This window comes from Spinacia oleracea, chromosome 2 (genome assembly GCF_020520425.1).
Source record: "Spinacia oleracea cultivar Varoflay chromosome 2, BTI_SOV_V1, whole genome shotgun sequence".
NCBI classification, from domain to species: Eukaryota; Viridiplantae; Streptophyta; class Magnoliopsida; order Caryophyllales; family Amaranthaceae; genus Spinacia; species Spinacia oleracea.
The window spans coordinates 101301215-101442874 of NC_079488.1; the positions used below are offsets into that span (position 1 = coordinate 101301215).

Genomic DNA, 141660 nt, shown 5'->3' on the forward strand with positions numbered 1-141660 from the left:
TGATTCATAATTCAATTTACCCTCAACAATGGTCCTCTTAAAAAACTATTCTCATTTACACTCTCATAAACTTGACTCGTAATTCAATAACCAACATTCAACAATGATCCTCGGAGAAATTTTGTTCATTTTTTTAAATAAATAAGACAAAGGGCAAAAAGACTACTAATGAAGTCTTTTTTTTTTTTTTAATGAGCTATCTGATTTACGCCTGATTGTATGTAAGAATTTGTAACCTTTCAACTATAGAACATAGACTTCGATTCAGATTTTATCTCCAGTTCAAGTTAGACCAATTAACTAGTGTAGAGTATGGAGTATTTAGTTCGACAAATGAAAACCTATTAGACCATAAAAAAGTCATCCGGTGTACATTAAATTTATTATACAAAATAGAGATATGGAGTAGATATCATCACCTAGCAAAAGGTCATCCGGCGTACATTAAATTTATTGTATGTCATGGTAACTTTTATCCAGCTTTTGATAAATGGTAACATGTATTGATTAACTTTTACATTATGGACAAAAAATTGATAAATAAACATTTTTAAAAAGTAAATAACTTTTACATCATATCTAAATAACCTTTTAAATATTTTAAATTAACTTTTATTCTGTTAACAATATTTATTATACACCAATTTTAAATAAAGATTTACTCATAATAATGAAAAGTGATGTTCAAGTTCAAATATGATACCTTTTCTTTTATTCCTTTGCCTTTTTTTTAGTCCGTATAAGTCAAAAAAAGGTAAGGTATGTGGACATTGTGGAGGCAAGGTCGAAAGGTGGAGGAAGTCATTTCGGCATGCTGTGATGTGTTTCAAAATACATCACAGGGGCATTTCTGTAAATAAATTGAATTTCAATGGTACATATTTTAATCGTAATGGTACATATTTTTATCGTAATGGTACTCTGTTTAACGAAATGGTACTTTCTTTTTAATAAATGGTAAACAAAATGATCTGTGATGTACATCACAGCATGCCGAAATTTCGCTCCCCGAAAGGTGAGACCAATGAGAGTGGGTTCAAAACTTCAAATGATTGATTTAAGGGCGGAAAATAAAGTAGTGAGTTAAATAGAGGTGAGGTGAATGGTGATCGATCACCGCCAAAAGTGAGTAGAGTAGAGCATGTGAGTGTGTGATTATTATAAACCCTTGTTATTTATTTATTTATGCTCTTTCTTCCTTTCTACTCTGTCCATCTTCCTATCTAATCTAACACTTTTTATATTAACTTAATTAGAGTTTAGAATGTGAACTGTCATTCACCTTTACAACTTCATTACTCAACCAACCATACTCACTCTCACCTTACATCATATGCGTAAAATCGTTAATATCAATATTAAAAAAGATAAATATTTGATGAATAAGTATAACTATTTCATGGGAAATCATTTAATTAACAATGATAAAATATAACTACGGAGTATTAGATCACATTAAGTAACTATTTGATTAAAAAGTATATTTAAGAAGTTGGTGTTTTTTTTTTTTGACGGAAGAAGTGGGTGTTATATATACATAAAACTATCATATATACGGAGTAAATTTTTATATTTTCTCTTTGGGGAATTTGGGACGCAAAATTAATTCTGATATAGTCTGGGCAAATTTTACTTATGGACAGTGTTTCTAACCATCATATCTTTGCAAGCACATTAAACAATTCTGCTCCTAATTGCTAACCATTTCTAATGCTTTCGATCGATACGATTGCTCAAAAGAAAGAAAAAAAAAAAAAAAAAAAAAAGCTTACAACTGTAGTACTACGACGAGCAAAACAGAAAAGTAGTGTCTAAGTAATTAAGTAGAGTTGTCAAAAAAAAAGAACAAAAAGATTAGTTTTAAATCTCTAATACTCCAAAAACAATTGTGCTTAATTGGATTTTTTATTTTTATTGTTGGTAAAAGTATGCCACCTTGGCAATTAATTGGATAATATTATAAGAACATTACATAATTGTATTTACCAAATTAGGTGAATTCCTATGATGAGGACTGGAGTATACTAAGGAGAATGTGGGACATACTAAGATGTAACTTACTTATTGTGTCACTTATTTTACTTAATCTAAAGTTCTAAACCTATCATAAAAACTTTAAGCTGAAGATATGTTTTGTTTAGTCACCAAATTATGTTTGGAGGTAATATTAAAGAATTATTACTCTCTCCGTCCCGAAATACTTGCACTATTTCGACTGAACATGCGTGTCAATGCACAAGTTTGACCACCAATATCTTTAACTATATATTATAAAATATTGATATTTTGAAAATATGTATTAAAAGGAAGCCAACAATATATTATATATTAACATTTATTTTCATATACTAGATATAAAATAGAGTCAAAGCGAATTATGTGAATAGTTCAAAAAGTCAAAACCGTGCGAGTGTTCCGGGACTGAGGGAGTATACGTAGACGTTAAAGAGTAGACAATTCTGCAAACTCCAACACTCTGTAAGGTCTGAATCTCTATTTTCACCATATCATAACTTCTGTTTTTATTTGATTTTGTACGTTTTGGAGGTATTATGATAAGTAGTTTAGACTATAGAGAAGCCAAAAAAAAGATGGATTGAAAAAGAAGAAATACAATGTATTTTCCAGGAAGATGGGTTTAGCCTACATATGAAGGTTGTTTTTAGTAGCATGTACATCTGCCCAACATCACAAAATTGAAACCTTATTTCATAATCACATGTCTTTGTCCCCCCCTCGAGCATTTACTCTCTTCCTTCACTTATACTAATTACTAACATGAGGAGTTTACGTTTGAGATCTGGCACAAAAAATATCATTTCTGAGTATCCTACATTGATAAAAGATGAGAGAGTTAAACACTTAATAAGGTTAAGTGATTACTCCTGTTATTGTCATATGGTTTTAAGGTGAAACATCTTTGATCGTGCGATTGTGCGAATGGGACTCTTTCTTAATAACGGGTGCGACTCAGGCCCGTATTTAACAATTTGTAATAATGAATTAGAATATAATTAAGTCCATAATATTTTGGAAAATGGAATTGATCAATTTTCATTAATTGACTTAATTGACTAATTTGTTGCTTTTATTAAGGTTTTACGTACATTTATCAATAAAACAATATGTAAATTGGAAGTCGTACATACAGATAAAATGTATTGGTTTGATTGATATAATTAAATCCTAGAAGGAAAGCACAGTGTACAAGACCATCGGCGGTGAGCCAATGAACACATATGATGATACGAATTGAACCAATTTAATTAATAGTATCGTAGCATGCATGAACAAGTTTATATTTTGATTTTAGCATGTTGCGGATGCCTTTTAACTTTTAAGCTTAACATATATAGGCATCAACCAACGTTGTACTTCTGATGTTATCTAATTCCTCCGTTCTTTTTTAAATGACACAATTATTTAGACACGTTTGTCAATGCACGATTTCAAACATTAATATCTCTAATTGTGTATCGGGAAAAATTATAAAAAGTTGATATTTAAATAATATTTACTGATACGAATCTAATAAGATCCCACACGACTATATTTTTTCTTATGTATAAACCACAAAAGGAAGTCAAAGGTGTTTGTGTGAATAGTGTCTAAAACCCCATTGTGTCATGTAAATAAGATCAGAGAAAGTATATTTTTCAATTTTATGCGGTTACTGCAATAGGATGTGCATACGCACGGGTTAGTTTCAGGAAAGCGTGAATAAGTTGAAGATGAATCATACGATGCATCATATCGTGCTCATTCTACTTTGTTGATGAATCCTTCCTCCCATTTTGGCAAGGAAAATAAAGTAAAACAAAAAAGTTACCTCGTAAATGTTTTGAGGTTGGTCTTATTAGCACCTTGAATAGTTTTTTTTGGGGTTCATACCATGTTAACTAGGTTGAGTTTCTCCCGTTCTAAGGAGAAATTTCATGTACCTTTCCACAAATTTATCCAGTCAGTGTCTCAGTGTGTTTGTGAGCAATTCACTTGTCTTACAATGGTGGTCAAGCCAATTAGATTATCTATCATTCCGTTTCTCTCTTTATCGTTCAAGTATCACATGTTTTCAAGGGCTTGCTTTCTACTTAGAGCCAAATGTAATTGGGAAGGTGCAAAAGTATTTGTGAAAAGTGCTTTGACGCAGGGAGTAATTCACGTAGTAGTAAGCTAGGGGGCTTAAACAATCAAGAGCTGACAATCAAAATGTTCACTACCCTTGCGGATTTTAATGTTTTATGTTTAATATGGTTTGTAAGAGCTAGTAAAGCTCTAGTGGTAGGTTGTTGTAATGTGTGAACTTATTTCATCTATGTATTTATCATATGTCAAAAAATAAATTGTTGATTATCAAATGTAAAGTTAAACTCAATTTGTGTCAGAACAACTCATACTTGATCAACTTTAGTTGAATATCGAATGCAAAGTTGTTAAGCTCAAAATCCACAGACTCAAATCAACTCAAACTTCACTAGGGCTTGAGTAGCCCGAGTTTAAGCCTAACCTCTACCAGTAATTTTTATTACGAAGTATGTATTTTGTTACGTACTACTCTACCAGTAATTTTTATTCCTGAGTTACGTATTTCTTATAAAACGTCACTCATTTATTTTACTTTACCCCTAAGGTTGCGCATCAGCTTTTCAAAGATTTGTTGTATCTATACTAATATATTAAAAGGCGTTTGTGAAAACGTATATGTGTCACGTAAATTTGGATCGAACATCAAACCTCATGGATTAAAAGTTTCACTTCCTACCATCTCAACTAGCTACAATGTTTGTCATATTTTCACATATAAATGTAAAATACAATCTTTTAAAATTGGACACATTTTTCGAAAACATAAACCCAACTAAAAGTAAAACCCGGAGCAACACCCGGGCCACACACTAGTTGTTCTATACTAACTCGACTCGTTTAAGTCTCAAATCGATGCACCCAATTTGACCCCATCATGCTCTAAAACTTGACTCAACAAGCTGTAAACAGCTTATTTTCCTTTTTAAAAAGGACTACTTAGCAAGTTGCAATCCCCCACATAACAAAACAAATAATGTTATGGATTCATTCGGTATCGTTTTATTTCCAGCATTTTATTGTTGATTTTCAAATCAAGTCGATGACTATAAGTATGACGCTTTTTAAGTTCATGATTAAATGCTTTCAAATCATAAAACTTAAAACTAACCGTGATATCAAACGGACTCGTAAAGTTACAAGTAGTTAAATTTTAACGTTAAAGAAAATAAAAAAATAAGAACTATAAATAAAAGGATATTCTACGAAGTACGGAATATATACTGCTGTGTGAAAAAATGAAAATAGTAAGAAAGAGAATAGCAACATCCTTAAACTAAACTCACACCACAAAACAATCCCCACGTTCAAGTTTGATGACTGAAATTTGACTAATCAAAACTTGGACCATTCTAATTAGGGCCGTACCCAAAATGTTAAGGGTGATGGTCGATTGAGTAATATTTAATATACTAATTAAGGTTTGATCTTGCTTAATTTTCCTAATACGTACTATGACCGAACTCTAAACGTACTTTTATTTAGTACACTCATTTTCTCTATTTTGAGGTGTTTTTATTTAATGTTTTGTGAACACATTTTATCATGTTAACCTCCTATTCCGTAGAATTTACATATTTTACTACCTCTTTCTTATTTTTTTCATTTTTTTACTCCATAGTATGTACCTTGTATATCATATTTTATACTCTTTTATTTTTATTTTTACGGGGTTTTTAAACGACGCCCGCATTTTCCTAAAAACGCCCGCATTTAATGTCAGAAAATACGATTTTGCCCTTTTAATATTCACCCCTTACAATAATAATAATAATAATAATAATAATAATAATAATAATAATAATAATAATAATAATAATAATAATAATAATAATAATAATTAAAAAAAAATCATGCCTTAATTACTGGAAAGATCTTGACATTTGCTAATTATTTGTTGAACAACACAATTATATTGGTTAAGTCTCCAATCTCGGTGTGCAACTTGTAGAAATTGATACCATTGTACACACCATCATCCATCGAATACACTGCTGGTTTAACATGAACCTCTCGCACTGCATAGGAGAATGCTAGAATGGGACATCAAACGCACGACGCTCCACTAGTTGATACAAGACGAACACTTTCTTCATTGGCGACACAATGCATCTCCTCCTCTTTTGTTTCAGTCTAACTCTAGTCCATTATTATGCTGCCATGTACTCCCCTGCGATTTCGATTCCATTTTCGGTTGTTAAAGGAATTCCGGTTGATTGGATATTTGGAACTCTTGACGTCGGCGCATAGCTTTTGCATTGGCCGCACGTCGGCCGCGCACAGGTATTGCGCCAACGACATGGCCGCCACGCCCAAGATCTGTGTGGCTTCCATGTCGTCGGCGCAATCCTTGTGCGCGGCAGACGTGCGGTCAGTGCAAAAGCTGTGCGTGGCTCTGTTTTTTTATTTTTTAGGCAAATTTGCCAAAAAGGACCTTTTATAACTCAAATTTTGCGAGAAAGGACCTTATATAATTTTTTTTGTGAGAACACACCTTAAAGTAATTTTTTTTGCGAGAAAGGACCTAAGGGAAGTTTTCGGCATTGACTGAGCTTTTCCGGCCATTGACTTGCACGTGAGCAGCACGTGTGGCTTACGTTGGCTAAAGACATTGATTTTCCCTAGTCTTGAATTTTCAAACTTGATTTTATTTCGATTTTTTTTTTTCCAACTTTAGGTTTTAAAGCTTGAATTTTGGAGGAAAATTGAGTGTGATTAGCAATATAAAGTCACACGTGCTTCTCACGTGCAAGTCAATGGCCGAAAAAGCTCAGTCAATGCCGAAAATTTACTTTTTGTTGTCTTTCGCAAAAAAAAATTACATTAAGGTGTGATTTCACAAAATAAAATTATGTAAGGTCCTTTCTCGCAAAAAAAATTACATTAAGGTGTAATTTCGCAAAAAAAATTATATAAGGTCCTTTCTCACAAAATTTGGGTTATAAAAGGTCCTTTTTAACAAATTTCCCTATTTTTTAAAAAAATTTATGAATTGTTTTTGGTGGTTGTTATTATTATTATTATTATTATTATTATTGTTATTATTATTATTATAATTGTAATTGTTATTATTGGAGGGGTGAATATTAAAAGGCAAGGGTAATATATTATAAGGGTAAATGAGTCCTTTCATATTAAAAATGTGGGCGATTTTAGCATACGCGGGCATCAAATAACGATACACTATTTTTATTACACTCACACTTTACCTAGAAACAAAATCTAATAGACATATATAAAGGAGGCATATTTGCTGAAATATTAGAGCGCCACGTAGGATTACTAATGGTTTCGGCCAATGAAAAATAAGATTTCTAATTTCTTTTTGAATTAAAAAAATCAAGTGCCACGTAGATAATTATTTAGGTGCCACATAAATATTTTAATTATAATAAAAATTATGCCGTATGGTTATCAAATGTAAAGATAAACAATATAAACACTATAAACACTATAATTTGATATGCCGTATAATTTAAACGTGGTGAAGATAAACACTATTTAAACATTATTTAAATATCTAATGTAAAGTAAATATGTATGTACATGCTTATCCGTAATGCCTTTAATTAAATACATATGCCTTTAATTAAATACATATATGTTGTATGCCTTTGTATTTGGCCATCCGTAATGCTTATCCCTATTTGATAAATACATATAAAGAATATGGAATGTACTATTTAAAGTAAAAGTTCTAATCAACGCAATGTTTTTATTAATGCACTATAACTCTTCAAGATATCTATCACACATAAAAAAAAAAAAAACTCTTCAAGATAGGATTCTAATCAAATCATGATTCCAAGTTACGTACTAATACTAATGCACTATAACTCTTCAAGATAGATATTGAAAGTTCTAATCATATTCAAATTTATAATTGATTAAATCCTATAAATTGACCGTGTTGTTCAATTCATAACCCACACAAAATCACATCTTTGACTTTAAATTTTGGTTATCAATGGCTAATTCTTTGACCCATGATTTAAATTCCAATAAGAACGATTGGAAATAAAAGTTCGTGTTTCGCGCTTGATTGATGTGGTGAACTTCCGCAAATAAAATAGTTTAATTAGTTTGGACATGGTCCTCATCGACGTAGAGGTATATATTTCGTCTAATATTTACTTTATAATTTTAAAATAAACTTCTTAAATTAACTTATCATTTAATTGCAGGGTGATTATGTGCATGCCTCATTTAAAGAAAATTTTGTCCAATACTTTCGTCCAAAATTAATTGAGGGAAAAATCTACACAATCAGATATTTTTCGGTCCAACCTAATAAGGAACAATATCGTATTGTCGGCGACAACAAGATAATGATACAATTTTTTCAAAATACCGTTGTTAGAGCCGTTGGGAATATAAATAAGATCCCAATGCATCGATTTGATTGTGTATAGTTACAACACTTGATATTGGTTTCGGCCAATGAAAAATAAGATTTGTAATTTAATTTTTAATTAAAAAAATTGTTGAATTATTAGAGCGCCACATAGGATATCTATTGTTTCGGCCATTGAAAAATAAGATTTAGGTGCCACATATCTTTGACTACTAATATAACTCTACGTTAGAATTACAATGCCAATAGGCCCAATATCCTTTCTTAATATTTGATACGTAGTATAATTACAATCTCATAAAAGGAGAATTTTGCGTCAACCGAATAGGATATGATATTAGATGCACATAACATATAGTATTACTACGTAAGCTCACATGATATTCTAAATATCTAAATTTATCATCTCATTATTTCCATGATAAAATTAGAATACAACATACATATAAATCATAAAAGTTCTAATCAAATTATAATTTCAAGTTACACAATGCACCATAACTCTTCAAGATAGAAATTGAAAATTATAATCAAACCATAATTCCAAGTTAAGATATGAATTGACAGTTCTAATCAAATTCAAATTTATAATTGATTAAGTCCTATTAATTGATGGTATTGTTCAACTCATAACCCATCGGCAATTACATCTCTCATTTCTAATTTTTCATAACTATACACAATCACATCTTTGACTTTAATTTTGGTGAACCTATGTATTCACCAAAACGCGTTATTAAAAATAGTTATTAAAAATAAACAAAATAAAACAAAATCCGTGAATCGCACGGGCTTCAAAACTAGTTATGTACTATGGTGCATCAAAGAAAACTTTTGCTAACATGTTAAACTTGTTCTAGTACGTTTATTGGCTTTGATGATGTTTTGAAATGAGTTTGTGAAAATTTCAAAGTAATCTTAAAATGTTTCACAAACTGTGACATAAATTGTTTTTTATAAACATGATATTTCGTATAATTTAATTAAACCGTCTTTATTATGGGAATTTTTACCCCTAGGTTACCATTAATACTTACTAGCATTAGGTGCACACGGTGTGCAGACATTTCAAAAAATACAATTCAATATGTTTCAATACTTTATACTTGTATAACTATTTACAATTTAAATATGGGCACTAAGTAAGAGTGTTTTTAATGTTTTATGTGAAAATCAAATCGCTCAAAAATTAATTTGTACTTCACAACAATAAAGTACAATAGAGATTAAATTGCACAAACCTTAGAAAAAGAATTCTTCTTGTTTTTTCATGTTTTTTCTTGTTTTGGTTTCTTTTTTGTTGATTTGTTCCCAATTTATTATTGGGTTGTTCCTAATTTATTTGGGTTTTTCCTGGAGTTTTCTAGGTTATTGATTCTCATTCATGGATGAGAATTTTTTTAGGGTTTCAATAATTGGGAAGGAGATTTGGATTAATACAGGTTTAGGGTTTACAATCAACTCGTCGATCAGAACAATTCGTGCGCAAATTGCGAAGGGCTCTACTTGGAAAGATGTGAAATCGTCGAAAATCACTGCTCGCGTCAAGCTAGAAGCGATGGAGTATGTATTTTCTTTGAATCTATGGTATGCAGATCTTTTTTATCATTGTAGATATCGTATGCCTTATTATTAATGAATATAGTTCTTTCCCATAAAAAAAATTTAAATTGCACAAACCTTAGAAAAACAATTCATAATTAGCGCAAAATCTAATCCCCTCCCGCCAACAACAAATCTCAAAGATCCAAAATCATACACTTTGACTCTTAATTAATTGCTTAAAAATAGATCATTAGAAATCCTAAATTTTAGATATAATGACTAATCAAATTATTACTTTTTTTTTTGATAGGATCTAATCAAATTATTACTTCCCTATACTACTGTTTTTTTTTTCCTTTTTTTAATCCCACTTCATAAACAAAATAACAAGCATAAATTTTAACTTCCTGCGGTAAATTTAGTAAACACCATAAGCATTACTAATTACTACTCCCTCCGTTTCAAAATGTTTGTTACGTTTGGAATTTGGGACATTTATTAACGTAAATTAAGATTTCTTTTTAAAAAAAAAAATTAAATGTTCTAGATTCAATCATAAATCTAATTTCATCTTTCCAAATTCTGACATTTATTACTCTCTTTGAATATAGTGCAAATCTGCTTTCATCTTTTATTCAAAAAAAATACCTAACCAATAAGATTGTTTTATTATCAAAATGAACCAATAATTAAAAATCACACAGATTGCTAACTTGTCAAATTGTGAATGACATTTATTGAGTTGAAAAGTTGGACCAATTAGAAATAAAAGTTGGCTCAGAAAATAATAATAGTAACAAGTTTATAAATAGAGAGATTATTTATGTAACAAACGTTTTGAAACACTATTAAAGGAATACGTAACAAACATTTTGAAACGGAGAGAGTACAGTACAATCACCAAAACACATTTTTACCACTGTCAATATTTTTTTTACTGTCCTTTGACTCTTTTGGATTTATGGATCTCCCCCCTATTTAGTTGCATCCAATTGATTAATTCTTTTTAATCCCTCATTTTTCAAAAACAATAAAAAATACATCCCGTTCTTTCTCTCTCCTCCATAATCAAAAAATCAAATCTCTCCCACCCTTTGCCTCTCTGAAACTCCACCCTCAAAAAGGCCTCTTCTCTCTCCACCACCACCACCAACATCATCAACTATCATCTCTCCAAGAAACCTCAAGATTCCATTTCCATCTCTCTTATCTTCAACTCAGTTTTAGAGAGAGAAAGTCACCAAAAATACAAAACAAACCCTCCATTGTTGAACAAATATATTCTCCATTGAATCCAAAAAAACCCATCAGAAATTCCACATTTTGAGCAAAACCCAGATTCCAAACCTCAATTTCAAGCAAAACCCACAATTTTATTTGTTGGACAATTTTCTGGGATAAATAGTTGCAGGTGGGAAGAAAAAGGGGAGAAATTAATTTTGTTTCTTTAAATTTTTGTTGTTGTTTTGGGGGGTGTTTGGGTGTTGAATGAAGGAAATGCCTCATTTAGACAACACCCCATCAACACCAGGAAAGTTCAAGATGGAAAAACCAGCCTACATTCATCATCACCATCGTCTAAGATGGCATTCAACTCCTCTTGCTAAACTCACTTTTTGGTCCTGCATTTTTCTTGGCCTTATTTTCATGTTCTTCCTCAGATCATCACCTTCTTCTTCTTCATCTTCTACGACATTTTCTTCATCTACAGCAGGAATCTCCGACACTACGCGCCGCTCCCTCCGAACATTCTCCTGGGGTGGTCCGTTGTGGGAGAAACGGGTTCGGAACTCGGCCCGAGTTCGAGCTCCCAATGGTTTTTCTGTCCTGGTCACTGGTGCTTCCGGCTTTGTTGGCACCCATGTCTCAGCCGCCTTAAAGCGACGAGGGGACGGTGTTCTGGGGTTTGATAATTTCAATGATTACTATGATCCTTCATTGAAAAGAGCCAGACAGGCACTTCTTGAGAGAAGTGGTGTTTTCATTGTAGAGGGTGACATTAATGATGAAGCACTTTTGAAGAAATTGTTTGAGGTGGTGGCATTTACACATGTGATGCATTTGGCAGCACAAGCTGGGGTTAGGTATGCAATGCAAAACCCTGGTTCTTATGTTCATAGTAATATTGCTGGCTTTGTTAATTTGCTAGAAATTTGTAAATCTGCAAACCCACAACCTGCAATTGTTTGGGCATCATCTAGTTCTGTTTATGGATTGAATACAAAAGTACCCTTTTCTGAAAAAGATAGGACAGATCAACCTGCTAGTTTGTATGCTGCAACTAAGAAAGCTGGGGAAGAAATTGCTCATACTTATAATCATATCTATGGACTTTCACTTACTGGGTTAAGATTCTTTACTGTTTATGGCCCTTGGGGTAGACCAGATATGGCTTATTTTTTCTTTACTAAGGATATATTGAAGGGGAAATCCATACCCATCTTTGAGGCGGCGAATCATGGGACTGTTGCTAGGGATTTCACCTACATTGATGATATTGTAAAAGGGTGTTTAGGAGCATTGGATACTGCTGAGAAGAGTACTGGTAGTGGGGGTAAGAAGAGGGGTCCTGCTCAATTGAGAGTGTTCAATTTGGGGAATACCTCACCTGTTCCTGTTTCTGATCTAGTTTCTATATTAGAGAGGCTGTTGAAGGTGAAGGCAAAAAGGATGATGATGAAATTGCCTAGGAATGGAGATGTTCAATACACACATGCTAACATTAGCTATGCTCAGAGGGAGCTTGGGTATAAGCCTACCACGGATCTGCAAACCGGGTTGAAGAAGTTCGTTAGATGGTACCTCAATTACTATAAACCCGGAGGGAAGAAGAGTGATGTGTGAATTTCTGTGATGCTTAAATTATTCAAATGTTCCACACTTCCACGGTAGGATTATGCTAAATTCTTGTTCATTGATTCTTAGTATGATTGTTTTTTCGAGGTTTGTCTACTCATTGCTGCCCAATTATATCCAATTTGTGCAATCTTAATGGTGCCTTATAATGAGAGAATACTTGCTTACGCCCTTGGTGGAGGAAGTTTTGGGTTTACAGAACATCTTTAGGGCATTATAAGCTGTACAAGAACCATCCTTTTTGCTTTTCCCATTTTTACTCTCTTTCAAGAGAATGTAATTCGTTGTAGTTTCAGCAAATGTAGAATTCATCATTAATAGAACTTATGCCAATTCTTGGACACATAGTGTTGCGATGCAATTTCAATAAAACAAGAACTTGGTGCCTTTTCATATGTGTTCTTCATTTGCTTACTTCTCATTCAAGAGTGATGTGTGAATTTCTGTGATGCTTAAAACAAGAACAAGAACTGTTGTTTTAGGTTGTGCATTTGTCAGAATTGTCACATAGTCTCTTGTTAGGGAAGGTCCATTGTAGTTGGCTTAGCTTTCATTGTTGTTGGTCTTCAATAGAAGGCGACTCAGGACCTGTAATAAAGGTACTTTTCCAGTCTGCTGGGTAAGAAAACGTTTGTATTACCACTTTTAGCAATAAGTCTCCTGTATTTCTCTTCTACATCAAGTATGATCCTAAATCTATGGAGATTTCAGAAAGAATCTAAGGAGCTCTTTGCCAGTGGAATTGACTCTGACTCTGACAATTCCAGACACGAGGTAATTCCGGTGCAGGTGCATACATTATGGAATTCAAGCTATGGGGGTTTGTTTACTCCAATTACTTACGGCGATGTTTTGGGAAATGTGGATCTAAACTTGGGTTTTGTTGTTCTGATTTTGTGGAGATGCTGCTATCCTATTCTTTAATAAGGAAATGGGTGATCTGATGCCAGATCCAATACCGTAAAGTGTGGTTACAGGCTTGCAGCACATGTACTCTCTGCTTTCATGTTTTATGGTATTAATCTCAACATTTTCTTTTTGGTTTCAAGTATTTTTTTACGGCCGTTTGGTTGGCATGAAATTACGTCGATGTTACAACTTCCCGGAAAGTAGAAAAGTTGGGTTGTTTGGTTGACTGAAACACCGGCATTTCTTGGCCTGGAAGCGATAGTTTAATTTTCCGCTTTCATTTGCTTTCACAAGCTTGAGCAAATCTGCAGATTGTTTGAATGTGTATATTCTTCTTTTGGACGTAATGTCTATGTTATAATGATGATGATGGTTAGATTGTAGTCCGTATAAGGGAAGCCAGAAAAGAAAGGACTTTCTGAGTTCTGATGGACTCAATCCAACAAACACAATGTGATGTTCTTCCTTGATTAAGCAAGTTTTAGTTCCACCTTTTCTTCCTGTGTTTCTTTCTTCTTCTAAAAATAGATAAAATCCCATTTGGATTGCGAAATCTTAAATGCATTCCCAAGCTTTAATGGTGTTGTGTGAATTCATTCAAAGTATATTTGTATTCGACAAATGCCATGTTTGGTAAACGGCTTTTTTAGAGTCTTTCTTGTTTGGATTATGGCATTTTCATGTTACCATTCCAATAGCTAGTCTAATTGAATTATTTGAACACATTTAACAAATCTAACATCTTGTATGTAGGACTACAAAATAGTCCGTACAACACCAAATAGTAATTTCATTTGAATCAGAAAGGGGACCCTAGTTTTTTTAATGCGGAAATAGGAAATATATTACCAACTGAGGATTAAACCTCAAAGTTTAGGGTCATACATAGAAGCCAACAAGGGAAGGGTACCATCACAAAAACCAATATTGGTACCATTCTCAAATTAAGACCAGGCTTACAAAAGTTAAAATATAAACAAACCAAAAAAAGGATGTTAGTTCCATTGACGTTCTTCTTTATATACTGCAACCCGAGACTAACCAAGCTAGACAGTCGAAGCTTCCTCAGTAACCATCTCCATCTCGTAGTCATGAACTAAAGAAGTGGGAGGTTGAAAGTGGTATATCTTCATTGATTTCATCTTTCTCCCAATCTCCGCAAGACCATGAGCAATCTTATTAGCATCTCTCTTCACGTGGAGAATAATAACCACCCAGTTTCTCTGCAAAAGAGAGGTAATGTCCGTGATGATCGAAGAGAGATGATGGTCTTTGTAGCTGTGAGGATGATTCAGCATGAAAGGGGACCCTAGTTAAAGACTACAGCAGTAATTTGTTTTTTTGGGTCTAAAACACTCAAAGCTGGCAAATGTTTTTTTTTTTTTTTTTTTTTTTTTTTTGGTGCGAATGAGCCACAAGGGCAATATAAATTACAAATGGGGGCGGGGGGATTCGAACCTGAGACCTATTGTACACAGGCCCTCAGTCTTAACCACTAGACCAAGACATCATTGGTAAAGCTGGCAAATGTGAATATGTGGGTGTGAATGGTGTGATAGTTTTGAGTGTGGGGGGAAAACAATTGAATGCACTGCTAAATCCACTAAATGTTAAATGTATATGTGTTTGTTGTCTTGGGTTTGCTTTCATGGAAATTGACAAGGACATAAATTGATACATACTCCTTTCTCACTGTTCCTGTGATTTGCTTTCCTTTCTAAAAGGGTGCCTTACTCATAAAAGTTTCATGATCAAATTCATGACCTTTCATTTCTCTTTGTTTTTGTTGGTCCGGACAAGCCACAAGCTAGGACTGGGCGAGGGGATTTCGAACTTGTGATCTATTGTATACACACTCTCAATCTTTGTTACCTACGTCAAGACCTTTTCTTTGTATTGTTATTCTTTGTCTCTTCTTCATCTTTTGGCAAAATAATATGCCCTCAAGTCAATCATTTTTTTGAGACCACATAATGTTGTGCACGTTAGGCATATGTCTAAAGTGTCTTGTCAAAAACTAAAGGGAAGGATTTAGCCATTTTAAAGGACCACATCTTCATAAAGAACTTCCTGGTGTTGCCTTTTGTATTTGTACCTTGTTTAAGTCATTTTATGACATAAATTGTTCCATAAATCCCAGGAGAGGAGATTCACCATGTATATATAACATGAGAGTGACTTACCCTGTCCATGCCGACCTGACCAAGATGTAGCAGGAATATTAAACATACTCCTTAGTCCTTACAATACTTAATGCATCTGTCTCCGTTCAAATGCACAACTAGTCAACTACTACCTCCGTTCCTGAAAGTTCTTTACAATTACTATTTGCACGGACTTAGTTATTTGATCTCCAATTATTGGATGACCGGATTTCCAGAGAGAATCCCGTTCCCCCAAGTGTAGATGGATCCAAAAAGGAGAGAAAGAGAGAGATAAAGTATGAAAAATAAGGAATGGTTTGGATAAACAAGAAAATGACAGGAGCCACATTACTTGCTGAAGCAGTTAGGAATAGCACAAAAGACTTTTGTAGTTAGTTGCACTGAATTCATTCCAAGTGAAGAGCACAAAGATTAATGGCTAATTACCATCTCCTTCTAGTATTGGCCAACTGGTTCATTGGCTTATTCAACGAATGGTCCCACCATAATTGTCCACACATAACTTCATAGGATAATCCAAAGAACCTCCCCTCATCTGACAGTAAAATAAATATGCAACAGATAAATCACATGCTTTCCTATTTTCTCTTCTTGGATTGATTACTCATGATTCAGCTCCATAAAAATCACCATTTTCAAGTCTGTATTTTCATTGATGATATGATCAAGAAGTCAGTTTTACCCACATAAACCACAAGACAAGGATTAGTCAAATAGTCAAGCTGCCAATTAGTGCCCCTTGATCGAGTATCCAGCAAGCTCACAAGATGAATACAGGGTCAGTAACTCAGTACATATCAGCAAAAATAAGATATGAATATCGATCATATCATTTAGGAATGTCGTGAAGATATATTTACTTTTTCAAGTGATAATGTTTGGTCACAGCTTCAAGAACTTCCCAAGTGATCTTCATTCCATTAGGGAACACGACCAAGTCACCACCTCCAATTTCAAAAGAGCCCTCCTGTCCGTCAACTGAAACCTTCACTTTACCCTCCAGCAAGTACATTGTCTCCTCCGCTTCAAAAGTCCATGGAATTTTCATTGGTTGACCGCTCCATCTATTCACATTTTGTACCGAATTAAGGCAATTTCCTCATGCAAATCAGCTTGATGAAAACAATCCAAGACAATATGATAGATAGAATATGCAGATTTCACTAGGAACTCCTAGTTGATCTCTGAGATTAGAGTAAAAAAGGCCGAATCTCCAGTACTTGTATTCCAAAACTACCCCACATAAATCCAAAATGTCAAAAAATTGCCCCAAGATTGGACTAAACAGTCCGAGTCTTGAGTGTGTTTTGTCACATGCTAACAAATATGTTCTTGATTCTTATAATGGTAGTGACTTCCTAGTTCATTTGCAGCTTCACAAGTACTTTGTATATGTGAGATTAGACAAGTTAATATGCCATGCAAAGACGTTATGCGTGGGCCTGTAAGGTATAGTCTTTTTGCGTAACTAAGCAAACTTATCTTTGCGAATTCTGATTCTGATGCATTTCTATTTTCTACCAAGTACCAGAGTGTCCCCTAAGATTTCAGCGTTTTCTAGCATACTTTATACTTATCACAGAAAACAGAAATCATGCACAGCAGTAACAAGACAACAACTATAACAAGTTAACAACTTCCCATAGTAGATCCTTCATTGGCTAGGAGGACTAAATGTATCATGTATCATGTATGGGTCAAAGCATCAGGAAATTTTGGCATCAGGAGAAAATGTGTACATCAGCTTGACATTTTTGGACGTTTTTTTAGGGAATTTCTCCTTGAAAGCAGATTGATGAACACACAGCCCTCGACATGTCTTGGGAACAAAAGGAAATTAAAAGAAAAAATGAAGGCACGCTGTACAGGAGTATCTATTACAGTGTTTGTTCAAATATTATATTAAGAGCCATTGCCAATCAGAAGCAACACATGCCACTCTTACAGTCTTACTCTTCTATCACGTAATATCTGTATGTCCTGGACTCCTGGTCATATTCTGGTCTAGCTGTTCTATCGGCCTAAAAAAATAACCTTGCACGAGGAAAGAACGGATAGAGGAAAGCATTACAGGGTATTCAAGCCTCGACCAACAGCTACACTCAGCTATATTCTAAGACGTATCTGTTCATTTAAAATTTGATTGAAACCTAATCTCTAGTTACTAGGAGCTTTTAAGCAACTGTAAGATGTGCAACCAAGAATGCTTAAAAATTCTCATAAAATAATCAATGTGCGGGGAAGAAGCCCAACACAAGCAAGCTCTGGTATAAACATTCCAGAAGCCACTGAACCCTCGGTTTCATCAACGTGACTCATAAAGGACGACTCGTAAGAGTAATCCTTCTAGGGCTCTAGCCTTTCAGAAACTCCCCATGAAACTATTTCAAATCTCAATACTCGCAAATAATCCAAATGCACAAGTTGAAATCAATCTTAATACAAAGATACAGAATAAAAGACGAAGTCTATCTTTTTAATACAAAAAACAGGCAAGTTTAGTCATGACTCGTGAGAGTGGACAAAGCGACCCTCTATTAGATGGATTTACCATTCCATATTTCTACGTAACACCCTCCTCGCGACCCTGCCCCCTTAATAAAAGAGAGGAGAGAGCGGGCAGAACTCCCCATCCAGCTCCCTGAACCTAACTAATCATAGCCTATAAATGTATAATTCGTGGTTCCTTAATGCGAATACATCTGAAGTACCAGGCTAGCCACTATCAACTTACACAGAAGATTAACAACTATGGTGGTGACCTTTTTATCAGTAGCTCCTAACATCAATGTTAGATATACAAAGAGTAGCCCGTTATAGATTCGTGTACACATAAGCTATAATGTCCCCATCTAACCTTTGAGAAGTGGCCAAAAATGCACAATCTCCAGACACAGTCATCCAATTATCCTTCAAGCAATGAGATAATCAGAGTAGCAAGCCCACTAAAAAGCTCAGTGCCAACTTCAAGCTTAGCAGCTAAGATTACACTGTCTTTGATAGTATAAGCTTGCAACTGATCACATACTCAGACATTTCTATCCAACAATGTAGTACCCATTACTTACTATCCTTATCAAATATGACTATCTCAAGTCCGACCGTTACGAGTACATACTTTAGTACGGAGTATGCAATGAACAGACCCTTCAAATAGAGTTTAATCTTCCCTATAAACATTGGAGCTACTAATTCACCCCTTTTCCACATTTCCACCCCCATTCATCCCATAGTTAACACAATCATATCAATTCACAAAAATTACCCAACAAAACAAATACAATTTCCAATTAATCACAAATTAAGCCCTACAAAATTGAATCTAACAAGGGCATTCACCAACTTTCATCATAAATACAAATATGCAATACATCAAAGATTAATCTAGGTTATATCAGCAAAACAAACAAATGCAGGACATTAAATAAAGAAAAATAAAAGAAGGAAATTGAAAATTACTTGGACCAAGTGTTGACTTGCAGCTCATCAAGCTTGGACTGAGGAGGGTTATTCAGAATCTTGACTCCAAATTTTTCAACAATAGAAACCCCATTTTCTGCTTCCATGGTAGTGATGTTTTCCTTGGAAAAATAATGAGGTGGGTTGATGAAAAATAAGGCTATGAGGAGAGAGAAAAGTATGAGCACAGGAGATGAAAGTAACAAGGGTTTTGAAATCTCCATTGAATTTCCAGTTATAGCATGCAGTTTTGCAAAGCAGGAGTTTTCTGGTCTGCTAGATGATGAAGAATACAGTACTCCAGAAGGACCAGAATATTGTTTGCTGTATAAATTTCATGCGATGATTTCGGGCCTTGCTGTGTTGGTTGGCCTGCCCAGATGGACTTCGGAGTCAACATCCTTTGTCCCAAATTCATGTCTAGTCTCGTCTAGTACAAAATGTCTTGCGCGTACAAGGTGTACAATAAATTTATTGTACACCAAGATAACTTTTATCCATTTTTTTAAACTTTAACCTAGTTTTGATTAACTTTTATATTAGTACAAAAAAAGTTGATAGAAATGGTTAAATGATTAATTTTATATATTATTAGTGGTTTTGAAGAAATAAGTTTTACTGAAATGAAAAAAATTATCACTAAAAAATTGATAACTTTTACATATAAAAGCTTAACTTTTAAACATTTTGAGCTAACTTTTACTCCGGTGTACAATATTTATTGTACATCCTTTGTAAATAAGAATTTGTGCGTCCAGTGTCTCAATTCAACAAATTTGGATTAATTCCAATTGATATTATTCATGTGTTGACTTATGTCTACCATCTTAATATACTTTGTCATTTGTAGAGTGATTAGGTTCTACTCGTATTTTTTATTTATGTTGAAAGACGAGGTTTAATTTTTATGTTGAAAGACGAGGTTTATTTACTTATCGGAAATTTAAAAATGATTTTTTCATAAATCTATCTCAATTCAAAAGTTTGCTTTTGATGATAAATCATCTTCTCTCTATCTTAATTCTTAACCAACAAATCACCAATTTCAACACAACAAATTAAATAAATCCAAATTTGTTAAGTTGAGACATTAGATGAGACGTTTGGCATAAAGGATTTTGACTTTGGACGTCATAATTAGTATCGCTATATTTTCACAGGGACTGATAGATAGGGTTGTTAAATTGGGTCATTTGAACATTGCTATAATTAGGATATGTTCGGATAACTTTGAATTCGGATGAAGTTGTATCATACATTATTTCGGGTTCGATTTCAATTCGGTTAATTTATGTTCAAGTGAATTTAAGGTTCGGTTTTAAAACGGTTTTGTACATGTTTGATTTAGTTTTGGTCGAGTTTGGTTTGGTTATTAGTCGGATTTGGTTACAATTTTGACCGATTTACTAGGTGGGGGTCATGTTCAGATCAGATAAGCCTCCAATTTGGGTCATGTTTTGATTGGTGATTCTCGAGTTCGGGTCAAGTTTAAAAGGGACGTTCCTCGAATTCTAGTCAATTACGGATTAAGTTTGTGATTCGATTTTATATCGAGTTAGGCTTGTAATTATTGTGTTATTTTGATCAGGGAATTCTGGAGTTTGCAATCAAAATTCTATCACTTTTCTCTGTATTATTTAAGAAATAATGACAAATAAATATTTTTCAAAATTGTATTACTTTTTCTCCAAATAATATAATGTACAAAGAGCGTTCAAATAATCACTTTTCATATTTCTAATTGGATTTATATAAGTAATAGTCTAATCTGATTCACTTAAGTCATATTAATAACGAGTAAATTGAATCGGGTTTGGGTTAAATCGAGTTTATTTTTATCTCCAATAGCTTTCAATTACTAGGTTAACTCGAGTCGGGTAACTTTAGGATATCGGATATAATCGGGTCGGATTGACAACAATTTGGTTGAATGCGGATTTGGTTTGATTAAATCGGATATCGGGTTATATTGGGTTGGGTTGATTGCAGTGGTGGTCAGGTAGCAACAATTATCGAATTTCTATCGGGTTGGATGCGAATTCAGTTTGATTAAAGGTTATCGGATGCAAATCGGGTCACATGTCTCTTCAGGTTGCTAGCGATACAAATTCGGATCTTGAATTCACGGTTAAATCGGATCGGTTCAAGTCGTTTTGAGATCCATAGTTTTTCATGTATATTCGGTTCAGATGTCAGTTGGTTTCGATCGGCTTGTCAGGTTGGGCCACTTTTTTTACAGCCCTACTGATGGAGTGCCAACCTCAAACCCGATCAGATTAAAAAAAAAAACCTTGTTTGAACTTGACATGAGAAACTTATCCAACCTTAATTGACCTCAAATGTACGAAAAAGTGACATGGGTTAGAATTGATCTCACTTGTATGGAAACTAAATGACTTGAAATGAACTCTACTAGACCGAACTCAGATATAGTTGAATGGATTTTTTTTCATAACTAGTTAATTTAATAGACTCGAACTGAGAATCTCCTTACCCAAATATTAATTATACTCAGAATAAATCTGACTCGACCTGGAAATCTAAATTGAAATAGACATGATGTGAATGAAAGCGAATCAAACGACATATTTGTCACCTCTAATCAAAACTAACATAGTTATTGGGAAATGAAAAACTAATACCTCGCCCTTTTAGATTAGTTGTTCACTTTAATTTCAAGTGAAACATATTAACAAGCTTTATGTCATTTTGTACATTTTCAATTTCAATTTCAATACACCATTCACATTGCTCAAACCCTATAAAAAATAAGATGAATGCTTCTTTGTATTAAAGATCATGACTTCTGAACTTTGTATTGTTTTTTTTGGGAACCCCTTGTGTTATGTGTAAGATGACATAAGTTCCTAGAAAATTTTACACTTTTGATGATAAACCCCACTAAGCCAAGTGTCGAGCATAATATCGAAGGAAAGTCCGACCACATATAAATATGACTGATTTTTATAATAAAATCAATTGGTGATAGGATCAATGAGGCCAGTTGAGTACAACGTTGTAAGAGATTTTGACCACATATAAGTGTGACAGAGTTATATCTTATAAGTTATAACTTATTGTTGATAGGTGGAGTAGCCCACCAATCTTTTACGTTAGTCAACCTTCTTTTATTTCTTCCATGTGGGATAATTAGTCCCAACTTAAACGTGGATCAGTTTTCTCAACATTCGATGACTATTTTGCTATATATTAATTGTAAAAGTTGCGATATTTTGTTGTTATTTTATATTCGAACAACCCAAAAAATAAAGTCATTAGTCCAATTGCTCTTACCGCTATAAAATATCTAAGGCTACATGCAAATCCTTGTAAAAGGTTTATAGTATGCTGTATCAAATTTGTCAGAAACTATCTTACAATTTTGGTTCTTTTACGAAAAAATTACCTTTGAAAAAAATTATATTGTAAGACACTATCTTTTCACGAATGATGAACGCTGAATTTGAGTTTCGGATTAACTTTATCATGTGTATCTCACGTGTCATTTAATTATTCATTTCCTATGGGATGCATACACCTAGTAAATTCAACCCCAAAATGTTTAATCAATGCTCAATTAGAATCTAACCGAAGGTAGTATCTTAAAACTTAAAACTTTTATAAGCTAGTTACTTACAAATTTTGTTTTATAAGGTACTTTTTTCACAAAAATTCAAATTTATAAGGTAGTTTTGACAAATTTACCTTTTTGTTTTAAACACCTTAATTAAATTTTATTTTATTTACCATCTTTAAATTTTAAAAGTTAAACTTTTAACACATAATAACGGATTATGTCCAATAAAATATTAGTTGGGCCTACCTATTCTTTACACTCTTTTTTCCCTAGGATTTTCCTTCTCCTTCTCCTCCTACCTCCATTCTCTATCCTCTTCTAGAGTTCTACCTCCAAATAATTGGAAAAACTTATGACAATTTATAAACTTCATACAATAATTTACTTAAGTGTAAATTTTGTGCTACATTAAGCTAAAAAAAGAAATTCCTCCGTTCTTGAATGTTAGTCCTCTTTTGGTATTGAGTTGTTCTTTATGTTAGTCTCTTTTAAAATATTTCTTTGTTTGTCCAACATTTACCACCATTATACCCTTATAAATGCCCCACCTGTTTATTCACAAATAAACTTTTATCCTCATTAACCCCTTACTTATTTTTCTCTCTTACCCACATGGGTTATATTCCATTGAGATTCATATGACAAGTGTACTTATGGATTGTCTTAGATTCCAAAATGGACTAACATTCAAGAACGGAGGAAGTACTCCAATTTGACTTTTGAAAATTTATAACATATGCATGGAGTAATTTTGTGTGTTGATGAAATTTTTATTTTAATCCTTCTTTGCATTTATTTTTATTTGACTTGGTCTTCAATTTCAAAATATTAATTTTTATAAAAAATAATATTATTTACAAATAAGGAATAGCGATAAAGTTAATTAAAAACCCGAATAGCGGTTTATGATTAGCTGGGTAACCATATCAAAATTGTGGTTAACCATTCAAATGATTGTTTAACCGTGCTTATGATTCATGAAAATGTCAATCGGAAATTGCGGTTACATAACCGTAGCATAACTTAGGAATGATTAACAACCCAAGAACCCTTTTAGTTTTTTTTGACATAGGCTTAATTTTACATAAATTAAAAGATTTACACACTAAATAGAGTGCGGAGTACTAGGGTTTTTATAGACCATTACACATATACTACAAAACAAACTAAATAAATAAGCAGTTCTTATCCGTTGGACCCTCCATTATTGACTTGACTTTGTTTAAGGACGATTAAATTGTTGGGGGAGGTAAACAATTGAAGATGACCTTAAGAACTTGTACTCCCTCCGTATTTATTTAAGAGATACACTTGATCGGACACGCGTGTTAAGAAAAAGAATTGAATGAAATAAAGTAATAAAAGAAGTGGGGTTGAGTAGATATTTTAATAAGAAAAACAAGTGGGGACCATGTCATTTTAGGGAGTGGGGGTGGGGTGTAGATAAATTATTTAATTATATAGTGGGGTTGATAAGTTACTAAAAATAGCAAGTGTATCTCTTAAATAAATACGGCCAGAAAAGGCAAGTGTATCCCTTAAATAAATACAGAGGGAGTAACACTTAGAAACACAAGGAAAGAAGCAGTAGTAATGACTAGGGGTGAAAGTTCAGTATTCGGTTTGGATTAAGGCCCAAACTGAACTAATTCGTTTTTCATTTTTTCAAACCGAATCCAAACCAAATAAAGTTTTAATCAAAACCAAACCAAACCAAACCGGAATTTAAATTTTCAGTCCAATCCAAACCATAAAACGGAATTTTCACGGGCCTTTCATTTGGGCCTATATTATACGGTATACCTGTTTTTAACCAATTTGAGGGCCTTTGTTATACTCTTATGTCTGTTTAAGGCATTAAAATTAGGCCTAAATTATTGTACCTGCTTATTCAATTTTAGTTCGTTTTCAAACTTTTCAGTCCAATCCAAACCACAAAACCAACTTTTTTTTTTCAAAATCTCAGTCAAAATCAAATCGAATAGAAAAAAACCCAAACCGAATTTCTTATTCGATCTGATCGGTTCGGTTCGATTGGTTTTTTTTTTTTTTTTTTTTTGCTACCAAACTTTCACCCCTAATAACGACATGAGCCCAAAAAATAAACGAAAGAAAGATAAGCATCTAAAACGGCGTCGTATATATTAGGGCTTTTACATCATAAAGCCAAAAAAACCTAAATTCTCACTCCTCCATTGTTGTGCGCCTGCCTCCACTACCCAGAGTTTGAGAGAGAGCAGCCGCTTCGGTGCATCACCCATCTGCAAAAAAAAAGATGGTTCGATCTCACTCTCTTTTTGTCTATTCTCTTACTTCAAAAATCATGATATATTCTCTTAGTTTTTCCTGCTAATTTATCTGATAATGCATTGATTAATTAGGGTTTTAATTTGTTGTTTAAATTATGAACAGTCTTTGGTGGCGAATGAAGATTTCCAGCATATTTTGCGTTTGTTGAACACCAACGTTGATGGGAAGCAGAAGATCATGTTTGCCATGACTTCAATCAAGGGTATTGGTCGTCGTTACGCCAATATTTGCTGCAAGAAGGCCGACATTGACATGAACAAAAGGTAAAAATTTCTATTAATTATTATTTTTAGTACGTTTTTCATCAATTTATTTATTTTTGCGATTTTTCTTTGTTACTCCGTAGAATATACAATACAGAACATTAAATTTGTGGCCTTTTTCTTATTGAATGAATTAGCAATAGATAATACTGGAGAAATTTCAAAACAATCCTCTCGATTGGCATATCAAGTGGCATTCAAAAATATACAATCTACAAATTGTGATACAATATATTTGATATTTTCAAAAAATAAAAGAATATAATTTTAATATAAAAAGAGATTGTATATTTATTATGTAGATTGCATATTTTGGCAATTTATTTATGAAAATACCTGTTTATATGTTTCACTCTCCAATCGTGGAGATTAACTGGGCGGAGCTCATAATCCTGTTTGTTAATTTTTGTAAAATATTTCAGAATTTTGGAAATTTGTCGAAATTGTCATCATTTTGTTTAGAATGTGGATCATGAGCTTCTTGTTAGGTTCTATATAGTTTGATTTCTGAGTAGGATTTCAGCTTCATAATTTTTTATACTTGGAAATTAGTATTCTATGTGGCAAGTATATTGGTATGATTACTGCTAATTAGTAGAATCCATTGTTTGTTTAGTTGGCTACAAGTCCTTGTTGGTTTTGAAATTGTGCATTGCCAGCCTAGTTTATAATAATCTTGTAGAGAAGCTTATTCGGGTTTTGAAACCTTTGACACCAAACATTTTCCCAATTTGGTCATTGTCTTGTTTCGAACATTTCATTTTGGAAGTGTTGTCTTGTTTCGAACATCTCATTTTGGAAGTGTTTTTCCATTGTATATTGTAGTTGTATTTTTTATCCTATTCTGTTGCAGCTATCCCGTTCTGTTATGCATTTGATTCTGGTTTTATCTGCTGTCAAAGTACTTGAGCATACTTTCAGGACACCCGGAAATAACAAATTGAGGGTTTTATAATTAGTAAGAACCTGTTTATTTTACACTGCCAAGGATCTTTGTTACTAACTGGTGTTGATTCTTCTTTCTACATGGAGTCTGATCTCAATGTGAAAATGCAACAGTTTGTAGATTTGTTTCCTTTATATACCCTCATTGTATCATCAAACTTTTTCTTATTTTCTGTTAGTTTTGCATCTTTTTATCATTATTCGTTTACTCTATTTCATCTGTGTGTCCTTCATCCTTGGTAGGCAACAATATTTTTCCTCGGTTTAAGGTCACGGTGACTCGTGGCCTTCCGGCTTCCGCCCAATGTGGCAAATTTATACAACCTTCACTACAAATACAAATCAACATTGCTCTGATCAATAATTCTCTGCAACATTTCCTTTCCAGAAATTTCTCATCATTTTTAGTCTACATTCCTATTCCTGTTTGTTTCATGTGCATAGGTAATATAAGTTGACCCCTGCCCAAACCTTTTTCTTATTAGTCCTCTTCAAATCGTTGCCTATTGTATCAGGAGAATGGGCAGCAATGCAAGTCTAGGTTCTGTCTGTTAAGGCTTTACCTTGTAGTTTGGAGGAGTGGGTTTTGATTAGGGGGGGACTGTACTTGTGGCTTTTATTTTGTTGGGTGAGCTACGCATGTGTTTTTTGGTGCTGATCAACAGTATTGTGGTTTCCTTTTAGTAGAAAAGATTTAACTGACTACGGTCTTCAATTTTTCCTTGTAAAACCTCTCTTCTACTAGTATGGTATGTGTTGTGAGCATTCAACAAGATTTTTTTTAGTGGCAGATCAAGAGTATTAATGTAACTGATGCTGGTATTTGTTATACCTACTGCTTAAAGGGGGTTTGACTATTCTGCAATTCATAACATCAACTTAAAAAGACAGTAGAACAATGCAGATAACTTACTTTGACTATCATACCCCAATGTGCCATGCTTAGAAAATTTTGAGAGAAAATATATGAAGTCAGCAGACTTGACGAGGGTTCAAACTCCATAGTAGTTAGAAATAGTGGTTCCTGTCGATGAAAAATAAAACATGGTGTTCTTAAAACTAATTTAGACTCCTCAAGTCCCCAAAGTATGCTCATCTCTTCAGTATAATATCAGTGCATTTGATGGTTTTTGTTGATTCCCTTGAGGTGGATCTTTTAACTGGGCTTTACTTTTTTATATGCTTTTATTACAGTATTATTTTTACTATGCAGTTGGTTCAATGTCTTTCTGGTTTAGCACTTATTTTGTATGAATCCCTTGCATTGGTTTTTTTGTATAGAAGCTATCTCTAATTCGAAAATGTTGGTTGCAGGGCTGGTGAGCTCACAAATGCAGAGCTAGAAACATTGATGACAGTTGTAGCAAACCCTAGGCAATTCAAGGTCCCAGACTGGTTCCTTAACAGGCAGAAGGATTACAAGGATGGCAGATACAGTCAGGTTGTTTCTAACCAGCTTGACATGAAGCTCAGGGATGATCTTGAGCGTCTAAAGAAGATCAGGTGTGCTAATTATAAATATTTTTGTTGCTTTTTGCTGGGTTGATATTTAAATCCAATCTCATTTGCTTACATGATTTTTTGACTGTTTGTTTCACAGAAACCATCGTGGTCTTCGACATTACTGGGGTTTGAGAGTGCGTGGACAGCACACCAAGACTACTGGACGTAGGGGAAAGACTGTTGGTGTGTCGAAGAAGCGTTAAGGATTTCGTTATCACAAATTATGTCTGGTCTTTTCTTGGATTAAAGCCTCCTAGTATAAGAATGATACAAGTTCTATGCTTTTTGGCCAATTTCGGCAGTTTATGTTATTTTTGTAGATCATAGCTTCTGACTCTTGATGCTTTAATTTAGAGGAGGTATGGTTTAAGACATGCGGTTGTAGTGAGGAAAATATTTGATGGTTTTATGTTTTAATGATGAGATCAGACTTGTTTATTTACTTGTTTGGCTGCAACAGTTGAATTATCTGTTGCCTGGTAGTCCTGAACATTGTTAATTCTCAGTACATATCCTATTTGCTTACCTGATTGAATCTGTAGTTTAGGTGATGCTCATTCAATACCCTTGGAACTGTCGACTTCAATCCATGGTTTGTAGAGTTGAAGAATTTGAGCTCGAAACATGGAGCTCCCTCCATGAATGTTTGTCAAAATAATTGTTCCGCAAATATTACAACCAACCAAAAAGTATCATCTCTTATCCTGATAACTATGGTAGGGGAGCCTTTGGAATGATGTGAGATAATTATGCTTTTTTACCAATCTTTTTTTATTGATACTAGTAAAAGTTACGTGCGTTGTACGTGGTTGTTCTTTTTAAAAGGATAGGATAAGTGTATTTGTTTGCCTAGAGGATAGTTTGTATTTAGTAATACTGCTAAATTCACATCTATATTTAGCTTGATCCTTTTTCTACTAAAAGGTAAAAGGATCTATTGGAGCTATACAAAAACATACCCAGAAATAGGTTAGGCTTTGCATTTTGAATGAGTTAAAAATAATGCGGCAACTTTGTGTAAGACCGCGCCTTATCAAAAAAAAAAAAGCACTTTGATCGCTTAACTAATTGGTTTCATTGTTTAAGTTATATGACACCGTGTAAGAGCGCCTTATATAAAATTTGTAAGAATTATATTTGATGTCCTTTTCAATGTAAGTTTATCGCAATCTGACTCGAGGTTGTAGTTTTTGAATGTCGGGTAGTTTTTAAGGCTGTAATTTGCAAAAATAAAATTTTAAGCTAGTAACTCGCAAAGTGACAACTTTTCATAGTTATATTTGAAAAATTCCCCCCACTATTAAATACAATCCTAGCGATCCAAGTTATATCGATAGCATAGGACATCTATTGAAAAATTTAAGGTGTTATGAGCAATTCGATAATTTATCCTCTTTTTTGTGAGACTGAGAGTCGTCGTGTTCCTATTGTTGCATCTATCAACTTAGAAACTTTACTTAAAACGCTTAATTAATAAATTAATAGTTTTATAAAAAAACAAATTCGAGACTAATTTCAAACAAATAAACACAAAACAGTAAGGTTATAAGAGTCATACATCTCAACAAGGGGGCTGCAATAGGGGTTTTTTCCACTAGTGTCTCTTACAAAATAAAAGGTATATCGGCGCTAACTTATATCACTGCGCCATTTTTTTTGTCTCCATTGAAAGCTTGTTGGGCCAGTTGACTCGGTAAGTTTATAAAGAGATGTATGTTGGTTTTGAAGCAAAGTCAACGGAAAGAACTTGTCCATGCATTCAAGTGGAATAAAATTGCAAATCAAACAAGAAAGTCGGCGATGAATGTTTTACTGCTTCAGTTGATAGATTGCTCTGATGTTCACTGTACGTACTTAATCTTCTCTGGAGTTTCCCATTTAGAGTGACATACTGACATAGCTTAAAGAAGTTACTAATTTTTCAAAAATAAAATTGAAGCCCAACAAGCTTTCAATGGACGAAAAAAAGAACGTTAATCGTTCGACAAAATGGCGTCGTGATAGAAGTGAGAGAAAGGAAATAGAGTGAAATTGTAGGAAAAATAAGAAAAAACGATTTAATTTTTTGTTTTAAAAAGTCACGTACAAGTCACGTGTAGAGTCAAAATCGGAAAAAAGAGTCAACTACCAGAATCTGGCTAAAGGTGGTATCTCGCAAAAATATTTATAAATCGGGTTTCTTCTCGCAATTTTATTTTTAAAAGGTGGTTTCTCGCAAAATTTCTATTTTATAAGGTGGTTTCTGACAAATTTGCCTTCATTTATGTAGAGCACGTGTAAAAAGTGGGTTTAATAAAATTATTTAAAAATCCAAACAGATATTTGGTTTAGAAAATAGGCTAGTCTAACCAATATGGTTTTTGGATCGGATACCAAATCTAAAAATTTGGATATCGGGTAACGCTACAGATATCATTCAATTCTAAAAGCAACGAGTCTGATAAGGATTTGGTAAGATTTTTTTATCTTCTTTTTTTTTGTCGGAATCTTATACTCTTGAAATTGTTCTAACCTCCTTATAGTTCGAATAAAATAATAAGTTTATCTGATTTTCCCAACAACCCATGACAAAACACGATTATATTTTACATCATTGAAAAAACTCTTTTTATTAAGTTAGCGTGAAACAAAAAGAAAAGTAAGTACCATCCGTACATTGTACGGGAACTAATCTAGTGTGGCAATATGATTACTACCTCCATTCCTTTTTAAAGATGCATTTGATTTTGAGATCATCGGAAAAAAAATGTTTGAGATGTTCCTTAAATCAAGATGTAAAAATAAGATAGAAAATTGAATCTTAAATAAAGATAAATAAAAACGATAACAAGAAAGAGCATATTAAACATTATTTCATGAGACTAATAAAAAGTAAACAATTTTATTTAAAATGTTGTTCTTGTTAAACATCTACAAGTTAGCTTCTATTCAAATTTAGGGTTGCGACAGCGTCCGTGCAAAACCCGTTAGATGCACAAATTTGACCCGGACAACAATTGTCGTTGTGGAGAGTGCATGCTTCACCATAATGAGAGCATTTGAAACCATTAGAATCCATAGTTTGTAATACAACGTTTGAGGGTAAGGGGAATTGTCGGACAGCCAAGGTTGATTGAGGTTTTGTTACAACCACCAAAAAGGCTATCAACATAAGCAAAATAACCGCCTTCTTCATCTCCATTACTTCACTTGCTCGATCTTTCACTACAGATTATTATTATCTTTTATTTTGTGGCTTGGCCGAAGAGTTTATGTGTATTGAACTATCGGAGGAGAAGACCTAATTCAACCTTTTATAGGATGTATGTTATACTTAATCGATCACAAATTATTCTCTACTATAAATGACATATCATTTTTGATTTGTTTTAATGAAAGAATTGAAGGAAATATATCTATCAATTAATTATTGATTCTTTCTTTTAATGTATGATATATTCTTAAGTAATTGACATATATTTGATCGAGATCAAAGGCGGTGGAGAGGGGGTGTGAGCGGAGCAACCGTACAGGGCCCAAATAAAAAAAAGCCCCCTTGAAATTAAGTATCTAACTTTCTATAGCATTAAGTGTGAATGATAACAATAAATTAATTTGGCCCAATGGTAATATCTGACTAATCTATACCTAGTATTTAAAAAAGATAACCATAGATTATTGGAAGCCATGTGTCACCATAGATTATTGGAAGTCATGTGTCATCTCTCATTTCATTCATTAATTCATTATTAGTTTTTATTTTTTATTTTTATTGTTTCTATGTTTTACAACTTTAACTCCTCTTCCACTTCATCTTCCTTATTCAACATAAATTACCCATAGTCCAATATACACATTAATCTCTTCCACTTCACCCCCTTTAAATTAACATTCAATATTAACTCAACATATATTTTTTATATTTTTTCAACCTTCAAATTAGGGGTGACAATTTCATCAAAGTCCGACGGATATTCGAACAACCCGAACCGAATATATGGTTGAAACCCGATAAAACACTGATGTTAAATGGGTGGCGCGTGGATCGGGTGATAGGTCGGGTCGGATTCGGGTGGAGCTTCATCCAACCCGTCACCCGATCCATCATTTGATCCATCCATCCATCCGTTAAAATTATTAATTTTGTTTACTACAATTACTTAATTATTAATAGAATCATGTATGTATTACCTAATAATTTTTTATTATTAGTTTTCGGTTATTTTATAATGAAGATGTCAAAATTATAATTCATTGTCCACTATATTAACACATACATACTACTTTATATTGATTGATATTATAAATAAAGTTGACGATACTTTTAATTACTATCGTTAATCATCCAACCAACCCAATTCATCCGCCGATGCATGATTGATGAGTCGGATCTGGATGGAGGGTAAATGGAGTGACGGATGGGTTGAATCATAGATGAAAAGTTGACGGACGGAGGCGGATGAATCTCCACCCGATCCACCTCCGATCCATTGCCACCCCTACTTCAAATTACACCTCTATTTAATTCATATATTACCAAAAATCACAAGTCGTCACTAATTAAAACTTTAAAAGACAACTGAACAACCATTATACAACCGCCCGTTCTTTTTAACAAATAATGACATCCATTATTAGGCCTACACCTAGCACACAGGTGGTTTGGATCGAATTCGTATCGGGTTATTTTGGGTCACTTTCACTTTGGATCGGGTTTGGGTATGGGTCGGATCCTTTCGAGTTTCGAGTTTAATTCGGTTTTTTGATGGTCAGATAGGGTCAGGATTTCGGGTCATTATTGGTTCGTTTCATATTGGATCGGATCATATCAAATCCATTTTTTCGGATTAGATCGGATATTTTTAGGTTTCAAGTTTTGATTTAATTTAGTAATTTCGCTTTAAATTTGGGCATCATTCATAAAATTAAATTATTTTTAATATGATTATCATGTAACAATATTTCTTATAAAATAACTAAGGGATATATAAGCGTATACGGTTTGAGATTACTGACTTACTGTATTGAAATTTTAAACGACAAAGGTTACATTTTCACATTGTTACAAGTGATAATTTAGGAGACTCTAGTCTTACTTCTACTAATGTATGGTTGAGAAGACGGAACATGAAATATGGATAAATATAACAATATACATTAGTAATTAATAAAGATTATCATGATTTAGTAAAGTAACTCGTATGCGAGACCAAACTATCGGATTATTTCATAGAAAATATGTGGTTATCAATAATAATAATAATAATAATAATGATAATAATAATAATAATACTCCATAATAAATAAATAAATAAAAATTTAAAAAACTTGTGTTAATTATTTAGTTGGAACTATTGATAATTTTGAGTTCTTCATTTCGAATTGGTTTCGGATTTTCAATTCAGATCGGTTATGGGTTTATTCAAATGTTACAGTTATTTTCGGTTCGGGTTATTTCAATTTTGGATGAATATCGGTTCGGTTCATTCGGTTCAGGTCGATTTGGGTATCGGGTCATTTCGGGTTAAATCAATTTCAGATCGATTTTCGGTTTCAGTTCGGGTAAATTTGGGTTTCAGGTTAATTTTGGTTCGTCATTTAAGATCAAAATCGAATAACGGATGGGATCATTCGGATCGAGTTAGTTTTGCTAGGTGTAGGCCCATACTTTACGCTTCTCTCTCCTCTTTATTTTTGGTTCTTATTTTTTTTGTCTTTCCTCCTATTTTACTTTGTTCTTCTTATTTCGTTTTCTGACTATTAACGTGTTTTGATTAACTTTTATATTATAATTTTTTTATCGATAAACTTTTTAAAGAGTTACAAAACTATCTTTTATATATTTTTAGTGAGTTTGAAAGTTTTTTATAAATTTTTAAAAGAAAAAATTTATCACTAAAAAGTAAATAACTTTTACATTATACCGGAGTTCCTTTTAAATATTTTGATTTAACTTTTATTATGATGTACAATATTTATTATACACCTCCTTTATATAAGAATTTGTGCTCATAAAACACAAACACATGTCAAGGAATATTTAGCTAAATTCATCATGTTAAGAGTTTTGAGATATTGAGGCGTATGTACGTAGTAATTAATACTATATTATTATTATTATTATTATTATTATTATTATTATTATTATTATTATTATTATTATTATTATTATTATTATTATTATTAGTAGTAGTAGTAGTAGTAGTAGGAGGAGGAGGAGGAGGTAGATTTACATGCTTGAGAAGTTGAGATCAACCAACACATTGATCATTTAGGGCCAAAAAGTTAACACATGAGATATCATTTCCCTTGATTTTCATAGAAATCTCCTACAAAAAACAAGTTATGAGGGTAAAAGTGGAATGAAAAATTATGACAAAATATAGTTGGTTGTAGGGCTTTTTATTATAGAAGATACACGTATTGGTCATATAGTATCATTTTGATTACTCATTTCCTCAATTTTGTGGGATTTCGCAATCCTACAATCCGAGTTTACCGAGCTGACTCTGTTACCTTCACAAAATCACATATAATGAAAACCTTTTGTACGTAGAACAGAGTATTTTATTTTTTTTATTTTTTATTACAAGCGACTACCTGAAACCCTCCTTTTGGATGGATGAATTACAATGACTCTGGCTTAATAGTATATTCCATAGAGGGCAAAGAGTAACCAATTGCCTGTTGGTTCAGTGGTGATTGAGGCTGAACTTAGTAGGGAGAACTCGTGTTCGATCCCCCGCAACAACAATTGGGAGGGGACTGGAACCTATCCACCCAGAACTCGCCCCGAATCCGGATTAACCCTAAAGGTGAACCGGGTGCTAACACCAAAAAAAATAGAGGGCAAAGAGTACAGTGAAACCTAAACTCTAACCTCATACTACCCAGCTCCAGTTCCAAAAATACTTGGTTAGTAGTTTTCCAAAGATAGATGATTAGCCGAAAGATATGATGGCGCCCAATCATGCGGAAGAGGGAAGCTCGAAACACGAAACCCGACACTTAACACTACACTATAGAAGATTAAGCCAAACGTATCAATCTGTACAATAATCCAAGAAAATACACAAAAGACTAAACAAAAACTAACTTAAAACTAAGCACATACTCCAATACGAAAATTACAATATAAACCGATAATAAAATAAGTAAAAACGGTAGGCTAAACTATGTTATTGGGAAACGAATATCGATAACGAATAGTATGTGTTTAAGTGTCTAACACGACTATTTAAAAAAAAATTGCATGATTTTGGTCTAAAATAAGTGTCCAAGTGATCCATATTTGAGTTGAGATGAAGAGGCGAGGTAACAAAGAGGATAAATGCACCAAGACTAGGAACAACCCAATTCTTGAGAATTACTCCCTCCGTCTCTTTTTGTTCTTTATGTTTTCTTTTTTTGGTGTCCTAAAATGTTCTTTTCCTTTTATATTATCACATAAATGCTTTTATATTCTATCAAAATTTGTGTCTAATTATTGTTTTACCCAATTAAATAGTTGGGTCATTTAATCTCTCACATTTTTCCATTGGTTCATTAAAATTTTCTCATTTTTCCAATATCAAAATTTTGATAAAAGTGAAAATATTTTAAATAAACGTAATTTTTCTTGTTTAAATTAAAAAAAATAGAGAAGCTTAATGCACATGAATTAGTCGTTAAAATGCATGTAAAATACTAAACGTAAAGAAAAAAAAGAGACGGAGAGAGTATGATTTATGAAATTATGAATGATGATTTATTATTAACATTTCCACTTTGAGCATTTTCCAAAAACAAACCATTTTGGGTTAATTTCAAAATAAAAAAATAAAAAAAATCGAAAACCATGAAAAATATTGTTAAAAGAACGATCGAGTAACAAGAGGGAGAAACAAAACTAAAGAAAAGGCTTAAATTAGGTTTTGATACCTCTGCAATCAGCACTTCTCCTTCATCGAACAAGACTTGCGTACCGCTTAAACCACTCTCTTCAGACTCCAGTAAGTATCCCTCTTCACCCCTTTTCAATCTCTCATTTATTCTTCATTTATTTTTAGTTCTCGTATTTTCAAATAACGATAATTTCAATTATCTGTTGAAAACGGTGCGAATTCCTATTCTTTCAATCGAATTAATGTTGATTGAAATCATCTTATACAAATTATTCGATTGAACTGGAACTTTTTTAAGAAAAGAGAATTAGTTATTCGATGGTTATCCATTCATATCATGATTTTCAGTGATGCTGGATTATTGGGGTTGATGGGAATCCATGGAATCAAATTGTTGAAGTTATTAATTATGTTTAGCTATATGGTTGGGAGGAAAAGTTTGATTCTTTTAGCAATAATACCCCATGATTAGCAGACATTTTACTAATTAATGATCATCATCTTCCTCATTAGTATTACCAAATGTTCTATGAGGTGCTTTATCTGAGTTTATGTTTTGAGTGGGCTTTCAAATAGGCATCCTTTCAATGGATTAGTATTTCAGTCTTAGGTTTAGTTTTCGTTGCCGCCTTTTTTATTATCGTGTAGTTTTTATGACGAAGTATCTGATTGTAAAGAAAACAACAGTTGGGTGTAAGAATTGTAGGCTTGTAGTAGCATCTTTTCATCTGGGTTAGAAGAATTAAGAAGAAATGTTTACCAACTGCCAACTGCCTTATCTATTGGTCTTGGGATTATGTATATGCATTTGGCGATTTGATTGCAATTGAAGGTAATTCAATAATGCATGATGTGTTGCTTTGGATTTGATACCTTTGTTGTCACTAAAAACTTTTTGAGACTGCTGCTAGTGTAATATGATGGTTCTTGAATGTATGAACTCTGAAGCTATCTGAAACAAAGTTATACTGCAGGAAATTTTTATTTTCTGTCTTTCTGCCATTACATATGGGAGGGCACAAACAACCCAGGAAGCAGAAGAACCACCGTCCCCAACGTGGTCAACCAAGCTCCAGCTATGACCCTTCTGTGGAGGGTAGGTCTCTCCCATCCGAAGCTGAGTTAAATGAAGAGAGCGAACCTAGTCCTGCAATCCAGCTTGCTATGTGGGATTTTGGACAATGTGATGCAAAAAGGTGTACAGGACGCAAACTAGCTAGATTTAATTTGTTAAAAGAATTGCGTGTGAATGCTGGGTTTGGGGGCATCGTTTTGAGCCCTGTTGGGACTCACTGTGTATCAAGAGAAGACTATCCTTTAATCAAGCAGAGAGGATTGGCTGTGGTGGACTGCTCATGGCACCGGTTGACTGACGTGCCGTTTGCAAAACTCCGTTGTACAGCTCCTCGGCTATTACCATGGTTGGTAGCAGCAAATCCAGTGAATTATGGCAGGCCATGTGAGCTATCTTGTGTAGAAGCGTTAGCTGCTGCATTGTTTATCTGTGGTGAAGAGGAAACAGCGCAGTTGTTGCTTGGGAAGTTCAAGTGGGGGCATGCATTCTTGTCACTCAACAAAGAGCTCCTTAAAGCTTATTCTGATTGCAAAGATAGTACTGAGATTATTTCAGCTCAGAATGCTTGGATATCCAAACAACAAAGCCTACAGGGCTCCAGTGCCCTGCAAGATAAAGAAGATAAAGATGGAGCATTTAGTGATGAAGAGGCCAATTCTGACGATTCTGATGATGGGCTTCCGCCACTACAAAGGAATTTAAATCATCTCAAGTTAGAGGAGAGTGAAGAGGAAAGTGAATCAGAGGAGGGTGAAGAGTAAAGGTAGATTGAGAAACCACAATTTTGCTCTGTTAATCAAGGTTAGGTGATTAGCCATAAATGAAACTTGTCTAGAATGTGCTGCCGCTCTAGTATACAGGAAAATGGAGCTCAATATGAGAATTGTCAGAGAGAAATTTGCAGGCAATATGATATCTACTTATCTAGTGATCTTGCTGCACAAGGTTTTACTAATAGTTGTACGGAGTACAAGTTTGTAAGTTTGGTTTAGGATCAAAATGTATGTACTGTGATGGCATCGAGCTTCTTTTTGTTTTGTTGGTGTGGAATCGAATAGGCTTGTAGGCTCAACTTTATTATAGGAAATGGAAATGAGAATGGTTGACATTATCTAATTATCTTGTACTTGGGTTTCCAAGATTTGAGAGTTTTACCTCCAGAAAGTGGCTATAAAGTAGTGGTTAGCCTTTAATAGTCACGCCTATTGTAACAAGAACAACTGTTTGATCGTCAGTCACTTGTATGCAGCAAAAATTGAATTCTATTGTGTATTTAACAAATCAATAAGGACCAGATTTTTGCAGAATTCACTCTGTACTTTCCATGTCTTAGAGAATGAAAAACAGGGGACTGGGGGGTTCTACACTTCTACGTATTGAAATTATGAAAACAAAAGTCTGTCTGCATTAAGACTTTATACCAAAAGAATCAGAGATCAGCTGCAGGGACTGTTATTTCTTCTCAGATTCCAGATTTTCTGGAATAGGAGCAACTCTTAAATGTTAACTGGAAAACATGGCTCCATAAGCAGCTAATTGTACAGAATTTCTCATATTTCTCACTTCTCAGTGATGAGTTAGCATTCCTATGCCAGGATTTGAAGGTAAGACAGAATCACCAGATGCTGACGTACATAGAACAGAATCACCAGATGCTGACTCCGCTATACCAGATCAACAAAATTGTCTTAAGACTATCATATCCAGACTGTGTCCCACAATGAGTTCCAAGTAAGAACGCCGTTGATTAGCTGCATACTCTGGATTTAATTTCCGGTTTTGCCAAATCAAACTACTGTATCTGCAACACAGGTCCATTTAGCCCTCTGGCTCCTTGGATACCCGAAACTCAGCAATAATATGTCATTGTACATTATATGTCATTAATATCTTGCCGTAAAATCATATTTCCTTGTAGTATCTGCAGCTGAGCTTTTACTTCTTCAATCCTCAGGTGTGATTGATCACCAGATGAGAATACTTCCAAGCTTTTCACTGTTTCAACCCAGCTTAGTCCTGGATCCTTTTCCAACTTGAGTCCTCTTATCCTTTTCCTTACATCCATGACACCATCCCAACTCCCAACAGAAGCATATAGATTTGAAAGCAATGTATGAGTTGCATTATCTTGTTCATTAAGCTCTAACATTTTCCCCGCAGCATGAAGTCCCATGGACAAATTTTTGTTATAAACAGCTGAACTCAGCACACTTCTCCATAATACAAGATGGTTCTTACTAAATTCTGACTCATGAATGATTTCCACCGCCTCTTCTAGCAGCCCTGCTCGACTGAGCAAACTTACCATGCACGCATAGTGCTTAAGCCCCGGGTAAACTCCCTTTTCCTTCATGTAACTCCACAATTGTTTGCCCCTCTCAATTAAACCACAGTGGCTGCAAGCAGAAAGTAGTGAAATAAATGTTACTTGATCTGGTACCAAAGAATGATCTAGAATCTTCTCAAACAGTCTTATTGCTTCCTCAGCCTTTCCATGGTGACTGAAGCCACCAATCATCGAGTTCCAACACTTCAAGTCAGGGTATTTGACCTCAGAAAATATCAATTTGGCAGCTTGAAGGTCACCATTCTTGGCATATGAATTAATTAGACTTGCACATACTGCCATCTCAGAATCACACCCAGATTTTATAGCCAGAGAATGAAGCATTTCACCTTGATGCAAAGTCGCAAGATCAGCACATGCACTCAAAGCACTACTTAGAGCAAAGTCATCAATTTTATGACCTTGTTTCCACATATCATAAAAGAATCTGATTGCATTCTCACAATCTTCTACTTTAGAGTAGCCAGATATCATTTCAGTCCACAGAATCACATCTTTTTTTGAGATTGTTCTGAAAACTCCTTCAGCAGATTCGATTTTTCCATGTCCAAAATACATGGAAATCAGTGGACTTCCAACAAATACACTCTTATCTAATCCACATACAATCACCTTTGCATGGAGGGGTTCCCCATAGTGTGAAGCTGGACACTCTTGAATGGCAGAGATCAAAGCTGCAAAAGTATATTCATCTGGTTTTTGAGCAGCACAATGTTGCAGTTGAACAAACAGTTCCATAGCTTTCTCGCCTTCCCCTTTCTCTGAATATCCTGCCATCATCGAGTTCCATGACACAAGATCCGGATTCTGAATTCCTTCAAATACATGCAATGCAGATTGAGTATCACCACAGCTAGAGTACATGTCAACCAATGCATTCTGCAAAGGCAAATCTAGGAACACTCCAGTCAAAATAACTTGTCCATGAGCAAGTTGACCAAAAGAATTATCGCTCAATCTAGCACAAGCATTCAGTACCATTGAAAATGTAAACTCTGTTGGGATTGCTCCACTCCTCAGCATTTTTCTGAATAGACATAGGCCTTCTGCCATCCTATTATTTTTTACATACCCTGATATAATACAATTCCAGGAATATTCATCTTTTACTACTACATTTTCAAACACTCGATTCACAGAATTCAGATCCCCAAAATTAGAAAAGAGACAAATAAGAGCAGTCTGAACCTGAACATCAAACAACTGACCAAACTTGATAATTAGGCAATGAAGAGCTAATCCATGGTACCGGTTTCGAGCAACAGAAGCCGACTGCAACAGACTAATAAAAGTTGCCCCATTTGGTGTAAAATACTGATACCTCATCTGGGAAAACAATCCAAACGCATAAGACCCTGAATCAGGAAACCGGGCAAAGGCCGAAATGATGGAATTATAAGAAATGAAGTTTCTTTGAGGCATTTTGTCAAACACCAGGTGGGCATGAAAGAGAGAACCACATTTGGCATACATGGAGAGGAGGTTGTTATGGAGGAATGGCTTGTGGTAAGTGAAAGCTGTAGAGGATGTTAAGATGAGGGCATGAAGCTTCTGGGCTCTCCTAAGTGAAGTTATAGTGCTGCATTTTTGTAGGAGAGAGATTGCAAAAGAAGAAGCTTCGTTCATTTGTGGGTTTACAAATTCAGGAGCAAGTTTTCAATGCTTCTAATTTTGAAGGAAAACGAAACTGTTTTTTACCCGCCAAAAGTCGTTACAACAAATGACTACAAGTCTACAAGAAGTTTGATAGTATTGTCATGTTTATTACGCATACCGTTATACCACCGAGCAATGCTTTGAACTACTGCAAATGATTCCACCTTCTAACTACGGAGTAAAAAGTTATGGGTTTAATGCACTAAGGGCTCGTTTGGTATGAGGGATAAAGGGTGGGGATAAGGATATTTTATCCCTTTATACTCTTATCCCTTGTTTGTTTACAAGGAATTCTAATTTATTTGGGGATAGGGATAGGGACTAACAGAGCCTTTATCCCCATCATTCTGTACTAGGGTAGGAGGAGGTATAGAATGAAGGATTTCTCCTTATATGTTAAAAGACTATTTTATCCTTCATTAAAAGGCTAATATGTAAAGAAAGGATGTTAATATGATTTTAGCCTACCCTTTTAAAAGGGGTAATGTAGTAAATTTATTATTTAATCTCTATACTTATCCTCTACCATGCCAAACAAGAGATAGGGATAAATTAATGAATTCCCTATCCCTATCCCAATTTATATCCTTATCCCTATCCTCTTCTCATACCAAACGAGCCGTAGGGGTACTAGTAGGGTTCCCTTACCATTCCCCCAACTTTTAAAGTGTCTATCCTGCTAATCTGAGCAGGTTGACTTGTGCAGGATTTCGATCCGATAAGGCGTTTCATTTTACCTTCAAAATAAATAAATTATTACGCATACTGAGAATTCATATGAATTTGTAATGTTACAGAGTACTCCGTATTAACTATTATCGATTTATCCGTCAATATATCATACCCTTATACTACCTCCGTTTCAAAAAGATCTTTGCACTTACTATTTGCACGGACTCCGGTGCAATGTTTGACCGTTAATAAATCCAATTTCGTATGACAAAAAATTGTAAAAAGTTGATATTTATAAAATATATTTCGAGATGAATCTAACAAGATATCTCATGATAATTTTTAGTAGATATAATAGTGAGAATTTATAGTCAAAGTTTTGATGTTTGGAAACATTTTTCAAAGCGTAAAGATCCTTTTGAAACGGAGGTAGTATCTCGTAAAAACAACTCAGCAGCAGACATTATCATTAGAGACAACAATGGTCAAGTTCTTTCGGCGGCAAATTTCAACCTAGGTTCTACTTAGATCTACATGACAGAAGCAATGACTCTTCACATAGGCCTCCTAAAAGCCACCAAACTTAACATCCTCAATTGAAAGCTACAATCTCCTAGTCATCATCACTGTCAAGGGTATTTGGAAGACCCCTTGGAAACTCCAAAATATCATCAATGACATCAAAGTACTAATGATAAATTCAGCAATATCACTATTAAGCACATTAATAGAGAAACAAGCTGAGCGGCAGATTGGGCAGCAAATGTAGGTCACTTAGTAGCAGATTCGATGTATATTCAACATGATAGTAGTTAGGTCCCCAGTAAAATTGTTCAGCCTGATTTATCAGGAGTCTACCTCGAGCGCAGGGGCTCCTAATTTTGTACCTTTTCCCTTACCTTTAAAAATAAAATAAAATACCATATCCTTCAACGACCTCATTTCTTATTAACAAATTCTCTATTTAATCTCATTCTTCCTCTAAAATATAGTAACGTGAGATCTTATTAGATCCGTCCTAATGTGTATTTTTTAAATATCAACTTTTTATAATTTTTGCTTAAAAAGAATTAAAGATATTATAATCAAAGTTATGTATTAGCATGCATTTAATTGACCAACAATACAAGTAAAAACGAACAGATAAAGTATTAGAATAGACCTCTGGACAAAAAAGTATTCATGAGTAGTTTTTCGGATATGCTAAAATGACGAGGAAAGGATGGAAAAGACCCAACTACTACGAGTTTATCATAGATTTTCGTGTTCTCTAATTCAGGTCATATTGTTGGTTATTTAGGGTAAGAATTTAGAAGAGTGACAAATAACTCTGGACAGGAACGTAATCATCTCATCTGAAAAATTGGTCATTTCCTGTATGAGGAGAGTATTGATTGTAGTTAAGGAGGACGACAACCAATTATGCATAGAAGATGTAAACCAATCTACCATTTTGCATTTTATGCAAATCCAACAAGCCAAAAACTCGCCATGGATATGGCAGATTCAATTACCAGAAAGGCAGAAACAAAAACTTGAAGTCTAAACAAACACCAGTTCATTTCAAATCTCTTATTGCCGATTAAACAAAAACCGATTTCACAACAGAATTTATAATTACATAATACACCAAGTTCACACCGATTCTACACAAACCTAGTAAGTACTATCTCGGTCCCAAATTAAGCGTCCACTTTTGAAATAGTGAGTCAGAGTTTCAGATTCTGTAATGAGTCGCAAAGTCCAGAGTCAACATTTTGACCCAGAGTATTACTTTCTGTACGAACTCTACTGAATGGTACTGGGTTTCTTTTAGGCCATGACTCTATTTTCTGAAAATATTTAACTGGGACAACACCATCAAACCCTTCTGTCAGTATTACCCCATTTTCAGATTTGTATAGCTTCATCCCATCTGCCAAGGTAACAAGACATAGTAAAAAGTAATCCATTAGATACGATATGGGTCTAGGTTGACAATAAAAACTACTTACGATCTGCTACAAGTAACATCCATCAATAAATAAATAAAATAACAGACACCTGGAAGTTTACCTTCCATAGCTTTCTTGGTGTTTAGGAAGATAATCAAGTTAACATCACGCCTCATACCTGGAAAGACGGTAAAAATTACTTCATTGTAAAATCATGAAAAGTGATACTAGGAATTTTGCAACTTCGTTTTATTTTAAAAACATTTCTCATGTACAATATACAGGGATATAAAAGTGTGATGAGAGGGAGCTGGGAAATAGATCAATAAAAGGCGACAGGCAGACGATTGCAAATGATATTGATAAAAAAGGAAGTACTTGTACATAAAACAACTGTTCAGAAAAAAAGCTCATTGTACATACCACTTTTTACTTCTCCATCTGATGGTAAGCCACATGCAAAGTGAATGTGCACCCTGCTCATTCGCTTCAGACCAGATGCAAGAATAGATTCAAGAAGCCTCTTATATGTGCCATGAACACAAACTGCATATGAAGGAAATTCCATAAGAGTTTCCGCTCTGTACAGAGTAATTTACCAGCAAGCAATACGGAGATATGAGTAATTAAGCATTATGTTGTGTACCAGGGATTTCATCAGCAGAAAGGATTGGCTTCAGTAAACTCTCGGTCTCTACAGACTGAAGAGCCAAAGAGAGATATAATCAGAAGTTGCCAAAAAGAATTCAACAACATTTATTGTTTCTGAAAAGTAGATAATAAGACAACGGCAATGTGTTGATGCCTCCAATGACTCCTCCCCAAAACCGTTTCACATGGAAAGTCATGCCCATACTGGCATACTGCTGTGGCCTATGTTGCTCAGACTCTTATTGGGGTGTCGTGTCCGACAAGGGATCGGAGATCCGCCACTCTAGATGTAATAAATTTCATACAAGGCCACTATATATTTCATATTTGGGTGTCATGTCGTGTCCAAGTGTAGGAGGATCCGACACAGCATCGAAGTAACATAGAATGTGGCCAATGCCATGTGGTGGAAATGCTTCAAACGTGTTTGGATGATAATACATGAAACATCTAAACTTTAAAGGTGTAGTTTACCTCGTTATACAAGGTGCACAACTAACTTCGCCTACACAGATTTCAACTGTTCAAGAAAAGGGAAGGCAGCCCTTTAACCCAATAACCCCCCCCCCCCCTCCCGCCGCCCCCACTTTTCCAGTTTCTCCCAAACCTCAAACCTAATTCTCCAACCTCACTCCAACCGCCAGTTCACTTTCCCCGTGAAATTTTCCCTATTGTCTGCTGACCTAGCGTCACTGTAAAATGTAAATAAAAGCAACCACCAAAACAGATTTGGCCGTCACTGTAAAATTGACTAATGATGGCATTTTCACCATCACAGTAACTGGCAAAGGAAAAAAGAACAGACCAAAAAAAATAATCAGTCAACTTAACATCAGAATGGTGGACTATAAGTGGTTGAATTTGACCACCAAGACTCCCGGTAACGAGCCTTCATGGTCAATTTTATCACCAAAACAGCTTCTCTGCAACTGAATTAGTGAGATGGGGGGATATGTAGGCGACTTGTGAACTACGAAGAGCATCAACTCCAAACAACGAGAAGAGGATAGAGGTTGTTCGGGGAGGGGACGGTGGAGGAGGGAAAAGTAGGAGTGAGTTGGTCAGCAGATGGAGATTGATAGGGGTGAGGGGCAGTGGAGAGGAAGCAAGATTTTATTTTCCTTTGACAGGAAAGAAAGAAAAGGTTGACGGCAAGATAAAGACAAAATTGCCGGTGGTGGGTTCAAGAGAAGGAATCCATGCATGGCTCGCTGGGATAGAAAGGAGGTTTTATTCCCGAATTATACCAAATAAAAAAGAACTAAAAGGACATGGAATATGATTTCCCAATCTATCGTATAGGGTAATTAAGAAGTTTCCTTTCAGTTTCTTTTCCCTTCTTTCCATTTTTCTCCTATTTGAACCTAACAACCCCATATACACTCTCTATTTTTTAAAGGATAAGTAGCACGCACCACAATAGGGAAAATTGAATCCAAACTACAAATATAGAAGTTAACTGTTCGGGTTCGAATAGGGCAGTTATTAATCTCGTACAAAAGTTATAATTTTGTATTTATGTGTGACAAAAACATGGGAGCTAAGTATGTTACTTCCTTCCTTTTGTTGGGAAAATTCCCATGGGATTTCTACTTCTGCTAATTACCAACTCACATCAAACCACACGATAATGAAAGGTTCGACATCCAAGAAACTTCTATTTCTCAGAAGTGAGCCCTTTCAACCATTGTTTGATACTTTGATGGCAGCGGGTACCAGATAGGTAAGATGAAACTGGAAATCCTTAATTTCACAAAAATAAAATGCACTTTTGGTTTCTAACAAGCATGTATTATGTCCCTTTAGCAAGCATTAGTTAAAAGAGTATGAATCAATGCTGGGTTATGGTTTAAAACAAATAAAGTGAAGAAGATTGACTTCAGTATGTAACTCCATTTACATTTTCCTTTTGTTTCATGAAAGATTTTCTTCTCCACCTACATTGTATATCTCCTCTTTCGGATCCTAAAGTCCTCCATTACTTCCAAGAGGAGTCAAGTCTATGAAAATAAGCTTCTGCTGCACTTAGAATGGAATCCAAGTATCCAACAATCCAGGTCTTCTCCATTAGCCCAGATTATTGACAAAATCAGGATAAGGAACAAGAGATACCTCACCTTTACACTATGGCCTTGGTTTGCACGTATCCAAAGTTCTTCATCCTCTTCCAAAAGGCTAAGCCTTTGCTTATTGTCTATCCTTACAGCCTGAAAAAATGTGCAGATCGCTGTCAAAGTATTCTGAGAACAAAAGCACTAGATGAATAATTGTCAATTGCCAAAAAAAATCTGAGGTATAAACTTATGGTATATTTTTTTTTTAAAGCCTTACATTTATTTCTATGTTCTTATGCGGCCAAGAAAAGGAAACTTATGGTTTACTTTAGTATGCTTAAGTTCTAAAAGAAAACTTGTTCAAATACTTTGTAACTTGTTAGAGCATGTACATAGGAGCTCTTGAAGTGGCTTTCCAAGTAGCTCTCCAACTAGAATTATCTCTTGGCCAACATTGGGGATCTTGAGAGGCTCTGGAGTAGCTCTTCATGGAAAGCTACTTCAAAAGGTAGCTCTTGGCCAAGACACCTCCAAGAATTGATTCTTGTTGACAAGTGGAGAGTCACTGTGTTTGTGAAATACTATTAATTATGAGGTTGAATAAATTAACAGCATAATACGGGACCACCAAATAGTAAAAAAAGAGATTGGAGAACTCTTTTGAAGAAGCCACCAACTTTGGGTGCTTTTTAGGAAGGGTTTTTGAGAGTATCTTGTAGAGAGAGTGTGGGAGCTTGTTGGAGAGCTCTCACCAATATACATGCTTTTAGGTTTCAAATGAAAAACTTTCTAGTAAACAGTAATTCACTATTCATCAGATTTGGATAAAACATAGTCTTCAACAAGTCCAACATCGTATAATTATTACTTAATCTTTCTTTTAAAAAGAGAAAATAAATTAAGTTCAATACATTATACAAAGGCCTAATCATGATATGTGTAATAATTATCTTTTTGCATAGATATTATAAGTTCACTTCAGCTAGAAAATGTTCAGGTAATTAAAACCAAGTTATGATAATGAAAAATTGTTCCCATACGTTTTCAAGACCCTTCAGACATAGAGAGAATGATACAATTCATAGAAATGGTTATATGAGACTTATGGTCATAAATAAGGGATAGAATGGCACAAAAAATTAAGGGGAAAGTTGCAATGGCACCTATAAGAGACAAACTGGAGAATATGTCTGATAGTTGACTGTTGAGATGCTCAACGAAAAAGAGGGGGAACTGGCGACAATATGAGTTATACCTAAGGCTTAATGAATCTTGAAAACAAGGTGGGACTTAATCACAACATAAAAAGCATATCAACTTATCTTAATCAATTGGTTATCACCAACATGTTAGAGAAAAAAGTGATAAGACTTACTTCTCTGATTTCATCTACAGAATGTGAGCTTAGTGGAAAGTTTGACCTTGTTTTCATGTTCAGCTTCAATAAATTTCGAAGCTTGACATATCCATCACTACGCATATCCAAATTCAGCTCTGTTGCATTGTGTCTCAATATACGTACCCTAAGGAGTAGTGACATTAATTAATCATATTGACTAACTATAAAGTAAAACTTAAATACACAATATTGAAAATAACTGGTAGATATGCTTGATTATGTTCTCTAATGTAATATAAAAAAATTCAACAGCATGGTAACAACACTTGAGCCCTATTAAAAGGGTTAAATTATTAAAAAATAATTCTTCAGAAGAAAAAAGGGACAAAAAGGGGGGAAAAGAGGCCGTGCTATGCTTACAATAATCTACCAAGAGTATCAATTTTATCTGAAGTACCAAGAGCAGCATTACGACCACGCCCTCTTGATCCACAACGATTGCCTCCCATATCTCCATGCTCTTTTCCTCTATCTAAACTGCATATTACAAAAGACAGTAACTCAAATTCTGACACAAGCATTATTAGACATACAAAATGAATGTTTTGGAGAAGAAAAATAATGATCACTGATTCATTTTATTATTCAAATTTATCAATAAGACAATTGGTTTTGACTTACTGACAATATATTTGAGAATCCAATTGATTGTTTACACTCTAAACATATTTAGTCAACCATCCATATCAGCTTCAGGAGTTAAATGGTCCAAATTTCGTCCTCCTACACTTATTCATATCTTTTAAAAAATAACCTATGTAGTCTCTTATGATTCATGAGGGATGAGTCTTGTTTAAGGTTTTAGTGAGTTTTGTTAATGTTTAGTTGAGCTGCCGGTTAGAGTTTAGTACCTTTCCAGTGGAGTAAATTCAGGTTCCTAACTGTTCATGTTGAGGATGATAGTGCTAATGCATTAGTATGTTCCTTGGTGTCCTAAGTTTCAGCTAGTATAAATATATTGCCAAAGGTCAATAAAAAAAACTCAAATATTTGTGTGCGTAAAACTTATCAGCTCATCGCATATTAATATCTCTAAAAACCAAAACATGGTCTCATATTATTCTTTAAAATCCTTAAAACACCCGCTTTGTGTTCCTGATATAACAAAAACACCCCCGTGATAAACGAGAAAGGATCATGTTAAAGAGTGTTTAGGAATTAACTTTACATTTCATCACAGTTATGAATTGGATTTGGGCAAGCTCCTTTCATCACATCCCTTTGCATTCACCTATACGGCTATACCCTCATTTGCTGTCTTTTTCTCTAAGCATTGCTCTTTGCTCTTCTTTTACCAAAGGCAACACTCTCCCTTAAGTTTATATTCAAAGGACTAAGGAGCATTGTCCGAAAATTTGCAATAGATATGGCTTTTGAAGTATATCTGATAAAACTCGTCCTCGGTCCTCCTCACTGTAAACATCAGTAGTACTGAAAATCTGTTTTGTAAGTTATTTTTATCTGCAGCACATTCTTGCAGGTATCTTCAGAGTATAAAATAGAAAGGCCTGGAACAAAGAGACCAGAAATGGAACTTCTGAAGTACCATAAAGGGATTTCGCAGACAGTGAAGATCTGGCAGGGGCATGACCGCGTTCTGATCACTTATGGAGTTCTGGGAGGAAAGAATTTTAGTTGAAGAACTAATTAAGGAGATGAGTGTGAGTTTGATATTAGCCTTGGTGAAGGGAGAAAGATCAAAGAGATTGAGCTGTTGCAATTGCAAATTCGCCCTAGAAAGACAGTTACTCGCAAATGCAAGATATCTTTGAAGCCTAGGAACAGGCAAATGTATACGTATGTGTATGAGTATGCACATATGCTATTAGGTTATTATCATCTTCAGCACCTTAGCCACTCGTACTTAAAGAATCCCACTTTCCCATTCTTTCTCTCTATAACACGGCATTTCCCTCCAACACATAATCCACCTTAAAAACATTCCCTTTAGGGTCTTCAAAAGTTTCAATCATTACTTTCTTATTATCTATGCATGTTTGATATTTTCCATCATTGTGCAATCCTCAAAAGAATGCCACACCATAACTAACTCAAATAACCTCAATTACTCGAAAAAGTCATCCTTCATTACCAATTTACAATTCAACCAATAATCGTGAAATTTGAATTTTTGTTCTATTCAACCAATTTATCATTCAACTTTCAAACATATACATAGAGCCATAGAGGGAGAAAGAGACAAACCTAGGAGAAGGTCGAACGAGAGGCGAGAATGAAGAGCTGCTGCTTCCTATGCCTCTATACATTGTAAGGAGAGAGAATTGGCGAGGAGGGAGAAGACGAAGACTAGTAAAGTACTTGAGAGCCGATGATGTAATTGTTGCCGGTAATCTTCCCAACATTAATTTCCCTATAACAATTGAGTGTCACAGCGCACAGGTAAAGATCATACTCTATAGAACTCAAATCAATATGCAGTGATAACTCAACATTTAATACGTAAAATATACAAATTCCATAATAAAATCTCTGTATAATTGATTTTAATGCATAATATTGATCATCAAATCTAAAAATTAATAGTCTTTACAAACCTATTTAAAAAATCCAGCATAATCAATCAAGAACACAATCTAAATTAGGTTAAAATTAGCAAAAATCAATTTTTTTTTCCATTAACAAATTCTATGCTATTAAAACAACAATATAAAGTTAAAAACAAATTCAGAAGATGAATTTTGTTCCAACAATTTCAGCAATCAGCATACATCTAAAATTCAGAGGTATGAGGAGAGAGACAGGGAAAAACTGGGGGAGTAGTGTAGGTGTCGCCACTAAAGACGGTGCTACAGTTGACGCAGTGGGCGGAGATGGGCTGTCTGAGAGAGAGAAGGGAACACGACTGAATAGTGAATATGGATGAATACACGATGGTGGATTGGTCCTTGGTGAGTTATTCGTATGTTTCAGAGGGTGTTTGGTTGACTCAGGAGAAAGGGAAACAAGGAAAGGAGAAACATAGTACAGTAGAGAGAATATGGGAAGCTCAAAAAAGAAATATGGGGTATGGGAATGCGAGCATAGGCAACCAAACAGCCACTAAAGGAAACACGTATCTGTGTTCTCTTTCCCTTACTTCATTCCCTCCAACCAAACAGCCCCTAACACAATTTGATGGTCGTGTAACAAACTAACAATGCCCTCTAACAAAACAATTTGACATTCTTAAGGCAGCACCAAATAAGAATGTCAATTACCTAGAATGTACGGAGAAATTCCTAACAGTTTGTGGAACACCTGCTATAGTGTTATGTATACTCGCAAGTCGTAACCTAAACGGCCACATTTTTATTACATATTGATAAAAAATTATGGAGTGTGAAAAAGTAATACTTATTTACTTCTTCCGTCAATCTAAAATAATTGTTTGATTTATAATGCTACGCTATTCATCCAGTTTTCTTTAACTAAGTTTTGTGATTTCTACGTAAATAAATAGAAAAACATAATTATGGACTTCTTGGATCTTATGGACTTCGTCTTATTATACACTTTCATGATATGGAGTATCAAGTACTTTTTAAATATTTTATAGCACTTGTCAAGAATTACAAATACGCTCCAGTTTCTATGGCTTATTGATGGGAATAAAAAAGATTATTTCACAAAAGCAATTATTTCTATCATTGCCAATGTTACGGTCACACCTGATATTAATATAGGGGTTGTTTCTAGAAAAAAGACACATAGGCAAGAATTGTAGAAAAAGGAAGAGTGATAGAAGTGTGTTAAGGACATGAAATAACTTGTGTCGTTTATAGTCTGACACACTCAGCGCGCCCATTCATGTTCAAGTCAATACTACCAACCTATTTCTCCAGTAAGCAAAATGAGAATAAGGTTATTCATTGAAACATGGTAATTCAGAAGCTTAATCAATAGAAGTAAAATCAAACAAAATAGATAGATGGTCTGCTTCATTTCATCATGATTAAGGGAATTTTCATAAGAATCATCCTTAGCAGTTGTACTTGAGCATCACTAACAAGAAAGCATTTGTACGTACATCCCTAACAAGAAAGCATTAGTATTTACATCCCTAACAAGAAAGCATTAGTATGCAGCAACCAAGGAAACCACAAGTACACAACCGAAACAATGAATAATGCAGCGATCACGACAAAATCCAGACGAGCAACAACACAACAACAAGTCTTGTCAGTGTTAAGATAAAGCAAGTTAGTTTGTTTTACAAAGCCTCTGTAGTCTGGACAGATCAAATTACCCCAAAGATGATATGCTTATACTGTCGGCCCTGTACCTTCTATGACTACCACATTTCCAGCCAATTCCCACTTTAAAACCATTGCATACCTCGTCTGGCCTTTACCAGGCGTACTTACACATCAATCCACACCCTTACACTAATTTATAACGCAAGGTTATAAAATCTTTAGACAAAACTACCCGAATAAACGGGCATCAGCCGCATTACCATGCATTCTTAATTCTAGCTTTAGATGACCATGTTTGTACATCATATATAAGAAATTAGCACACAAATCAACTACATGATTGAGTATTCAAGAGAGAGAAAAATTGAAACTTTTAAAACAACCAAATCGTATACTTCCTATCACTTAATAAATCTGATTAAGTATGCAGCTATGCCCCTAGTTGTCAACTTGTACACTTGAATAGCATCAGTTACAGACTTACAGTCCTATCATCATTTCAATTTCAATTGTCCACCTACGAAGAGTATATGGTTTACTGTTTCCCAATAGTGTTAGAAATTAAACATATTCTCATTTTAGTGCTTTCCCAAAACTAATTCCATAATCTAGTGTCCACATAGGCTTGGAAACTACAAAGCTAATATTCTTTTAATCTAACATTAAAGTACCCTAACCACATTATAAATTAAAGCAAAAAAAAAAAAACTGATTCCTAATTCCTTCAATTCATCTAATGGCAGTACCAGGCAGTTGCTCACCCAACCATGGAAGTCTATCCAGAACATGACATAGCCCTAAAAGCTCTTCTACTCAGCAGAAAATTTGTAGTCTTGCATTGTTGTTCTTATCAGCGAGTATGTCAGTCACAACTATGGTTGTGCGGCTGTGCCTGTTGTACCGCAAACACCAAATTGGAGTAATAATTATAGAATTAAATTAAAGATATTTAGCAAGCTAAGTGTTCTAAAAAGAGGTCATATTGAGATGTTAACCAGACCCATTACCACATTCACACACAAGTAATTCATGTATAACACTAGGAATTTATCCTACTTAATTCATATATTTTTCAAAGGCACAACCAGTATACAACAACAACAAGTATACTTAATTCATGTATAACCCAACCCACTATGAATTTTGTGGAGTGTAACACTTTTTTTCCATAAAAAGAGAAATTAAAAAAGTAATTTATGTATTTAAAACTTAATTCGCGAATCAATTCGTTATAGTAACTTGATGTCTCAATTTGTTTTCTTCCAATAATCAGCTTCCCGGCCAATAATTTCAAGAATTAATTAGAAAAGTAGGGCATGATTTCAATAGCATGGCATAATCTAAATGGGTTCAAATTAATGAACAACCTTACTGGGAGAGTTCGCATAAATGCACAAATAATATATTAATATCAATCTCAATTATCTAATGTCACTGAAAACTGAAAACATAAGAGCAAATTAGCTAGTAGCAACCAACAGGATTACAATTTACAGGAAGGAAACAAGTAGAAACACGAATGCCAATTTAAATTCAATTTTAGAAGGAATTAAAATTGAGGAACCCTAACTATTTTCTGAATTTGTTCAAGTTTAATTTAAAAAGGAATTAAGATTTAAGTACCTGCAATTTGCCAATTTGCAATGTAGAGAGCTCCGCCCCTGGTCGAGACCGATGACCCTCCACGGCTCCACAACGGCGAGCAATCAGTGCGGAAGCGCCGGGTTCCTTCAATCGGCGACGACTCGTCGAGGGCCACGAGTCCACTACCTGCTCTGCTGACCGCTGCTCGTTTATTCGCGGTGGACTCCTTCACAAAACACTGCCGACAGTCGGGATTGGCGGTGGTGGGTCACTCCGACAAGGAGAGTCGACAACGGTTGCCGGCCTGCCGGTTGGTACTTGGTAGTTGGGGCTTGGGCGGCGGCGGACAGAACGGTAGAAGAGGGGTTTGCGTAATTGACTGAAAATGAAAATATCCCTGAAACAGCCTTGACTGAGAATTTTTTTCAATTAAATGACATTTTCGTAAATAATTGACGATTTTATTATGAAAATGTCATTTAAATGTGGATTAAAGACAATGATATGTTATTAAACGTGGGTCACGTGTACGATAATTGTTGTATTTTCATAATATATCAATAACAATATATTATACAGTCAACAGTTCATTATACGGAGTATACAATAAGCTTTTACTTATAAACAATCTACAACTATAATCAATCATTTACCAATAAACAATTTTGCATTTTAGTAATTCATCAACAATTATAAAATATATTAGACAAGTATTTCGTAGTTATAGAATATATACAAAAAAAATGTTGTACGCTTTGGAATAGAGTGTAGTTACGAAGAGAGGGTAACTTGTAGCTACAAGTCGAAGATATTTTTCACGATGTTAATTTTGTATCAATATATAGATGTAGATCGCCCAAAGTTCAAATTGATTGAGATTTTTTTATATAAATATCTCGCTATAAGTTAAAAGAAGTAAAAGAATCACAAAGAATTTTTTTTTAGGGATTATTTATTATCATAGAATAGTAATTGATTGATTTCATTTTGTTCTGATCTGAACAAACTTTTCTTTAAGTGTAGTCCAACTGAATATGAAGGACTGAAAAAATGCTTTAATTTGTGTAGGAATTTAAGAAGATAAGAAAAATTAAAAATATAAACAATGAATTTATTAGAAACAATTAAAAGAATCCATCCAAAAAAAACGATTCATAAAAAAAGAAAAAAAAAACAAATAAAATGTGCAAATGGAGGAGAAGCAAAAATGAAAAATACAAACAATGAATTTATTAGAAACGATTAAAAGAGTTCCATCCAAAAAAACAATTAATAAAAAAAGGAAAAAAAGAGACAAATAAAATGTGCAAATGGATGAGAAACAAAAATGGCCTTTGAAGTTTGAAGGGGGATCGAACCTCAGATCTCGAGCACCCAGTTTAATGTATATAGCATTCGTTTTAGTTGCTTTTATAACAATTTCAGTTTTTTTTTGTGGGTCCGCCACTGCAAGTGGTACACAACCAACACCGAGTAATATACACTCATGAACTACAAATATGCAGTCAACACCTAACATTATACTACCTACAATTCTCAAGAAAAATATTTATGAGAATTCCATTTGTTTGGAATTTTTTTCCAATAAGAAGGATTAAACTATTAACTCGAAATATCTCTTCCGTGGGTTTGATTTTTTTTTTTATTTTAAAAACAATCCTATGTCACGTCATCACGTGATGTCACGTCATCACGTGACACACGATGAGGCACGAACAGCAAGATTTCGAATTTTAACACTCGAACCACTCACTCCATTTCACTCATCCCCTTCCTCTTCTCTCACACACTCCCCAGTCCCCACTTCTCTGAGCTGACCCTCTTCCCCCCTCCTTTCTTCCTCCCCCATCTCTTTCATCGCCCACATTTTCTCTCTCCCCCCAAACTCACACCCCCACCAAAAAGGCTCACATATTTCACCAAAAATAGCATTTTCAAACCTTTTCAATTCAAACCCAGAAAAAAATGAAGCTCACCCATCACCTAACCCTCTTTTTTCTACCCTTTTTTCTCATATGCACACCAACTGTTTGTGAAAATGCCGAGCTGAAGACCCTCATTGACATAAAAACCTCCATTGACCCTCATCACACCTTCCTTTCTTCTTGGACTGTTAATGGGAATCCTTGCAGTGGTACATTTGAAGGTGTTGCTTGCAATGAGTTTGGCAAAGTTGCTAATATTTCATTGCAGGGCAAAGGGCTTGATGGGGTTTTACCTGCCGCCATTGGTGAACTTAAGAACTTATCCGGGTTGTACCTGCATTTCAATAGGTTGAGTGGTGAGATACCGAAAGAAATTGCTGGGTTGACTCAGCTTACGGATCTGTATTTGGATGTCAATTACTTCAGTGGTAGTATTCCTGAACAAATTGGGAATATGTCTAATTTGCAAGGTCAGCTGTCTAATTTCTTTTCCTGTTTTCCGTATGTTACTTAGATTCAGATACTCATGGTGGACACTACTCAGCTGAAAGTTTAGTCCAAAATGGAGTGTATAATGTTGGAATGTCGAGGACCCGGTACAAGTACTTGTCTACTCGAGGACCCAGTTAAATGAAGAGTCTCAGTAACATAGGTTTCAATTGAAATATTTCAAATCTTCTTTATAATCTTTCCTTTTTCTTTCCCTATTATAATATGGGTTCTTAGAAATGTTTGTTTATTGTCATAATCGTACTTACCCCATTGGTAAATGGGTGGTTCTTAAGTTTGGTTTTGCATTAGTAGATCAGTAATGTAGTAAGCAGAAAAGATGAAAACTTTGTTAGAAATCATGTACTGAGAAAGGTTTTTGTTTGAATTTTACAGAATCATATAGTGTACAAAATGCTCAAGGTAACTGAAAGTGTTTCAATTTGCTTGTCTTGTATTGCAGTTTTGCAGCTATGTTATAATAAGTTGAGTGGGAATGTGCCTACACAGATAGGTTCTCTCAAGAAGCTGAATGTTCTTGCTCTGCAGTATAATCAGTTAACTGGTGCAATTCCTGCTAGTTTGGGAGGCTTGGATATGTTAACCAGGTTGGATTTAAGCTTCAATAAGTTCTTTGGTCCGATTCCTGTCAGGTTAGCTGAGGCACCTTTGCTGCGAATTCTTGATGTTCGGAACAATACTCTTTCTGGGAATGTGCCTGCTGGTAATTTGAACTTCAATTCCATCTATTTTAGTAAAGGTTTGCTCAATAGGTTAGCAGTGGAATTTGGGAAAGCATGGAACTAACAAAAAATTTATAACTTTGCAGCTCTGCATAGGTTGAGTGATGAATTCCAATATGCGAACAATCCAGGTTTATGTGGAGTTGGGTTTGCTTCGATGAGAGTTTGCACTGATTCTGGCAATAACAGTAAGAACAAACCCGAAGCTTATACACCAGGTTCTTCTGGGAGGAAAGATCTACCTGAATCAGCAAATCTCCCCTCAAATTGCAGCGGAACACAGTGCTCAAACTCCTCTAAGTCCTCCCATGCCGGTATCATTTCTGGGGTTGTTGCAATTGCTTTGATCACCGTTATTGGCCTTTCCATGTTTTCATGGTATCGCCGCAGGAAACAAAAGATTGGAACCAACTTAGATACTGCTGATGGTCGGCTAAGTACTGACCAGGTTAAGGATGTTTACAGTAGAAGTGCTGCACCTCTCATTAATCTTGAATATTCAAATGGGTGGGATCCCCTAGGAAAAGGTTCACAGGAACTATTTGATAATTATATGTTCAATTTGGAGGATATAGAGTCTGCTACTCAGCACTTCTCCGAAGTGAATTTCCTAGGGCGGAGCAATTACTCAGCTGTTTATAAAGGGGCGTTAAGAGACGGATCAATAGTTGCTATCAAGCGCATAGCCAAGACAGGCTGCAAGACTGACGAAGCAGAATTCTTGAAGGGATTGAAGATCCTGACTTCTTTGCAGCATGGAAATCTTGTCAGGTTGAGAGGATTTTGCTGCTCAAAGGGGAGAGGAGAATGTTATCTTATATATGATTTTGTTCCCAATGGAAACTTGCTTCAGTATCTCGATTTAAAGGATGGAAGTGACAAAATTCTCAATTGGTCTACTAGAGTTTCCATAATCAAGGGCATTGCCAAAGGTTAGTATGGGGTTATCTTCCCTTGTTTGCTACCTCTTCTTTCAGAGTGGTTGCTGGTTCATGTGTTTTTCTGAGTTACAAGCACATATGTTGTGTACATGGTCCAAGGGTCGAACTTTAGAAAGAGTTCAAATTGAGGTGTTGCTTAAATTTTTGTTTCTGATAATCTCTTGTCGATGAACTCCATGATCACCTGTGATTTTGGATTTCTGATTGCATATCGTCAAGTATTTGGCTTGAATCTTTGCCAGATGACCAAAATGAATGATTAGGGTATTATGATTTGTGAAAATGTGTTCCTTTTATTATTAGTGGTGTCGTCTGAAGCTCACTAACTTTTTCTTTTACTTGTTTTCTTACCAGGTATTGATTATATACATACCCCACAAGGCAGTAAACCTGCTTTAGTTCACCAAAACATATCAGCTGAAAAAGTGTTAATTGACTGGCGGCTTAATCCACTTCTCGTGGGATCTTGCCTCTACAAGCTCCTTGCTGATGATATCGTCTTTTCAATGCTGAAAGCCAGTGCTGCCATGGGTTACCTTGCTCCAGAGTACACAACTACCGGAAAATTTACTGACAAGAGTGACGTATATGCATTTGGCATTGTTTTATTCCAGATTCTCTCAGGTAGAACTAAAATTGACCTGTCAATTCGTCAAGGTGCTGAATCAGGAAAATTTGAAGAGTTTATTGATGAAAATCTACATGGGAAGTATTTAGAATCCGAGGCTAGTGAGCTTGGTAAAATTGCTTTGCTTTGCACCCATGAACTCCCTCATCAGAGGCCATCAATAAACACCATCAGACAAGAACTAAGCTTGCTTCATGATAGTTCTTGAACATGGAAATGATGTTCTTGCCCTAACTTTTTTCAAATTAGTGACAAATGGGCAAATGCTAACTGCCGGCTAATTTCAATTGCGGTGTATAAGTCATTGATGTAACCATCTTTGTAATTGTTGTAGCTTAAGGGTGAAGGTAGGGCCTGTAGGCTAATCTGTTAGTCTGTTGCTGTCATAGATTATTTTAGTGCAAATGCCAAATGCACCATTGATGTTGTAATCTAACTAGAATTTTCAGGTAGTTGTCCACACTAGCATGGTGTTGTACTGTTGTATGAATTTTTGTTTCCGTGACTCGCTAGATGGATGCTGCATTGCTGCATAAATCTTGTTTCGAGCTGCAGTAGCGGGTAGATTTGTAATATGTGTAAAAGGTGAATTTATGAAAGAATTCTTATGATCTTACATTCATTGCTGATTTTTGTTAGATTTTTACAGCGCTTTTTTAGATTCTTATGATCTTGTTTCAAGCTGGACAACTGCTGGAGAAGTGTTTGGAAGGGAGGGAAAAACTCGAATTGGTGTTTTTACCTTAACAACCAGAAAAAGTAAAGCTAAGGAAAAGAAAATAGGTCTCAAACAATGATGTAGGAAAGGTTAAGCTCTCAATTCTCAAAGACAATCTACAAGGTAGATATTGTCCAATTAAAAGGGGATTGCTTAGATATGAAAAAAGGGCTTCACTACCTAATACGGAGTAACAAATAAGCTATGCATACACGTGAGGCTTTTCTCTTCACCTTATTCTTATTGCTTATTAAACCACACCAGAAAAAACAAAAAACACTCACAGAAAACATTCGGACCAGAGCAGAAACTAGAAAAGTCAAACCAGATCAGGTGAAGAGAACAAGGCCTAAATACACCTTACAGTTCTTGACATAGCCGCGGCTGGCTCACACTAACTTATCAGGAGACTTGAAAAATGGACAAATCAAATGTGAAAAAGTCACATTGGTCTCACAATGATGACAGTAAAAACGTCCAAAGGGGGGGCACTCCTATAATGGAATTGGGGTCCATGCCAGTGTTCTCTCCAAATGCATGTACATGAAAACATCACATTTAAGGAAGTGGTTTTTGGCTGATTGTTGAAGTGCAATAGATGAGGCCATAATTGACAAAAGTATTTGCAGGAGGAATTGCATGTGAATGTGATATGTGACAAAATGATATGTGCAGGTTGAAATTTGGTACACAATTCACATTTGAAGTAAGCATCATCAAATTTTGAGTGGAGTTACAGGAGCCCATTATTTGGTAGCCCTTTACTAGAGATAGGCAGATAGCTACTCTTCTTAATACTGCCCATGTGACATATGGCCCCTTTTTAGTATCATAGATTATCAGTAGATGACTTGAGACACTGTATTGCTGTTGTTTTTTTGTACCATTTGCCTTCATTTGTGAAAATCATGAAATCTCACTGAAAATTGAAGACAAGCCCCCTACCCCACCAAAAATAATACAGAGAGTAGTAATTATGATAAACTACGGAATAACAATTGTATCAGTGAAATAATACATTTGAAATAAGTAAAGTAAAAATTGAAGTGAGCGTGAAGAAAGAGAGAATATTTAATTTCGGTATCTATATAGAGTGAAGTTCATGAAATCACCACCAAAAATAATACAGATCGAGTAGAGTAGTAATTAAGATAAACTAACAAATACATAAGCTAATGTATTGAAGAATTAAGAGAAAAGATTTAAACTTTAAAATAAGAAATAAAGACAGACTGAAGTGAGTCTGTGAGTGTGAAGAATTAAGGGAAAAGATTTAACCTTTGAAATTACTACTACGATGTAATTTGGTTGAACATAGTCATTAGGATTAGGAAGTATTATCTATAAGTACTAGTTTTTCCCAATAGCAGTAATTTCATTTCTTGGAAGTGCAACAAGTTGTCCAACTGATCATAAATAGTGAAATTTCTTTTAAGCAGTTCTATTGGGATCAGGTAAGAAACTTCCTTCACTCCGTAGGAAAATAGTATCTCCAATTGAGTGTAACTTCCGATACTTTTGTCAACAAAATCTCTCGACATTTTCCCCACTTCCCATGTTTTTTATTTTTTTAATGTCAGCCAAACAAGCTCTTACTAGGTCTTAAACTTATGTAGGTACGCGATAGCTTACGCTCATCTTGTAATCTTGCAACTTAACAAAAACAAGTTTTTACCTAAAGGGCTTAGTTCCTGTAACTGATGAAATACCAAATAATCTGCAAATGCAGACAATGGTTTTACCAGCTGAACATGTGAATCAGTGAATGGACCCAAAAGTTGCCCAAGGAAGGTGATAAATATGAAGGAAGAAATGGAGAATATTATTCTCTTAACCTCAAATGCAGCAAATTCACATATACGAATAGTTAAGTTCCCATCATTGGAAATAGACAGAAAGAAGAATCTAAATTTCACACTTGTACAGAAATGTTTTACTTTCTCTTGCATGTGAACATTTTTTGTCTTCTTTAACTAGTGCTCTTGTTCCACTTTGCTTTGTTATTTTTAGCTACAAGGTATCTTTTTCATATACTTATACAGTGTACTCCAGTACTTATGCTGTCAAAAAAAACAACAACAACTTGTAGTACTGTTATGGCATCTGATTTTGGCACACCTATATGTGTGAGTACTATTACCTGTTCAATGCCACAACTTACTATGTTCTGTTGAGAACTTGAGATTGCTGGGAATGTCTTCCAGGTAACAAATGCAACACTTGAACCTGGATTCTTGGTGGTTGTGTTTTCTGAATATGACAGGAAAAAGCTGGTACAGAAATTTCAGCCTCACACATGTTGGACACTCGTAGGACATTGTTGGTCGAGTTCAAGTAACAACTTAGGCTCCATTCGGTTTGGCATAAAACGTTTTCCGTGAAAATTGATTTTTCATGGAAAACTTTTTTTCAAGGAAAACACAATTCCAAACTAGTTTCCTTTGTTTGGTTCCTTACAAGAAGTAATAGAAAAAGGAAAACGGGAGAATATGGGTGAAGATTGATAGGAAGAAGGAAGATGGAGGTAAAGATTGATGGGAAGAAGAAAGATTTAGACCGCGTAGCATATTATCTGCTTGTGTAAGTGAAAATATATCTCAATCACACAAAAGATCATCTGCTTGTATGAGTATTGAAAGCAGCATTTAACTACTGGGTGATGAATCATACTTGTATTTCTTTTACCTCAATTGTGCTTCACAAACATACTATCCTGACATTATAGTTTCAACACATAATAATCTTTGCAAAAATCAAAATAGCGGGACTTATCTTTCATAGGGAAATGAAGGATAACCTCCAAAAAGGACCATTGATATCTTATCTTGCAGTGGTTTATTACTCTGTTTGACATATACATCAAGCTTCTGCATGCATATTTGTGGACAAAAATGAAAGTTATATACATATTACAATTACTAAAATTGAAGTCATACCTAAGATCGATGTCCTTCAAAGCATTCAATTTAACTAGTTAACTAGTTCAAACTCTGTAACTTCTGATTCAAACTTGAAGCTGAATCCTGAAGCACTGAAGTTGTCTAACAGAGAATAGACCTCACCTGTATGAGGATGTGTCTTATCTCTAACAAGGAACTCATGGACTGCTCCATCCAGTTCAATAGAACTGCAACCAGGAAGTTTCTTCAAATCCTTGTTCTCCATTACAGATCTAATCCTACTAACATCTTCCCACATCCCAAATCCAGCATACATGTTAGACAGAAGCACATAAGAACCCGAGTTCTTAAAATCAACCCTCATAAGATGCTCTGCAACTTGCTGCCCCAGATTAAAGTTTCTGTACTTAATACAAGAACTAAGCAATGTCCTCCAAATTATGACATTTGGTTCAATAGGCATCTCGTCTATGAACTCTTTCGCTTCTTTCAGATACCCAGCTCGACCAAGGATGTCAACCATGCATCCATAGTGCTGGAGTTTTGGCTCCAAATTATGCACTCTCCTCATCAGTTCAAAACATATCTTTCCTTCCTTCACAAAACCAGCATGACCACAAGCATTTAGCAGACCAATGAATGTAATATCATCTGGCTTCAAAAGGAGTTTCTGCATTTCCATGAAAAGTTCAAATGCTAATTCACCCAACCCATGAATAGCCAATCCTCCTATCATGGCATTCCAATGATCAACATCCTTTCTTTTCAAACTTTCGAATACATGAATTGCACAGTCAATGCTGCCACATTTTGAGTACATATCTATAAGAGCCACGCCCAGACTACCATCAACGATAACCCCATTGGCCTCTATATAGGAATGTACATTGATGCCCTCATCAACCTGGCCTAATTGCGCAATGGCAGAAAGAACTATTGAGAGTGTGATACTGTCAGGGAACAAATAATCCATTTGTAATATATCTTGGAAAAATTTCACTGCTATAGAAAAATTTCCATTTTGAACATATCCAGACATCATGGCATTGCAAACCACTATATCTTTTACAGGGGCTTGGTCAAACAAATTCCTCGCAATGTCAAGGGTACCCGTCTTTGCATAGCCATCGATCATTGTGGCCCAAGTGATTGCATCTCTTTCAGGCATTCGGTCAAATAAACCGTGGGCAACTTCTATCTGCTTGCATTTCACTAGTCCATCAATCATCAAATTCCAAGTAACCATATCTCTCTTAGGCATCACCTCAAACAACTCCCAAGCTTTATCAAGCTCATCTTTGAACTGCAAATACCCACCAATCATAGAATTCCAAGATATCAAATTCTTTTCTTTAACAGGCACACAATCAAACAACTCCCTAGCAAGGCTCAAGAAACCCAACTTCACATACCCATCAATCATCGCGTTATAAGAAACAGAATCTTTCTTAGGCATTCTATCAAACACTTGGCGGGCAAGCTCAACACATCCACATTTCACATACAATGAAATCAAACAATTTTGCAGATACAATTCAGATCCAAGACCTAATTTCCTCAACAACCCATGAATCTGCATACCTTCTTTTAAAAACCTAGATCGAGAACAAGCTTTCAGAACCAAAGAAAACGAATACTTATCAACACAAACATCTTTCTCGACCATGAAAGCGAAAATCAAAAGAGCCTGCTTTGAGTCATAATTACCAACAACAAATGATTTTATCACCAAATTAAAGAGAAAAGGATCGAAATGAGTTTGTTTTTGAGTCGAAATCATATAGCTATGTTGCGAAAACAAAAGGAAACGAGCAAATTGGATAAGAGGAGTAAAAGGGGAAGAAGAGAAATTGAGGATGAGTTTTGAGGTGAGAGAAGGGTTTTTGATAAACCCAGTTGTAATGAGGCGAGCATGGATTTGTTTGATGTCGTTGAATGTCTTGTAATGGTGGAGGAGAGAGAGTGTGGGAACGGTGGAGTTCCATGGTTGAGTTGGATTTGCAGTGAGTAGCATCAATTTTAGCGGGAAAATTTGGTCCAACGCTTTTGGATAAATTGCTGTTAATATCGTTATATCCTATAAGGCCATAAGGGATTACGGGCCATAGATGCTCCAGATTTTCCCATCTGTTATATCTCTTCTCACTATTTGAGTATTTGGGCTCTTTAAAAAGAACTAATATGTTATTGTTTATGTTTTTTTTTACATATGCTAAAACTAATATGGTTTTAATAACATTGATTTCAATCCTTTCAAGGTCTTCTTCAAAGCTAACTCAACTTTTCAAGAATGGCACTACCGATAAGTAATTGATTCTCATCAGCCTAATGGATCCGTATTTTTATGCAACTAAATGTAATACTTCATATTTTTATTAAATAAAAATATATTTATTATATTTTTAAAGTATTTTTAAAGGAAAAATTAAAGTTATGTTTAAATATTTATTTAAATGTACATTATTTAATTAATTAGAAGAAAAAATATTTGAAAAATAAATTAGGCGAGCTATTTCTATTTTTAGAGGAGAAAAGAATTTTACGCAAGTTAAAATTAGAATTATAAGTTTTGTCATTAAATCTAAAAGCAAGATCACTCCCGTCTTTTCCATCATTAAACCCAAGGCCAAAAACCTATAAATAGGGAGTGCCATCCTTAAAATCCCTCACAAATCAAAACCCTAAAGTTTTCCTCTCTTTTCCTCTCATATCTTTTTCTCTCCCCTCTTCCTCTCCCCTTGCGTGCATCCGCCCGAACAGCGGCGTCGTGCAGTGCTGCGAGGAAGTACCGTTCCATATCTGATATGTGCTTGCAAATGCATATCATAACAAAAGATAAAATAGGGAAAAGACAAAAAAGAAATTGAATGGTACCGTTTTTTTTGTTTTTTTTTATTACAGAAATTGTACTTTCTTCAACAAGAATGGTACTTGTTTTTACAGGACTGATACTATGGTACTTGTTTTACCTGTATGGTACTTCATTTTTTCCCTATTTTGTCGTTTTGTTGAATGATATGTGTTTGCAACACATATCTCATAGTCACCTTGCCGCTCCCGCAGTGTTGTCAACCCTTCGCCCACTGTGCGCCGCCTTCTCCCCATGTCTCCTTCCGCCTCGTTGTGCCCCTGCTAGTGGTTGATTGGTATTTTCACTCCCTCCATAGTCTTCTTATTTAAATTGTTTAATTAGTTAAAAAAAGATAAGTTTTGTTAATTAAAAGTCAGATTAGTTATTAATTATGATTATTTATTATTGAGTTGAATTTTCAGGTTACATAAAAGTATTAAGAGCTTTGATTTTAAGGTTTTAATGCATGTTTTAAATTAATTTTCATGCTAGGGTTTCAAGGCATTGATTAAGTTAATTAGTTAACCTAAAAACTAATAATTTTCAGATTATTTATGATGGTTTGAAGTTAAATAATATTGCTGGACATTTAATTAAATGGTATAGGAGGAGACTTCTAACTTCTAAGTGATCCTTGATTTGCAAGGGCGACCCCTTTTATTATGTATTCAAAGTACGTACATGTCTAGAGCAATATTAATACACGTATATTGTACATGTTGAATGTGGCTGGATTGATTATTATGATTCATGTTTACTTGATTAGTTGGTTATGTCTGTTGAACTTAATAGCAAACATGATTATTCAAGTTATTTTATGTATGTAGTTTTAATTACATGCATGTTAGCAAGTTAATACATATTGTACTTTTAATTACAATCATGTCAAGTATTTTATAATCATGTTTGTACTCTTAATTACAAGCATGGCAGTTAATTATGTTGCTTACTTTTAATTATGTGCATGTCAAATAAAGTCAATCATGTCCAATACTTTTAATTGCAAGCATGTCAAGAAAGTTAGGAAATGTTTAAATTGTGCCTTTATGGCATAACTCTCATGTTAAGTTAATCATGTTGAGCCAAGGGGGATCAATTAATTAATTAAAGTCTAGTGTTTATTTGATCATAAGTCTTTGAAGGATATTAAAATTAAGACTTGTTTATAAATTGTGTAAGTGTTGTTTGTTTTATTTAATTGAGTCGTTGAGTCGGTCTTTGAATAAAATATTGAATAACGTAAAGTGAAAGATGATAAGATTAAAGCTCTTGGAACGTATATAATTAGAGTGAACATATGGGGGAGGTCCCTAGGCGTTGTCCTTTGGATGTCTAATGTGGTACATGAGCTGCACCATTTATTACTATTTTTATTGATGCGCTGGAACTCCGTCACATAATTGTGGCATATATAGTTAACCAATAATAGGTGGGTAAACCCCCCCGTGATAGTCCCTAGTGGACACACGTTAGAAACTCGGTTAAAGCTTAATCCAATATTTCAAATCAAATTGAATTAGTAGAGTTAGGAGTTGGTGTCAAGAATCAAGTTTTGTCAATTTATTATTCTATTAATGTTGAATTCATGTCAAGGATGTGGCTTTTGCATGTGAACTTTATTATTTATTTCATAATAGTTCTAGGTTGCTTTTAGCTTGTATGTACTCAGCTTTGTTGATTACGCGCTAGCTTCATGTCGTATTTTGGTAATGGCTTATTCCTTAATGACCCTACGATAATCCATCATTGCACTTGCTTTGTTGGTGAGCATTCTTTATGCAGGGCTAGTAAGAGTTACTTGCAGGTGAAGTAATGTTAGAATTTTGGGATTGGGAATGTTGAGAGCATTTTATTTGCATAGTTTATTAAACTCTATTTTCAACAATTCTTAGACAATATTTTATTAGTTAATTAATGGATTTTATTTAGTTGGATTTTCACTAGGGCCTCAAATGGTTCCAAATTTGTAAGGAGGCCATTAACTATTTATGTTGGTTTTTAAAAGTTAGTTATTAGTTCCGCTGCGTTTTTCTAGTACATAGCCTTAACTGTTATCACGGTGGTAGTAATACTTGAGTAATTCCATTTATTTATTCAAGAAATTAGTTTTAGATAACAAGGAATTATTAGATTGTTAAACTAAATTACGTTAATATGTACACAAAAGAGATCCTAATTGGCTTCTGAAGATGTGCAATTTACAAGCACATCAGGCTCTTCCAAAGGCCTTTGAGGCCGGTTTTTCATCTTGAACCGATTCCAAAGAGTTCTTGATTTTTTGTTCGCCTAGAAATTCTTCGAGGTCTATTTTTCTCCCACTTGTCATTTTAAAAATATGATTTCTTTCCAAAAAGACCCCGTCAGGAGCAACAAATACTTTGTTCTCCGACTTATTGTAGACATAATACCCATTAGTTTATTTTGGATACCCGACAAAGAAACATTTGTGTGGTTTAGGTGCTAGCTTGCCCGAAATTAATCTCTTGACATATACTTTGAAACCCTAAATCGCTAGAATTAAAAGACAACTTTGGCAGTTTCCCAATCCATAATTCGTATGGAGTCTTTTCAACAACTTTAGAAGGATTTAGTGTGAATGTTATAGTTTGCAACACATGTCCCAACATTGTAAAGGAAGTTCGTCTTGACCCATCATTCACCTGACTATATCAAATAAGGTCTTATTTCTCCTTTACGACAAACAATTCCATTGAGGTGTTCCTAGAGCAGTCAATTCCGAAAGAATATTAATATTGCATTCTTTAAGATGATCATTAAACTCATGGCTAAGATATTCCCCGCCCTCCTAAATTTGATCTTAGAGCCTTGATCTTTTTGCCAAGTTGATTCTGAACTTCTTTTGAAATACGGTGAATTTCTCAAATGATTTAGACACGTGTTTCATTAGGTAGATATAGCCATATCTACTGAAATCGTTAGTGAATGTTATGAAGTAGCTAAAATCACCTCTAGCTTTTGAACTCATAGGCCCACAACGTTCGTGTGTATTAGCCTAGTAATTCACTTGTTTTTGTTCCCAACTTTGAGAAAGGTTGCTTTGTTATTTTGCCAAGTAAACAAGATTCACATTGGTCAATCTTCTCCAAGTCGAATGATTCTAGAATTCCTTCCTTTTGAAGTCGTTAAATACGGTTTATGTTTATATGGCCTCATCGACATGCCACAGATATCTGAGATCCGAATCAATCTTTCTAGCCTTTTTGGTATTTATGTTATAGATTTGTTGGTTCATATCAAGCACATAAAGATCATTTTCTAATTATGTTGTACATAAAATATGCCATTCAAGAAAAAAGAGCAATCATTGTCTTTTATTTGAAAAGTAATACCTTTAGAATTCAAACTTGAAACATAAATAATGTTTTTGGTAATACTAGGTACATAGTAACAATTTTCTAATTTCAAAACAAAACCATCAGGCAAAGATAAATAATAAGGTCTAACAGCTAATACATCAATCCTTTCTCCATTTCCCATATGCAGATCTTGCCTTTATCCAGCTTTATACTTCTCCTTATCCCTATGGATTTATTCAATTTTTGACACACATAAACGTAAAAGTTTCATTCAATTTATTATGTCCAAGGTAAGTTATAGAGCATAACCAACTAAAATAAATTTTTCTTTTTTTGGATTCAATAAGTTGGGGTCAAAATAAATAGTAACAAATGTAAAATTGAATAAATAGTAACAAATGTAAAACGCTAGAAGGAGGGGTCGAACCTCCGACCTTGTGGTTAACAGCCACACGCTCTAACCAACTGAGCTATTCCAGCTTGTTGATATGTTTGAGCAAATTATAATATAAATTCTTAAAAACAAGTTCAATTTTTATTTTTTTTTTTTTTTAATTTTAAAAACGAGGTTTAGGACTCTAAATTTTATTCAGATAGGAAGATGAGAATCCCTTGAATATGAAATACTTCGTACCAAAGTTTAGGACCATACTTTTTTCTGAAAGAGATGGAGAGATCAAGAATAAAAAAAAAAAATAGAGTAGCTGGGAAATGATGTTCAAAATGTTCATTTGTACGGAGTATGTGTTTTAAGAGGATTGTGAGCTACCCATGCCTTGCGTCGGGTCCACTTGCTATTGGGTGGGTTAGGTTCGGCCCAATAAATACATGTGTCATGCTAAAGGGAGGTCAGCCCATGTAGGGGTGAGTAAAATGTCCGGGTACTCAAAATCGGGAGTGATGAATCAGTTGTTGACCCGTATGCCGCATCCATCTGTTCCAATTCGCGTAATAAAATAAGAACTGATTTTCTAATTTATTTATACAATCAAATTGGAGTTGCAAAAGATTTAACTAAGCAAAACTCACTACAAACTGAGGATGTTAGAAGTGTACCTTATAACTTTTAACTTGGTTATATACGGAGTATGCTTTGACAGGGCTTATAAAAAAAGAAATTGGGATTTGGGAGCAATGTTAGAGAGACGAATAGAGTACAATATACATCGGACAATTACAGCCAAACTTCACATGTAATAATCACGTAGATTACAGTAATCTCTAATAATTTTCAATTTTAGGCGTATAAAATGTACATAATTTATTGAACCCCATTACATATATAAAAGGAAATGGCAAATTCATCGAAATAGCAACTTAGCAAACATCTAAACCTTTTCAAAAACAACAAAGTTAGATGCACATCACCATTTGTCCTAAATATTTACTATTTTTAGCCTTTTACATCCTACTAAAGTAAAACTTTACTCTGATTCCTCTGTCCCACTAGAATTACTCCAATATTAATCTTAATGAGACGGAGGAAGTAATAATAAATCACGTCTAAGCTTGAATTACTTTTTGTTGGGGGCAAGTGATTCTAAACACATGCTCTTCCCCGGTGCATTTGTCCACTTTTACTATCCATTTACTCTTCTTTCTAATATCATGATGTTTAGGCACTTTGCTAACCAATAACCCTTCTCCAATCGGTAAGAAGTGACCCCCTAACTCATTGTACGAGGGCACTAGATGTTGGGCGTTGTACCCTACAACTAGTGCCCCTCCCTTTTGACCGGTTTTGAAGATCGCTTCGTGACCGTTGATGTTACAATCGACGGTCACGAAATCCGCACTGTTATACCGGTTAGTCAACAAGGTGAGTGGGTCACCTATCACAAACTCTACGTGGTTGAGATAACGTGACAACTGAGATTTCGACGCCTGGAGCTCTTTTGGACCGGGTAAAATGCATACCACCCGCCCGCTAGTTTGCTTGGCTGCAGCCACAAGGCCCAATGTAGTTGGGCCTGCAATCGACCCACATATCTCCACCATGAGCTTTGCATTGTTTCCCCCTGCTAGAGCTGATATGAACTCTGCCACATCAGGCTCTTTTCCTCTTTTCCCCTGCAAAAATCATCCATAAATAAAGATTAATCACAAAGACTCGAAATTATTCCAAAAAAAACCCAACAAAAGAACCTGTTTTTTTTTTATTAAAATCACTTTTCTCGGTCCAAATGAGTCATAAGAGCAGTATAAATTACAAATGAGGAGGGGATTTGAACATGCGACCTATCCTACAGAGACTTCGATCTTCCTACTAGGCTAAGGACTCATCGTAAAAAAAAAAAAAAAAAAGTGAATTATATACTAAACTCACCATTTTGATGGTCCTCAGGTAAGCTTTAGTAGCATTTTCAGCAGACCAATGAGCCATTTTTATGTGTAGTTTTTGTAAAAGAATGTGTTTATGTAACTTTGAAAATGATTTTTGTTTATAGAAGTTTGTGGTTGAAGTGAAGTAATGAAGATTAAAGAACAAAGGTATATATACCAAGAAATATAGGCCTGGATTTGGGAAGCAACTGAGGCAGGTTCTTTTTATTTAATTTAAATATTTTTTATAAGAATTATTAGAAAGGACTACTTGATCTTAGAAACTCTCACCAACTAACGTGCTGAAATGCTGAACAACAGGTCAACAGTCTACTAACTGTTGACCTGTTGTCCAGAAAAGGGTTGGAGTTTGGAACTATCCAAGAAGAAATACAATGACTCGAATGTGAATTAGTTGAGATGGTTAAAATTTTTGAGGATAAATTGATCTGAATTTTTACTCAATAATGGTCATTTACGGTTCTCTCTACACTATTAAGAAAAAAAAAGAGTAAAATTTGGACTTTTATCCTCCCTCCGTATATTTTTAAGAGTTACATGTTGACTAACACATGTATTAAGAAAGTAGAGTTAATGTAATGTACGTAATAAATAATTCGTAAGTGGTTAGAAAACTCACCAAAAATAGAAATGTAACCCTAAATATATACGGTCACAAATGATACGGAGTATGTGTAACCCCTAAAAAAAATACGGAGGGAGTAGTAACTAGGTCAATACCTTATTAATTAACCTTCAAATAACAGACTGAGCATCTCTAGGGGTTAGACCATCTCTAGGAGTCAATTTCCCTAAGTACCCTACGTACGGACATGCAACCTTGTTTGAAAACTGGAGGTACTTTGTTCTTACATTTCTTAAAAAAAACCTAATTATCTATTACTTTCTTTTGAGAGAAACACTAGGAATGACACATTCACTTCCTGATGAAAAAAAATTCGGCCAATTTTTTTTTTTATTTTTTTTATTCATTATTTGTTTCATTAATTTTTATGGAAAAGATTCAGTATATTTGACTAGAAAGTATTTATTTATATTAGACTAGTTGTGAAGCCCGGTCGTTGCCCGGGTTGTACGATAATATTTTATGCATTGGAAACATAGTGAAATATAACCAAAGTCTTTGAGTCTATGTTTTTTTCATCCTTAAAATAAAAATCAAATAATACTAAACTAATCTGCTTAATCTATAAATTTTGAATATGAAATACTATTATTTTTGAACCACTCTTCTTAAAAATCTAATGAAACTCAAAAGGAAAACAACTCAAAATTATCAAATTAACACAAAACCAAGATGTTTTATATCATGTTTATTTATGATTTACAAATAAACCTATTTTTGATAGTTCTTCTACTTAATATGATTATTAAAATAAATTCATACAAATCATCCCCGAAAAATTCAATTACAAAAAAATATAGAGTATGGATACCTACAAAATCAAAACAAACGGCTTAGGGTCTGATAATGACAAATAAAATTATAAAAACTATAATAAACTGAAAAGAATAAATTAACTTAACAAAATTAAAAACGAAAATACCATGCTACAATTTTCTCCTTTTAAACTGTTTGATTCATGAACTGACTTAATCCAGTCGTTGGGACCTTCAAATTTTACCATTAATTTCTTATTAGAGCCTTCAGAAATTCGGGTAAAAACCGGATAAAACTGGAAATGTGAAGTAAAACACCAGCGCTAGAAAATTCTAGCGCTGGCATTGTACGCGCCACTTATTTCCAGCGCACAAATCCTCAGCGCCATTATTTTCTGGCGCTGTAATTTGTTTCTCACACAATCACGCAAGATAAGGGTTTAATCCAGCTGTAAACAAACAAATCTGGCGCTGAATTTTTCTGAATAATGTACGGTATATTGACAAATAATCTACATGATCTTAAAAGTTGTTTGCCATGATGAATAAATAAAGGGAGAGGATAAAAATTGTAGCAATTAATAGGAGGGTATCCATCACTTTTGTATCGAGATTTGGTGATTATATATATTGGATCCTTATGTGTAAGGAATTGGAATTCCCTAAGTTAATTGATGAATCCTTGGAGGCCACAAACCCACAAATACTACTATTTCTATTACGAATATGGTGGACGAACAAAGTTTCGCCGTTGAAGACATGGATCTATGAAAAGGAAATGGAGTTTATATAAATTGATAAATCAGTATTTTATTTTTCTCAAAACTCTATCTATTTACTTTTTTATCTTAAAATATTATGAAGTAAATTTAATCTTTTTACCATATTTATCTATTTACTAAATTTTTTGAAATAATTAATATTTGATTGATGACTGAATTTTCCTACGTGGACGCTCCCAATGCTCTTGAAAAAACTCCCCTTTATATATATATATATATATATATATATATATATATATATATATATATATATATTAGATCCAACCTAAAAATAACATAAATAAATACTTTTATGAAAAAGATTTTTATAAAAAAAGTAAACAAATAAAAATTACGACGTCATGATATCTTCAGCAACAGCGTGACAACAAGATGGCCTTGCACATAATGTCACCGTGTATAAAAGTTTGTAATATTGGTCTTTGAGATTATCAATGAGAAGGATCGAAATTTAGTGATTAAACATAATATTTGACAAATGATTCTTTAATAGTTTCTGTAGGCATTAAAAATATGAAGAATGCCACATCATCATTTTTTGTCCCGAAAAAGTCAAATGTTGACTTCTATTATTAAATGTCAGATAAATTGTTTAATTTGGGTTATAAACCAAATAGGCCCATTTTTAATAAATGACGTTCATTTAATAGGAGTGGGTTATTTAAATGAGCTTAAGTAAAGAGGCCCATTTATCCACAAAAGGAAAACCCTAAACCTAAGAGGAGGATATAAAAATTTCTCTTCTAGTCATTCGGGGACACTGAACGTAGTATACAAAAAACCTACTACTCTCCAGAAAAACCCTAAGACGGCTTCCAAGCACACAAGTCTGACATCAAATCTCGGTGGAAGAAGAACAACAAGCACAAACGCCGTTCTACCTTCAAACCACAAATTCTTGCTGTTGTAGAGATCGAATCAGTGGATAAACATTAGAGATTGTACCCAAATACAAAATCAATACAAAATATTTTGTTCACATTATTTTGATTTTGTTATTTTTGCAGACTCGTAAATTTGTGTTTACAAATTGGCACGCTCGGTGGGACCACTCTACCACTCATCTCCTTCTCTACAAAAAAAAAAAAAAATCAATCTACCAACGAAGATGGCTGCTCAACAAACCGTTTCCATGTCCGATGCTGAGAAGGCCGCTATGGTGAAACAAAGGGCGGCAGAATTGGCTGAGATGATGAAAGGGCGTGACGAGGGTATACGCACCAGAGGAATGAAGAACGCTGATCTGAATGAGGCTGCTTCGAGTCTGCGTTCGGCTCCTATCACCACCAAAACAAGGAGAAAGATCCATGTCCGTGCTTCCTCCGACGTGTCCCCGAATCCGTATTACCGCAAGTCCCGCAACATCCCTGTTTTCGGGTCCTTTCCTGCTGAAGGTGCACGATTCCTTATGCCCGGTGAAGAAGATATGCGTCATCACCAAAAGCCTGACAGGCTGGTCATCCACACTAGTCCTTTGTTCGATCCTTTCTATGTAGAAAGCGATGCAAAGAGTAGTACCCGGTCTTCTCCAACGTCACCCCTCAAAGTATCAGATTGTGAAGAATCGGTCCAGTCCCTACAAACCGACATTGCGGAGGTGATGGCGATCGAATCAAAGACCGTTGAGGAGCAACTTGCCGAAATGAAGGGCATGATCGTGAAGCTCATGAAGGATGGTGAGGAGAAAGACGAGGAAATCAAGAAGCAGAATGAGAGGATTTCCTCCTTAACCAAAAAGCTCAAGAAACAGGAAGAGAGCGCGGACGAAGAGAACGACGACTCTGAAGGGAGTACGACTTCAAAATCTACCACAAAGGGTGAAAAACCCGACGACACATTCACCATGAAAAAGATCCAGGACATGATAACAAATGCGGTGAAGAATCATATCGTCGGAAGCTCCGGCCCTAGTCATCTTTATGAGAAGCCGTACACGAAGAGAATCGATCACTTAAGGATGCCCGTCGGTTATCAACCTCCGAAGTTCCAGCAGTTTGACGGAAAGGGGAACCCCAAGCAGCATGTAGCCCACTTCATCGAAACGTGCAACAACGCTGGCACATCGGGGGATTTACTCGTCAAACAGTTCGTCCGTTCTCTAAAGGACACGGCATTCGACTGGTACACGGACCTTCCTGCAGAAGCCATCGACAGTTGGGCAGAAATGGAGGAAGAATTCAAGGCCAGGTTCTACAGTACACGACGTGTCGTCAGCATGATTGAATTGACAAAGACGACACAGTGGGAGAATGAGCCTGTTGTAGATTACATCAACCGGTGGCGCACTCTAAGCCTGGAATGCAAGGACCGTCTGACGGAGACCTCTGCTATTGCAATGTGCATCCAAGGTATGAACTGGGATTTGCTGTACATTTTGCAGGGCATAAAACCAAGATCCTTTCAAGATTTGGCTACCCGTGCTCATGACATGGAGATCAGTATCACCAATAATCGTGGAGGAAGTTCTTCAAGTTTCAAGAAGGAAAAGAAGGACTTCAAGAAGCCTGAGAAATACGTGAAAGATTCAACCAAGGAGTCATTTGCCGTTGCCACTAGCTCTGCCCCTGTAAAAATTTCGGCGAAGCCTAAAACTGAACAGAAGAAAGGGCCATTTACAAAAGATGCTCGGAGAGATAAGCCAACGCTTAAAGAACTCCAAGCAAAGAAGTATCCATTTCCAGATTCAGACTTGGCCGGCATGTTGGACGATTTGTTGGAGAAGAAGGTCATAAGCTTGCCTGAGTCCAAGCGCCCTGATCAAATGGGAAGGACATCTGACCCAAACTTTTGCCCTTACCATCGAATAGTGAGCCATCCTATCGAAAAGTGCATCACTCTCAAGGAGAGAATCATGCAACTTGCAACAGAAGGGAGGATTGTGCTAGATCTGGATGAAGCGGCGGAGTCCCATCATGCTTCAGTCATCCAGTTTGGAAGTTTGGATCCCATTTTGATAATAGATCCCGTCAAGAATTCTGCGTCCACCCCTCTACCTCGCAAGGAAGATGAGGAAGGATGGACATTAGTGACGAGAAGGAAGAAGAGAAAGCAAACGAAGCTAGAAGAGCAACCTCCTCTTCGTCAAAAGCAACACCAGAAAAGAAACAAATCCAAAAGTTCGCATGTCACGAGAAACAAAGGTCTCGTGAAAAAGAAGAGCACCTCGCGCGACAGTTTTCCCACAAAGGAGGTACGAAAGCATGTCACATTAAATGATTTCCTTCCGCAGGAATACCTCGGCGAAATTTCTGTCAACACAGTGACCTGTAGCGTGGCGGAAGAAGAAGAGAAAGAAGAGAAAATTCTAGTCTCTGAAGGGCTAAACCATGAAAGAGACCCTGAAAGAGATGCAAAGATTCTGGCGTTGTTAGGTACAGTCCCTTCTCGAATGGGTTGGCGCCAAGCTTTATCCCTACCCGAAGAAATGAGGTTCGCCCTTGCACGTGCCATAGAAAATCCGACGCAATATACATCGAAGGAAAATATTGAGCAAGGGATCTACGAAAATCACCCTGAGCGTTGTGCTGCATGCAGTGCGGCCTTGGCATTCACAGACGAAGACCTTATGTTGGGTTCAAAGCCTCACAACAGACCTCTCTTTGTATGTGGATACATCCGCAAGAAAAAGATCAACCGCATCTTGGTAGACGGAGGTTCCGCAGTGAACATAATGCCGAAGTCCACCATGACAAAGTTGGGAATCACCGAAAGTGAGTTGACCGAAAGTCGATTGATGATCCAAGGATTCAATCTAGGCGGGCAACGAGCCATCGGTATGATAAGAGTTGATCTGACTATCGGAGAAATGACTGCAACAACGATTTTTCATGTCATTGATTCGAATACTTCATATCGCCTATTGCTAGGCCGACCTTGGATGCACGAAAATGGAGTAGTAGCCTCAACCTTGCATCAATGCTTCAAATATTACAGAAACGGTGAAAGAAAGGTGAATGCGGACGTGAAGCCATTCTCTGAAGTAGAGTCTCATTTTGCCGATGCGAAATTCTATGCCAGCCAAGGAGAGCCTGTTGAAGTAATGCCCACGGAAATTGCATCGACTGGAAAAGTCATGCCGAAGAAGTTGCAATCAAGGGTTACAGAAGAGAAGCCTTCAAGGAACGTTCTGGAGCCGTCACATGAAACAGTTGATGAGAAGAAAAGCAAGGAGATTCTTTCGCAAAGAGTTGAAGAAAATCCTAGAGAAGAAGTGCCAGTGCTACGTTACATCCCCATGTCGCGTCGCAAAGAAGGTCAGTCTCCGTTTATGAATTGTGGAGCAGAAACAACTTCAAAAAAGGTCAAGGACATGCCGCAAGAATTTGATAAAAGCATGACATTGCCGGTCCATAAGATCAGTGACCCGAAGATATTGACTTCTCCTACTCCAAACTCCACGAAGTCGCCAGAAACACCTAGCTCAAGGAAAGATGGCTTCGATCCAGTTGCATACAAGTTAATGGAAAATTCTGGTTATGATTTCTCTAACCCAGAACCCATGGGAAAGCTCGTTGAAGATAAGTCATACGGCCTCAATAAAACTCAGCAAAAACTTCAGCAACAAGGTGAACGTGTTTGGGTGAAAAAGGTTGGTTTGGGATTCAAGGAGTCTAAGCCAATTATCATCTCAGGACGACGGAGGTCAATGCAAGCATCACAGTACATTGGAGTTCAGGAAATGGAAGAAAGTGTGGATGAGAATTTTGAGCCAGTCCAGAAAGAATCGGTTTTTGATAGGATACATCCGTCTTCAGCTAAAGCACGGTCCTCCGTCTTTGATAGGCTCGACGGTCCGGTAAACTCTCCAACACCAAGTCGAGTCTTTGATAGATTGGGAGATCATTCCGGGAAAGCACATAAGAGCCCGAATGCAAAAGATGTCTTCACAAGATTGGGAAAAGTCACTGGCAAACCCACCAATTGTCTGTCACAGAAGCCTAAGAAGGAAGTCTTCAGTCGTCTTGGGAAGAAGGACGTTTCGCTCAAGCCGCAGTGGAGGCCGAAAAACACTGCATCAAAAACAAGAGACAAGTTCGAGCTGGAAAACGATGTCAGAAGCAACGTACCTTCTCGAATGAAACGCTTGGCGGTACTGGAAGTGAAGACAGGTGATTCTCTCCGCGTAAAAGGCCACACCATGGTTCTTACCAGTCAAAAGAGCCCCACAAGCCAGAAACGTGATGCCGTAGAAGATATGACGGTCACCTCCTATCATATCACCGCTTATGAGGATGTAGACTTGGAGGAGGAGATGGAAACAACAGAAGCACCAAAAAATCTTGATGATGGAGTTGAGACCACAATTGATGAACTAAAGGAGTTGAATCTCGGCACCCAAGATGATCCGCGTCCAATCTATGTTAGTGCTCTGCTCACTCAGGAAGAAGAGAAGGGATACTTCGAACTACTCACCGAGTACAAAGATGTTTTCGCCTGGAGTTACAGGGAAATGCCGGGTCTTGACCCCAAAGTGGCGGTCCATCGTTTAGCAGTAAGGAAAGGAGTCTCAGCAAAGAAGCAACCTCAAAGACGCTTCCGACCTGAATTAATTCCAGAAATTGAAGCTGAAGTCAACAAACTCATCGACGCTGGCTTCATTCGCGAAGTAAAGTATCCTACTTGGATTGCAAACATTGTCCCTGTGAGGAAGAAAAATGGCCAGTTGCGTGTTTGTGTAGATTTCAGAAATCTGAATGAAGCGTGTCCTAAGGATGATTTTCCTTTGCCTGTCACCGAGATAATGATTGATGCAACGACCGGACATGAAGCTTTATCCTTCATGGATTGTACGGCGGGATACAATCAGATCCTCATGGCGCCCGAAGATCAAGAAGCAACGGCGTTCCGTACACCAAAGGGTATCTTTTGCTACAAGGTGATGCCGTTTGGTTTGAAAAATGCAGGCGCAACTTATCAAAGAGCAATGTAGAAAATCTTCGAGGACATGATGCATAAGACCGTTGAATGTTATGTCGATGATCTTGTCGTCAAATCAAAGAAGAGGAACGATCATTTGCTTCATCTCCGCGAGGTATTCAAGAAGTTGCGTAGGTATCAATTGAAGATGAATCCCTTGAAGTGTGCATTCGGCGTAACCTCTGGAAAGTTCCTAGGATTTGTTGTGAGACATAGAGGAATTGAAGTTGACCAGTCAAAAATTACAGCAATCCAGAATATGCCCGAGCCGAAGAACCTCAAAGAATTGCGCGGATTACAAGGGAGACTTGCATATATCCGACGCTTCATTTCGAATCTTGCAGGACGATGTCATCCTTTCAGCCATCTTATGAAGAAGGGCGCTCCATTTGAATGGGACGATTCATGTCGCAAAGCTTTTGAAAGCATCAAGCAGTACCTTTCAACTCCACCTGTCTTGGGGGCACCGGTTCAAGGGAAGCCACTTATCCTCTACATCTCTGCTCATGAAAGGTCGTTGGGGGCATTGTGTGCTCAAGAGAATGATGACGGAAAGGAAGCTGCTCTTTACTACCTCAGTCGTACGTTGGTTGGCGCGGAATTGAATTATTCGCCTATTGAGAAAGTGTGTCTAGCTTTGATCTTTGCAATCCAAAAGTTGAAGCATTACATGCAGGCACATACGGTGAAGGTGATCTCCAAAGCTGACCCCATAAAGTACATCCTATCAAGACCAGTACTATCCGGAAGACTTGCTAAATGGGCTATGCTCATAAGTCAACATGATGTTGTGTACGTACCTCAAAAGGCGATCAAGGGACAAGCTTTGGCCGATTTCCTAGCTGCACATCCGATTCCATCACATTGGGAGCTTCCTGATGATCTACCTGGAGAAGAAGTATTCTACATTGATGTCTTACCTCCATGGGAAATGTACTTCGACGGAGCAGCTCGCCAAGATGGTGCGGGAGCAGGGGTCATCCTTCTATCACCTGAGAAACATGTCTTCACGTATTCATTTACGCTCACCAACTTATGCTCGAACAATTTTGCTGAATATCAAGCTCTCGTTCTGGGGCTTCAAATGGCAAAAGAGATGAAAATACAGGACCTTGATGTATACGGTGACTCCAAGCTGGTGATCCATCAACTCCTCGATGATTATGATGTCAAGAAAGATGACTTGATTCCTTATTATAAGCATGCTTCACAATTGCTGGCAGAATTTGAGAGCGTCCGGTTGCAACATGTTCCAAGGAGTGCCAACAAGACAGCGGATGCACTTGCAAATCTCGCAGCCACATTGGCACTGGGGGCAGAAGAAAACATGTCGGTCCCGGTCTGTAATCGATGGGTGATAAACCCTCAAGATGAAGTTGAAATTGAAGCTGAAGAACTCTCAGGTGCAGTTACTGTCTATGAGATAGACATAGAAGATTGGCGTCGACCACTCATTGATTTCTTGGTACACGAAAAGTTGCCAAGCGATTTGAAACACAAGATGGAAATTCGACGACGTGCTCCACGCTTCATTTACTACAAAGAAACACTTTACAGGCGTTCGTTCCTTGGAACCTGGTTGAGATGTTTGGGAGATGAAGAAGCAGCAAAAACAATGCAAGAAGCTCATTCTGGAGTTTGCGGAGCTCACCAATCTGGTCCTAAGCTTCACGACCGTGTCAAGAGGATGGGGTACTACTGGCCAACCATGGTTCAAGATTGCATGGAACTTGCGAAGAAATGTGAAGCTTGTCAATTCCATGCGAACTTTATTCATCAACCTCCGGAACCGCTACATCCAACAGTGACATCTTGGCCGTTTGAAGCATGGGGTCTCGATGTTGTTGGTCCAATCACACCAAAATCATCAGGTGGTCATGCATACATCCTTGCCGCTACGGATTACTTCTCAAAATGGGCGGAAGCAATACCTCTTCGTGAAGTCAAGAAAGAGAACGTGGTCGATTTTATTCGAAATCACATCATACATCGATATGGCGTGCCACGTTACATAATCACAGACAACTGAACACCATTTGTCAACAAGTTGATGACGAGCCTTTGTGAGAAATTCAAGTTTGCGCAAAACAAGTCTTCAATGTATAATGCACCTGCAAACGGACTAGCTGAATCTTTCAACAAAACACTTTGCAAGTTGCTTAGTAAGATTGTTGGGAAACACCAGCGAGATTGGCACGAAAGAATGGGCGAAGCTCTGTGGGCGTATCGTACCACGTACAGGACACCAACTCAAGCGACACCTTATGCACTTGTGTATGGTGTGGAGGCCATATTGCCATTGAAGATTCAAATTCCGTCACTTCGCATGGCAATCCAGGAAAATCTCACTGAAGAAGAAAATGCTAAGATTCGTCTGGCAGAGTTGGAAGCACTTGACGAAAAGAGGCTTGAGGCGCAACAAAAGTTGGAATGCTACCATGCTCGTTTGACAAGGGCGTTCAACAAGAAGGTGCGAGTACGGTCTTTCAAAGTTGGAGACACGGTCCTTGCTATCAAGAGACCAATCATTGTTTCTCGCAAGACGGGAAATAAATTTGCATCGAAATGGGATGGTCCTTACGTTGTCCAGGAAGTCTACACAAATGGAGCTTACAAGATCGTTGATGCAGAAGGACTGCGCATAGGCCCTATCAACGGCAAATTTTTGAAGCGTTACTACCCTTGAAGTTGTGCAACATTGTAACCTCCCAAGCACGAGGCTAAACTGCAACTGACTTAAAAAAAAAAAAAAAAAAAAAAAAAAAAAAAAAAAAAAAAAAAAAAAAAAATTATTTTTGCTTTAAAGGAACTACGTTGGCTTGATCTTATGAAGTGAATTTATTCATTTCATAAGTACGTAGGCAGCTTGAAGGAATCACTAACTTTAAGTCCAGCCACACCAAAAAATCTCTCCCATTTTTGTACTACTCCTGGCCCGCAAGAGTATAAACTGTGAACGGCTAAATAAATAAATGAAAATTTCATGTTGGTTTCCTATGAGTTGAATGAATATGGAATCAATGACAAAAATCTTTGACAGGAAGAATGACGAGTCTTATTCATTTCATTTTGGAATTCTTAAAACAAATTGGTCTCTAAAAAAAAAAAAAAAGAATTAAAAGAAAACAAGTGCAACAATGGTAACAAGAAAGGCGGAACTACGGCTCAAATTTGAAGGCTTGCAAAGCATCACGAGCAACACCAAATTGTTTCTCAGCTTCCGCTAGCTTTGCCTCCACCTCTTTCGCAGCAGCAATATTCTCCTTCATGATGAGGAGTGAGTTTTCTTGCTCTTTCTTCTGTATGACGTACCCTTGGAACTTCTCTTCTGATTCTGAAATAAGAGGCAAAAGTCTATCCGCTCGTTCTGCTAAATCATTGAGCTTCCTTTTATGTTCGGCTTGTTCTTGCTGAATCTGATCTATCTCCTTATGAAGAGCTTGCATTCGCTCCTCTTCTGCTTTCCCTGCAATTGTAGTTGTCTGCACACTCGTCTCTATCTCCAAAGATCGTTGCTCCAAGTCATTGAGAGTGGGATCTCCCTGTTTCCCTAGCCGAACGTGGTGGAGTTGAGAACCGCACCCAATATACCCCTTGATAAAAGATTCGATTGCAGAGATGTCGATCTTCTTATCACGAACATAGGAGAAAACCTGTTCAAACTCCTGCGCTAGTTCATGAACCTTGGCTAAAGGAGTCTTCATCAACTTGTCCTTTATTTCATTAATCATCAAGCTTGCAGCATATCGGTCCGCCCTGTTGATCGCCTTAGTGATCATGTCTTGAGCATTAAAAGAAGGAGACTCGGTCGAAGCAGTAGAAACACTTGTGGTTGGCGCAGTATCAATGACAACATCATCAATGAACTGTTGTTCGGGAAGGGAGACAAATGTATTCTCGCAAGTAGTAAGCTCTACTGCTATGTTCGCATCGCTTTGAAGATTCTGAAAAGTGAAAAATAAAGGGGATTAAAATAGTAATTAAAAAGAAAACGAGAATGTCAAAGTAAAGAAATGAACATCTATCTCTTCAGGCGATAGCTCAGGGCCATAATCTTCAGCGAAAATATCATCCAGAATTGTAGGTTCACCTGCGTGTTCGTCAGTGGAAGGTTCATTTTCGTCATTGGAAGGTTCATTACTTACAACTCTGCTTGCTAGTCTTCTACTCTCGTCCCTGCCTTTCGAAGATGTTTCCTTGGGCGGACAGGATATCGTGGAACTTTTAGGCAATCTGACTCTAACTTTGCGAGGTGCAGCCGAAGTCTTGGCAGCTTTGTCTTTTGGTGAAGTGTTAGGATCATCGCCCTTTCTCTCCTTTCTCTTCTTAGACCTGACATTTGTTGGACTAGGAGTTCTTGAAGCATAAGCCGCATTTAAAGAAACGACCGAATTCCACCATGTTGTGAAGCTTGGAGTGACTCGAGATTGGGCATTAAACGTGCGGCAAGGGACCAAAAAGGTAGCCCTAGTATGCAGACGAATGCTGGATTGAAAAAGATAGTACATATGCTCTCGGGTGATGTTTTGTGTCTGGACTACTAATTCGCCTGGCACATCTTGGTGAAATCCGAATTGCCGACCGAATCGATGAGGACTGTATGGCTCAACCACGTAGTTGTTGTCGAACCTCAAGGTCAGAAAACAGGACCGCATGCTAATGAAGAAGTTTGTGAATTGCTTTGGTTGATGGTTGTCATCTTCACGCTTCTCATCTGAATTACCACAAATTGAGTTAGCAAGCCAATTGAAATCCTTACCCGAAGAAACTAGCGATTTAGCATCTGGAGACTTTATGACAGAGTCAAGGCCTTGAATTCCGACCAGGGGAGCACCAACAAAATCGTAAGTGACGATGTGATGACTTCGAAAATACTTAGCGGTCCAGACATACACATATTGTGCAGGGAAGGACTCGCGATGTTTGCCTGGGGTAGGAGAATTCGAAATTTTGCTCAATCCATGGTAGATGCTCGCCAAAACAGGGATCGCCAAAGAAGTCTCTTTTCCACTTGCAAGAAATGACGCAGGTTTGAAAGATCCAGGACGGATGCAACCCAAATCTGACACCGGCAAAACAAAGGCACAAAGCCAACATGAGAGAAAGGCAGCCAAATATGTTTGTCGATGATGCGCTTCAGGAATCCGTAGGATGCGAAAGGCTTCGTACATCTTATGACTCCACGATCGAGGACCATTAAAGGAGCTGAAGTCTTTCATAAGTGTTGGAAGGACAGACTTTTTGTTGCCAGATGCCAAGAAATACTTTGATGCACCGCGAAACCAAAAATCACACCAAGTCTCGAACGTTATGGTTGTCACCTTGTGTTTCTCAGAAAGATAATGCAAAGCCATGAACAAATATTTGCAACTGTAAGGGAGGTATAGACTGTGCTCATCGTCGGAGCCTTCCAATTCAACGGCAGAAGGGACGACCTCGTCATAAAAAAGGCCAGTTACGGGAAGCCCACCAAGGTCGTATATATCCCAAAGACTGATTGACATTTCTCCAACTGAAGTGTGCAAGGTATTTGTCGTAGGACACCAGGATTCGCAAAAAGCCTGCATGACAGGAGAATTACACTTGTAGATATACATGGAAGCATAGACGGCATCAAGAATATGGGTGCTAGCAAGTGTGCGTCTGGAATGGTGCAGGACATCTTCTAACCATTCCCAATAAAGAGGGATGTATGTTGGCTCGACTCCAAATTTCGGACTAGAACTCCATTTGGTCTCCTTGCGGGACAAACGCGTAGATAATGTCTGGAAAGAACACGCCTCATCGCAGGGACGGTGATGTGAAGCGACAAGGGCAGGTTTAGGTGTTTTTCCACCAAATGCATTAACATCACGACTCTCCTTGTACCAGCTTTTCGGGCCCGAGAACTCCGTAGAAGAGTTGATGTTTGCAAAAGGACCAATCACAGGAGGAAATGAACGAAAGTGCGCTCCATCGACCGAATTAGCATCTTCCATGAGTGACAAAGTCTCTTCTCCAGGAGTATTGTGATACTTGAAGTAAACCATGGTGACTCTTTGTTCCTACAAAGTCAACACAAAAAAAAGTGCAAGTTGATGCATGTTTGACGATGCAGTTAATTAACAAAGTAATATTTAACGGAGACATCATATCTGAAATATTGATCGTACAAAGTAGTACAGATTATTATCAACGATGTATCAACTTTGCCAGTGATTACTACTGTGAACTACACCCGGTATTAAAAGAAAGTACACAGATTATATTACAGGAAGCAGTTGTATTATGTTCGACCGCACAAAAAAGGGGGAGCAAGTTCAAGTTTGGGGTTGCTGTTATCGATCATCATTCATCATGTTCGTAAAAAAAAAGAGAAAGGGGGTGTCTAAGTTACAAATTGTTATCAATCATCATCATATATTAAACATATATTGATGTATATATAAAAAAAAATTAAAAAAAAAAAAAAAAGCAAAGCAAAAAAAAAAAAAAAAGAGAAATAAATTGGAAATAAAAATTAAAGAGTACAGTTCACGTGAGAGGAAGGGTGAATAAGACAAAAAAAAAAACTAAATCATCATCATCATCATCATCATCATCATTTTATATACTTCCTATATATTTTTATGGGCAGCATACAAGAGAAAAAAAGGAAACAGCAAAATTTTGGGTCCACCATTATCACCCATGGCCATCACCATCATCAATCATCATTCGCAAATCACAAGTAAAAGAAAGCAAAGTTGCGACAAAGATTCGAACAGATTAAATACAGAGTACCATGGAAATCAAATACGGAATACTTCAGAGGTCCAAAATTGCTGAAGAAGGCGTAGCAAGACGTACCTCAAGGACAGAAAGCAGCGACGCAAGGAAGACTTCTATAGGACTTGTCGACGGCGGCAATGGTTCAGTGCTGATCTCTACTGGGTTGTTCTTCCTTCGTGTTTTCAATCATGCAGCGATTCGAGGATGGCTCCTTCATAGACTCACGAACTATTCGATGACGACCGTTGGGTTGGTGTTCGGACCGATTCGATGACGACCGTTGGTTTGGTGATGATGTCCACTGGTTCGTTCCTCTTTCACGGGTTATTCGATGACGACGATTCGGTGTTGATCTCCTCTGAGTTGTTCTTCCTTCGGGTCGGGGCTGTGGCAACGTCAAGGCTTCTTGTCAAATTTCGGAGTCTCCGATCAAAGTAGTGAACGTTGTTGTTGGTGATTAAAAAGTGACAGATTATGGAACTATATTTATAGTTATGGTTGTCTCATAATCCGACTACTAGTCAAATTGGATAAAGATATATTTTCAATGAAAATCTATCCTACTACTAGTCAAATTGGAGAAAGTTATTATTCAGTTGAGTCAAGCTCATAGTCCTACTGCAAATCAAATTGGGGTTTGACAACTATCTTTAAGTGATTGAGTTTCCAAGTAACTGTAACTCTTAGCTTTTGATCAATGGTTTATGATTGGTTTTCAAAAGAAATTCTATCATTAAGGTTAAGTGTTATATATGGGTTGGAATTTGTGAGTCAAAAAATTCTGCTCCAATGAAGAAAATTGCGGCCCATTGTACTCATTTGCTCGAGGATCAAAAAATTAGTTCAAATGTATGGATCAGTAAAAGAAAAACGGGCGGTCTAAGGAGATAAAAAGTTGGGCCATCACAATGGTCAAGTTCGGTTGGGCCAAGAAATCAAATACTACTCTTAAAAATAGAAGTTCGGAGTATATAAAAAAAATGTAAACGAGTGTCGAGATCGGGCCACGAGCAAACACTCAAATATTTGTGTACGTGACCGATCCCGAGGGGGCAATTTGTAGGCATTAAAAATATGAAGAATGCCACATCATCATTTTTTGTCCCGAAAAAGTCAAATGTTGACTTCTATTATTAAATGTCAGATAAATTGTTTAATTTGGGTTATAAACCAAATAGGCCCATTTTTAATAAATGACGTTCATTTAATAGGAGTGGGTTATTTAAATGAGCTTAAGTAAAGAGGCCCATTTATCCACAAAAGGAAAACCCTAAACCTAAGAGGAGGATATAAAAATTTCTCTTCTAGTCATTCGGGGACACTGAACGTAGTATACAAAAAACCTACTACTCTCCAGAAAAACCCTAAGACGGCTTCCAAGCACACAAGTCTGACATCAAATCTCGGTGGAAGAAGAACAACAAGCACAAACGCCGTTCTACCTTCAAACCACAAATTCTTGCTGTTGTAGAGATCGAATCAGTGGATAAACATTAGAGATTGTACCCAAATACAAAATCAATACAAAATATTTTGTTCACATTATTTTGATTTTGTTATTTTTGCAGACTCGTAAATTTGTGTTTACAGTTTCATTTATACTAGAAGCAGTGTACTCATGCTAATTCACGGGATATGCTACTTTTGACAGTAAAAGTGGATAAGATTTGGAGAGTTGCGGTTCAATTAAAGTAGCAAAACAAAATATTTTTAAAGTCAACTTCAACTTATGAACAATTTAATTTCCACCTAAAATAGTAATAATACACCAATCTTTTATATCATCGTACATTTTATGGAGTAAATTATTTTAGTTATTTTAATTGATTTCAGGTGTACAGTGTACTGTGTTCATTTATGATTCCTTGATTAATACTTTATCTTGCTATAAATAATCTGAAAGTGAAGAAGAAATTTCCTGATAACTTAAGTGTAAAAGATGACCCGACAATGAGCACAAGTATCCAAGAGGAATCATATGTTGGATCTTGATATTGTGAGCCAACCCTGATTACTTTTTATCTTTCTTTTAAAGGAAATTGTCCTATACTTCGAATTGGCAAAGATTCAAATCTTTCAAACTGACAAATTAGATTTCATTAGCCACACCATCTCTCTTTTCTAAATTTTCCTTGTGATTCACATGTGGTGTGGGACTGGGACTGTGGGTAGGGGATGGATCATTTAACCTATATTCATATTAATTTATTCTTTTAAACTTAACTTATATTCATTAATTAAGCTCAACTTATATTCATTTAAACTCAACTTCTATTCATTTAAACTCAACTTGTATTCATTGAAGGTCAAATTTTATTCATTTACACAACTTCTATTCATTCAAGCTTAACTTCTATTCATTTAATCGCAACTTTTATTTATTTAAGCTCGACTTTTATTCATTTAAGTTCACGTTTTATTCATTTAAGCACAAGTTTTATTCATTGAAGCTCAACATCTATTCATATAAGCTCAAGTTTTATTCATTTAAGCTCGACCTATATTCATTTAAGATCAATTTTCATTCATTTAAGATCAACTTTTATTCATTTAAGACCAACTTGTGTTCATTTAAGCACACTATAATTTTGCACACAACTCTAACATATACTCCAAGTCTCCAACGCTTTCCTCAAGCCCACTATTTAAGGATTATGTTGGAAAATTCAAAGTTAAACCTACTAATTTAAGGATGTCGTGTATTACCAAGGCCGAAAATTCTACAATGAACGTCGTGTACCGCTATTTACCACTAGTAAAATAAACGTCGTTTACCGCTATGTAGCATTAATAATATTCATTATTTTTACTCATTCTTAATTAATACTGTATGAAATTTGAATTAAAGCCATTTTCTTTCTCATCCCCTCTTTAGCGAAGATACTATATGATATCATAAATTAGTCATTCTCTTTCTCATCTCCTCTTTAGCGAAGATACTGTATATTCCGTAATCGGTAGTTAGTAAGCTACTGATATGGAAGTTGTCTCTTCGGCAATTCATTTCTGACCTTCGATCGTGTTTTGCTGCACTTCTTCCACCATGAAAGGGTTTGGGCTAGAATCTACTCAATTAATTGCAACTATCCACCGTGAAAATGCTTCTAACTCAATTATCATATGATTCATTAGCCATTAAATAAGATTACCATATATCAATTACTTTGCCATTACCCTTTTCTACAAATTCAGTAAATATGATAATCTCCATTAATTCATTTGAATGTCTTGGTAGGTTTCCATTCCAACATATAAATTTTATTTGATGTTTTTCAAAAGAATACATAAACTTCTTTTAATCTGAAAAAAAGAATCAAAAAATTGCAATCACATATATATAACCTATGCGTTTTATGGCCAAAAGCATGATCTAATATATAAGAGTAAAAGACCGGTCAAAATTTGTGATAGAAACAGGATGCGAGGGGAAAGGGATAGAGAATCTGCATAAAGAAGATAGGTATTTAATTAATCAATTTATACATTTAAAATTTAATTAATAAGTAGTAGTGTAGAGCAGTACATAACAGTTGCGACACATAGCAATACACAGTCATTTACCGTTGACGACTCATTCAACCAAGGCTAACAAAAGGGGGATAATATGCCCTAACAAATTTCAACTAACGCGAGACAACAAGTACACTAGGTGTACAATGTATTTTTTTGACACATTAGTTCAGTTCATCGATGATGAGCTGCTATAGCGCCCATAGTGTCGGAAGAGTCTTACTAGTGAAAAACCCAAAAATAGAAAGAAAAGACAGAACAAAGAACATATACACCCGCAAATGAAACATCTGACATTAATCTATTATACAGAAAGTTGCCTACAAAGGAAATCCAACAATGACATACTGCAACATACTGAATAAATGTCTCCGGGAATGACTGCGAAGTTTCAATGTCGTAGATAATGAGAAGTCATCAACAACGTATAGAATGATCTGTAAACTAAGCTAGTCTATGGGGATCCTGATAACCTTTTTGGTTCGGCTACCGGAAGGATCACCCACATTTTCGTTGCTGGGTCTGCTGCCGCGCACACCTCCATCCCTGTGCCTGGTAGTTGGAAGAAGAAACCCTCCCCAATCTGTCTTCAGACTCACACCACTACCACTAGATCCTGCATCATCATAAGAGAACAAAATGCAACTTCAAGAGACATTTAAATTGTTCGCATAACCTCTGCCCAAATTAAAGAAATGAATTTTCAAATAACAGTATATCATATAGCCATATGTAAGCAACAGTTCATGATTTAAGACAAAAGATACAGAAGGTTGAATGTTATGGTCATTAAGAATACACAGAAACTTGTGAAGCGTCTGACAGCTTGATAGTTTCTAGTCCTAAATCTTATCATCAATACTATTTCAAACACAAGTGAACTAAATCTTATCATCAAACATCAATATATACTTAGTCAGAGGATAACTGGATGCTGAATATACCTGTACGTGGAGGCAGATGATTTCCGCCATTTCCCTTCCAAGCGTGTTCAAAGCTTCCAAGTTCATCTGCAAAACATCTTTTTTTCACAACTCACAGCTAACTAGAAGAAAAACAATACATTTTCCATTAATGTACAACGATCTTACCTTCCTTCAGATTATGCAGTGTTTGCAGCATGCCCACTTTGCCATCTGAATTTAGCTTCCTAGTAACTGAATGGCCCTGTAAAATAAGTTCAGAATAAATGTTGCTATAAACAGAATTATTTAGTGAACCAAAATTATGATGTTCACCCCTTCTATGAAAATGGCTTAGATTGACACATCCAAGCATCATGAGAATCTCATGTATAAAATTCCAATAATAGTTGTTTGTTGCACCCAAAAGGGGAACTAATATGTTAAAGGTATGCTAATCAGCGTCAAGCTAGATAAATAGGACACAACCATGGTAACGAAGGACCGTTTGGTATAATTCTTTTATTTTCTCTCTGTTGTATTTGATTCAGTAGCACCAACCTAAATAGTAAATACAAAGACCACAAGTACCCATAGTCAAGAATCAAGACTCGAGTAAAACTAGAAACCCCTACTTGATAGATATCCAAATAGGAAGATTTAGAAGGGTCAAACATATACCTTGTCATGAAGTCCCCTTGAAATCCTATGTGTTGCTTCACCTGTTCTCTTGTCTGCCTCTTTGCAATCTTCCATAATCACCTGGACTCGAACAAAAATTAATTTCTTAGTATATAAAACATGAAACATAATCCCAAGCAAGCAAAACAGAACTTACTCCATCATTTCCCATTTTTCTGGTTGCTGAACTAGTGTAATATACTCCATCTACACCACCATATGTAACTTTGCAACTATGGACTTTAAAAGACTGGGCCTTTGTTCCTCCATTCCGGTTGTGGTCTGTCCAATATTGTTCCTTATTGTCTGCCAAACATAAAAGTGAAGAGATGACAACTGATATACAGCCAAAGAAAGCTGTAAGCTAGAGCTACAAGGAAAAAAAATTGTACAGACTTTCCATGGCGAAAAACTTTGCCAGTTCACATTCGACTCATAACACAAATGACAGAAAATCTAACAGATAAAAGAGTTGTGATGTACCATCTGCTTCATCATCTGGATGGTCAACATAAGGCTCATTGGCAGGTCTAGTACTCCTTTGACCTTCGTCGTCATTATCTTCCATCTCTGCTTCAACATAAGGCTCATTGGCAGGTCTAGTGCTCCTTTGACTTTCCTCATCATTATCTTCCATATCTGCTTCTTCATCATCTGGATGGTCAACATAAGACTGGTTCACAGGTCTAGCACTCCTTTGACCTTCCTCGTCATTATCTTCCATCTCTGCCTCTTCATCGTCAGAGCTAAGTTCCTTGATGGTAGGTCCATTTGGTGGAACGACTAGGGGTGAACCACGCAAAAAATTATTTGAACTAAACATACTGCCAAATGGACGGGAGAAAAATGGATCATCAAAAGGATTCCTCCCAAAAATGGAACCACCAAAATCCCCAAAGTTTCCAAAATCACCAAACATGTCAAATGGGTCACTCAGCTGCCTAGGTCTCTCGTTTTGCATCTTCAACCTACAACAATGCGTGTAACTCTTTAAGATTGAGAAAATTTTGACATGAAAAATTAGAATCACACGTCAAGAAAGTACATAGTACAAAGCAGGGCTTAGAATGAAAATCACTAATAAAGTCATAAGATCAGAAAAAATGAAGGGAGAGTTGCTTTTGCAGCTGTATTTAACTTCACATTCTTAATGAAGCAGAGCTTAGAATGAAAGATCAGAAATTATTTTCAAGAATTAAACTGACATAAAAGGATCATCTGCAGCAAGTAAACTCAAGGGATGAATATTGAAGGATCATTTATAAGACCACCAACAAATCCAAGCTAAGGTTTAAATCACTGACTTTGTACTTCATTACTAAAACACAAATAGCACTATAGCAGTACAGCACATTCAATTATCATAGTATCTCACATTAATTCTTTCTGGTTACACCTCTAAATTTTCCCAAAAGGAACACCTCTAACAGTCTAACTACATAAGTTGAACTCGATCCATACTTCCATAGGTACACAACTATAACTAAATGGCATTTGTTCATTCAACACTCCGGCCACTCACTATTCCTCATCTCTCAGTTTTATCTACTCTCTTTCGCTCCCAACCATTTACATCCGTTACTATCTTCACATAATATCAATCATTCCCCAAACTGAATCACGGTAATAGTCTCTCCGGTCTTGTGCAAAAGTCGATTTACCCAATTTATTTTGGTACAAATTAAAACATTATTATCATTTTATAAAATCACAATGTAGAACTATTTTTCTTCTTTAACACTAATTTTGGGGAACTCAAAAAATACATAAACTCAACTTTGGTAAAAACGCTAGAAGGAGGGGTCGAACCTCCGACCTTGTGGTTAACAGCCACACGCTCTAACCAACTGAGCTATTCCAGCTTGTTGGTATCAGAAACCAAATATATAAATTAGAAACTGTAAGGAAAATTGTATATCACCTCCAAAAAAAAAAATCAATATTCTCTCGCCCTGATCATTTTGGAGAACATTAGACAATCCTTGGAGGGTTAATAGGAAAAAAGAGAAAACGCTAGAAGGAGGGGTCGAACCTCCGACCTTGTGGTTAACAGCCACACGCTCTAACCAACTGAGCTATTCCAGCTTGCTGGTATCAATAACTAAAGGAAGTTTAAAAAAAACAAATAGAAATGACAATGAACTATTAAGCAAATTGCCATTTTTTAGACAGTTACTAAAAATTCTACTTTCACCTCAAATATATTCAACATTCTCTTGCCCCTAATCATTTTGGAGAAGTGGATCGAATCTCATCTATCTCCTAGCCCTTTGTACTCTCTTTACGCACACATTAACAATCCTCGGAGGGATAATCGCTAATTCTAAGCATAACCGAGTTTCAAACAACAATCCTAATCAACAAACAAATTCCACCATTTGACGCTATTTCACTTCGATTTTATGAAGCTATAATTTCCTAACACTCTGGTAGTCTGGTTCCCACGAAAAACGATAGGAAAAAGAAAAACGCTAGAAGGAGGGGTCGAACCTCCGACCTTGTGGTTAACAGCCACACGCTCTAACCAACTGAGCTATTCCAGCTTGCTGGTGCATCTATGTAATCATACATTAAAAATTTCTGGAAAGATAGCTGAGTTTAACAAATTTTTACACGAATTCACCAAAATATTCTACGACTTGAGCATAAAATCATTTGCTAAAATTGCAAAACCTAACTTGTACAAACTTGTCAGAGAAAAATCAAGTAAAAATAATGGAAATTACAGAATTTAAAACCCTAAAATTAGTGAGAACGAGAGAGGAGAGAATACCTTGAATTTCGAAAATAAAGTTTCTGGAGAGGGGAAGTTTCTGGAGAGAGATGGAATGAGCAGGACTTGTACGTTTCTGGGAACTTTTGTTGTTCAAAATGTTTGTGCGTGTTTATATATAGCGGAAGCAGGAATTTGGTAAACGAAAAAAAAAACCCAGAAAGAACCAGAAAAAATGAAAAAATACAGAGTAAAAGACTTGAACGTGACGCGTGTCATCAGTTTGAATTGCTAATTTTGTTATCTTGCACAGTTGCACATTCGGGACTCGTTACTCGTTCAAGTCGCACTAAAATGCATAACGGTGATTACTGATTACAATACATATCTAATTATCTACATATGTCAGTATGATTAAATATGGTCGTGGGTCGGGTCGGGCTTCGTGCTGAGTCTCGTGGGTCGTGGGCCTAATCAGGCCGGGCCCACGCCAGACTCACGTTGTTTCGTGTCGTGTCGGGCCAAAAAGTTAAAAATAGGGCCCAAGTCCACGTGCTTTCGTACCGGGCCGGGACCAACGCTCAGATTGTGCAGGGGTGTGCATGGTGCTCTTGGTGCACCTGTCCCAAAACGCACATAAATAACAATAAAACGCAACAAAAATAAAAACCGCAAAAAAAAAAGAACATTAACAAAAGAACATTAACAAAAAGAACACTAACAAAAAGAACACTAATATTGACAAATCAGACAAAAGGTACAAATATAAAAAGCAGTTATATTTTTTCTTGTTCTTTTAAGTTCTGGAAATGTTCTTTTCCAACCAATTTACAGTATGTTCTAATTAAAAAATAAAACGACGAACCTTTGATGAACTTTAAAACCAGATTTATAATTTTTCTTGTTCTTTTAAGTTCTGGAAATGTTCTTTTCCAACCAATTTATGTTCTAATTAAAAAATAAAACGACAAACCTTTGATGAACTTTAAAACCAGATCTATAATTTTTTTTTGTTCTTTTAAGTTCTGGAAATGTTCTTTTTCAACTAATTTATGTTCTAATTCCGTTATTTTATTTATCAAAAGATATCTGAAAACAACACTATAAATATGTAAAAAGAACAATTGCTGATTCTAAAAAAGAACACACTGTTTTGATGCCACAGAAATAGAAAGTTATAAGAAAAGAACATTAAAATTTAAAAAGAACATAGAATTAAGAACGAGAAAATTTACCTTAATCACCCGATGCACCTTCATCAACAGCATAAACCTCTTTGAATGAATAAAAAAATTCAAAAAATAGCGAAATTGAAATAGTATTTCGCTTAATAAACTAGTTTTTGTAAACGTAATTCAATTAAAATCACATTTCAGAGAAAGAAGGAGGAGAAAATTTGTTTTGAACTTTCTCTCTCATAAAATCTCTCTTTTGTTGGGAGAAACTAAAAGCACTCCTCTTTCTCTCTCAAGAATGTATTTCTAAAATGAGAAGTTATGAATCCAATAGGAGAAATATTATATATATAGAAAATGAAAAATAAAAAAAATAAAAAAAAGAGGGGGAAGGAGAAGAAATACAAGCCATGTTCATGATAAGAACGGTGCACTTGTTTTTTTTTTTTTTTGGGTTTTGTTGTTCTGTTCTTTTATGTTTATTGGATATAAATCTTAATGTTCTTTTATGTTTGTTCTTTTTTCAAAAGTACAATATTGAAGAGCAAAGGAAGCTTTTACTTGACCCGCAACAAATGATGTTAAATCTTCAAAAACAGCTGAAAGAACAAGAAGAAAGGCTGAATAAACAGAGCAATTCCTCAAAAGAACAAAAAGAGGATGAACCTAAAAGAACATTATAAATAAAGAAAAAGAACATTATAAATACAGAAAAGAACATATCATGTAGAACACTTATTTTAACCATGTAACATAACATTACCAATAAAAAAACGAACAACAATATAACATAAAAGAACATAATAAAGTAAAGAAAAAGAACATTAAAAATAGCAGAAAAGAACATATCATGTAGAACACTTATTTTAACCATGTGAAAAAAGAACAAAAAAAAATAAAAGAACAACAAAAATGGTAAAAGAACAATTTGATCTGAAGTGTGTAATATCAAAAGAACAACAAGTTAAAGCAAAAAAGAACAAAGAACAACAACCTAAAGCAAAAAAGAACAACATGTTCAATAATTACTTTCTGTATTATTACAATCTCTTAATACATATATGAGAACCAATATATAAAAGAACAAAAGATAAGACTAAAAGAACATATAAAATCGAAAAAAGAACAGAAATCAAAATCATCAGAAATATATAATCAAGATACATTAATCATCAAAATTATCAAAATATAGAATCAAAATACATTAATCAAGGTTATTGAGAAATGCAGAAATCGAAATGATCAAAAAAATCAAAATAAATTGAAATGATGAAAATAATGAACATGAAAATCAAAATCATCATAAATAAGTAATTCGTTTTAAAAAATTGAAAAATTTCCTTCACAAATCGGATTATCAGCAGAGGAATTCAAATTTGAAGAAGAAGAATCAATAGAATTTGATATTGAAGTAGAAAAATCAACCAATATCTGAGAATTTTCCATTACTTTCTCTCTCCTCTTCACAGTTTCTCTCTCATTTCCATAGTTTTTCTCTCCCCTCTTCACAAATTCTGATTTGAAAATTATAAAAAAGAAGGTATATATACCAGAAAAATAGAGTGAAAAACAAAAGAACGAAAAAAAAGGGGACAGAGCAGTCATTGTTCTTTTTTTTAACAAAAGAACAACGTTTGTTTTTTTTTTAACAAAAGAACAACGTTTGTTCTTTTTTTATCAAAAAAACAACGTTTGTTCTTTTCTTCTCCGGATTCAACAAGATATCCGCGTTTTATATTTATTGCATGTCGTTTGGGCACCAGTGCACCAAGAGCACTGTGCACACCCCTGCACCATCATATTTGCGGGCCGGGACGCCCCGTCGTGCCTAAGGCTAATTTGACTAAATTTAACGTGTTTTGTCGTGTCGGGTCGAGTCGTGCCTAAGGCTAATTTGACGAAATTTAACGTGCTTTGTCGTGCCGGGCCGAGTCGTGTCGTGCCTTGTCGTGCTTTTTCCAAAAAAATTAAGGCCCAGGCCTGGCCCACGGCCCACGACTTCGTGCTTTTTTCGTGCTCGTGCTGCCCGACCCACAACCATCTTTACATGTGATACACCCAAACTCAAAAACACGGACCGTATTGCTACATTCAATCGGTCTAGCTCGTGCTCAACGTCTATATTTTCCGTACCTTACATAGTTGTAGTCTTGTTCTCTTGAATCTCTTCACTTTATTAATAAGTTAATTTTTAGGAAAAATCAATTTTAATCAGTTAAGATAAGTTTCAAGGACTGAAGTTCATTAGGGGGTACAGTTATTAATCAGTGAAATTCATTTGCAAATTATCTTATGATAATTTTTTACACATGACTAGTTTTTTTTGTCAATTTTCTTTAGATTATGATAATTTCAAGATAGTCAGTTTTCTTAAACAAAACAATGAACCACGGAATATAGACAAATAAAATTCAGCTTAATAGGAAAATTAGGAAGATGATAAATTATGCCTATGATGATACCTACAGGCTTCAGCCTAGAGGGTGAAAGCTCACCAACATTGCCCGAAAATGACAGGCACCAAATAAAATGCAGAACTATCTTAGGGAAAAGGCAACCCATGATCCATTTTGAAGCAAAAAGAACCCAAACAACCTCCCTCTTCTAGGCTCAACACTGTGAGTCTGACCTGCTGCTGTCATTTTCGTTCCATGGTAGATGTATTGTAAATGATACATCTTACAAGCAAATTAACAAGAAATCAAGGAGGAACCAGCAAAAGGATTTATTACCCTGGCAGCTTAAATAAGGCCTTTAAAACATTGTCAACATTCGACAACACATCACCCACATTGCTAAACCTTGATAAACATTGCACTTTTTACGCACCAGGAATTACACAGAAGAAACTTTTGACATATATAAACTGGTTTTGGGATCTGTTAACAAAAATGATCTGACATTGCCATCCTGAAGATGCAACAGCCCAGCTAACATTGATTCCACAGATATTATATAATGCAGAGTGTTTGCAGATCTTTCTGAAGAACCCTGCTTTTTCCTAGGTGGCAAATCATTCCATCTCCATACAATTGAAACAAAGCTGGGCCCTATTTCTTCAGGGGGTTCATCTTTTCCCTCAGGTAGTATAACTTGGCTCTCCTCACTTTCTTCTTATCCAGCACTTTTATCTCCTTTATGTTAGGTGAATACCTGTTGCCATCAAATCACAGGTCGTTAAAAATCAGACAATAATCATTTTACATTAGTAAGTCGTTATAAAGATTTCTACAGTTCTACTCAATCTATTTTCCTAGAGAGGAAGAACAACAAATGTAACAAATTTATTATTCCTGCAGGGACACGGGACTACAAAGAGAGGTAACCAGAAGGTCTGCAGAAGTTTCAGTATGGAGAAAATGCATTGAGGGAAAATGTGGTTATCTAGAGAAAGAAAATTGTAAAAATAAAGACACTGTGATGGAACCATTTCTTTAGGTTAAGATCCAGCCCAAATATTTTTTTATAGAAAGAAAATGTGGTTTTTTAGAGAAAGAAAATTGTAAAAAACAAGGAAACAGCGATAGGACCATTTCTTTAGGTAAATATTTTTTAATTTTTATCTAGTCCGTTTAGTCTTTGCCCTGTACAACCTAAATCATACTGGCCTTGGATGTACTCTTCTCAGATTGTAATAAGGCCCGACCAACGGGGAATTTTTGGGTGATGCGCAGCTATAATGTATTAGTCTTAAGCTTGGTGCTTTAGACTACAGGAAAAATAAGTGTTAAAGACTGTAGGATGAAACAGGTATTTCATTTTCAAGGAAGTTTCCAAGTTCACATACATTGGAAGAAGACTCTCAACCCCAACTCCAGCAACTAGCCTCCTTATTCTAAATGTTGAGTTTAATCCTGCATTCCGTCTTGCTATAACAATGCCTTTTATTGTAGTAATACGTCGTTTGTTCTCAGGAACTTCCTGTTTTTACACATGAGCAAAAGGACAGTAAAAATTAGAAAATGTTGTTGAAAGGTCCTATTCCAGCATGTAAGCAAGCAATATCAATAGTTACCCCTACCAAGATTCACATACCAATTTGAGCTGGATAATATATCCTGGCTTGATATCAGGCATTTCTCTCTGTCCCCTTACCTCCTCAACTGCTTCTTTATCCAGAATCTGTCGGGAACAAATTGAATGGAACATAAGAATGAAAGTAAAGCGCGTACAACTACTTGTAAAAGAGATAAGCATACCTGCATTATGTGTCTCGCTGTTTTGTCAAGCCTCTTAAATTTAATGCGCGTAGGCACGTCGATTTCAGGAGCTGTAGTATCCTGTGTGACTGATGCTGCAGGAGTACCAGCTGTCGAGAAGCACCTGTGAAGACAGCTAGCGCAGGTGCAGCAAGAAGCCTCATGAATGGCTCCAAACTTTGCACTACCGCTGAAGAAAGCTAGTGCAGGTACAGCATACCCATGTTTTGAATCACATTCATGGCCAAGTTTCTTTCCCTGTAACAATTTGAATCTATAAACAACACATTTCAAATTGAAACAAACCCATAATAGAAGATGAAAACTCATTGTTTTTGGGTTTCCTGTTCTCTTTTCCTTTTTTATGGAGCTAAACGAAGCATTAGAGCCACATTTAGTAACAAAATTTGCAGTTGGAATATTCAACCTATAATGGTTTCATTTACTTGAACAAAATAAGGAACGGAAAACTGTCACACATTTATATGAACTTCCAGCACTATCAACCAACACAGCAAAGAGTTCAAACTGTTCAAAACAAAAACAGTAAACATCACTACAAGCAGTGTCAACCCGAGAAAAGGCAAGGAAAAGAAAGAACAAAGAGAAGAAGCCAAAAAGAAAGACAGGGGGGAGAAAGAGAGATAATGGAGTTATTAACCTTAGATTAGTAGAGCAAGAATATCACATGGAGGTGACCTAGAAATGTAGAATGCCACCTTCTCCCATCTAGCATCCATGTAACTTAAAAGAGTTATTAATGGGAAAATGATGCTTCACTAGAGCATAAAAAATAGAAATCAAGGCCATGCTTGGAATGGGAGAAATGAGTTAGAGGGCACAAGGATGAATTCAGGCCTAAAAGGAGGCGGATGCGCAGAAAAGGTTCTGATGGTTGTTAAGACTAGGTGAAGAAACCTATGGAGTACTTCCCTTGCCTGGGAGTAAATTATACGGAGTATTCTTCAAGGGGAGTGGGGGACCTAATGCCTATTATGGAATTACCCCATTCAAAAATGATATCACCCCATTCGGAAATGATATAAATTTACCCGCCTTAACTATTTTACAGCCAGTGACAGTTACCTCCCATTAATTTTTATAGTAAATATTTCCCAAACTGATTCTCTCATTCCAAGAATTGTCCAAATGCAAACTAATGATTATTTTTCAACAACTTAAACTGTACCAGGCATGACATTCCTTTATAGGCCTCTGGTGACTCAGATCAGAGGGTTCAGCAAGTAATCATATCAATTTGCCAAACTCCTACCCACGGCAAAAACTTGGCATTTACTCCAGTTTGTAGTCCTCTCAACTAATAAACAGAAACCACAGGCAATATAAAAGTATCCACCAAAGTCTGGGTTCTCTCACTTTCCTTTGTTTTCCCCAATATATCTTCACCAACAAGAGAAAATAAACCTTTAATATGAAGGCTTCCCATCCCACAATCCCAGTACCAAGCCTCACTACAAGCTTTACTTCTATTATTAATGGAAGTTGGTTTAAAACCTGTAACCAAAAAAGACAGTACTTTCAAATATTGGATTCTGACTTCTGTGACTTGCGGACATTCTTACAGCTGCTTTAGTGTTTCATCCACGAGTATAGGATTCATTTAAATGGATAAGATGTGAAAGAAGGACACAATTTTTTTCATAGAACTAAATAAACATTTTAGAAAATTCTAGCCGGAGAAAGGTTGAGGATGGGGTTAAAATAAGGCATTCCTTTCTCAAATACGAGCATACTTTTACAACTTTAGGAAAACAATCTCATACCTAAGAGAATCACTCTCATTAACAAATCAAACAGCAGAAAATGGAAATCTAATTTTCCTAGGAAAGGATTCTTCCCCCAACCCACAACCCAAGGAGATGAGCCAAAGTTAACCCTCTTCCTATTATCAAGGGTTACATGCCTCAGCATACAATTGAAGTGCGAAAAGAAACGAAGCACCTTTTTTCTAAACGCCTACCAACTTACTGGGATTACCAACTTTATTGAAGATAACTTACATCCAAATTATCTACTCCCACTCTCACAATGGAAATTGACAAAGCTATAATCCGAACAATACCCATCTTTCGTCACACTGGAGAGCGTATCGTGTAAGTTCAACAGCTCAAAAAGTTTAAACAAATGCTTCAAAGTTTCAATTTGCCCCAGCATTTTCCTTGTCCAAAGTAACAATAACTTCAAATTCACAAATTCAATTTAACACCGCAATATTCCCAGCCTGTTACTATCATATTCAAAATTCCTTAACCTCAAGCAGCTGAATCTATTAAAAAAAAAAGAATCAAACAAAAACATTCCAAGATTACGAAAACTGGGAAAATGAATCAATCATTTTAAGTTGGCAACGTGCTCCAACATTCACAAATTAGGTTAAAGCCTAATATTTATCAACCCTAAGTTAATAAATCGAAAAATCATGTAGCTAAAACAACTAATTCACTAAAAAAAAAAGGTGAAAGAGAAGAAGAAATGTAAGTACCGAAACAATGGAGGAGAGTGAATCAAAGCTTCGAATATTCGACGGGACGATCTCCGAGGTGATTCTGCATTGCGATCGAACTGCCCTAATTAGGGATTGCATCTGAAAATTCTCGGAACAAATCGAAATATTTTGATTAGTTGGAGGATAAATTAATTGATAAAATGGGGAAATTTTTTATGAAAATAATGGCGAGAAATGTTGATTGTGTTGATACCTTCAGTGAAGTAGACGAAGAAGAAATTCTGGAAAAACCCTACTTTCTTCTTCCTGGTTTTTGGTACAGTAGCAATTGGGAGGGTTTATCGAGTAATGTAGATGGACGAAACTACCCCTGTATCAATGGCCTTGTAAATGGGTGGGGCGGGTCCGGTTATTAATCTCTATTCCTCCGTTCCGCAATAGATACATTATTTCTCTTTTGGACAGTGGAGTATTCATTAACTAACTTTGACAATTATTTTCACATTATGCAAAAACAAGCATAGTCAAGTGAGATCTTGTTAAATTGGTATCAATATGAGGATTCCAAATATCAATTTTTTATAATTTTTACTTACACGCAATTAGATATATTAATGTTCAAAGAAGCATGTTGAGATACGTGAAAAAAGAAATGATGCATGCAAAACAGAGGAAATATACAAGTGAAGAGGTGGAGTTATTTTTAGTAAATTCACTTTTAGTGTCCCCTTGAATTACTAAAATACCCTCTACACTTATAGAATAGATAATACGGTATTTTTATAAAATGCCCATGAGATTTGCAAAAACGCACCAAATACCCTCGCGTCTTTTAAATCACATAATATACCCCTATTTTTCCCAAGTTTGCACCAAATACCTCTAAACCGACCTTCTATTAGTCCTCCGTTAAGTCGTGTTTACCCTCCCTAGTCCTGAACTGAACTCATTGTTCCCTTCTTGTAGTCACCAATTCAACATTGAGAACACAAGATTGTGACATTGTTTACCCTTTTATCATATTGCACAAGTGGTTTGATAGTTCGTACCATTGAACACAATTACCCTTGTATTTCACATATGTAACCAATAATTTGGACCAACTCAACAAAATTTCCTAATTCTATTGCATGGACAGAGGCACGACTTGAAGCCACAGCAAAGTCAAAGTTCAAGCCGCCCTCTCACAAAGTATATTGGTAGCATCGTGGGGGGTGGGGGAATGTTTACACTCCTGTACAGAAATAAATGAATGTTGCACTGCATATAGTATAAACATCAGCAATTCCTGTGTTACAAACCCCCCTCACTCTCAGTCCCATTATAAGTTAGACTGTTAGAACATAAAAATACATGGTAAGTAAGCAACAGCCCTCAAAGCTCTATAACCTACATCTCCCTGCTCCCTGCAAACATCAACCTTCTCTCTTGTTTTGTATATTTATAGTACCCTCTTCCCTTCATAAATTTTAATCTACACTTTTAAGCAAACCGACCAGAACCCAACAAATCGCCACTTGCTCCATCGATCAAGGACGAAGGGGAGAAAAGCATCTATGAGACCTCTGTTCTACATATGTAAGGAACCACTTCTGAATGTCATAGATGTAGCCCTGAACCTACACGTGTTAAAACTCTTGTGCGTCAAGGTCTGGCTTTGATGGATAATCGAGACCCTGAAGTTCTGGCATCCTTCGAATATCTTCTTCTGCATATGCAGGGACGAACCAATACTTCTTGTCCGTTCCAAATACCTGCAAAGCATCAAACGTTGTTCAGAATGCTGTAAAAGCTTAAAATCTTAAAAAATACAAGCATGAAACTGCACAAAACCTATATCGACTCTATTCTCTGAATTGATTGAGGATTTCAACAGAACAGAGAGAGCCTAAGTAGTAAGAAAGAACGTTGCCAAGTGATTTTGTATATGCTCAAGTTGTCAAGCATAATCTAATGAGAGAACCTATAATTGCAATTCTTGCAAATTCTTGTCAAATCTTAATAAACTTGCTGTTGGAAGACTTCAGAAGACAATAAAATCATACAAAAGATACCAACCTGCTCAAAATTCTTCTTCTTTCCAAGGTCAAAGCGCCACTTTGGGCTTGTCTTCTTCTCATATGCCTGATCACGTAGCAAAGGGAGAAGAAGCAGGTAAATAAAATTCCTTAAAATACCAGCTACATTGCAAAGTACCACTGACAAATGAAGCCACAATTGAGAAGGTTTTCGCAATCTGCTCTGTTAATGCACGACTACTCTTTTCTTCTAGTTTTTATATTTTTCTCTATTATCCTCCCTTTTGTGTAAAGGTGGGTGTGTGGGAGGGGAATTCATGCATGGCAGTAATTATATTCGCCATTAGTCCAAAACAAAACACCCTAAACAACCATTGAACATTCAGACATAATAGAAATTTGGGCACTCTAAATTAGACCCAAAATGACATTGCCTGTTATCAAAAAAAAAAAGGCATTGCCAAAAAAAAAAAATTAATATCGCTCTTCAAGCCTAACTTAAAGGGTTGGCATTTGGCAGCATGCTCATTCCATAAAACTTAAATCTAGAGAACTAGGCTAAGTAGAGAATCCTGATAGCTAAACTGTCCAAGTAGCTAAAAGGAAAACTATCAGTGCAGGGTATTGACAACTGAAGGGAAATGTCATGTCAATACTAGGCTCTTGACCGAGATAATTAATTGATGACAACGCCTTATAGGAAATGGAGGAAAGGCGAGAGTGGACCTTATTGGCAACTTTCACAGGCCACCAGGAAGGAGTAACATCAAATAATCTCACGGTGCAGATGAACCATAATAAAAAAAAAAACATAAGAATCTGCAAACAGCACTACAGACTACAGCCAACCGAAATTGTAAGACATAGTTTACCTCAATAGTAGTGGTATTAGCTGCAACCAAAGATATGTGCATGATGAGAAATCCCATCACACTCAATGCAAAAGCCAAATTCAAAACTGCAACCACCACAAACGCCAATAAAGACAAACTATAAGGTCCTCAGCCAAAAGTGACAATAGTATTAGCAAAGAGTGAACATGCATTGAAGTTCAAAATTAAGTAGCTAATCAAACATTACCAAATGCAAGGAATGTCGTTGCAAGACTGCTTGGTGTTCCAGGTATCTCTCCATCACTGAAGAATGCGATAAATTGTGGCAGCAGCGAAATAGTTACTAGAGTGGTCTCTAAAAATGTGTAGAACTGCAGCACAACACCAAAAAACCAGAAATAGATAAATGTATAAATCAGAATAATGAATAATCAGATACATCAATAACAAATAAATCACGATCCCTTCCTACGACCAATCATGCGAAGACCTTAATAACCAATCTATCTACATAAAATTATACAGTTCATAAATGGTATATGTATCTGAACACCTACATTGCAAAAACCAACTTCAATCACTGTGGAAAGGAAACTGTTGACACTTGCAAACTCCTCATAATCCATTAGCCGTTAGGGTGTTAAACTTAGAGGACACTCACCTCCTGTTCAGGCGAGTTCAGTGTCTCCTCTTTCGGGAGCATATACTTGGCCGTTAGGGTTTCAGCTCTGAGATAGGTCTAACATTTCAAGTAATACAGGATTTTCAATCAATCATGGGACATGGGGCATATTTTGCCTTGGAGATGAAGCAATCAATCATGGGGCAATTTTTCCTTAGAGATGAAGTTACAGAATTTGAACATAACTGTGCTACAAGTGGGCAGAAAGAAAATCACAGCTTTCACTTTTGTCTTTTTTTCCCCAAAAGAAACACCCGGTCTGTTTAATTGCACCCCTTTTTTTTATAAGTTCTTACGGAGGGACAGAGTATTGAAGGACGATTCCTTTTCAGGAAGGGGAGAATGATATGTATTAAAATTTGATCCAGAACTCAGAGTCCACCTTGGTGTCTACTGGTAATTGTTTGGTTTAACCTTTGATTATTTCATTAATTAGTACGTAAGCTTCTTTTTTATTAAGTTGCTTTGCGATGTATGATGCTTTGTCTAGGAACAAGATAACTTGGCCCTTAGGGCATTCCACAAGTTTGCAGGTTGTTTAGTTAAGTTAGGATTCTTATTGTCTTTATGAGTCAAAAGGGTAGTTTGTAGGCATGTGCAGCTACAGTCACGTTAAACGTGGGAGCCTGATTAAGAAGTAAAGATTCAGCAGCAAACCCTTACAATCTTTAGAGATGTTTCCTCTTCTAGGATGTGTTCATCAAGATGTCCCCTAGACTTGTGCGTTTATAGAGATCTATCGTTCACTATATACAAATTAAAATCCTTTAAAATCTTCCAGACAATAAACTGGGTCTCTTATATAATTAAATCCATCTCTGGTGTTTTACACTTTTGCAGATAATGACAACCATTCAAACTAAAAGCATACAACTTATCTCGTTAAAATATACTCTCCGTATACAGCAGTATAACAGAAAACAAAATAACTCTCCTACTGAGCAAAACTCCAACCCTATTATTGATAGATAAAATAAAACACACTGTAAAGACAGCACCAAAAAGCGGCAATAGCATGTGGATACCTCAACTATGGTCTAATTGCATATAATGATGCAATGCACCAACTATGGAAAGTGGAAAGAAACGAGGAACATAATTGGAAACATACCAGGAATAGAAGGAAATGTTTATAGTTTAATGCCCCAACACAGTTGACAACCCATACACAATGGTGATCCATTTTCAGTACACACCTCCCACCTGGTACAAAATTTAGCAGTGGGTCAAGTATACAAAAACCGGCAGGCATTCACTAAAAGGAAATAACACAAACGCAGCGTTACTCACAAACAGAGCAATGATGGCAGCGGGGAGGTTTCAGCTGGTTGCACTTTCTACAAACTCGAACTTTCGTATTTGATTGGTCAGTTTGCACACCACTGAAGTCGGACGCAGTTAGTGGATCATTCTCACCTCTCTCCTCATCTACATCAGGCCTCCAATTCGGGGGCACACAACCCGGATCAGTGAAAACAACCGAAAAATAACTCCACAATAACATGGCTAACTGCAAGTTGAAAACAACAAATTCCTTAATTTAGCAACGCTTGACAAAAAGCTAGATACTACTTAGCTATGGCATTCAAAATCCTATACAAAATCATAAAAATAGAAAAGAAGTTCACCATAGCTGACACAATTCATGGCACCCACAATTCTATAAAGATAAATTGCATAATTAAGCAGCTAATTAAAGTCAAGACCCCCAAATTTTAGCCTAACTAAATCAATCCAAGAAAAATGAGCTAGCTTTTCTCAATTAATACAAGAAAAAACTTAAACTCATCAAAATTAAACATCGATAATACGGAAATTAATCATAATCAAAATCAAGAAAGAGGGATAAATCTAAAACAAGACCAAAATTCATAAGATAAACTTTGAAAATTCAAAATTAAACTTACCAATCCATGAAACGGTAACAATACGGCGAGGGAAGTAAGAGTGTCAAGGCCACCATCGAACAAAGTGGGGCCATAAGTGGTCAAAACGACAGCGTAATAGGTGACACCCACAACCCCTAAAACAAGCAAGATCATGATCGAGCCTAAACCCCTCAAAGCAGTACAAAATCTGAATACATTCCACGCCATTACTGTTCCAGATCTGTACATCACTCACACGAGAAGATAGGAGAGAGAAAATCGATGGGAAAATATCAGTGAATTTTGATTATTTAACAATCAAAATCTTTTTTTGTTTTTTGGGGAGATGGGGTCGGCGTTTTTTTGGAAATTTTGTTTTTTCCCCCTGTTTGTGAGCTCCTTTAAGGTGGAATTTAATGGCGGAAAAAGGTTAAACAGGGGTTTTGGAAGAGGAGAAGAGAGAAAATAAGGGTGGCGCGTGGAAGAAAGACGCCGAGAATGGGTTGGGGGGGAAGGTGGGGAGTTTGAAGAAGAATTCTTTGTTTCTGGGGTTAGCTTGACAAATGAGTTATCGGCACTTTTATTGGGGTTGATTTATCAAAAGGCAAAATACAATACTCCTTGCATAATTATTAGACTAGTTTTCTAAAATTCTTTTGGGGTCATGGGCTTAATAATCCAAATCTATATTTTTTTTGGGGTCATGGGCTAATTTTTGTTTTTGTTTTTGGGTGCGAATGAGCCACAAGGGCGGGGATGAGAATCGATTACAGGATTAACTGAAATCGGGATGAGAGCTTAATCAACTGAGCTATCCTTCACTCTCCTCAGTACGGTTATGGGCTAGTTTAACACATGAGAGTTATGTGGTGCGACTCCGTTTTACTAATTAAAGGAGATGTTTGGTTGACATGAAAAAAACATAGAAAGTATTGTCTCTTAGAAAATTTACTTCTTACAAAATAGAGGAAGTTGCTTACTCAGGTGGACGCTAAATTAGTAGAATTTCTCATAGGAATTTACTCCATAAATTTAACCAAACAACATCACATATATCCCAGAAAATACTTATACATTGAAGAAAAAAAATTATCTAACGAAGTTCATATATTTAAGTGTTTAACCAAACCACCACAAAGAGTATTTGTATTGTTATTTTACTTGGTTGTATGTTATTTTCAAACGAAGTCTTACATTTGTTTTAATTGATGAACAATTAGGAATCGTATGACATTCCTCTAAGAAAATGAATCATATGATGTACTTTCCGACCAATAATTTTTGGTCATTGTTGACTATTTCCACTTTCTAGAAGGTCTATCCTACTTATTTTTGTCAAATACTTGCATTTACTTTTAGCCAAACACAGTTAGTTCTGTTTTTTTTTTTTTTTTTTTGGTGTGATAACAAAGTTATTTTCTAAAAAAGTTAATTCAAAGGTTGTACTTCTTCCGATTTTTAATACTCGCATCGTTTGTGATTTCTACACTACGTATTATAATTTGACCATTATTGTTGATGTATACGTAAGATAAAACATAGTTATGTGAAATATTGTTAGATTCTTTTTAATGTGCACTTTCAAAGTAATAACTTTTTATAATTTTTGCTTAAAGGGAATTAAAGATAATAATGATCAAAGTTGTGCATTGACATGCATGAAAGTGACAAACATTGCGAGTAAAAATGAACGGAGGAAGTACTATGTTATCAGAGTTGCGATTATTTCCCTAAAGAGAAGTTATTAGAGTTGCTCTTGGATATTAACCTTGGTTCGTAAAAGAGAGTGAATTCTGGTCAAAAAGGGAACGAGGAGGAAAGGTAATCATAATCTTTAGGGTGAACTTATCCCTCAAAGTCTCAAACTCCAAATTCTGCCACATCATCTTTCCATTAACATTTAACTAATTTTTCATTATTCAGACTCACATAAGACTCTCCCCTATTTTTACACATTATTCACAGACTCACCACACATTATTCACAGACTCACCTCACACTCACCTAAGCTCCTGAAAAAAAAATTAAGAGCACCAATACGAGCACACTCTTAGCTAACTCTTGAGGAGAGAGAAAATTTAAGAGTTATCTCTTAATAAAAAAAAGAGCTAACTCTTATATATCTCTTATTTAGAGGTTGATTGAGACATCCTCTAAATAAGAGGTACCTCTTAGAAATAAGAGGGGGGTGAGGTGTATGTTCTGCATGTTTTTTGGTTATTTTTCTTTAAAAAAACATGTAAAAAGGTACTTAACAATGAGTGTACAAGAGATAGTTTATTTCTTGGATTTTTTTGGTACATAACTCTTAATAAAATATGGTAATTAGGTCAATGAGACATATTAAGTGGACAACTAAGAGTTACCCTTACTATTGATGCTCTAAGTAGGATAAAGTGTGATGATGTGACATGATTTGATTTGGTTGGAGAAAAAGGTGGAGAAACTAATTTATCCCTACTTTAGAGGGGAGTCTGGAGGAGACTCTTGGGATAGATGTAAAGGGTTGTTTGTGTAACACTTGGTCATTTCATTCTTTTCTAACCAAGTCACCATTTCTCCACCATATCAACATCTTTGTAAGAAGGTCAAATTTGATGTTTTAAAGACCAAATTTGACCATAAAGCTCCTGATCCGGAGCTTTTATGGTCGAATTTGACCATTTAAAGACATAACAAAGAGTAAACTGTACTGAAGGTCCCTAAACTTTGCCAAAAGGAGCAGTTAGGTCCCTCAAGTTTCAAAAGGAGCATTTAGGTCCCTCAAAATGGATGGAAAACGCTGCTTTTTGTTTTCCGTCACTAACGGCCGTTAAAATGAATATAATAATATTAAAAATTATTAAAATAAAAGGAGAATTAATATACACGTAGATTAATGATTGAAAACAGATGATTTTGATGAAAATAAGCCTTTTCCAATTACTTAGCCTTTTCAACTTACTTTTTCAATGTGTACACGTGGAAACCTTCCAACTTCTCTCGTTTTTTCTGGTTCCTTCCTAATAATGTTTTGGCGGTAATTTTTTACTGTTCCCAACCCTATTTCCCCCCTTTTCACTTCCTATTTATATGGTCCCCCCCCCCCCATTTTCACTCTCAGTTGTCTTTTTGCCATTTACTCACTCAAACACTTAAGAGAATTTGAAGTTATTACTCTGAGTTTTCTGCAAAAATGGGTTCTTGCGTATCAGGAAAGAGGACTGCTGATAAGTGGGAATGTCGCACCCCCAAGAGAACAAGAATTTCCAGATGGGACGAAGGTATTTTCATTCAATTTGTCGGTTTTTTCAATAAATGTTTGCAGTTGAGCCATGATAAATTAGGGCTTTTTTGTTAAGTAACTTTTTCCCAAAATTGGTGCATGCATTATCTTGATTGTGGTGTTTTATATGTTAATTTAAACAATCGTGGGCTGATTTCGCATAATTTATCAATTGAAGTTGGAATTAGGGTTTCGTCCGTTTTTACTTTCCAATATTTAATTCGAATTGATGCTTGCATGTTCTTGAAAATGGTGTTTAATATGTTAAATTATACAATTGTTGCCTAATTTGGAATTAATTTAAACTAGATTTTGTAGTAATTAGGGTTTCACTTACTGTTTTTGATTCACTTAAATAAAAAACAAAGTTTGATTAATTCGAATTGATGCTTGCATGTTCTTGAAAATGGTGTTTAATATGTTAAATTATACAATTGTTGCCTAATTTGGAATTAATTTAAACTAGATTTTGTAGTAATTAGGGTTTCACTTACTGTTTTTGATTCACTTAAATAAAAAACAGAGTTTGATTAATTCGAATTGATGCTTGCATGTTCTTGAAAATGGTGTTTATTTAAACTATTGTTTCTTAATTTAGAAGTATTTTAATCTAGATTCCGTATAATAATTAGGGTTTACTTACTGTTTTATTGACTTTGGCCGTTACTTTGACTTTAGGAGACCTTGCTTTAAGGGAGGCACACCCCCTTTGCCATCATCAAGACATCCTCATCACCCAGATCTTCACCAAGCTGGACTGGGAGGGGCAGGCTGCTGTGCAGATGGTATGCAAGCAGTGGCGTAGGTGGGCCAAGTTGCGGTACCGCCTCCCATACCACTACCCTCAAGGATGCTACCGCGCGTGGCTGCGGGAGTGGGTGATCATGGACATCATTGACAATGATGGCCGTGACTTCCACGCCTGGATGGACAAGGACATGACCGTCTACTTTGACGGCTTCCCCCTCCTTTTCAAGGAGGAGGAGTAGCTGGTGGTGGAGGCCATGCAGGGGTGGGTGGTGGTGGCGCTGGTGGTGGCCCCTCTTTTGTCAAGCTTATGATGATCCAGCTTGTTTATAGCTTTTTTTATTTTTAATTTTCAAGGACAATTACATTACTACTGTCATTGCAATTAGGTTTTTGTGAATGTGACAAATGTTGGTTTTTGGTATTTGTCACTGCTATGACAGTAGTTTATATCTAACCGTAGGCTTCTCCCTCAATAGTGGATTGAGGTTTGAAATGTTAGGGTTGAAGCCTACCCTTTTGTAAATGCAACTGACATGATCATGATGAATGAATGAATGCAACTTTAACCTTTTGTTATCTCTTGTGTTATTCAAGATTTGGTTTGGTTTGATTTCTTAAAGTTTTTTTTTTTAATTGATATTGTTTTAACTTTGATCAGATGTTGATGATTTGACTTTGAACCCTTGCATATATGTGCGTCATGGTGGTGAATGGGTTGTGCAAGGTGATATGGTTTATAGTGGGGGGAGGGTGGATGTCTTTGATTACATCCATGAGAATGCAGATGGCAAATATGTTAAGGAATTAGTGGATAGTTTAGGTTATAATGATATAGAGAAAGTACATTTCTGGGACCCTAGGAAAGAATTCAAGAATGGGGTTAGGTTTTTAGGTTTTGATAGTAGTACTTGTGACCCTTTCTTAGCTTTACTCTTTGAATACAAAAGCATTCATATATACATTGAACATAAAATCAAACCCACCTACAACTTTAACCTAAACAGGAGTGAAGGAGGGGGAGGAGGGAGAGGTAGCTTCCTTGAGTTGTTGAATACTGATGTGGTTGACTTAAATTCTGATTATGTGGAACCACCTTTTACAGTACTCCCACCCAAACAAACTGAAACTCAACCTGAACCTCAACCTGAACCTCAAATTCAACCTCAAAATGTGCCTCAACCTGAAATTGATTATGATTCAGAGGGTACAGATGAAGATGATGATGAGTTAGCCACTGCTAGGTCTAAGATATCTGATGATATGAGAAGGGAAAAGGCTTATTTGGAGGAGTTAGTAATGCTGAAAAAACTAGCAGAAAGTAAAGTAGAAGGTGGTCTGAATTTGGGGGATGACTTTGATGGATACAGTGACTTAGACAGCCCTAGTGAGTCAGAAGATGAGGATGATGTTGGTTACTTAGTTGCACCACAACACCATAAGAGGGGGAGAGGGAAACAGAAGCAAAACAACACTGAAACTGAAGAGAGGGAAGCCACTTTTTATGTTGGGCAACAGTTTGAGAATCCAAAGACATTTAGGAAAGCAATCATAGATTATTCAATTGATAAAGGAAGAAACATTCCATTTTCTAAAAATGATTCCACTAGGGTTTGTGCAGAGTGTGAGCACAAAGATAAAGGTTGTAAATGGAGAATATGGGCTTCATGGGAGAGAGGAAGAAGGTCATTTACAGTGAAAACATTTGTCAGTGAGCACACTTGTGGTAGGACACCTATCATTAAGAAGATGACTTCACATTGGATTGCAGAACACTACCAGAATCTGTTTAAGGTTAACCCTTACATGAGAGTGCAAGATATTCAGGAAACCATTTGGTTAGAAAAGGGTATAAGGGTGAGCAAAGACAAGGCTGCCAGGGCTAGGAGAAGGGGTCAAACACTCATTGTTGGTGAATACAAAGAGCAGTATGCATTACTCCCAAGGTATGCAGCTGAGATACTAAGAAGCAATCCAGGGAACACAGTGAAGTTGAAGTTGGATGCAAATGTGTTTGACAGACTGTATTTGTGTTTTGAGGCACTTAGGAAAGGGTTCTTGGCAGGATGCAGACCTTTCATATCACTTGATGGATGTTTCTTAAAGGGACCATTTGGGGGTCAATTGTTAGTAGCAGTAGGGAGGGATGGAAACAATCAAATGTTCCCTTTGGCTTGGGCTGTTTGTGAGGTTGAGAGCACTGACACATGGAGTTGGTTTCTAGAACTTCTAGCTACTGATTTAGGCACTAGTGAAGGAGCAGGGTACACTTTCATGTCTGACCAACAAAAGGGTTTACTTGCTGCTGTGTCAAATGTGTTTCCACAAGCTGAAAGTAGGGTGTGTGCAAGGCATGTGTACTGTAACTTTAGGGGAGTGTTTGGAGGTGGTTTAGAGTACAGAAAACAATTTTGGACTATTGCAAAAAGCAACACAGTAAATCACTTCAATGAAAACATTGAAGTAATGAGGGGTATTTCACATGAAGCTGCTGAAGACCTACTGAAAAGGAACTACAAGAAATGGTGTAGGGCATTCTACACTCCATTATCTTGTTGTGACAGTGTAGACAACAACATGAGTGAGGTGTTTAATGCATACATCTTGAGTGCAAGGCACAAGCCTATTATTACCATGTTGGAAGATATCAGAGAGGGTTTGATGGAAAGACTGCATAAGAAAAGAGATTTCATTGGGAAAAAGGAGATAATGTTGTGTCCTAGGATCCAAATTCAGTTAGAGAAACACAAAATTTTGGCTAGGGGTTGGAATGCATACTGGGATGGTGGGTTTTGCTATGGAGTAAGAGAAGGTGCAACACAGGTTAAGTATGTGGTGGATCTGAACCAATATACTTGCAGTTGCAATGCATGGCAGGTGAGTGGGATTCCATGCAAACATGCAATTGTTGCTATATGGAATAAAGTAGACCACCCAGAACAATATGTCAATGCATATTTCTGCAAACAGACCTACATGAAGGCATATGAATTTTTGTTAGAGCCTTTAAATGGTCCTCAAGAGTGGCCTACTTCTGATAGCATTGTTGTGGCTCCAAAGGTGAAAAAGGTCAATGGAAGACCTAAAACAAAGAGGAGATATGGTGTTGGAGAGGTAACTGCATCTGGTAAGCTGAAGAGAACAGGTTGTTCTATGAAATGCAGCTTATGTGGTGTGATAGGCCACAACAAAAGGGGTTGCAAGAATGCCCCTAAGCAACAACAACACAACAACAATCATGCTACTGCAGAGCAGACCACACCACAGCAACAACACCCAAGAACCAGTTCAGCTATACCAATGCACAATAGGGGTGTGGGTATTTATACCTACCCAAATGGGTATCAAAGAATAGATATTGTAAGTCATTCAATATACTCAAATTCTTTCTTACATGTTACTTTACTGTACTGAAGCCAACTTGTTCCTAATTTGTTTTAATTAATGCAGCCTATATCACAACACTTTCCCACACCACAGAGGCAAAGACCTCCTGCAGCTTTCTATTCTGATCATGGGGGTGAGCAAACCATCTACTCCTTCCCTGCACATGACTTCCCATTGTCACAGACTCAACCAAGTCAAGGACACACAATATCAAGCCAAGCATTGCAGGATCTTGCAATGGCTAGAAGATTAGAAAAAAGACCACGAGGTTAGATTTTATTGAATTTAAAGTCTTCATTACATTTCATTAGTGCAAATCATTACATTTTACCTACCCACTTAACCCACTTAACTTAAAACAAACCAGATAAAAAAAAACAGAACCACTAGGATTACAACCCACACTTCACATTTCACACTAATAGGTCTTCTCATCTTGCTCATCACATAGTCTGCCTCCCTCTTCCTTGCATAATTGTTAGCTTCACTAAGTTTTGTCCTAAAACTATCAACTTCAGCAGCAAGGCTTTGTTTATCTTGCATTAACCCTAGTATGACAATTGTTTGCCAAGTTGTTGGTTCTTGTTCATCAATCCATCTAAAAAAGATGCAACCCCTTCTGTTTGTTTCAACATCATAATCTGGACAAGCAATGAACCTCCTTCCAGGATTTTCTTTTGTCCATGCCTTTTGAATGGATACTGTGAATCCACAGTAGCACCTCTTAGGGTGCTCATTATCACCATTGTTGAACAAAGAGATAGCCCTGTTCATCATTCTGCAAATAAATTACGTTTTAATAATTATTTCCTAAATATGTTAATTATTGTTAAAATAAGCTAACTTAAAATTTTAAAAAAAATGGCAGAAAAATACCTTTTTGTTGAGAAGAGTCAGCTATGGTGGAGCAACAGAGAAAAAACACAAAGCAGAAGATGGAGAAGAAAGAATTTTTTTTTTAAGTGTTTTATTGTTGTTTTGTTTGCCATGGAATGTTAAATACTCTGTTTTTTGAGAGCCTCAACGGCTATATTTTTGTAAAAAGCTAACTGAAATGAATTTCCCTTTATTTAATTATTGGTAAATGGTAAATGTAACTGTTTTTTTGTCGTTTAGTGCCTTTTATTTAGTTTCCTTTTAATTTAATTGAATTTTAACGGCCGTTAGTGACGGAAAACAAAAAGCAGCGTTTTCCATCCATTTTGAGGGACCTAAATGCTCCTTTCGAAACTTGAGGGACCTAACTGCTCCTTTTGGCAAAGTTTAGGGACCTCCAGACCTATTTACTCACATAACAAATGATAAGAAAAAAGCATTATTCCATTCTTAATATATATATATATATATATATATATATATATATATATATATATATATATATATATATATATATATATATATATATATATATATATATATTTTTATCTCAACATGTTAGTGATGTGAATGCTAAAAGGAATTCTTTTGAAGAGCCTATCACGTTGATACTTAACCTGATGGGGTTTGACTTTGATAAAAGACAGGCTTGGGTAACAAAGATTACTTGGACGACAAGCAAGGATGGGGTGGACGATACTCCTACCTAAGTTGCTTGGGAAGGAAGCAACAACAAGACCTAGGTCCGAACCTAGGCTAGGAAACGACTGCTTTAGTCTTTCCTAATCTATCTTAAATTCACTTTCTATAATTTTTGCCTCAAGGTTTTTGGAACCTAATTGGGTTCAGTTTTACTTGTTTGGGCTTAGGATTTATTTTTCTGTCTTAAATTCTAATCCTTCTAGAATTAGTTTCCATATCTAAATCTTAGAACTATCTCTATATAAACAGCCTTAGTAGTATATTATTTCACAATCAATACAACTTCATAATTTATTCTACATCTTTATGGTTATTACGTGAGTATAGGGATGTTAGTGGGGCGGGTTTAGCGGGAGACCCGCCCCGCATCCGCCGCAAGTAGGCGGGGATGGAGGTAGGTTTGGTGGGTGATGGGGTGGGGATGGGTATAAAAATCGTACCCTCCATGGGTGATGGGGCGGGTGTGGATTTTGTGTTGAACCCGCCCCATCCCCGCCCGCCCCGCCCCATCCCCACTCGCCCCGCTTCATACCCACCTCAGGTGTTTCGATTTTATTGTTATGACGGGCATTTTTCCGATTATATATGTTACTTTAGTCATAAGGTATTTTATCTAAGTTAAATTTCATTACTCCGTATATAAGGAAAATGTTTGCTAAATAAGAAAATTTAGGCGGGTTTTGGCGCGGGTATGGGGCGGGGATAAAACGGGGATGGATACCCAGTTGGGTAGTGGTGCGGGGATGAATTTTGGTTTATACCCATTGGGGCGGGGATGGGGATGAATTTTGTACCCGCCATGGGTGATGGGGAGGGGATGGGGATGAAAATTTTAGGTGGGGGTGGGGATGGAGGGACCTACATCCGCATCTGCCCCGCCCCATTGATCGACATCCCTACGTGAGTATTTTTCTCTCGTTTCTTGGTGAGTGCTTACTGGATTGTTTGCGTTCTTCAAGGCCCTAATTTATCTTATTTTTGGATTGATCTAAGAGGTTGAAATTCAAAGAGTGTTTCTGGATTGATTCACTTATTTGAAATATCGGTTCGTCGCAATTGGTTTATTGGTACGGTTACTTTAATCCTCAAGTTTTTTACCAAGATCAAACCTTTATTCAAGATTACGGGATTCTTTTTACAAACCTTATTAACAAGGGCGTAGGATCCACATCAGTTAGGGTTGTGGGTTTTGATGGATGTAGGTGATTTTGAGTAGTGGGAGGTGATTTCAGCTACTCTAGAGAATGTTTCAGGTGGTTTGTGTTTCTTTTGGGCGTTTGGGGTGATTCCGGATGAGGGATGGTAGATTCGGGGAATGCTATTGGTGTTTGGACAGTGGGTCAGAGATGTGATGGTTTTGGGTTGATGGTCGACCATGGCTAATTGGTTAGGGTAGTAGACTAGTGGGGTCAGTGGTCGGGTGGTTCCGGGTAGTGGGTCGGTTATGGCTAGGGGTAGTTCAGGTGGTCTAGTGGTATGATTAGGTCGGTCAACGATGTTTTTTTGAGGTTATGGAAGGAAAGAGAATGGAAATACGTAGGGGAGTTGCGAAATCAACTTAAAGCACTTTTGGGTGGAGTGAAAAAGAAAAGAGGGTAAAGGGAGTGACAAATAAGGCACAACAAACAACAACAAAGGGAATCATATAAGTTCATTCCCTTTCCTTTAGAGGAACACCCCCAACCCAATTAACATTATTAGTGTGAATCACAAATGAATGAGATTTTGAATTTTGGTACAAGATTAATGAATCCTGGTTAAATTCCACTTGTCCCTCAAATATTTCAACTTTTAATTTTTTTTTAAAATTTTTTTTACAAGTTAAGAGTTTATGTTTTGCTTGATTTTTTTTGGTGCAGTGTAAACACATTTTGCTTGATTAATGTATGAATATCTCACTATTTTTTAATTTTCTTAGATCTAAGATTGTGGCATTGTGCTACTTGAGATTAGATCAAACAATGCTTTCAATATGCAAAATTTAGTCCAATTCTTTCTTTTCTCGATAGGTGTATAATTCATTTAATTTTTTTAATTCAAAATAAGAAAAATAAAATGAAATTATTCCGGGCAAAAATGCTAGAAAACTTTAAAATGCGGGATATGTCCCTTTTCATATAATTTTCGATGCGCCGTCCACATCCACACTAGTTTTTAAAATAAAATTTTTATTTGGTTCAGTAGTAGTAAAACGTCAAGTGAAATTTGGTCGATTTCATTCAAAAGAAAAAACACCAATTGAGTTGACGATTTTATCTCCTTGGCACTATTGCCCTCCTTTTATTAGGAGATAAAATACAAGGATGGTTAAAGAACTGCAATTTATTTTAGTAAAATTAAAATAAATTTGACTACAAAGAATCAAAGAGGAATTAATCATTGTCACTTGTGAGGGGTATGACTAGTTATGACCCCTACCATATAGAGTCTATGACTTGTAGAAATTATATTAATGGTTTCTTTCTCTACGTTTTTGAGAAACTAGGGTTTGCATGTCACACGTGGCCACGGGTGGATCAGTGGTTCGCTTGCCGATAAGTTTTACTAATATAATCTCTAATCTAATAGTTATCCATATAAAAACAGCCAACTCAATCGTGGTGACGTTGATGGTAGATTGATAATTTTGTTACAAGAGAAGTATTCCAGAAATTTTGACGTCTTTTAGAATTTTAGCTAGAAATCGGTCAATAAAATTGTACGTAACACGTGAGTTGATTTTATTTTTCAAGTATCACTTCCCTTAATCCAACACTTGCATTATTTATTTATGACGGGAAAGAAAAAAGAAAAGTTGGCTGAAAGCAACTTTTTCATCTAATCACTTTATTTACCTGTTCTAATCGACCAAGTATCAACTCATGCGAGCATGTTAAAGATTCGAATTGCAATAAGTACGGAGTATTTTCTTCAGGGGTGAATAAGAGAGCGTTAAAGAAGTATTTCTAATGTTGACGAGCATTTTTTTTCCCCTTTTCAGTTACTTCGCATTTGATTTTTTTCATACTCATGGAAAGTTCACAAATCAATATCAGTGGCCTCACAAGATTCATGCACTAATATCATAATACCGATCGCAAATAGCAACGCTTATGCACCCTAAGAATAGAATCGGGTGATAACTAGAGTAAACTGATATGCAGGTCCTTAAACTTTGCCAAAAGGAGCAGTTAAGTCCCTCAAGTTTCAAAAGGAGCAGTTTAGTCCCTCAAAATGGATGGAATAAGCTACTTTTGTTAACACCGTTTCATTTTCCGTTAAAATCAATAAAATAATAATAAAAATGCTTTATAGAAAAAAAGAAACTAATTTACACGTGTATAAATTAATTAAACAGCTGATTTTGATTATTTTTTAGCCTTTTCAATTTACTTAACCTTTTTACATGATTTTTTCTTCATTTACGCTGTTATTTAGAGAGAGAACGTAAGTTAAAGAGAGAGAGACAAAATTTCAGGGGGAAAATCTAAGAAAAACAATGAGATATTGATGAAAATGGCGTTATTCTAGCCTTCTAGGGATTCATTGCACCTCAATTTCTAGGTTTTTTTAACTATTTATTGGATTGATTGAAAATTCTACGAGGCCCAGGAGTTTTCTGATTGAATTTTCCATAGAAATGCCTGCTAGAATATCAAACTGCACACTTTTTAAGTCAAGTCGACGATGGCTTCGAAGTTTTCCGGTGTTGGAGGAGGAGAGAGAAGCTTGTTTCCACCGTCGATCGGGTTGCAGAGGCAGAGCAGTGGGAGTAGTTTTGGGGAGAGTTCGTTATTGGATCATTACGTGCCGTCGATCTCTTTGCCGGCGAGCGATCTCGACAGTTTCAGCTACATGCAGGAGGAGAGAGATTCGAGGAAGAGGGTAGCGATTGACGGTGGCGGCGGCGGTGGAGGATCTTCGGCGTCAAAGAGTTGGGGGCAGCATACCGTTATTGTGCAACAACTTCTCTGCGTTTTACACACACAATTTGGAGGATTGGAGCCCAGAAAAAGGGTTTTGAAGTGGATATTAACAAGAATTTAATTGAAAGACTTTCATATGGTTGAGCAGAGTACTAGTAGTCGTAAGCTCGTTAGATTTCATGTATGAGTTGCTGACTTGCTGATTAAACATGAGATTGAAGATGATGATGGAGTTTATGGGTTTGAGCTCGGGTGAATTTACGGGAAATGTAAGTTAATCGGGATGCACATAAGGTGTTTGATGAAATGTATGTGAGAAATGTTGTTTCTTGGACTTGTACTCTTGCTCGGTATGATAATTTGTGGGGATCTGATTAATGCATGGTGGGAGGTTGATGCAATGCCGAAGAGAAATCAGAGTTGAGTGCTTTATTTACAGGTCGTTTAAGCTCGTAGAATGAGTCATTGGGTGATTGTGTTCTTCGTTATTTTAGTTTTGACGGAGGACGATAAGCCGACCTCAATAGACAAATTATGAACATAATACACTTAGGGGATCCATTTTCCAGGTAATTATGCCATTGCAATTGTGCTTTGTTTTTTAGGAAGTGTTAAAATAATTTTTGGAAGGCAATAGGATCCTTTTTTTTAAAGGAAGTGTTAATAATTTTTGTATAAATGGCCTTATTAAATAATCTGTTTTTTAGATCTCCAACCGCTAGTTTTTATAAATAGGCATTTTGCCTTTATTTTTTAAATGGTTATAGGTAAAAGTAACTATTATTTTGTCCTTTTCTGCATTTTATATTAATTTGCCTTTATTTTTAATTCATTTAACAGACGTTAGTAACAGAATCCAAAAAGCAGCTTATTCCATCCATTTTGAGGGACTAAACTGCTCCTTTTGAAACTTGAGGGACTTAACTGCTCCTTTTGGCAAAGTTTAGGGACCTGCATATCAGTTTACTCGTGATAACTAATACTACTTCTGTTTCAAGATGATCTTTATGGTTACTATTTGCACAAATATTAAGACAAAATAGAAAAAGTATGTAAAAAAAGTAGGTGAATATAATAAAATATGGATAAAGTATGATAGATGGGTAAAAAGATGAGTGAGTGTAAGAAAAAAAATGAATAAAGTAAGAGAACTTGAGCGAAAGTATGTAAATATTGTGGGTAAGATAATAAATTTTCATGTCCAAAAATAGAATAAACAAAATGTAAAGAACATTATGAAACGAACTAAAACGAAAAGTGTAAAAATTATTTTGAAACGGTGTACGAACTAAATTAGGTTCCATCATCCCTAATTTTCGAATGAATTATTGACAAGCCTTCTTTGTAAATAATACCCATTGGACTAAGCCCAAATTAAAATTTGGGTCAACAATTTGAAAATAGAGAAGAAGGAAAGAGGAGTAGAGAAAAACTGCTCAACACGTCCTCAAGTCCCCAACGACTAAACGAAGAAAAAAGAAAGACAAAAATAACTACCTCTCCGACACCCCGCCTTATTTCTCGTCTCTCCTCATTTCCCTGCCTTTTCTCTCTCCGGATTCAATCCGCCATTGTTATCCATTCTTCTCCAACACAACACAACACTTTTCTTCAATTATTCTCAACAATGTCAGCGTCGGAATCTGCTTCCGCCTCCGGCCGCGGAGATTATAAGAATTTCCGTATGACTAGCCGTGACCGTGCGTTTTCTCTCTCCTACTCTTCTCAATTATTCTAGTTTTGGTTTTTTTGTTGTGAAGAATTGATTGTTTTAACTCAATTTCGGCTAGTTTCGAGGTTGATCGTTCAATTATTCAGCATTTTGGTAGATACAATTTGAATTTTCACGAGAAATTATGTGTAACATTGTTTAATTTTTTTATTTTTCTTGTGAATTTGCTTCAATTTGTTTTCGATTTGTGACCTAGATAGGAAATTCAGTTGGCCAACGTTTTTCTCTGTTGTAATTGTTGTGAAGCTGAACCTGTTTATGTTCAAAAATGATGAGTGCCTATATAAATCGTAAATTTTGTCAAATCATATTGTACACGTGGTTGCACCAGCGTAGCTAAAGAGCCAAGGTAGTGTACGCTTCAGGCGCCATATCAATGCCCATGTACGCTCAGTTCATGTGCGTATGGCATGTATGATGCATGCACTCATAATATATGTACACATGGGTGTAACAATATAAATGTTGAGAGTCATACGATATTTTATTGCTCCTAATTTTATTTCTCGCTTATGGTCTTTGTAGAATGTTACTTAGAATTATCTTCTTATCATTTTGCACATGAAAGTTAGATGTTTGATTAGGAAATAGCTGGTTTGTGGTACTGTCACATGAAGTATTTAAGGAAAATTGACAAGAAAACACCTCCAAGTCTTCAAGTGTTCAATATTGCCTCAAGTCCTTCACCTTAATCTGTAAAATATTTCCTAACTTTATGTTAAGTTTTTTGTTAGAATTTGACCTCCAATGTCATAGTGACACTATGAAAATTGAACTTTTAAAGGGTTAAGTGAAATATGCTATTAACGCATCATGCTCGATCAATTGGTTGGAGAGCATTCTTCTCTGTTAGGTGTAAGTGAATGACTCATACATTGGTTGATTTCAGGTTTGTTATATGAGATGCTCCAATCAACTTCAAGTGAATCAAAATCATGGAAGGTTTGTTTTATCCATCTGACTCAAAATTTTCTTTTGTCTATATGTTATACATTTTATTGTTACATAGTTACATGTAATTTCAATATGGATTATGGCAAGGGGGTAAACCGTAAAGTTGCCTGTTTTTCTTAGCTTCTTCCAAAGTCATCTATTAAGAAGACACCAAGGGCTTGTCACTCATGTATGAAAAGGGAAAGGAGAGAGCTAAGAACAATAAACCATGACGTCTGCTGCCGATCATATATTCTTCTGTAATGTTCTATTAGTAGGCTGTATATGCTAGTCTTGCCAATCATATCCTCGTCTTTGTTTCTTGTTAAGACAGAAGGAAATACTTCTAGACTCTAGTTGATTGTTTAACCTGCTGTTTTTACATTTAGCAATAGCTACACATTAGTGGTAAATTATAAAATGCTATCATACATTGAAGAGTATCAGAAGTTGACGAGTTGCAATCAAGGAAAGTAACTGTTCATAAATTGATTTGACCGTCATTGCAAATTTAATCAGTTCTGTTTCCTGTACTTAGAGATGACAGAGGATCTTACTTTTTTACAAGCAGTATATCTTAGTATGTTTGTCCTTATTACTCCCTCAGCCCTGAATTAATAGTGCAAATCATCCTTTTGTGTATAAGGTTGTTTCATATCCATTTGTATATGGAGTAGTTAATATTACAAAGATCATATGTCGAGAGACTTCTTTTAAAGAAAATAGTTGAATGAGAGCAATGTTGTATGTTTTAGATCAACATAAATCATGGATTATTGTTACAAGTCAAAATTAGAAACTTTCACTTTTCATTTGAGATAGCCTATTGAAGACAGGGGAGCACTATTTCTTACAGTTGATCTGAAAATCAACATGTATTGTCAAATTGTGTAATAATTGATTCCCTTGTTATCCATGATGCTTCTTTCTCATATAGTTTTGAATTGCATGTCACAATATATGAAGTGTATGTTTGAATTCAGATGTTTTCTTCTTTCTTTTTAGGTACTGATTATGGACAAAGTCACTGTCAAAGTTATGTCCTCATCATGCAAGATGGCAGATATCACGGATCAGGGGATTTCATGTGAGCTTCTTTGGCTTTACTGCATATCTTTTCAGAGCCAAATGCAATTATGTTTTCCAAAAATTTTGAGCACTTAAATGGACACTATATGTTTTTTTCAATGTGCATATGAATAGAGTTTGTGGTTCTTAAACATTTTCATCTCAGGTTCAATCTATCAGTCACCAGGTCTTTTTTTTTTCTTTACTTAATTCACTGACTATGAGTTGAGCATCTGTAGGTGACAATTGTTGACTGTCAGAATTTAGATTGATTTCAGTCAATGTCTGCCTTTACTCTGAGTCTTTTAACACGTTCATTTGGAAGATCAGGTACTGTCAATCCTGGTTCAAAAGATTTGTTGAGCTAGTGAGTAGTGACTTAAGGATAATAGAAGGCTAACTGCTGTATTACTATTAAAATAATGCGTAGGAGTGAGCATAACCACATAAGTCTTGCCTATTCTTCAAGCTAAGTCAGCAGTATATAATATATATTTCCCTTAGTCATTCTATCTGTTTTAACAAAAGTCCTCCAACTCGTTTAGATCACAAGCCTTTCCATGGTTATTGGGGACTTATCTTGATGTTTGGATGCTGTCAAGAATGAAAGTAAGAAGACTATCCCCAATAAAGAAATGTTTTGTTCTTTTGATTTTGGATTTCTCACTAGTTCATAAAGATTCTGTTTGATAACACAACCACATATATGCATTAACATATTGTCTCTTTTATACTGTACCTTAAAACATCTTCTCCTCTACTCTTAGGGCTCATTTAGTACCATCAATTGATGGGATGCTAATGAGTTAAAGTATATTTGTAATCTCCTTTATGAATGTGATATTAATCAATTCCCATTACCAACCTTTTGTTTTTCTCCATGGATACTATTACCCATAATTTTTGCTGCACTAATTAGTATTAATGAAATCAGTGAAAAAATATACACTCTCTACACTAGAGAAGCATCATTGTATTTCTTAGGACATTCAAGTGGGACGTTCTAAGTAAAACTTCACACAAATTATCCATCATTCCCTTAATTCATGATCTCAAACTCATGAAGTACGGGGGTCAGTGTTTCATTATCATGCATTTCTCTCATAATATGGGCCTTCTGGGGCAAATTATTGTACAAATATGCATGATACCTAGCCATTATTTTCATCTTAAGTTGTGTCTGTGAGTTCACCTTACTGCGGTTTTTCTTGATCTAATGAGTAATGACTGTTTTGTCTGCAGTGGTTGAAGATCTTTTCAGGAGAAGGCAACCTTTGCCCTCTCTGGATGCTATTTATTTCATTCAGCCAACAAAGGAGAAGTAAGTTCTTCCCCATTCATTTCTGGCAAACTGGCATTCATAACAGATAAATATGAAAGCTGTCTGGCATAGCTTACAGATCACACTATCAAAAGCCTCCTCCCTCCCCCTCCTCATAATAAAACAAGAAAACATGGTGATTGAAATATGATTTTCTACCTGCAACAGTAAACACTTTTGTAATTAGGTCTATCCCGTTGCTAGGCCACTTCTTGATTTTTGTCTCTCTTGAAGTATAATTAATTAAAATCTGTCAGAAATTTTGTGGAATTGAAAAAGAATTCTGAGTGTTCTCCTGTTAGGCTGCATGAAATGGCCTTTGCCGAGGTAATTTAACAATGAAATCTTGGAAAATTTCCTAAAGAAGAAGCTCTCAGAACTGGTTTTTGGGGATTTTCTGGTGAAGGAACAGCTTGCCCCAAAAAAACAACTTTTGCAATGCATTGTGATTTTCCTAATGCATTTTTCATGCTTGGTTTTCATTTTGTTTTCTTATCTAGAAAGCAACACATGTTGATCCAGGACTCCATGAACCGTAAAGAACTAAAAGGAGTTCATATATCCGTTCCTAGATATCTAGAACTTGGAGGAGGGCTCCATCCAAAACCTTGACCTTTTCGTGGGAGACCTGTCTTGTGAAACTTTGGGAAAGAAGGATAAAGGAAGTTGGTTGCCTATATGCAGAATTGAACTCCTTAGGAAATATGATGCATAAGTGAGATGAGAGGCGTGTACTAATTTTTGAAGGCAAAGTTGCCTATTTTCAGAAAATTAGGCTTCTATAGTTGACTAGTGCAGAGGCTAAGAATTTCATTGAGACATTAATGAGGTGGGCAAAAGGTCTAATGAGGGATATCTTTAAACTGATTAAATTCTGTTAATTGTCACGTAGACATTAATTGTACCATTTCATGCTTCACTCTCCCTTCAACCCTTCCAACTATCCAAAAGAATCTTTGGGTAATCAGAACTCTAGCTGCTGCCTCATAAGGTGTTTGCCAATGTCTAAATCGTTTCTCTTTCTTTTTTGCAGCATAGTCATGTTCTTGTCTGACATGTCAGGAAGAGAACCTCTGTACAAAAAGTATGTGAAGATTTCCATTATGCCTTAACTCAGCTTGTTGAAATTCATTTGCTGTATGTTTGCCTTAAACTTCTTTTTTGTTTCCGGTTCCCAGAGCATTTGTCTTTTTCTGCCAACCTGTTCCGAAGGAACTAGTTAATCACATCAAGAGCGATATGAGTGTGGTACCCCGTATAGGTGCTTTAAGAGAGGTAATTGCATTTCTTCAGTTATTAATTTAAACAATAAGAATGTCATTCATTAATGGTCATCTTCTTCTTCGTTCACGTTGCAGATGAATTTGGAATTCTTCCCGGTGGATAGTCAGGTTTATGCACATTTTTTTTATGCTGTAGTACTCCAAAACTGTAGTTATCTTTCCATACTCATATATGACAGACACTTGAAACTTCAAATGGTTAAGGGTGCTTGGGTGTGTTTTCTGAAATATATAAGAAAACGGAAAAAGCTTTATGTGTACTATGTGAGATACCTCTAACGAGCTTGACATGTGTTAATTATTGGATATCAGAGACCTGTGTTAGTGAATGCTAATTAAATGCTTAGTTGACAATCAATTAATCACAGATGGGGGGATGTTCTATGGATGACATTAAAATTGTATTTGTACTGTCTGCCTTCTTTTCAATTCATTCATCTAACTCTGACTTAGCTCAATATTGCCATGTCTTCTGACCTCAAGTCAACACATCATTTACTATCCTTTGTAATGTTGTGATGTTGTCAGCAGAGACATTTATTTTGTTTACCCTGATGCTATTGATACAGGTGTTTGTTACTGAAAATGACTCTGCTTTGGAAGATTTTGTTGGAGAGAATTCGCAAAATGCTCGGAAATTTGATGCTTGTATGAATACGTTAGCAATTCGGATTGCTACTGCCTTTGCTTCATTAAAGGTACACTTTAACTGGATATGCCACATGCCTCTATGCAATCCTCTCAAAGTTAAATGATATCATCGGAAGCTTTGATCCAGCTCTTAAATAGTAATCCACTATTTTAAGTATTTTAAGATCCTGATTTCTATGACTTTCAGGTTTTCATTTGGGTTATTAAACCGCATCTCCTTGTCCTGTATCTTCTATTTCATGTATATCCTTGTTTACAAGCAGAGTATGTGTTTTCTATAAGATTTCCATATCCTTGATAAATATGTCAATCTGATTTTATGTGTTAGTCGAGCCTTTATTCCTTTAAGAGTTAATCACAATGTCTTAGTTTATCAGCCGATACTAGCTTGATAGTCTCTTGTTCAGTTTTTCATTTTTCCCGGGTGATGATTGACAAACTAGTAAAGCTCCGACCAAACATGATGTGTTGACAGGCAGATTCATGTTTTCACAAGTTATACTGAGCTTTGTGTCTAGAAACTTCTTGGAAGTGAATTATCGAGATATTAGAGAGGCACTGAGATAACTGACTAACAATATGCACTTCTGTTATTCATACACACTAGTGGTACCAATGTCGACATACAGATACCTCCAGGTAAGGATACTTTAGTGTGATCCTTGCAAAATAATAGGAAAACAGAAACAAAATCCCATATGCATGTTGGATACTTCCCGAGTTTGACCCTTGAGTCCGAGCAATGTAGGTACTTACTACTCCGTACAAGAAAAGGATGAAGCATCGAATATATTCTTCAAAAGAATACTTAAGAGAAGGAAATGTACCATTTACTCTGTATTTATCACACCTACAAAAGTTTTCTCCTAGTGTTTCAAGTCCTAATACACTGAAATTTGGCAATATATATATATATTCTGGTTGAATGAGTGGTATAAAATGTGTACTCTTTATAATTTGTTGTTGTGGAGAATAATTTTAGTGACCTCCATTTTTACTCTAAAGCATCATTTATCATATCTCATGTAATCAACAACTCCTGTGCAGTCAGCTTCTCTGTATATAACTTCTCATCATGTTATGGAATCAGATTCAGTATCTATGATTATTTATTGATTGACATATTACAGTTAGGATGATAACTTGTATTTTTTTCTTTACAGGAGCTCCCCTATGTGCGGTTTCAAACTGCAAAGGATCCTGATACAGCGTCCTCTCATGAGTTAATTCCCTCAAAGCTGGCTTCAGCAGTTTGGGACCGTCTTAAGTTATATAAATCCACAATTCCTAATTATCCCCAAAAGGAAACATGCGAGTTTCTTATCCTGGACAGATCTGTTGATCAGGTTAAGAGAACTCTCACCAAACATGGCTTCATGCTCTAATACTTTGTTGTAAATAATCACTTGAAATTTTATTTTTCAGATTGCTCCAGTGATACATGAATGGACTTATGATGCCATGTGTCACGACTTACTGGAAATGGATGGGAACAAATTGATACTTGAGGTTTGTCTTTCAACTATTACCTTACATCTGTTTTAATTTATGTGTTTTTCTGCAAGTTTCTCGCTGAAACTTAAATTGTGCTTCATCATAGGTCACTAATAAAGCAACCGGTCAGCCTGAGAAAAAAGAAGTCCTTCTGGAAGACAGTGATCCTGTATGGTTAGAGATTCGTCATTTACATATTGCGGAAGTATGTTTCCTGGACTTATATTTTATTCACCAAATTTAAGTTCTAAGCCTCATAACATTTAATCAACCATGTGGTACGATATTCCAGGCTAGTGAACGGTTGCACGAGAAAATGACTAACTTCGCATCGAAGAACAAAGCTGCTGCATTGAGTCAAGCCTCAAGGTATTTTAAGTACACTTGATTCTCCTGGAATATTCTCTAACATCTTCTCCTGGAATATCTGTTGTTGGAGAAAACCTTCAATGCATTATGATACTTTGTGTAATTTACTATCTATTTTGGTGTTATATTGCTACAAGTGAAAAATGGAGTATCATCGGGACAAGGGGAAGTTTATTTGAACCTCTTAGAGGATGTCTAATATTCTTTTTATGTTGAAAGGTTTTTGTTCCGCAAATTATTGTCTATTGGTTAGAAATGCTTTCACCACATCGAATTGCTTGAATGAATTAACTTATTTAGTTATTTTGGTTCCAGATATACCTATCATTTGAGAAAAACTGGATCAAATCATCCTCGTATCATTCGTTACTATTGATAAAAAAAATTCTTTGTACAATGTTGGAATCCGAAGACAATCAAAGAAAGAGAAATTTGATTTTCAGTGATCATTCTTTTGGATATAGGGTTTTAGTCTTTTTTTTCTTCTTTTTCCTGAGCTCCAGTTCTTTAGAATTGTGTGGAATGCCAGGAAAAATAAGAGAATAATAACCCCAGTGAATTCCTGATGCTAGAAGGGTTTATGGTATGGAGGTCATGGTGTTAGCAACCTTCTACTTCTGACAGTTTAAGCTGTTTTGAAATACCACTGAGAAAACATTTTGAAAAAAAAAGGGAAAGTAGTACAAGGGGTAGAAGAGGCAGTAATCTCTATACAGAGTTCTTAAGTTTAGACACCTTCCTTTATTAAATGGATAACTGGACAATTCTGCATCATATTATCATCACAACCTAGTGATTATACTTTCACTACCTGCTGCTCACTGAATTATTTTCCCATGTGATTGTTTTGCAATCTGTTAATGGATATGTCTTTGATGCATGTAGTTTCTTTGGATTTGTGTTTTTTTTTAGTAGCTTATGTTTTTGGTTAAAGACTTCTTCCTTTCCGAAATCTAATATTTATGTATTTCCATGTTGGTGATAAGAAAGCACATTCTCATTTTCCACAAGTGATTCCTGTTAAATAAACTTTTTGGTTGATTGGCTAAGCTTTCATCCAAATATTCACCAAAATACGTGGAAAGGAAATTAAGGAGAAATAAATATTATATACATTCCTATGTTTTACTCGAATGCCCAAAACATGCATCTTGGCTCAACTACTGCATTGCTTGCGATAGTCTCGACTGAGACACTACACCACTTTCTCATTGTGTTTGTCCTTTTCTTGGTGCTACTTAGTTGCTCCACATTAGGTCATGTAGACTGAGGTTAGATAAATTTTTGGTCTTTTCTTTCAAGATTGCGAGTTAAATTTGAACAAGTCAGTGCTGTTGTATTTCATCAACAATTCACATAGATTTTGACTCCATGTAGAGATGGAGCAGAGCTTTCTACACGAGATTTGCAAAAGATGGTTCAAGCTTTGCCACAATACACCGAACAAATGGAAAAACTTTCACTGCATGTGGAGGTACACTTTTTTTTTGGTTAAACTTATGTACTCTCTTGAAATTTGATTACTTCAAAGTTTAAATCACCGATTACAGAAATGATAACTACCTCATCAATGTGACAATAGACCTCTTTAGTCAAGATGCAAGTTAAAGGCAATGATTTGGTTCATATCGGGAAGTTGTAGTAGTCTTAGAAGAGGCAATCAAGGACTTACTGGAGCTTAAGCTATTTCAACGCAGCCATTAATTATTCCATAACAAATATAGGATTCAACATTTTATTGTTTGTGGGTTGTGCTTCCCTTCCACTCAACCAGTCACAAATGAAAATTTATACTTGTTGCAAGAATTAAGATCCTTCTTAGTCTTGGAAAAAAATTCCAGTAGATCAAACTGATTGATATCATATAGATACAACCGGAGAACTCTTGGTTTTATTGCATAATGATTTAGTGGAGTTCGTGGGTTCAATGTTGCTGTCTTTTGCAATGCAGATTGCTGGAAAAATTAACAAAATTATCAGAGATATGGGGCTTCGAGAACTTGGGCAGCTGGAACAGGATATAGTATTTGGGGATGCAGGAACAAAGGAGATCATTACCTTCTTAAGGGCACATCAGGTATTTATATGCACCGGACTTGAATTTGATTATTAAAGGAGCTCTAGTTCCTGTATGACCTTTGTTTTATTTATTGAATTCCCATATATCCAGGATGCATCTGCTGATAATAAATTGCGATTGCTGATGATTTATGCCAGTGTGCACCCTGATAAGTTTGAAGGAGACAAGGCCTCAAAAATAATGCAGGTATGAGGAGATCTCCAATTGCAACATATTAGTTGCTTCCTACTCTTAAATCTTTTTCAAACATGGACTTGAATGTGATCTTCTGGTCTGCTAAGTTGAATGGAGTTGATTGTTCCTACCCAGCCTTCGGGTCTTATCATCACATGTGAATTATGATCACCTGAATGATTATGCTTCAAAACATCAACAACTAGTTACTCCTTAGAATGGTTTTTATTTTAGTTGCAATGGAACATCTTTAGAGAAAAGCATGCCTTCTCGTCTGTTCTCTACTTCACATTGCACACATTAACTGTTGCATGTTTAGTTAACAATTATGTGCGTGGAATTATGTTTTGATGAAGTTGACCAGGAAATATTTTAGTCAGATATTTTATGTTTCGTCCACCTTATGTTATGCAACCCATAATTTCATTTTCCGAAAGAATTGAGAGTTAGTAATTCACGTTTATGATTTTAGGCATGCTTTTTTCATGCTGTATGTTTTGAAGATGTATTGATGACAATTTCTAATGAGGATCCCTTTGTGTTTCTTCTTTAGAGTTGTATGTATAACTTATAAATGTTGGATGAACTCTTTCAAGTCACAAGGAACTATTCACTTTAAAAGAGAAAACTAGCAGTGATGCAAAAACTCATAGTTTGCTTCCTTGCAGTTAGCCAAATTGTCGGCAGAGGATATGAAGGCTGTTAAAACTATGAGATTGCTTGCTGGATCATCAATTTCTAAGAAGAAACCAAGTGGGAGTTTCTCTCTAACATTTGATGGTCAAAGGGTAATACGAATAGGCTGGATTTTCAAGAAAATCTCAGTGACTTGTTTAGGTTCCATCATATGTGCTAACTGTTCTTTGTTTACCTGATCTATCCATTGCCAGAAGAAAATTGCTGCTAGAAAAGATAAAACCAATTACGAAGAGGAAAGTTGGGCATTATCCAAATTTTATCCTATGCTAGAGGTAAATATCCTCCCAAATTACACTCTTTTATTTAGAAAGAGATTACTTACCGATTTGGCCCATCTACATTGTGCATCCTATCGCGCTTTCTTTTCTATCAAGCAACTTGAATTTGCCATTTTTGTTACCTTCTTGAGAGTAAATGAATAGAAGTATGTTAGATGCTCCGTATGTTTTTTATCGACCCCGTCTAAGTACCACTTAATTACCTTGTTCACAGTAAACGAATAGCAGTATGTCGAATCAATTTTACTTAGCATCACTCTTGGGAGAACAATCAAGTCCTTCTCTCTATTTTCCCTTAAATCATATAGTTCTGGTAATTAAAGACTTTAGAGTTGAGCATGTCCTATAGCTCACTTATCTGTTACTAGTAGTTTATAAAGATCAAAGTTTGGTTTTGACTATTTGAGGTAATCCAACCTTAATCAGCGAATAGCATGAAAATTCACTAAGATATTGAGTTTTACTCGTGATGCTTTTGAATTTCCCTCTATGCAAAGCATTACTGCTCTTTGGTCTGTTGTAATTCATGTAAGCTATATTACTGGAACAGTAAAACTCTTCGTAAGTACAGATATATGTGATGGTCTTCAATATTTAGACATGGATATGGACACAACAGTTCAATTGGGGACCAAAAACTTGATTTTGTTAATGTCACATGGCTAAGTAGGCAGATGAGTACCCAAGTTCAATACTTGTATTCGAGTCCAAGTACTGTAAGAATCTTCATCATAGTCTTGAACTAAGAAGCAATCTATGAGTAGAGAGATACAAGAGTTTAGAGAGATACAAGAGTTCTTTTCCTTTTTTCCAGGAACCTATAGATGTATTAAGAAAGATTTGATGATTTTCCAGGAACTCATAGAAAATGTGAACAAAGGTGAGTTGTCAAAGAATGATTATCAATACATCAATGAACCAACTCCAGTCAACAGAGAACACATTCGAAGTCAGAGCACTTCTCTCAGCTCAACAACAACAACAACGGCAACTGGTCCACCACGTTCAATGAGATCAAGAAGAACAGCAACATGGGCTCGCCCTCATAGTTCTGAAGACGGAAGCAGGTAAAGTAGCTCTCATAATTCCACAAGCTGTTTTTTCAGCTTAAGGGCACGAGGGATAAGCAGTCAGCTTTTATCGATTGTCATCTTAGTTTCTGTTAACTTTGATGTGCTTTTCAGTGACTCAGTATTGAGAAATTCACCCAATGATTTTAAGATGATGGGTTCACGCATTTTCATATTTATCTTTGGTGGAGCTACTAGATCTGAGGTAAATTACTTGGCTTCTAGTTTTTGGTTCACTGTAGCCTTTGGACTCTATCAATTCATTACCTTAAGATCCTGATATCACTTTTTTTCTCAGATACGAACTTGTTACAAGCTCACTAACAAACTTAGGAGGGAAATTATACTTGGTGCAACATGTATAGATGATCCTACACAGTATATTACGGTACAGTTCCATAGCATCTCTCTTGTGTACTAAGCATAATGCTTCATGTAAATTAAGAAGTATCTGTTGTTATTATTCCTTAACTCCTGCATTTCGAGTTCTTTGATGGCTAGGTTGCTATCTCGTGATCAATAACGTTAATGAAACGTAATTTTACTGCTTGTCTTCCCTTCCCCCATTTGTTTCTCAGTCTCTCACCAAGAACAACCAATGTGAAACCTACCTCGTGCAAGACCCTTTAAGCAAGGTTTTTTTTTTTAAAAAAAAATTATGTATTAGAGCTTTTATTCAAGTACTTCTGAATAAATTTTTGAAAGTTTCCTTTCCCAAGTTTGTGGTTTGAGGTTCCTGCTGTTTAGTCTCTTCTGCTTGTGTTGCTAAAGGATCTGGCTGGATGTGGGGGGCATAATGTAGTTTTCATACTTAGTATTTCGTTGTTTCCAACATGTAAACCTCCAATTCAAAGCTTCATGTTATCCTTGTATCTTCCTAGTTAATACTCTCTCCATCTGGTATCATTGTGGAATGCCTGTAAAAAAGTAACCTTTACTTCGCCCCTATGAAGTGAATTATGGGGAGTGTGTGTTATTTTGGGAGATGGGAATAGTCCACCTAAATGGAAAAAGTCTGCCTTCACTTGGTTTGGACAGCGCAACAACTATGTGCCTTTTACTCAACCTTATTTTCAGTTTTATCAGTGCTTAACCACTATTGCACGAGCCCACGTGAGAAGAGATTGATCGCATATAACTATATAAGTATGGCGGGGTTCCATCCTAAAACTAATTGGTGATAGGTGGAGTTTGGAGTAGCCCACCAATTTTATATGTTAGTAATCTCTCTCTGTCTTCCATGTGGGACAATTAGTCCCAACTCACATGTGGGTTAATCTTCTCAACACTTGTTAGTGATCTGCGAATTATAACAACCCAACAAGAGTTAACATCCTGCTTCTCTAGAGCTCTATTTCAGATGTTTTCTCTGTTTACTCATATTTTTTATTTTCTTTCTGCAGAAACTCAAGCAATTCTCAGGAAAAGGTCTCTCTCTAGAAGGACTTCGAATTTGAGCATCTTCTTCCTTCAGCAGCTATAAGAGGAGAAACGGAGATGCTTCTAACTGATCATCAATATATTTTAGCTTTTTTGTTCTCATTTTTCCTACAGGAACTTTAAAAAACGGGAGTTCAATACAGCAGAATAGCAGCAGCATCAAGACTGCTTCATAGAGGCTAATTATCAGATTAGCGCAGATAGAGAGATTAAGGATGTTAATTCTTCTCAAGACTTTGTTCCATTTGAGTGAAAGTACAACATACCAGTAATGCGAAAACATTTCATTCTACACTAACACTCGTTGTAACTCTTGTAAGGATATAGGAGGCAAGTTATTAGAAAATATGTGTTGTAATTTGTAAAACAGTATAACATCAGCAATATATATATCTGGGCTACTAAAATTAAGAGCGCCAGACCTTTCCCATTTAAGTACAGGTATTATACTCCTGCAAGATAAAATCATACTTCAGCTAAGTTAAATATGGAGACAAGCAGTAGTACAAACTTATTAAAAGAAACGAAGACAAACCGAACTTAAACCAAGGCACTCAGAAATTCACTGACTAAGAACTTGACGATGTTGAAGTTTATTACAACAAGTAAGTTAAGTTCAACACATTAATATTCCTAGAAGTGGAATTTTACCGTCCTCAGATAGGGCAATGTTAATTCTCCTCATCAAAAAGTACAAAACACCAGTATTTTACCTGGTATCGAGTACTGATAGTTGCTGTTTGGGCTCCCAATTGATTCTCAATTGGGCCACTAAGTCCAAAGCCCAATGGCTCTAAACAAACAGCATCAAACTTACCAATGGCTAATCAGCCATCCATCAAGGCCCAAGGCCCAATAGCAATAAATGACCTATGGGCATTTATTATGCAAACACTATAAATAGGCCGCCAAGGCTCACACCTCAAGGTACGTCCAATTAATCGCCTTAAGACTACTCTTCTAGAGAACTTCTCTCTAGAATCCGAGCATCATTCTTACTTAGGCATCGGAGGGGTTTTCCTCGGAAACACCCCCGAGGCTAGTGACTTTGCTCTTGTGCAGGTGAATTCGGACTCTACTCATTCAAGCAAGATCTTCAACACATACAAAGGGGCCTTCATTCGAAGCCCATTGTTTCCATCTTTACAACACCGGAACAATTTGGCGCCGTCTGTGGGGAAGAACACTTCAAAGCCTTTTGAAAGACATTAACCACCTCTTTCTGCAACATGGTTAATGATGTTATCAACAACGATGATGACGATATGATAGTGCGGTCAGATTCGGAATCTGACGAAGAGGAGCACCCTCAATCGATGGCGAGGTCACAGCCAAGCAGAGCTACGACCGCCACAAACGCAGGACCTCCGATTCCAACTAGGGAAGAGCTCACTGCGGCCATGACCATCATGCAAAACTTCCTCTTCAATGAGAAGCAGCAGGGATTGGCAAAAGACCGCAGAGAGGAGAGGAGGACCAGGCGAAGGCTGAACGAGCAGCCCAGTGTAGAAGTGTCCAGGCCCGAAAGAGAGCTCCTCCCCTTGACAGGAACACACCTGACGTCGAGATGGATGGAAAGCACGTGGGACACCCAAAAAAGGGCACAACAACAACCAGATTGGTTTGCAAAACCATCGCCTACTCCAACAGCTCTCCAAAGCGAATCGACTACTCGTAACACCCGGATCCGAAGCTCGGTGCTCAGCAGGTTGAGGCCATCGGTCCACTCAAGGTTAAGACCCTCGATCCATACGAGACTCGGGGTAGGCGAATCAAGCAGATCTGGCGAACGACCCGAGGTCAGTAGCCGAGAAAGAAGAAGAGACAGGAGGCATGACGAGCTGATCAGGGAAGAGATACCAAAGGTAAGACTGCCAGCACACCTGACGTATAGCGGAATCACGGATCCAAGGGATCATGTCATCTCCTACGAGCAGCAAATGTTCTTGAGTCCCTACTCCGAAGCATGTTGGTGTAAATATTTCCCAACCACGCTAACCGGAGTGGCGGGAGAATGGTTTAGATCGCTGCCGAAGGGATCGATCAAAAGCTGGAAGAAGCTGAAAAAGAGATTCTGCACACAGTTCGTGAGCAACAATCGCCCCGAGCGAACCACGGAAGAACTGACCTCGATCCAACAAGAAAAAGACGAAAGTCTAAGAGAGTTCATGGCCAGATTCATGAAGGAATCAACAAACATACCAAACTTACAACCAGATGTGGCCATCTTCGCCTTGAAACACGCGCTCCAGGAAGGGAAATTCCGTGATAAGCTCTCGATGAAAAACCCCTCCAAAATAGCCGACGTGCTCCAAATGGCTGATGCGTTCATCAGAACCGAAGAGTTCAACAAAGCCGCTGCAAGATTGAAAGGATCGTCGGATCCGAGAGAAACAAAGAATACCCAGAGCAAGCCCGAGGGCGGCTCAAGGAAAGGGAAGGAGAAAGTAGGAGCTAGAGAGATGAGCCCGAAGAAAGACGGAAGAAGGGGTGAACTTCAACCCAGATACACTAACTACACTCCACTGACTCTGCCCCGAAAAGAAATCTTTAGCCTCAACAGAAACGATGAAAAGTGGAAACTACCTGGGAAGCTCAAGTCCAACCCAGCTCGGAGAAACAAGAACAAATGGTGCGAGTTTCATGATGACTTCGGTCACCACACCGAAGAATGCAACTCGCTGAAAGACAACATTGAGGACCTCGTTCGCCGAGGCTACCTGAAACAGTACTTGTTAGACCGAAGGGAGGAAAAAGAAAAGGCCGCAAGTGGCAAACAACACGAGCAACCCCAGAAAAGGGTCTACGAAGCAACAGGGCACAAGAAGAATGACATCCTAGTGGTGTTCGGGGGACAGAAGTCTGGCCAAGCCAGCAAGAAACACCTGAGAGCTCTCACCCATAGAGTCAACTTCAGCACAGTGGGAGACAACCAACCACACCCCCCGAACATGACCTTCACTGCCGATGATTGCTTCGGAGTCCAATACAAACATGACGATCCTCTAGTCATTTCCATGGACCTCAATAACCACAACGTACACCGAGTGTTGGTTGACGGAGGAAGTGCCGTCAATATCATCTTCAGAAACTGCTTCGAGCAACTGATCCTCGAAGAGTCAGAGGAAGCATTGACGAAAGTCAGTTACCCCCTGATCGGATTCAACGGATCCGCAGCTATCCCTCGAGGAAAGATCACCTTGCCAGTCACAGTGGGCGAAGGCCAAGCAGCGAAAACCCTTCGGGACGAATTTTTGGTGATGGACTGCGATTCCGTATACAACGTAATCATGGGAAGAACCATGATCCACAAGATGCAAGCAGTCCCCTCCACATACCATCAGCTGATGATATACGTCTCGGATGCAGGATTCGCCGAACGAATTAGAGGTGATCAAGAGGTCGCGAGAAGAACCTGCCACACCGCCATCCGAAAGCCCAAATTAGGAGACAGTTCGGAGGCGGAGAAAGATGCTCCAGAAGAGGAGAGTGAGGCAAAAAGGAGGAAAGCAGGCATGAGCAGCTTATCTCCCGCAGAGGTCGATGCCCGCCCCGAAACCCTGTCTCCTGAACCAGATCAGGAAATGGAGGATATCTCCCTCGAAGAAGGTTCAGACAGGAGCGTCCGAATAGGCAAGGGCCTAAGCTCGGGGCTCCGAATCGATTTGATCCAACTACTCAGGGATCACAAAGACATTTTTGCATGGTCGGCAGCAGATATGCCAGGGATAAATCCGAAGCTGATTTGTCACAAGCTGGACGTCAACGCCGAAGCTCGGCCAATCAAACAAAAGAAGAGGAATTACTCCTCGGAGAAAAACAGAGCCATCGCCGAAGAGGTAAAAAAGTTGCAAGAGGCCGGATTCATCGAGCCATGCATGTACCCAAAATGGTTGGCCAACGTGGTGATGGTCAAAAAAGCGAACGGCTCCTGGCGAATGTGCGTGGATTTCACAGATCTGAACCGAGCCTGCCCCAAAGACTGCTATCCCCTGCCAAGGATAGATAAATTGGTTGACTCCACCAGCGGCCATGCACTGCTCAGCTTCATGGATGCCTTTTCAGGCTACCACCAAGTATTCATGCACCCCGACGACAGGGCAAAGACTGAAGGAAATAATGCCCTTGGTCCAAGTATGCATTCTATGTTAAGTCTAATAAATGCGGTTCAGTATTAATTAACAAGTTAATAATTTAGTGAGATCAAGTGAATTGAATGCCTAGCTAGAGGCCGCTTCAGTTCAAGTGGAATTAATGATATTAATCCACAGCTTACTCTTGACTGAACCCGTAGGGTCACAAAAATAGTACGTAAACGGATCAAGTATTTAATGGCATTAGATACTCCATCTATGGATATTCGGAATCGACGGATCTTGGTTTCAGTGGGAGCTGAGATCGTCACAGGCAAGAAATGAATACTCCGGAAACGATGATATTGCCGGAAACGGAAATATGGATCGTATCGGAAATATAAATATTATCCAAGTCGTAGATGTTGCCGGAAACGGAAACATGGTACGTATCGGAAAATATTATCGGAAATGGAAATATTGCCAGAATCGGAAATATTGCCGGAAACGGAAATATTGTCAGAATCGGAAATATTATCGGAATCGGAAAATAATTCCGGAAACGGAAATATTAAATATTTGTTCGAAACGGAAATTGATTCCGGAATCGGAAATATTAAATATTGTTCGTATCGGAAATGAATTCCGGAACCGGGAATTTAATCGGAAGCGTATCGTACGAATTAGCATCGGACGAGGCCTGCCGGACGAAGGCCCAGCACGAAGTCGGGCCATCGCCCAGCAAGCCAAACGCGCGCCCAGCCAAGGCAGCGCCCAGGCCCACCGCAAGGCAGGCCCAGCGCGCGCCAAGGCCATGGCCTCGCTGCGTGGGCTGCTGCTCGCAGGCACACGCATGGGCGGCCCTCGTGGCTGCCGTGTGTGTGTGAGTTTGTGTTCATGCATGATTCCTAAAACTATTAGAGTTAGTATATGATTAAATTCCTATTCCTAAAAGGATAAATTAATTAATTAGAGTTCTTGTAGGATTCTAAGTTTAATTAATTCGTGTCCTACTAGGATTCCAATTCCCTTTCCATAACTCTATAAATACGTGCCTAGGGTCACATATTTTCAGAGATTAATTCAAGTATTCAAAGTGAGTTTTAAGAGAAAAATTCAGCCACATTCCTTGCTCAATAGTGCCGAAAATTCTAGTACCTTAAGGGCGATTCTAGTTGGTCAATCTTAAGGCGGATCCGGACGTGCTGTGGACTATCTACGGAGGGACGACACTTGGAGTCCTAAAGACTTGTTCTTGTTCGGTTCGGGCGCAGCTAGGGAAGGCACGCAACAAAGAGTATGCATCTAAACTATGCTATATGATTATGTGTAAATAATATGTATTCCTGGCTAAATGGTTTTTCCGCATGATTTATGAATTGTCATATGTATCATAACCTAACAGTGGTATCACGAGCCCCTTATTATTTTCATAATCTAAATTGCATGAACATGGTTAAATATTACAAATTTGCAAGAATTAAAAGGGGTGATTAATTTTCGTAATTGTTAATTAATTGCAAATTGCGTTTATTTAATTATACGTACGCAGTTTTTCGGCAGTTTCTTCGTTACTCATCCAAATCGAGTGATTTTTGTGTCAATTCCGCATGTAAAAGGCATTCTAAAATTTTGACAAAAATAGTTTTTTTCTGCCGAACCCAGAATTCTCAAATTCGAAGCCTAACTATGACTTTTCGAAGGTTTTTGGTTTTTCGAATGCAAAATTTCGTAAATTTAAGATGTTAAATTAAATATTTGCGATTCTTGTTGATAAATCTTGAATTTTTGATTGACCTACTGTATATGTTTAACAAGTTTGAATGCCTAGCCTTGTTAATTATGCAATCTAATTTGTAATTATGATTAATTTGTTGAAAATTAGAATAATTTAGAATTAATTTGATTTTCATAATTAATTATAATTTAATTAGAAACCTATGATTAAAAACCACCATAAAAATTGTAAATTTATGATAAATTTTAAATTTTTATGACCTAGACTTGAATCCATAATAATCGGAAATCAATTGGATAATAAATTTTCGATTTTTCGCCCTAAAATTATGAAATTGATATTATTTATTAATTTGTCATTAATTTTAAATATAAATTTTAATTTTTATGCGATTCGTTCATATGACTTGCACGCACAAAGCAATGGACGCTTCGTGTTACCCTTAAGGGGTGTTGTATAGTGCGGGCATGCGACGACGAGCAAGGGAGCTCGTCGCCCGTGCGGCACGAATGCAATGAGCAAGGGCATGGTGCACGAGCACAAGGCAGCAGCCCTGCCTTGTGTCGTGGGCCACGAGCTATGAACAAATGGGCATGGGCGAAAGGCAAGCCAAGGCAGTCGCGTGTGGGCAGCAAGCGAGCTGCGCCACGACGCGCACAGCCTCGCGCAAGCGCGCGCAGCCTCGCGCGCAGCGAGCGCAAGCTCGCGTGCCACGAGCGCTGCGCCCAGCGATTGATCGCGCGCAATTGCTCGCGCGCACAGCGAGCGATGGCTCGCGCGCACAGCGAGCGATGGCTCGCGCGCACAGCGAGCAATGGCTCGCGCGCACAGCGAGCGATGGCTCGCGCGCAGCGAGCGATGGCTCGCGCGCAGCGAGCGCTGGCGAGCGCGCACAGCGAGCGATGGCTCGCGTGCGTCGAGCGCTGGCGCGCGCGCAACGAGCACCATAGCGTGCGATGGCTTGCGATGGAAGATGCAGCAGCTATGCGACGAGCGCATGGGCTGCGCGCACATGGCCAACGATGGCTGTGTGCGTGCGGCCCATGGGAGTGCGATGCGTAGGGTGTTTGCGTTGCGATTAGATCGTTTTGAATGTTTAATTTGAAATTTTTCAGTTTACGTAATTTTAATTAATTTTAAAATTAATAATTTAAATTATTTTCTTGGATTTTAATTTTGAATATTGTAATTATAATAAATTTTATTTATTCTAATTATTTTACTAAAATTAAAATCATGAATTAATTTAAATACGACTGAAATTAAACTTTTTGGATTCAATTATAAATTTATATGAGCTTTAAATTTTAATTAAATTTGTATGTTTCCGGTTAGACTTGAAATACATTTTTATGTTTAAAATTAGTAAAGCATATGAATTTATTGGTTTAAGTGGGAGCCCTTTTAATCATAAAACTCTTGATTAGGTCTACGAATCCTTAAGGTTAAAACAACTTGATTAGAATTAATAAGGACTGAATAATTGGTAGATTATTGGTGCCCTTGATTAATTGTTGCAAATGTTTACGTGATGCATAATGTGTTTTACTAACCAGCTATGTGGGCCATTCATGATAATGAATGGGTGAATGGTATATATTGTATATGTACTGTTTTGCAGGTTATGAAGTGACTAGTATGGCCCAAATAGGATAGAAAATATGGTCTGCGTACCATTAATTTGAATGTAATTGGTCTAAAGTACCAAAGTTATTTTTCAATTCAAATATGGTCTGCGTACCATCAAATAGTTGTAATTAGTTATAGCTTATCCTATTTGAAGAAAATGGTGCCTCCCACGGAGATTTTCAAGACGGACTTTGAAGTCAAAGCTTCAAGATGAAGTCGGGCCATACTAGATCACATTTATCTTATGCATGTTTTAAGTTATTTATTGCTTTTAAATATGTCTTAAAATGCATGAGATCAAAAGCTTGATTATGTTGCATGATTAAGGATTTTAGTTCACTTAAAATCTAACCAACATAGTAAGAGCCTTAAGTTCCAAACTTAAAAATTGAGTTAAAAGGTGCCATGCCAAAATATACACTTGCTTGGATATCCTTTACATCAATCTAGTAATAGTTTTCGCTCAGCGAGGTGTTACTTATTGGTCCTAAAGGGGCAAGGTACACAAATAATTGTGAGTACATGTTAGTTTTGGTGAAACTCAACGATATAAGTAAGGAGTCCTTTTATGTCGTGGCAAAATCGATAGGTTTACCTAATAAGTTCTTAGACGTAC

At 36.3% G+C, this 141660-nt stretch overlaps 15 protein-coding genes and 4 non-coding genes across 21 annotated transcripts; 6 read left to right on the top strand and 13 right to left on the bottom strand.

Moving 5' to 3' along the window:
* The first annotated feature begins 10991 nt into the window (after positions 1-10991).
* LOC110803123 (UDP-glucuronate 4-epimerase 3-like) lies at positions 10992-13231 on the top strand. The gene has a single exon (XM_022008599.2). It carries the CDS (start codon positions 11471-11473, stop codon positions 12824-12826), a length of 1356 nt encoding a protein of 451 aa, XP_021864291.1. The 5' UTR covers positions 10992-11470; the 3' UTR covers positions 12827-13231.
* A 3313-nt stretch (positions 13232-16544) lies between these two features.
* LOC110803152 (uncharacterized) lies at positions 16545-19714 on the bottom strand. The gene is made up of 2 exons (XM_022008634.2): positions 19372-19714; positions 16545-16976 (listed from the first exon to the last, which is right to left on the bottom strand). The coding sequence occupies exons 1-2, from the start codon at positions 19593-19595 to the stop codon at positions 16769-16771; spliced, it is 432 nt and encodes a 143-aa protein (XP_021864326.1). The 5' UTR covers positions 19596-19714; the 3' UTR covers positions 16545-16768.
* A 5354-nt stretch (positions 19715-25068) lies between these two features.
* Positions 25069-28411, top strand: LOC110803136 (40S ribosomal protein S18). The gene is made up of 4 exons (XM_022008617.2): positions 25069-25226; positions 25361-25521; positions 27781-27969; positions 28067-28411. The coding sequence occupies exons 1-4, from the start codon at positions 25224-25226 to the stop codon at positions 28170-28172; spliced, it is 459 nt and encodes a 152-aa protein (XP_021864309.1). The 5' UTR covers positions 25069-25223; the 3' UTR covers positions 28173-28411.
* A 7376-nt stretch (positions 28412-35787) lies between these two features.
* LOC110803144 (uncharacterized) lies at positions 35788-38099 on the top strand. Of its 2 annotated transcripts, none has more exons than XM_022008625.2 (2): positions 35788-35939; positions 36806-38099. In XM_022008625.2, the coding sequence occupies exon 2, from the start codon at positions 36840-36842 to the stop codon at positions 37665-37667; it is 828 nt and encodes a 275-aa protein (XP_021864317.1). In that variant the 5' UTR covers positions 35788-35939; positions 36806-36839; the 3' UTR covers positions 37668-38099. The 2 variants fall into 2 exon arrangements, with proteins under 2 accessions (XP_021864317.1, XP_021864318.1); XM_022008626.2 differs by having other exon boundaries at positions 35810-35939; positions 36795-38099.
* Positions 38100-38160: 61 nt separating this feature from the next.
* Positions 38161-41232, bottom strand: LOC110803143 (pentatricopeptide repeat-containing protein At3g50420). The gene has a single exon (XM_022008624.2). It carries the CDS (start codon positions 40877-40879, stop codon positions 38780-38782), a length of 2100 nt encoding a protein of 699 aa, XP_021864316.1. The 5' UTR covers positions 40880-41232; the 3' UTR covers positions 38161-38779.
* A 1906-nt stretch (positions 41233-43138) lies between these two features.
* Positions 43139-53812, bottom strand: LOC110803117 (uncharacterized). Of its 2 annotated transcripts, XM_022008588.2 has the most exons (10): positions 53439-53812; positions 52577-52707; positions 49825-49990; positions 47980-48096; positions 47596-47743; positions 46284-46373; positions 44162-44216; positions 43939-44061; positions 43637-43693; positions 43139-43496 (listed from the first exon to the last, which is right to left on the bottom strand). In XM_022008588.2, exons 3-10 carry the CDS (start codon positions 49980-49982, stop codon positions 43291-43293), a joined length of 954 nt encoding a protein of 317 aa, XP_021864280.1. In that variant the 5' UTR covers positions 49983-49990; positions 52577-52707; positions 53439-53812; the 3' UTR covers positions 43139-43290. The 2 variants fall into 2 exon arrangements, with proteins under 2 accessions (XP_021864280.1, XP_021864279.1); XM_022008587.2 differs by lacking the exon at positions 52577-52707.
* A 1357-nt stretch (positions 53813-55169) lies between these two features.
* Positions 55170-58747, top strand: LOC110803127 (probable LRR receptor-like serine/threonine-protein kinase At5g10290). The gene is made up of 4 exons (XM_022008604.2): positions 55170-55794; positions 56277-56537; positions 56643-57488; positions 57852-58747. The coding sequence occupies exons 1-4, from the start codon at positions 55365-55367 to the stop codon at positions 58331-58333; spliced, it is 2019 nt and encodes a 672-aa protein (XP_021864296.2). The 5' UTR covers positions 55170-55364; the 3' UTR covers positions 58334-58747.
* A 2869-nt stretch (positions 58748-61616) lies between these two features.
* LOC110803128 (pentatricopeptide repeat-containing protein At2g45350, chloroplastic) lies at positions 61617-63824 on the bottom strand. Its single transcript, XM_056837523.1, has one exon. The coding sequence runs from the start codon at positions 63755-63757 to the stop codon at positions 61814-61816; it is 1944 nt and encodes a 647-aa protein (XP_056693501.1). The 5' UTR covers positions 63758-63824; the 3' UTR covers positions 61617-61813.
* A 4493-nt stretch (positions 63825-68317) lies between these two features.
* TRNAN-GUU (transfer RNA asparagine (anticodon GUU)) lies at positions 68318-68391 on the bottom strand. Its single transcript has one exon. It is a non-coding gene; the product is annotated as a tRNA-Asn (tRNA).
* Positions 68392-69073: 682 nt separating this feature from the next.
* On the bottom strand, positions 69074-70393 carry LOC110803149 (uncharacterized). The gene is made up of 2 exons (XM_022008631.2): positions 70238-70393; positions 69074-69981 (listed from the first exon to the last, which is right to left on the bottom strand). Exons 1-2 carry the CDS (start codon positions 70292-70294, stop codon positions 69415-69417), a joined length of 624 nt encoding a protein of 207 aa, XP_021864323.2. The 5' UTR covers positions 70295-70393; the 3' UTR covers positions 69074-69414.
* Positions 70394-81455: 11062 nt separating this feature from the next.
* On the bottom strand, positions 81456-85871 carry LOC130467676 (uncharacterized). Its single transcript, XM_056836262.1, has 3 exons — positions 85161-85871; positions 82352-84376; positions 81456-82276 (listed from the first exon to the last, which is right to left on the bottom strand). The coding sequence occupies exons 2-3, from the start codon at positions 84359-84361 to the stop codon at positions 81491-81493; spliced, it is 2796 nt and encodes a 931-aa protein (XP_056692240.1). The 5' UTR covers positions 84362-84376; positions 85161-85871; the 3' UTR covers positions 81456-81490.
* Positions 85872-88862: 2991 nt separating this feature from the next.
* Positions 88863-93159, bottom strand: LOC110803147 (uncharacterized). Its single transcript, XM_022008629.2, has 7 exons — positions 92949-93159; positions 90659-91143; positions 90333-90481; positions 90176-90256; positions 89684-89759; positions 89537-89602; positions 88863-89208 (listed from the first exon to the last, which is right to left on the bottom strand). The coding sequence occupies exons 2-7, from the start codon at positions 91134-91136 to the stop codon at positions 89042-89044; spliced, it is 1017 nt and encodes a 338-aa protein (XP_021864321.1). The 5' UTR covers positions 91137-91143; positions 92949-93159; the 3' UTR covers positions 88863-89041.
* TRNAN-GUU (transfer RNA asparagine (anticodon GUU)) lies at positions 91964-92037 on the bottom strand. The gene has a single exon. It is a non-coding gene; the product is annotated as a tRNA-Asn (tRNA).
* On the bottom strand, positions 92187-92260 carry TRNAI-GAU (transfer RNA isoleucine (anticodon GAU)). Its single transcript has one exon. It is a non-coding gene; the product is annotated as a tRNA-Asn (tRNA).
* Positions 92645-92718, bottom strand: TRNAN-GUU (transfer RNA asparagine (anticodon GUU)). Its single transcript has one exon. It is a non-coding gene; the product is annotated as a tRNA-Asn (tRNA).
* A 3605-nt stretch (positions 93160-96764) lies between the features above and the next one.
* On the bottom strand, positions 96765-101113 carry LOC110803145 (50S ribosomal protein L19-2, chloroplastic). The gene is made up of 6 exons (XM_022008627.2): positions 100983-101113; positions 100766-100867; positions 98263-98520; positions 98099-98185; positions 97851-97984; positions 96765-97216 (listed from the first exon to the last, which is right to left on the bottom strand). The coding sequence occupies exons 2-6, from the start codon at positions 100865-100867 to the stop codon at positions 97114-97116; spliced, it is 684 nt and encodes a 227-aa protein (XP_021864319.1). The 5' UTR covers positions 100983-101113; the 3' UTR covers positions 96765-97113.
* Positions 101114-101966: 853 nt separating this feature from the next.
* On the bottom strand, positions 101967-106741 carry LOC110803126 (probable protein S-acyltransferase 14). The gene is made up of 7 exons (XM_022008603.2): positions 106170-106741; positions 105553-105772; positions 105374-105465; positions 103828-103951; positions 103620-103705; positions 102788-102853; positions 101967-102483 (listed from the first exon to the last, which is right to left on the bottom strand). The coding sequence occupies exons 1-7, from the start codon at positions 106377-106379 to the stop codon at positions 102358-102360; spliced, it is 924 nt and encodes a 307-aa protein (XP_021864295.1). The 5' UTR covers positions 106380-106741; the 3' UTR covers positions 101967-102357.
* A 2450-nt stretch (positions 106742-109191) lies between these two features.
* On the top strand, positions 109192-110681 carry LOC110803146 (uncharacterized). The gene is made up of 2 exons (XM_056837525.1): positions 109192-109393; positions 110074-110681. Exons 1-2 carry the CDS (start codon positions 109306-109308, stop codon positions 110382-110384), a joined length of 399 nt encoding a protein of 132 aa, XP_056693503.1. The 5' UTR covers positions 109192-109305; the 3' UTR covers positions 110385-110681.
* Positions 110682-120474: 9793 nt separating this feature from the next.
* On the top strand, positions 120475-134023 carry LOC110803125 (protein transport Sec1a). The gene is made up of 21 exons (XM_056837526.1): positions 120475-120712; positions 121634-121686; positions 122683-122764; positions 123988-124066; positions 125100-125150; positions 125245-125341; positions 125425-125457; positions 125919-126047; positions 127164-127346; positions 127426-127509; positions 127601-127699; positions 127787-127863; positions 129241-129337; positions 129815-129940; positions 130034-130129; positions 130786-130905; positions 131008-131088; positions 131950-132161; positions 132279-132369; positions 132463-132552; positions 133568-134023. The coding sequence occupies exons 1-21, from the start codon at positions 120640-120642 to the stop codon at positions 133619-133621; spliced, it is 2007 nt and encodes a 668-aa protein (XP_056693504.1). The 5' UTR covers positions 120475-120639; the 3' UTR covers positions 133622-134023.
* The last annotated feature ends 7637 nt before the right edge of the window (positions 134024-141660 follow it).

What these genes read in the sequence shown, in the direction of transcription:
- LOC110803126 (XM_022008603.2), bottom strand. Translation starts at nt 106,379, where the DNA reads ATGTACAGATCTGGAACAGTAATGGCGTGGAATGTATTCAGATTTTGT. An exon ending in AACATTTCCTTCTATTCCTG is followed by an intron (nt 103,952 to 105,373) that starts GTATGTTTCCAA and finishes GTTGTGCTGCAG; the next exon opens with TTCTACACATTTTTAGAGAC. An exon ending in CTAATACCACTACTATTGAG is followed by an intron (nt 102,854 to 103,619) that starts GTAAACTATGTC and finishes CTACGTGATCAG; the next exon opens with GCATATGAGAAGAAGACAAG.
- LOC110803144 (XM_022008625.2), top strand. Translation starts at nt 36,840, where the DNA reads ATGGGAGGGCACAAACAACCCAGGAAGCAGAAGAACCACCGTCCCCAA.
- LOC130467676 (XM_056836262.1), bottom strand. Translation starts at nt 84,361, where the DNA reads ATGGTTTACTTCAAGTATCACAATACTCCTGGAGAAGAGACTTTGTCA. An exon ending in TATCGCCTGAAGAGATAGAT is followed by an intron (nt 82,277 to 82,351) that starts GTTCATTTCTTT and finishes TTCACTTTTCAG; the next exon opens with AATCTTCAAAGCGATGCGAA.
- LOC110803145 (XM_022008627.2), bottom strand. Translation starts at nt 100,867, where the DNA reads ATGCAATCCCTAATTAGGGCAGTTCGATCGCAATGCAGAATCACCTCG. An exon ending in CAGCGAGACACATAATGCAG is followed by an intron (nt 98,186 to 98,262) that starts GTATGCTTATCT and finishes TGTTCCCGACAG; the next exon opens with ATTCTGGATAAAGAAGCAGT. An exon ending in ATATTATCCAGCTCAAATTG is followed by an intron (nt 97,985 to 98,098) that starts GTATGTGAATCT and finishes GTGTAAAAACAG; the next exon opens with GAAGTTCCTGAGAACAAACG.
- LOC110803147 (XM_022008629.2), bottom strand. Translation starts at nt 91,136, where the DNA reads ATGCAAAACGAGAGACCTAGGCAGCTGAGTGACCCATTTGACATGTTT. An exon ending in TCCAGATGATGAAGCAGATG is followed by an intron (nt 90,482 to 90,658) that starts GTACATCACAAC and finishes TATGTTTGGCAG; the next exon opens with ACAATAAGGAACAATATTGG. An exon ending in GAAAAATGGGAAATGATGGA is followed by an intron (nt 90,257 to 90,332) that starts GTAAGTTCTGTT and finishes GTTCGAGTCCAG; the next exon opens with GTGATTATGGAAGATTGCAA.
- LOC110803117 (XM_022008587.2), bottom strand. Translation starts at nt 49,982, where the DNA reads ATGTTGGGAAGATTACCGGCAACAATTACATCATCGGCTCTCAAGTAC. An exon ending in CTGTAGATGAAATCAGAGAA is followed by an intron (nt 46,374 to 47,595) that starts GTAAGTCTTATC and finishes ACATTTTTTCAG; the next exon opens with GCTGTAAGGATAGACAATAA. An exon ending in TTCTGCTGATGAAATCCCTG is followed by an intron (nt 44,062 to 44,161) that starts GTACACAACATA and finishes CTTCATATGCAG; the next exon opens with TTTGTGTTCATGGCACATAT.
- LOC110803127 (XM_022008604.2), top strand. Translation starts at nt 55,365, where the DNA reads ATGAAGCTCACCCATCACCTAACCCTCTTTTTTCTACCCTTTTTTCTC. An exon ending in GAATATGTCTAATTTGCAAG is followed by an intron (nt 55,795 to 56,276) that starts GTCAGCTGTCTA and finishes CTTGTATTGCAG; the next exon opens with TTTTGCAGCTATGTTATAAT. An exon ending in TTCTGGGAATGTGCCTGCTG is followed by an intron (nt 56,538 to 56,642) that starts GTAATTTGAACT and finishes ATAACTTTGCAG; the next exon opens with CTCTGCATAGGTTGAGTGAT.
- LOC110803143 (XM_022008624.2), bottom strand. Translation starts at nt 40,879, where the DNA reads ATGAACGAAGCTTCTTCTTTTGCAATCTCTCTCCTACAAAAATGCAGC.
- LOC110803146 (XM_056837525.1), top strand. Translation starts at nt 109,306, where the DNA reads ATGGGTTCTTGCGTATCAGGAAAGAGGACTGCTGATAAGTGGGAATGT. An exon ending in AATTTCCAGATGGGACGAAG is followed by an intron (nt 109,394 to 110,073) that starts GTATTTTCATTC and finishes CTTTGACTTTAG; the next exon opens with GAGACCTTGCTTTAAGGGAG.
- LOC110803136 (XM_022008617.2), top strand. An exon ending in GACATTGACATGAACAAAAG is followed by an intron (nt 25,522 to 27,780) that starts GTAAAAATTTCT and finishes TGTTGGTTGCAG; the next exon opens with GGCTGGTGAGCTCACAAATG. An exon ending in GAGCGTCTAAAGAAGATCAG is followed by an intron (nt 27,970 to 28,066) that starts GTGTGCTAATTA and finishes TTTGTTTCACAG; the next exon opens with AAACCATCGTGGTCTTCGAC.
- LOC110803123 (XM_022008599.2), top strand. Translation starts at nt 11,471, where the DNA reads ATGAAGGAAATGCCTCATTTAGACAACACCCCATCAACACCAGGAAAG.
- LOC110803152 (XM_022008634.2), bottom strand. Translation starts at nt 19,595, where the DNA reads ATGGAGATTTCAAAACCCTTGTTACTTTCATCTCCTGTGCTCATACTT. An exon ending in CAAGTCAACACTTGGTCCAA is followed by an intron (nt 16,977 to 19,371) that starts GTAATTTTCAAT and finishes AAATGTGAATAG; the next exon opens with ATGGAGCGGTCAACCAATGA.
- LOC110803128 (XM_056837523.1), bottom strand. Translation starts at nt 63,757, where the DNA reads ATGCTACTCACTGCAAATCCAACTCAACCATGGAACTCCACCGTTCCC.
- LOC110803149 (XM_022008631.2), bottom strand. Translation starts at nt 70,294, where the DNA reads ATGGCTCATTGGTCTGCTGAAAATGCTACTAAAGCTTACCTGAGGACC. An exon ending in ACCTGAGGACCATCAAAATG is followed by an intron (nt 69,982 to 70,237) that starts GTGAGTTTAGTA and finishes TGATTTTTGCAG; the next exon opens with GGGAAAAGAGGAAAAGAGCC.
- LOC110803125 (XM_056837526.1), top strand. Translation starts at nt 120,640, where the DNA reads ATGTCAGCGTCGGAATCTGCTTCCGCCTCCGGCCGCGGAGATTATAAG. An exon ending in GTATAGGTGCTTTAAGAGAG is followed by an intron (nt 125,342 to 125,424) that starts GTAATTGCATTT and finishes TTCACGTTGCAG; the next exon opens with ATGAATTTGGAATTCTTCCC. An exon ending in GTCATTTACATATTGCGGAA is followed by an intron (nt 127,700 to 127,786) that starts GTATGTTTCCTG and finishes ACGATATTCCAG; the next exon opens with GCTAGTGAACGGTTGCACGA.